At 41.7% G+C, this 113,595-nt stretch overlaps 1 protein-coding gene across 1 annotated transcript; it reads left to right on the top strand.

The window, feature by feature from the left end:
- Positions 1 to 12,812: 12,812 nt before the first annotated feature.
- LOC115459242 (E3 ubiquitin-protein ligase NEDD4-like) lies at positions 12,813 to 105,425 on the top strand (the record flags this gene model as incomplete). The annotated part of the gene is made up of 11 exons (XM_030189100.1): positions 12,813 to 12,982; positions 28,618 to 28,677; positions 28,805 to 28,907; positions 34,951 to 35,114; positions 48,204 to 48,333; positions 53,223 to 53,396; positions 55,291 to 55,353; positions 58,042 to 58,101; positions 65,252 to 65,311; positions 66,740 to 66,799; positions 105,354 to 105,425. Coding segments are annotated over exons 1-11 (1,116 nt in total), but the record flags the coding sequence as incomplete, so codon positions are not given.
- Between the last annotated feature and the right edge of the window lie 8,170 nt (positions 105,426 to 113,595).

The raw sequence follows: 113,595 nt of genomic DNA, 5'->3' as shown, positions 1-113,595 counted from the left end.
AAAAATGAAATTACTGCCCAGGCCACACAGTAGCCAGGCGATAACCCCTTAGTAAAAGGGGCCCATAAAGAATTATCATTTAGTCCTGGTAAGATTGTATGCCATCACTTTTTATGTGATGTCCTGTAAATTAACGCATGTATTTTGTACATACAGAGGTAGAGTTAGTAATAAATAAGCTTTGTTGTGAGGACACCTTTCCCACCACAGCAAACCCCAGTCCTTTAACTGCTAGCCTTATTCAATATGTTTTACTTATAGGCTGCCTTATCTGGTCCAATGAACTGTTTGCCGGTCATGTTCCTAAACCTACCTCATCCAACAGACTTCTGCAGAATTCCTGTTTAAGTCAGCTGCTTCCACTGTATTCTTGTGCTGAACTTGACCAAGCTGTTGGCACAGAGGCTGATTTTAATTAGTTTTATTTCTATAAACAGGCTTGTCGTATTACAACTACTCGATAATTATCCTTCATGTTTACGGCATAAACAGAAAAGTGGTGTGTCTGGATTTGAGCTGTTGCATCTATTTTGTTGGAAATGTCTTTTAGTAAAGACAATGGGATATTTATTGGCACAAAACACTGGTGTATAGTTCAAGTCCTTGCAAGTGACCCTTGATCATGAAACTTAAGCCTTGAGGGTTATAAAAGCGGGAATGATATATCTTCAGGAGTTCTGTTTGAACATGCAGATTCACACTATTTCTTTTAAAGCATGTAATTTGTCTGCTGTGTGCAGTAGTGTGCATCTCAGTAACCAGTAAGATTCTGCAAAGAGTTGGAGATCTTAATTAGAATGATTTTACAAGTTCACTATTTTGTAATGGCAAATACAGTACAGTCTCGATTATCCGGCCTTCGGTAATCCGACCATCCAGCATATCCAACAGAAACACCCCTCTCCCCCTCCAGTGACATCACTGTTCTGTATTTGTGCTCAAAATTGCCAGCTTTACAATTTTTTCTTTTTTTTCTTTTCTTTTATTGATTAGTGTTAGTGTAATCCTGTAGGACAGAATATGTTAATAAATAAAACTGTTCAACAGGATCAGGTCTGGATGGTCTGGGTCAGGCCGGATGCTGGAGTACCATGGTGAATGAGCAGAGTTGGGCTGCATACACGAGGCAACTGAGGAGTCCAGGCTGACTGAACGTATGCTTTGGGAGTGTGAGGGGCCGGCTGTGTTGGGCCTGCTTGGGGTTTCTGTTCTGCATGCGCTGAGGAGATCAGGAGTTGGGCCTGAACGGAGAAGGGCCAGTTTACTGAGGTATTTCAGCACCTACGACAACCCTCAACTGCAAACTTCTTCAGTCCTGATCCTGCCCGGGCTTGGACCACCAGACTTTCCTGCTACTTTTCACCGTGCAGTGTCACTTCCGGTCCTGCCTCCTGACCAAGACCACCCAGATCCGATCATGCTGACCAGATATTTTTTTATTTTAAAACACATTCTAACCTACAGGGTTACATGAGTAAACTTTTTTTTTTTTTAAGTAAACATTGTTTTCTGTATTATCTGATGACAGGCTGGTTCTGTTTATGTTGGATAATCGAGACTACTGCCATTTCCAGCCCCTGCACCTCGCCTGCTGGAGTTGGTTCATCAATCATTCCATGAAAGAGCAGAAATACCTTTCCACAGGATTGGGAACCAGCTTAGGTCTCCATCCAACTACTTCCTCCCCATTTCTGCTTTACTTGGAAAGCTAATGTGATTGATGAGCAGGGCTGAATCTCTGTTGGGCCTGCTGCTGGGTGAGTGCTTTCCAGGTTGTGGCTTCCTATATCAACTCTGTTGGAATGTAATTGTATTTTACATGCATTGCCTGTCACCTATTATTTCTCTGTGATTACTCTGTGACCTCTGATGTGAATTACTTAGAGAGGTCACACAGCTATGCAACTTCCTGTGGGGGTTAGATGCAGCACATGCAGCACATGGAGCACATGGAGCACATGATCTCTCCTAACCTGAGAGGATCTATGGTGGTGTGAGCATCCATTACCATCTAAGCACATGGAAGGAGCTGATAATACAAATGTATAGTAATATGTATATAAGCCTGTCTGATTATAATCTAACTACAAACTGTGAGTAAACAGATGTTTTGTTACTTCAACTTTAAAGTGACTCAGCAGTGAATTATTCAGGGGTGAATGAGAGAGAGATGAAGAAAGAAATTAACATTTCTAAAGCTGAAGCTGTGTGTACTAAAATCTGCTAATTATTTACTACAAATAATCCAACAAACTCAAGTTCGGACCTACCAAGCCTTCCACATTCAATGGGTTATCTCATGCACGCCTGTTGGGGAGCCAAGAACTCCTGCTCAGCATCCACCCCACTTTCGGCAGCAGGAGATGTGTTACTAAGATGTCATCTCGTACTGCCGCAGGACCAGTCTTGTGATAAGAGCTGCAAAATCTAACATCTCTTTTTTTGTGTTTATTTGGAATTTAATTTTGTTCTTTTGCTAATAAAAGGTCAAAGAGGTGAATAATAGCACTAATAAGTTAAAATAGGGACAGAAAGGAGCTCCATTTAAAATAGGAAAGATCACGGCAGCAGAAGATGTTTTATTGAAGCATCTCCCACTGCCCGAGCAGGAGGCGGCTTGTTGCTGCTGGGACCTCTGAATTGAGGTTTGAAAGACCGGGCCCCCTTGACCTTTGGCAAGTATTGTGGTAAAGTGATGGATTTGTCTTCCTCTCCAGATTCCATTTATCAGAATTCCTTGCTACAGAATTCTGACTTGCAAGAAAATCTGAGTCCAAAAGTATTCCGATCAATAGACTGATTTAAGTGCACTATTTTTAGAGAAGGATTTCCATTTGCCTGAGGATTATTTTCACTTGAGAAATCCACTGAAACTACAAGGGCAACTTTCAGACTGCCTGCATTTCTGCAGAGTCCACGTGTACTTCTTACCTGCAGTGTCGGTACCAGTTAAAACTGAAAACTACAGATGTACTTTCACATTGAAAATTGCCTCAGGAAAATGAACCTTGCTGACACTTTGCTCTGCCATTTTCAGCAGGAACTTTGTCCAAATAAAACAGAGTGCATTGTTCTGAAAATCCCAAACTGCATGTGTTATTGCAGCCTCTGTCACAGGAAAAGTGCATGTATTGTAGAATAGCAACACTTTTACCCACTAAACGGGATGGACAGTTGACTTTTGAAAATCCCCTTCCTTATGTACTGAAGAAATGTATTAACAATTTTTTTTTCATTTATTAAGCCCATGAGATGGTAAATTATGAGGTTTAACAAATTTAAAATTGTATTGGCTATACAAGGTCCTGTAAAATCTGAATGTGTGCAAAAATGGATGCAAGAGAACTTCTCCACTTAACAGAGCCAATCATCCCGTTGTTTATAACTCAAGTCAAAGATCTTCTGAAATTCCGACCTGTTTACATCGAAGGATTTTCTCGCTGTTCAAGCATAAATATAAATTAGTATGTGGGCAAGTACACTGTAAAATGGGGACTTTTGCAGGAGCATTGCTGAAAGGTGTTTGACCTAGTTGAGAAATACATTCATGTCTTACCTTGAGCTTGGATTTGGAAAAGTCGATTAATGAATCCAAATTCACATAAAGTACTTGTTTGGTGAAAGCAGTGTAAGGTATGACCATGATAAGCAGCAGGGATAGTAATTTTTCAGTATTGTAGAACTTGTGCACCCCTGCTCTTAGAATTAAATTGTTCTTCCCTAAAATATGAACAACATATGTGGGCATATAGAAGAACCAGTAACTAAAGAGTTAGAGTAAAAATCAATAGTTCCCTTAAAATACATGTAGTCCTACTTCTGGGTACATACTATAGATCAGAGTCTGTCTCGGACTGTCAACTAACCATGGCACTGATCCTCAAATGAGGAGAGAGGATTCTCCACTTCAGAACCCACTCCTACAAAAGAATAGCCATTCTGGGTCAGACCAGTATCCTGTTTCCAATAGTGACCAATCCAGGTCACAAGTACCTGGCAGAAACCCAAATAGTAGCAACATTCCATGCTGCCAATCCCAGGGCAAGCAGTGGCTTCCCCATGTCTGTCTCAGTAACAGACTATGGACTTTTCCTCCAGGAACTTGTCTAAAAACTGTTTTAAACCCAGATACTGCTATTACCACATCCTCTGGCAATGAGTTCCAGAACTTAACTATTCGTTGAGTGGAAATATATTTCCTTCTATTTGTTTTAAAAGTATTTTCATGCAACTTTATTGGCTGTCCCCTGGTCTTTGTGCTTCTTGAAACTCATTTGAGGAAAGGCTAAAGAGGTTAGGGCTCTTCAACTTGGAAAAGAGATGGCTGAGGGGAGATATGACTGAGGTCTAGAAAATCATGAGTGGTGTAGAACGAGTAGAAGTGAATTGATTTTTTTACTCTTTCAAATAGTACAAAGATTAAGGAACACTCAATGAAATTACATGGAAATATTTTTATAACAAATAGGAGGAAATATTTTTTCATTCAATGAATAGATAAGCTCAGCTCTGGAACTCATTGCCGAAGGATGTGGTAACAGCGGTTACCCTATCTGGGTTTTAAAAAGGGTTGGACAAATTCCTAGAGGAAAAGTCCATAGTCTGCTATTGAGATAGACATGGGGAAGCCACTGCTTGTCCTGGGATTGGTAGCATGGAATGTTGCTACTGTTTGGGGTTTCTGCCATGTATTGTGACCTGAATTGGCAACTGTTGGAAGCAGGACACTGGACCAGATGGACAAGTATGTCTAGTCCTATGTTCTTATATAACTGCTTGGTAATAATAAGCGATGCTTGGGGACTATAAAGTGCTGGGAGGATGATATGGGAATGAAGTAGTTAACTTGGAACAATGGGATAACTTTTGGGTCTTTATGACTTGTGCTGTTCGATCTGCTTCTGTTATATCTTGCAGGGGGGTGCTTTTGTGTGGCTCATAGAGCCTTTTGGACTCCAATTAAAGGCTTCTGTGGTAATAAATTATCTAGTTCTAATTGTTGGTCCTGTAATTGTGAGAAAGGAACGTTTTCACGCATGCTATTCTATTGCAATAACCTGACATCATATTGGGAGCGTGTTTGGCAATGCTTACAAATTATATCATTCTGGATATTCCATTGACATATGATATTGTGATTTGTTTTGTTACATTTGTACCCCGCGCTTTCCCACTCATGGCAGGCTCAATGCAGCTTACATGGGGCAATGGAGGGTTAAGTGACTTGCCCAGAGTCACAAGGAGCTGCCTGTGCCTGAAGTGGGAATTGAACTCAGTTCCTCAGTTCCCCAGGACCAAAGTCCACCACCCTAACCACTGGTTCCACTCCTCCACTGTCACACACTTCGTGTGTGCAGGGGAAAGGTTGGGCTAAATTGTTCAATATTCTTTTTACTTTGACTTTGAAATTCATCATTAATAATTGGGAAAATGTATGTACGACTGTGGTGGAATCTTGTCTGTTAGATTTATAAACATGAGAGCGTGATTCCTGAAAAAAGTGGAATCTTGCATAAGTCTACTGATATATGGCCCTTAATTGATATTTTTGTTGATCAGCAGCTTACTTTGTGGTCTTATGTAGTCTGATCTGTATGTAGGCTGTTAGTGTTGTAATTATTTTCCTATGTATAAAGTTTTTCAAAATTAAAAAAAAAGGGAAAATAATTAATCAGATGGTCATATGGACAAGCAGGCTAACCCATTTTTCACACCTGAAGTGGTTGGCCCATTTGTTCATGTGGCCAGTGGGGATAGCCTGTTCAATCGTGCAGAAATCTGTGAAATTCATTGGCTTTTAGCTTAATCCAGTATCCATAGGTAAATATTGATGTCTTGATGCATTGGGTCCAAAAAGCCGCAAATCGGCATAATTGAGGGTTAGCTCGCTAGTCTGTAAGACCACCCAATTATACTGTGACTGCCACTATAAAGTCCAAAACATATTCTCATTTACCCACTAGATACCTGAAAATGTTATTTCTAGAGCACTGTCATAAAAGAGGGGCTCTCCGGAAGCTGATATTATTGTGAAGTGCCTGTCGGGTGTAGTTGTTTAAGAAACTGTTGGAACTAAATATTATTGGAGCTGCTGTAGATGCCAGGGACAGCAGCTATAACTGTGATTTCTCCTTATAGTGTAGTATTTCTCATTTCCCCCCCTACTAAGAACAATCTACTGAAATAAATTCAGCAAATCATCTTAAGAAATTAATGTTGCTTTTCATCATTCTTTACAGACTAGAGACGACTTCCTGGGTCAAGTGGACGTGCCACTCAATCATTTACCGGTAAAGATTTTTAAAAACCTTTTTATTTTTTGGGAGCTAATTTAATAAAGCATTTTCTGAAAATTGTGTACACGAATATGTACACTGACAAGATTGTGTGTACTTAAACTACACTGTGCATAAGCATTCCTAAGAGTGGGTAGAGGTGGGACAGAGTTAAAATTGCCATGTGTATTTTAGAAAATATATGAGGGTGCATGCATAGGTGAGCATGTATGACTTTACCCCTTCTTTGGATCAGACATAAATTTGTGTTAGTGAATCTGTGTGCTACTTGGGGCCTTTGTTGCCTTTTATATAATAGGCATTATATACACTTTGGGGTCCTTTTTCCTAGCCGCACTGGAAAGTGGCCGGCGCTTCGATTCCCATGTGGGTTTGCCACGTGCTCCAGAAACTTTCTAGTGCAGCAGAAAAATGCCTGAATTGTAATGTGGGTCAGTAATAGCCATGCGCTGATTTCACAATTGGCGTATGGCCATTCTACCGAGCCCTTACCTCCACCTATTTAGCTGACAGTAAGGGCTCATGCACTAATCCTGTGGTAATCAGGCAGCACACGGCAATGGCCTTGAGCTGCCTGATTACTGCAGGGCATGCCTACTCCCCAGCCCCCGCTAATTTCACAGTTGGTGCGTGGCTATTGCCGCCTGAGCCATTACTGCCACCTATTTAGTTGACAGTAAGGGCTCATGCGGGGGTCTGCACAAATTGATCACAGAACTACCATGGGACGCCTTGGCATACCCCACAGTGGTGCCATTTTGCCATGCGCTACCCTTACGGTAGCCCAACCACCATTTAGTAAAAGGGCCCTTTTGTTTATATATATATATATATATATATATATAAAACTATCGAAACGTAACCAATTTCAATAAAATTTTGGATAGATCATTCTGAATAAAACGTCCACCTCACCTGAATGACGTTGCCACCACCTAGTGATTATTGTCATGATACACGCAAACACCATTTTATTTTAACATAAACAGTTACCATGGTTTTCAGTCAGAGTATCAGATTCTTATTAAAAGTTTGTATACGGAAAGAGGTATTTTTTCTCATTGACTGGTGCAAGAGTTTCCAGAAATGAGGTTGGAAGAGAGTATGCATAGAATATGTTTTGAAGAAATTGTGAGAAATGGCCTCAACTGATCACCAGTTAAGAAGTAGCAGAGCCTGTTCAGTTTACACTGAAGAAAACATTGAGACAGTTGAAGAACTAAGTAGTGTAGTGACGTAATTTAAACGAGGTAGACGGTGTAAGTGTGGGCTTATTGCACATTTCTTCAGGATGATATATCCCAAATTTTATTGAAATTGGTCATGTTTGACAGAGTTATGCAGAAAACAAGGTTTATGTAGCTTGTTTTGTTTTTTAAACACGGTGTAGAAATGTTAGGAAGGTTTGTGGGGGTTTTTTTATTATCCCAAACCCCCCCCCCCCCCCCTGTCTGTCTTAGAAACATGAGAGAGCCAATATTTCATTTATTATTCGATTAGAGACAAAAACTTTTAATAGTTTTAATTTATTTTCTCATACATCAAAGATTTGCACAAGCTGTTTGACAAGGAGGGAGGAAGGGGAACTGTGACTTGAATATTTTGTCACTCTTTTCCTAGTTCCTGGGTTCTTCCTGTTTAGCTTTTATATTTAAAGCAAAGTCATTTTATTTCTCACGTTTCACTTTTGACAGTAAACAGGGCTCATTTTTCTTTTGATCATAGCCTTCTGTTAATGAGAATCTCTTCTCTCAGGGATTCTACTGAACTCTGCGCCAGATGCACTAAACCTAAAGAGCCAGCAACATGGTTTTTAAACTAGTTCTAGCTGGTTTAGCGAGCAAGTAGTAAAACGAGACAGGCACAAGAGTTCTCCGAGCCATTTTCCTGTCACAGTATCAGCTAACGAAAATGGAATTATAATGAGCTAATTACTATTATAATGTGCATGCAAGGCGATGCACAGCTGTTTGCCCATGCACAAAAGCAGTCCCTACCTTTACCGTGGAAATTTTAATGGGAGGTCTGGAGCTGTGTCGTTCTTCATTGTCGGAAGTAGGAAGAAGGGGAGAAACAAGGCAGGGAAGATGGAGCACAAAAAAAAAATACACCAGCTTACACGCAGCTTCTTTGCATGTATGAAAGCTGTGCCATGCTTCTTTTTCAAATGACATTTTACTGGCAAGAAATTGAGGTGGGGGGGGGGGGGGGCAGTACCTAAATGTAAAGCATAAAAGTAATAGTGACTTACCAAAAATGCAAGGAAGATATGGGTCCATCAAACAGTGTCTGTGGGAAGCAGCAAACCCCCATGCTAGAAGCACAACGGAGAGGGGCTAAACCAGTTGGACAGTGTCAGCCTGGGATGTTCCGCCCACTCACTATTGGAGGAGGACACTAGGAAGTTCAGATCCAATCAGTTCACAGCTCTAGAGTGATGTATCAGGGAAGCCCTGCAGGGAGGAGGAGTTGGAACAGCAGCCAGCCAATGAGAGTCCATCTTCAGGGAGATGGGCTTTCTAGCATGTCAGCCGGCCAATAGAAGGAAGCAGCAGGAACCACTGGGGTGGAACCAAGTCCTGATGCTGATTCCTCACAGAAAATGAGAGCCGAGAGCAGCAGAGAGGCTTTTCCTACTTTTTCCCAGTAGCGAGGCAGGGAACCCCAACACAGGTCTGCCCATCCCCCCCAAAAAAGCGCTTTTGTGCTTGGAAGAAAAAAAGGGTACGTCTACTGCTTTTATACATGCATGTTGTCTGCATTTATGAGAGCTGTCTGTAGCATGCGCAGAGCAGCCACGCATAGCGATTGACTGTTCTGCGCATGCTCATCTCCCCAACTGGCTTCCCCCATATGGCATGCAAATGAGCTGGGTCTCAAAAGCAACTAGTAGCTCATTTGCCTGCAATTCTCTTTGTGAATCCCTCTGTGTTTCCGAATCAGTAAATTTTTACCGATTTGGAAATACAGACAGATTCTTAACGGGACCTCTGTCTGCTACATTTGTACTTTGGAAAGATTAGGTAAAGTGAGCATTATTCCAAAGTGTTAAGCATGTGGAGTTGGCAATATTTTCACCTCAGAAGCGAAATGCAACAGAGAAAGTAAGATTTAAAAAAGCATTGTGCCAGTGCTGCTTGAATAGACTGTACTGTCATCTTGGCGTTTAGCCAGCACTTGTCCTCCAGGAGGTGACATTTTCTCACAATGATATGTTTCCAGGGGTTCCTTTCAGGAAGAAATGTTTAGAGTGACTGTTATAGTGGGAGATTCTATTATTCAGGTAGATAGCTGGGTGGCTGGAGGACATGAGAATCCCTTGGTCACTTGCTTGCCTGGTGCGAATGTGACAGACCTCACACACCATCCAGATATGCTTTAAGACAGTGACACTGTGGGGAAGAGCTGACTGTCTTGGTAGATATGGATACCAGTGACATTAGAAAGGGTGGGACGGAGGTTCTGGAAGCCAAATTCAGGCTCTTAGAAAGTTAGTTGAAATCCAGAGCCTTCAGGGTAGCATTCTTAGAAATGCTTCCTGTTCTACACGCTTGAATCAGAAGACAGGCAGACCTCTGGAGTCTTAGAGTGTGGATGAAACAGTGGTGCAGGAAAGAGGGATTTAAAAGAACTGGGCAATATTAAGGTGAAGGGGAGCCTATGCTGAAAAGATAGGCTCCATCTTAACCAGGATGGAACCAGTCTGCTGGCACCAAAGGCACCCCGTATAAGAGGCTTGGGGAGGCGTGAACTTCCCTGCCTGCTGGACCCACTGCCACTCCCCTCCCATCCACCCCTGTTCTGCAACAGAGTTTGGCTCCCTCCCATTGCACTGTTGCTACCAAATCCGCGCTCATGAACAATGATTGAAAAGTGCAGGGCCCAGCTCTCTGGAGTGCCGCTACTGCTTCTTGTGCCAGCCCTAGAAGTTTACATCAGCGGAGATGGGACTGTCACAGGATGCACTAGCGGCGCTTTAGAGAATCAGGTCCTGTGATCTTCTATCATTGCTTATTAGCACGGGACTGGCAGCCGAGGTACAACAAGAGGGAAGAAGTAAACTGTGCTGCAGGGTGGTGGTAGATAGGTGGGGTGGGAGAAAGAAAAGAAGCACAACTGGATGGGTGGGGATGGGAGAGAGAGAAAGTAACAAAGTGACGATGCAATACTGAATAAAAGTGTGGGGGGAGAGACACTATGAGCTAGAGAGTATCAGAGACAGTGGCTAGGGGAAATTCTGCATAGGAGGGAGGGAGGAGTGAGAGAGAAAGGGGCAATGCTGGATGTGGGGAAGAAAGGCAAGGGCAATGATGAGTAGTGTGGGGAGTAGAGGAGAGAGAGAGAGACAATGGGCATTGTTGCATGTTGAATGAGAGAGACAGGCAATGCTGGATGACGGGATGGACTATGTGGAGAGACATAGAGGAAATGCTGGTTGCAGGGAGAGACAGAGAGGAGGTGAGAGAGGCAGAAGCAATACTGCATGGGGAGACAGAAGGGGCAATGCTGGATGGTGGGGTTTTGGGAAAGAGAAGAGAGAACTTATGGTGGTAGGGGGGGAGAAAGACGAGCAGATGCTAGCTGGCGGGGAGAAGAAAGAGATAAGAGGGGATGCTGGATGATAGAGATAGATGGCGAGATAGAAGATACTGGATTTCAGTTGGTAGAAACAGAAAGGGAGGAGATGCATGATGACAGGGGTAAAGAGAGAGATGCAATGGTGGTGGAGAGAGAGAGAGACAGAGAAGATGCTGGATGGCAGGTGATAGAAACGGAAAAGGAGGAGATGCTGGATGGCAATGGGAGAGAGGAAAGAGCTAGTGAAAAACTGGAGAATAAGAGAAAGGAGAATGGGAGGGCCAGAGTGAGGAAAAGAGATGAAAAACTGAGGTAACAAAAATAGAAGAAAGCTGAAAGGAACAGACCAGTGTTGATGTTAGTTGTTATGGAAGAGGTGAAGAAGACAGAAGAGAAAAAATGACACATGGACAGGAGACCCGTGGAAAGAGAGTTTAGAAAAGACAGGAAAGCAGTGACCAGAGACCAGGACCAACACAATTAGAAAAATTAAATGGCAGACGGCAAAGGTAGAAAAAAAATTTTATTTTTAATTTAGGATGAAGTAATGTGGCAGCCATGTTAGTCCACTTTAAAAGTTAATAAATGTGGATAAAAAAAAAAATAAGGTGACACCTTTATTAGACTAAGTACATTGTTGTAACTAGCTTTCGGAGACCAAAACCTAATTCTCCAGTTCAGGACAGTATAATGCTGTAAAAGTATGCTCGTCCTGACTTAAAGAAGGAGCTTTTGGCCTCTGAAAACTAGTCAAAAAATGTTACAAGTTAGTCCAATAAGAAGGTATCACCTTGTTTTTTTTTGTTTTGTTTTATTTGCTAATTTTTAATGTAGCACAGACCAAAAAAAGCAACACTGGGCCTTCAAGATAGAGATAATAGCCGTCCTTTATTCTGAAAGAGACCCTTTTCAGAATAAAGGGCGGCTATTATCTCTATCTTGAAGGCCCAGTGCTGCTTTTTTTGGTCTGTGGTGTATACTGTATTACCCTCTCTTTTGTGACTGCCTAATTTTTAATGTAGCAATTGAAATTTGTCAGTTTTTGAAATTTACATCTGCTGTCTAGATTTTGCACGGTACAAAGGGACATGTCACTGTTCTATTTCTTTGGTTTTGCATTGTTTGCAGAGTATGATGACTTGGGGTTCAGTTTAATATTTGTCTACCTATTTCTATTTTTAGTTTGTGGTTACTTATTCTATACTTGATGAGGGTCTACCTGTGATCATGTGTGAAAAAGGCCCGGTATTCTGTTAGCATCGAGTGTCTGTGTAGTACTGATCTATACTAATCCAGTTTGTTTAGATTTTCAATAGGTATATTGATGATCTTCTGCCCACTGCAGTTTACGGTGTTGATTTTTCTAGGAAGGACCTTGTGTGACTCCTGGAGGCTAATGTTATAGTATGGTAGAATTGTTTTATAGGCCCTCAGTGATTTTGTAGGGTTTTTGTATTACTTCACAGTATGCCTGGTACTGGATTTTGGATTTGAATTTAGTGCATGCCCTTTTCCAATTGTAGCTCAGTGAGAGTTATATTAAGATGCAGTAGGTATTTTCCTGTCTCTGAAGGACTTACAAATCTGTGCTAAATACTTGTATATATTTCCAGAATACTGCAAATATTGTCCTGTTTAATATGTTGCATTATTTTGGTTCATTGTATTTATTTTTTTGGCATATAATTATTGGAGTATATTCAGTGTGCATATTGCAAAGGTACAGTTGATACATCTGCAGCAGAGCCACACAGTGAAGGATTCCTTCTTTGCAGTGTTCAAAAGTGCTCCACTATCCTTTGACTGGTGACATAGGTGTTGCCCCCCCCCCCCCCGGCATGGATTTTAACTTGCTCTGTTCTGCTCCATTCTGTCCCATACCCTGACCCTAGCCCCACCCACTTTAGCCTCCCCAAACAGTTGAGTCACCGACCACCTATGGCTGGCACTGTCCTTCAGAAAGTAGATATAGCAGCTTTTAAACGAGAACCTTGGGGGAAAGCCGACGGTCACTCAGGGCCACATGGTTTGACTAAGGAATCTTCGATGCATGCTATCAAAACAGGGATGTTAAGGTATCCTGATAGAGACGTTGCAATAAATCAAAGGTAAGCCAGATGCTGTTAAGGGAAGAGCAAAAAGAGTAATATTGTAAGTTCCTGTTGACCACTAAGCAGGTTGTAGATTAAAACAAAAAATGGTTTGAAATATCTGTATACAAATGCTAGAAGTCTTAAAAATAAAATGGGAGTGTTAGAATGTATAGCAGTAAAGGAAGAGAGAGAACAAGCATCTCAGGAATCTGTTGGAAGGAGGACACCCAGTGGGACACTGATACCAGGATACAAATTATATATGATTGCAGGCTGTTTCCTGCAGAACACTCTTACCACCCCTTCCTCCAATCTGATTCACCCAATGCGGAATACATTATGGATAGAAAATATTTGTGAAGGGAAAGAGAATACTTTGCAGGCATAATACTACATCTGGCCAGAATAAACGAAATGTCAGCAGAAATTAGGTAAACCATCAAATTAGCAACTCCCACGAGTGATTTCAGTTATCACCAGTGTTGACTGGATAAATATCAGATCATGAAATGCTAGGGAGGTAAAGTTCCAAGATGAAATAAGTTATAGGCTTGTTCAGAAACGACAAGAGGGAGAGTCATTTTAGATTTAGTCCTTAGTGGCATGCAGGACTTAAACGACAATGCAGAAACCATGTAGTAGAGCTGCTCAGAAATGACTGAGTGCACAGCTTCTACCGCGAGATTAACCAGAAATATTCTTCAGTGATGCAGTAAACAAATGAGATGTAAATTCAAAGTGTACAGAATCTGCATGCTAATCAGGATGCATGCACAAAGGTTCTGCAGTAAGGCGTCTTCACTGTGCAAGTACCAGTACACATCTGAGCAGGTTTATTCTACAGATAAATATTAGCCTCACAAAAATTTCTGCGCATGAAACTTGACTCTATTAAATGGTGATTAGAGATTAAAACAGTGGGCCACTGGGATTCAAATCTTGCTGATGGTCCATATGACCTTGGGCAAGTCATTTCAACCTCCTTTGACTTACATATTAATTTAGGTCTCATTTATTAATTTAGGTCCCATTTATTAACATGCATTAGCACAAGTTGATGTGTATAAGGGCCCTTTTACTAAAGAGAGTTAAGCCCTTAGGAGTGAATTCTATAAATCGAGCTTGAAAAAACGGCATGAGAAAAAAAACCCTGCTTAAGCACTATTCTATAAGCTATGCCTGGTTTATAGAAGTCTTGTGTGTAAATTTAGCATCCATTTGCAGTGACAAAATTGTGGAGCAAATGCCCCCTGCCTAAATTTCACGCAGAATCTCCTTATTCTATAATTGCATTCAAAAATTGAATCCATACCCATGCTCCACCCCAAAACACCCCTGTCCTTTCCATTTTTGCACCCTCTTTTCTGGGAGCGCATAAAATGTAGGCACCGATCACGTGCCTGAATTTGTGTATAAATATGATTGCAATTAGCACCAGTAATTGGCTCATTCAGTTAAATTGTGTGCACAAATTGGGTGTGCGTCCAAATTTGCGTGCACAATTTTTGGCAACTTTTATAGAATTAGGGGGCTAATGCGCAGTTAGCGAGTGCCAACGCACTTAAAACGTTTTGTGGTATTTTGCCTGTTAACACACAGTATTCCACGTGTTACGTATTTTTTGAAGGTATTTATAGGAGGGGGAGTATTATGGGCGGAGAGTGGGTGTTCCCATATTGTCCCGCCAGCACATTAGGGTTTGCACACACTAACTGGATAAAGCAGGGTTAACAAAGGAGCATTTAGCACAATGTTGCAGGTACTACACACTGATATTTATTTATTTATTTATTTTATTTATTTAATTTGTATCCCACATTATCCCAATAGATCAGGTTCAATGTGGGTAACAATTATTGTGATTAAGAGTACAAAAAGTGATGCGGGATATTATTCATTAAGTAGTAATCAAACATATAAACGGCAAGTGACCGACTCACCTGCAAATGCACAGTACAGACTTCCCTCTGTCCCGCCCTCACGTCAAGACGTCATGATGTCAGAGGGCGGAACAGAGAGGGAAACGGAGTCGAACTGTCGGACGCCGCCGCTTGGAAACGAACATCGCGCGAACCAACCTCCACCCCCCCCCCCCGCCGCCGCCCCCCCCCCCCCCCCCTCCATATTGGGCCCCCTGCACTGACCTGACAGTGCCTCTCTCCTCTGTGTGGAAGCGCTGCAGGCAGCAGCAAAGTGATCTGCTGCTGCCAGTAGCACTTTCACACGGAGGTGAGAGGCGCTGTCAGGTCACTGCAGGGGGACCAGCATGGAGGGGGGGGGAGTGGCGGCGAGGAGAGTAGCTGGACATGGAGGGAGGGCAGGGGGGAGAGGGCATGGTTGCTGAACATGGGGTGAGAGCAGGGCAGAGAGGGTTGCTGGATATGGGGGGTGGGAGGATCGGTGGATGGGGTGAGGCCGGGGAGAGAGGAGGGCTGCAATACTCACCCGTTTTATGGGCTTAACAGCTAGTAACAAATAAATGAGGATTGAGTAATTACATATTATAAATAAATGGAATGCTAGACACAAAAGGTAACAATTTATGGTCACATTAGCATATGACCTGAAAAAATATTAAATAAATAAAAATAAGGGCCTGCAAACTGCCATGTTTAATCTGGGTTTAGCACACAGTAAAGCCCAGCATTAGAATGCGCTAAACCCAGATATTCTACTGCACTTTATTAAAAGGACCCCATTGTTACTAAATAGGTCTCATTGAAAATAAAGGGATTGTGCTAATGCAGGTTTGTAGATGAAGCTATTAGACTGCTAACACTCTGGGACAGGGAAATATTCTATCTGTATGTAACCTATCTCAATCTGACTTGGAAAGTTAATCAAATCTAAAATCCATAATCCAAGTGTTTGGCATGGTGGTTTAGGTTAGGTTATTTATTCTTGATATGCTGCATAAAACTGAGTAGTAATTCAGTTCCAAATCACACAGGTCTCCTAAAGTTATATTCTGAAAGTAACAAACCAGTTTACATAACCACTGAAGAATTGGCTGACTAGTCCTTTCTATGGTCTATGCCCTAAAAAGGCAAGGCTAAATTAAGATCAGGTATACATATAATGTATCACTTCATACCATATGTAGTTTATCTTGTTGGGCAGACTGCATGGACCATACTGGTTTTTATCTGCTGCTGTCTACTATATTACTATGAGGTCCTTTTACTAAAGTGCGCTAAAAAATGGCCTGCACTGTTGTAGATGCATGTATTGGACGTGTACAGGTCCATTTTTTAGCGCGCCTACTAAAAAGCCCCTTTTTGTTGGCCAAAAATTGACATGCGGCAAAAAAAATTGGCGCGCGTTCCTTTTGGGCCTAAGACCTTACTGCCATCCATTAACTTAGCGGTAAGGTCTCGTGTGTTAACCAGGTGGTAATCAACAGCACATGTGCCTGGTTAGTGCCACGCACCAGAAAGTTTCTTGGGCGCATAGTGGGTCCACGTAAAAAATGAAATTATCACCCGGGCCATGAGGTAGCTGAGTGGTAGTTCCAAATTGGCACATGGCTTAGTAAAAGGGCCCTCCATGTTGCATATTATGAGCTCCCCACACAATGCCATAAGATCCTAAGATCGTCAACTGATGCTTATGAATTGACTGCAGTGTCTTGTGCTGTGTTCTATGCACTTGGATACTGATATAAAAAAGCTAGAATGGAATTGACATAGGATTATTATTATGAATATAAGCATTGTCAAGTTAATATCTCTATTACAGGTACATGCAGTGGTGCAGGATCACTGTATAAATTGTCTCTATGATGGTAAAGTTAGAGCATCCCATTAGGTGATTTAGTTTGATATTACCAGACTTGAGTACTTACTTTAACTATCATAATTCCATCATAATTCTACTCCTCAAAAACAGTACAAATAGAAAGCCCTCCAACATTCCTTCACAACACTCGTTCATTCAAAATATGTGTTGACACAGTTTTGACATTTTCTTTAACGTAAAATGAAAAATAAAATTTGTTGGGCAACTATGTTTTTAGACTGATCTGCTTAAAAAATGGCTTCTGTAGCTACTGCGCTGTACCACACTTCTGCCTTCATCCCATCAGTTAATCAATCAAAAAATATTATAATCAATACCAATTGTGGAATTTGTGCATCTCTAAAGATAATATGCAGAAAATCATTTATCAATGAATCGAGAAACTGTCATAGAGTCACTGAGAGGCCCTTTTACTAAGCCGCATAGGCACCTACGCACGCCCATCACATGTCAGTTTGGAGTTACCGCCCAGCTACCGCACGGCCCTTGCAGTAATTTCATTTTTGATGCGCTTCCGCAGATAATAATTTTTATTTTCTGGTATGCTGCAGAAACCGGGGGGTAATTGTCATTCTACGTGCTTATACAATTACCACACGATTAACGCATGAGACCTTACCACTTAGTCAATGGCTAGCGGTAAGGTCTCAGACCCAAAATGGATGCGCACCAATTTTTATTTTGACGCACGTCCATTTTTGTCAAAAATTAAAAGGCTTTACATTCGTGCTGAAAAATGGATTTGTGTGCAACCAAAACGCACGCCTACACTAATGCAGCCCTTTTTTTTTTTTAGCACACCTTAGTAAAAAAAAAAAAAAAGACCCCTGAAGGTCTCTTGGCACTCAGTCATCAATTTTAATCATTGCACTTGCAAGATATGCACATCATGAGACTGTAAATAATATGCTTCAAACCTCAGTGACATTTGATAAAATATATAAAACTAGCCGTTGAGCCCATGAAAACGGGCTACTTTTGGAATGGGGGGGTTTCCTAGCCCCCCTCCCCCCCCCCTAGAGTCACTGCAGCCGCCCCTCCACCCGGCCCGAGCAGCACTGTAAACTTACATCAGCACGCAGCAGCAGACACATCAGCAAAGCTGCCGTCGGGGCGGGCTTCCTTCTCTGCCTGTGTCCCGCCCTCGTGTGACGTAACGTTGGCGAGGCGGGACAAAGGCAGAGAAGGAAGCCCGACGGCAGCTTTGCTGATGTGCCTGCTGCTGCGTGCTGATGTAAGTTTACAGTGCTGCTCGGGCCGGGTGGAGGGGGGCGGCAACTCCGGGAGGGGGAGAGGTTCCGACATCTGCAGCATGCCAGTAGAGACTTCCCTCTCTGTCCCGCCCCCGTATTGAAGCGGGGGCGGGGCAGAGAGTCTCTACTGCGCATTTGCGAATGAGTACAGTCACTCGCCCTTTATATGTTTGATGTCTAAAAGTGCACTTATCTATACAAAAAATGTGTTGGCGTTGAGATCACGCTATCCCCCCCAAATTATGAGCCAGTTGCTTTGTTCAGTTTAGCAGAGTCCATCCCAGCGGTAGCGGACGCCCTGACATACGTACAGAGCACTGCAAGAGCCAAAACAATCATATTTAAGCACTAGAAATTCACTTTAAATTTTATAGTGATAAGGCGCACAGTGACTGCCAGGTAAAATGCCTGCTGCCATGTCACAGGGGCATTTGGATTCTGTGATCAGACTAACTAATGAAGCAAGACTCCAAATCTATGCCATGTGACAGAGGTAACTTCCTGAGCCCAGACAAATATTATATTAAGTGAGTACTGACGTGGAGGCCTTAGTGTATCATGAAGGCTATAAACAGATGCTGCTTCCCCTTAGTTAATAATGTTGGGTTTGCTGCCACTTAAAGGCAATAGATGTTAGGATGCAACGTGGCATGTTAGTGCTGGAGTTTCAAATTCATTCCATCCAAGGTAAACAAATATGGTGTTATATCAAGACATATGCTTCTAGGTTTTATTTATTAATCTTAAGAAACTGGGCACTTGGAAGGGACGGAGAGTTGCTGACTTTTCTCCCTCCACGCTGATCTTCACTCATTATGCACACTTCTTTCTTCATCTCACAGTTTTGAGTAGGGAGGAGCGGTTGCTTCCTAGTTTTTCATCTGCTGTCGGCCTACACTTGAAATTTTGCTTTGTTGCTCCCTGTGTGGCTGCTCCTCTCACCCACTCCTAGTTTCGGTAATGCTTCTTATCTAAGTGCAGTTATTCACGGAACATTTCAGTATTTCATCATAGCGCATGGCTATAAAGGGGGTAATGGTTTTGGAACAATACATGGTACTCTTATCACTGCCTGTTGAGAAACCTGGGGCCGTTTACTAAGGTGCGCTAGCGTTTTTAGCACATGCTAAAACTAGCACATGCTAACTGTGTAGACACCCATAGGAATATTATGGGCATCTACATGGTTAGTGTGCAGTAAAAACCCTAGCATGCCTGTAGAACGGCTTAGTAAACAGGACCCCTTGCCTTTTTAAATTATTGGTTCTTGCGTTTAAGGTTTTCCATGGGGTTGCTCCTTGATATGTTTTGAATAAGGTTTCGACTTGTATACCTATTCGTCCCTTGTGTTCACAAGGTGAGAGATTTTTCATATTCCTCCAGCTAGATCATTGCACTTTGAATGATCACTTTCTTGTGCATATTGTTTTATTGTTTCTCCTAGAATAAAATCCCTTCTTTTTGTAGATGTATTGATTAATCTGCTGGGGTTCAGGAAAGCTGTTAAAACATTACTGTTTTAACTGAAAATTGTAAGAATTCTAATTATCTGTTTCTGTTCGCTTTTTGGATGTTGATTTTTATTTATTTGTTTTATTTGATTTTGTATGTTTTTTTTCTGTAACCTGTTTTTAGCTTTACTGGGAGAACAGCTAAATATCAAATTTAAATAAATTAAATACATGTTGTAATCATAAACAAGTGCACTCAGCAACAGACTCTGGACTTTCCACTTCCAGTTCTGATCTACCAGCAACAAATCCTCTTACTTTATTTATAGCCTATAATAGTGTGTACTTGGAAATAGAAGTGTAATATTCAGTGTAAGAACCACTCTTCATTCAGATAAACTAGAAATGCTCATGATTCCATGTAATGCTAGTCTATGACCTTCATTTTCATTTTTTATGGTAGTTTATTTTTTCCAGGAATTGTATATCTCATTTAATTCCAGAACAAAAAAACAAAAGAAACTCGGTGGAAAATGTTAGACTCACCATTTTTACAGATAAATATTGGAGTTCATTTTTGTGAACAAGTCATATCATTTTCCTTTGTATGAACCGCTTATTTTGGTATACTAAAATCAAATAACGGATATTTAACATTTGCACTGAATTGGTAGGTCTTTTTAATGGCCTAAGTGTAGATCTGTGTTCTAAAACCTTTTTACCAACTACAGTTCTGTGGGGGACTGGGAACCTGGCCCATCTCACCTGGACTGCCATAGAAAGTGTTTTCTTTTTAGTGCTTGCACAGGGTGCTATGGCACACTCTACCATACAGCCCCCAGTTCTCACTCTTCAAACTCTCCGAGCATCAATACTTGATTCTTCCTATTGCCCAAAGCCTCCATTGCTCACTACCACCTCTGGCTGGTGCCTCTGGGAATCATATATAAACCCCCAGATAGGCTATAACCGCTGTACACATCCTCCAGCAGTGACTATTCTTTGAGTGAAAAAATATTTTCTTCCCATTTGTTTTAAAAGTATTCCATGTAATTTCATTGAGGTGTCCCCCTGGTCTCTAAGAACTACATAGAGCTGGAAGGAAAAGTGAAGAGATTTTGGATTTAGCTCGGTCCTTTTTCACTTGTACTCAATGTGGATTACATTCAGGTACTTAAGTATTTCCCTGTTCACAGAAGTCTTATAATCTAAGGGGTCTTTGTACTAAGGTGCAGCAAAAAGTGGCCTTAGTTGCGCTTTTGTGAGGGTTTTCCCACATACAATAAATCCATTGTTCTGTAGCCGTAAAATGGCTGATTTTCCATTTTTTTGTATAATGGCCATGTGCTAATGTTGTGGTCATCAATAAAAATTACTGCATGAGCACTTATCGCCACCCATTTTGTAGGTGGTAAGACTCATATGGTAGTCCTGCACTAACCAGTTAGAGCGCGGTAATGGCGCTGCACTAACTGATTAGAGCAAGAACACCTTAACATGCCCCCTCCCAAAAAGTATTGACAATTTTTAGTGTGTGGATTAGTGTGTGCTAAAATGACACTTACCATAGGATTGCCTGAGTTCATCCTGCAGTGTGCCATTTTAGCTGTGTTAGGCACATGTTAGCATCAACTCCGCTTAGTAAAAGGGCCCCTACGTTGTACCTGAGGAAATGGAGGGTTAAGTATCTTGCCCTAGAATAATTATGGTATTTACATAATTATAAAGTCTTTATAGCCATTATTTCTGATGTTAATAAAATTGTGCAGCCATATACAGTGGGGGAAATAAGTATTGATCCCTTGCTTGATTTTGTTAAGTTTGCCCACTGACAAAGACATGAGCAGCCCATAATTGAAGGTAGGTTATTGGTAACCGGGAGATAGCACATCACAAATTAAATCCGGAAAATCACATTGTGGAAAGTATATGAATTTATTTGCATTCGCAGAGGAAATAAGTATTTGATCCCCCACCAACCAGTAAGAGATCTGGCCCTACAGACCAGGTAGATGCTCCAAATCAACTCGGTACCTGCATGACGACAGCTGTCGGCAATGGTCACCTGTATGAAAGACACCTGTCCACAGACTCAGTGAATCAGTCAGACTCTAACCTCTACAAAATGGCCAAGAGCAGGAGCTGTCTAAGGATGTCAGGGACAAGATCATACACCTGCACAAGGCTGGAATGGGCTACAAAACCATCAGTAAGACGCTGGGCGAGAAGGAGACAACTGTTGGTGCCATAGTAGAAATGGAAGAAGTACAAAATGACTGTCAATCGACAAAGATCTGGGCTCCACGCAAAATCTCACCTCGTTGGGGTATCCTTGATCATGAGGAAGGTTAGAAATCAGCCTACAACTACAAGGGGGAACTTGTCAATGATCTCAAGGCAGCTGGGACCCACTGTCACCACGAAAACCATTGGTAACACATTACGACATAACGGATTGCAATCCTGCAGTGCCCGCAAGGTCACCCCTGCTCCGGAAGGCACATGTGACGGCCCGTCTGAAGTTGCCAGTGAACACCTGGATGATGCCGAGAGTGATTGGGAGAAGGTGCTGTGGTCAGATGAGACAAAAATTGAGCTCTTTGGCATGAACTCAACTCGCCGTGTTTGGAGGGAAGAGAAATGCTGCCTATGACCCAAAGAACACCGTCCCCACTGTCAAGCATGGAGGGTGAAATGTTATGTTTTGGGGGTGTTTCTCTGCTAAGGGCACAGGACTACTTCACCGCATCAATGGGAGAATGGATGGGCCATGTACCGTACAATTCTGGAGTGACAACCTCCTTCCCTCCGCCAGGGCCTTAAAAATGGGTCGTGGCTGGGTCTTCCAGCACGACAATGACCAAAACATACAGCCAAGGCAACAAAGGAGTGGCTCAGGAAGAAGCACATTAGGGTCATGGAGTGGCTAGCCAGTCACCAGACCTTAATCCCATTGAAAAAACTTATGGAGGGAAGCTGAAGCTGCGAGTTGCCAAGCGACAGCCCAGAACTCTTAATGATTTCGAGATGATCTGCAAAGAGGAGTGGACCAAAATTCCTCCTGCATGTGTGCAAACCTCATCATCAACTACAGAAGACGTCTGACCGCTGTGCTTGCCAACAAGGGTTTTGCCACCAAGTATTAGGGTTCTTGTTTGCCAGAGGGATTAAATACTTATTTCCCTCTGCAGAATGCAAATAAATTCATATACTTTCCACAATGTGATTTTCCTGGATTTAATTTGTGATGTGCTATCTCTCACTGTTACCAATAACCTACCCTTCAATTATGGGCTGCTCATGTCTTTGTCAGTGGGCAAACTTACAAAATCAGCAAGGGATCAAATACTTATTCCCCCCTGTATTGCATATAAGTACATATACCAGAAGGATGATACATACACCATGCATCGGTATTTCTTGGAGGCCATACTTTGGACAAAGCAGAGTGGAGTTGCAATGTACACAGTACTTTAGAATGTACATGCATGGGGGTGAATTTATTATTAGAGCATATGTGAGAAAACATAATGAGTCCTTTGCAAGCCTTTTTTAAAATAAAGGCAACATAGGGCCTACCTGACTTTCCGTGATAGAACAGCCCTCATATGCACATATACAAATTATACATGCTCTGAAAAAGCTGTAAATATGTGCATATATTGTACTTATCCCCTGGATTCTATATAGTGCGCCTAGAGATCTGCACTGAAATCCAAGCATATCTATAGCAGCGTGTGTAACTTATTGCTTAACAAGCTAAGCAGTGTTGATAACAGCACTTAAGCAATAATAAGCACTAATTGGTAGTAATTAGAATTTACACGAACAACTCGCTAAGGTTATTCTGTACTGAACGCCCCTAAATTCTAATGCTGCAATTCAAAAGGGGCACATTTGTGGGAAATGGGTGCTCCAAAATTCACGCCATATAGTGATAGAATAGCCCAGTACGTGTAAATTTATGTGCAGGGATTTTACTCCACTTTTTCGTTGGTGTAAATGGAGGTTCATAGTTTAGGCGCTGGGATTATAACTAAGCGTATTCTATATACTGTACCTAAATCTAGGCACCACTTGTAGAATACGTTTAGGTAGAAATGTTCACCTTGAGGATTTTTTATGGCGCCTTGTATAGAATCTGGCCCTATATTTGCATAGTTTATAAAATACATGTATCTTGTGGAAATCTGTCTCTGTTCTACCCAGACTACGCTCCTGGGTATGCCTACTCACAAATGGCAGAACATTAAGTCACTCCTTCTGTGCACCTACTTTTTTAAGAGCATATTTATCCATTTCATGGTGTAGCAGATACAAATATCTGCCTGAGTGAACACCAAACACAGTTCAGGACAACTATCTACAGATTCGCCATGAATGGACAATGACTCACGGCACTTAACAACAATACTGCCAGCGAAATGGTTTAAAATTAAACTAGTGGGTAACATTAATATGAAAAACATCAAATGACATAATTTTCAAGTTTTTTTTATTTGATATACCACCTTTTAGACGAGCCATCAGGGGCGATTACATTAAGAACAATCATATAATACAGATAAGAACTAGTAAACCATAGAGGAGAATAAAATTACGTATTGCTGAAGAAGGATAAGAGAACATACAGAAGGTTCTGCATGTGTCTTTGGCATACTCAACACACCGGCAACTGCCTGCCTCCCTTTCCAAGTGGGGTGCCACTGGATCTCAAAAGCCTTGTGAAAAAATAGATCTTAAGGGATATTTTAAAACTATTGACGGGAAGACATCATTTCTAGGTGGGATGGGAGGGAAGTTCCACCACATAGGGGCCAGTGACACTAAAGGTTGAATCCTGGAAAGTGTCAAGGAAAATCTGGGCAGAAAGAGGGGAGAATAAGACGATTCTGTTGCAGAAAAACAAAGTCATGCGAGTCAGAATAGGGAATCATAATTGGAAACGGGATGCCTGGGCTTGATGGACCTTGGTCTGTCCCATTGTGGCAGTACTTATGTACTTAAGGATGACCTGAGTGATAAATATTATCTACCGTTTCAGAATTTTATAAATAAAAAAGAGTTGTATGGGTAGCCAATGTTCCGCTTTTAGAAGCAAGGTAACATGATCAAATTTCGTTTGCCAGTGGTTAAGTATACACTACATTAAGAACTTAAGAGGAGGTGTAAATTTGTGTGTGATATGTCTTATGTTATCTAAATATGCACAAATTACAGTGGGAAAGGTAAGGAAGTTCTCATTTTGAGTGCAGTAAACAAGCTCGCTTATATGGGACAAATATTGAAGCGAAGGGAATGGAAACCCTCTATGGCAGTGGTTCCCAAACCTGGTCCTGGAGGCACCCCAGCCATAGTAACATAGTAGATGACGGCAGAAAAAGACCTGTACGGTCCATCCAGTCTGCCCAACAGATAAACTGATATGTGCTACTTTTTGTGTATACCTTACCTTGATTTATATCTGCCATTATCAGGCACAGTCCGTAGAAATCTGCCCAGCACCAGTCCCGCTCCACCACCGGCTCTGCCACCCAATCTCTGCTAAGCTTCTGAGGATCCATTCTTCTGAAACAGGATTCCTTTATGTTTATCCCACGCATGTTTGAATTCCGTTACCGTTTTCATCTCCACCACCTCCCGCAGGAGGGAATTCCAAGTATCCAACACTCTCCGTGGAAAAATACTTCCTGACATTTTTCTTGAGTCTGCCCCTCTTCAATCTCATTTCATGTCCTCTGGTTCTACCGCCTTCCTATCTCCAAACGTCTGTATCATATCACCCCTGTTTCTTCCGTTCCTCCAGGGTGTACATGTTCAGGTCAGCAAGTCTCTCCTCATACGTCATTGTGGATATCCTGAAACATGACTGGCTGGGGTGCCTCCAGGACCAAGTTTGGGAATCACTAATCTATGGAATGCTTATGGACCTACAGTCAAATTTTGAATCTAACCCTAAACACAACTCTAAGCCAGTGTGCTTGGGCACGTACGTGACTGAATTTTGTTGCCCTGTGAAGAAATCTAATGTCAGTGTTCTGGATGCATTGGAGTCAATTCAGATGGTCTAACACCGCTATAGACAGCACTGTAGTAATCTAGATTGGCAAAAGCATACATTAATGAGTGTAAGGCTGAAAAGTCCAGAGATATGCAATGGAGTTCAGGCATTGAAGAGCAAAAAATTAATTTTGCACCACTAACTAGTCAATGAAATTCAGCTTGTAATCAATAATATCTGGACTTTTTAATGGAATCAACCAGAACACATGGAAATCCTCGGTGTAGTTGAGGGACAAAGCAATCTGTATTTGGCCCATATAACATCTGGGTTTTTTTTTGCCACGTTTAATATAAGCCATTTGGAGGCTAACCAGTGTGTAACCGCTTGAGGCAGCTATTCAGAGGACTTAAGTCAAATACCATGTGATCAACAAAGCAAGAAGCTGTACATCATCAGCTACATGTAGAAACAGAAGCCCAAATTATTGATAAGTTCTGCCAATGAGCTCAGAAAAATGTTTAAAACCTGGGGCCAGTGTAGACCCCTGTGGTATCCCGCAAAGGAGGGAAAGAAAGCCAAACAATTTGAATTGATGAACACAGAAAATAATTTATTAAGCAGAAATAAAGAAAAACCATCTAGAAATTGATTGCTCATATCCAAATTGGTTAAGGCGAGATAATGATCAATGCATCAAAAGCAGCGGTGAAGTCTAAGGAAGTTAAAATATCAATCCTACCAGCATCAAGGACATTTACATCAGGACAGTTTCCATGCTATTCCTGGCCTAAATCCAAATTGCCATGGGTGTAATGCATTAACTTTGTCAAAGAAACTGCAAAGAAAAATTACTTTTTTTTGCACTATATGGAAGATTTTACATTGGCCTATAATAGCCAAAACTGTGACATCAAGTGAAAGCTGGTTAAGAACAGGACAGATGATGGCATATTTCCAACTACTGGGTGCAACTCTGATACAAAGGCTGGTAATTAATCATTGGAAGAATATAAGGTAAAAAAAAGTCTCAACACTGGTTCAGTTAACCATTTAGAAGGTAGTGGATCCTTAGAATAAGTAGTAGGTTGCATATACAGTTGTGCAAGTTTATAAAAACCCTTTTCCATGTGGGAAAATACACCCAGAACAGGCTTGACAAAATGACCCCCCACAAAAATATACAATATTTACATCTTCTGAGGAGGTGTAAATTGTGTGTGAGAATATGCATGCTGTTAGGGCAGGCTCTGGGTGTTTATTTTGAAAAGGCACATATTTGCTTAGGTTGCATTTATAAAATAAGTATGAAATAGATGCCTGTTGTTACTACGACATAAGCACCCTCATAAAATCACTCATTGTATTCCTCATCTGTATCATTATTGCTGAAACCATGCTGGTACCAATAGCTTTCAGGATCGCCACTCACATCAAATAGTAGAGCAATAGTCCGTCACGAGCATATTTAATTTCCAAATAGTGCAGGACTACACACTACGCTACACACGATCTATACATAACTGATCTTTTACTTCATGACCTGATTAACCTCTTTGATATTCATGATCACGCATTACACTTCAACCTTATACTGAATAGGGACTCTCTATAATCGATGACCTAATGTATGCTACAATCCAATCTCTATAATCCAACTCTCTATAATCGATGACCTAATGTATGTTACAATCCAATTATTCTCGGCAACCTTCATGCAATACCATAATTTATTTTTCTTTACCATGGATGTATGCACATGGTGTATATATATATATATATATATATATATATATATATATATATATACACCATGATCTGTTCCATATATGTCATGTTCCATGTATGTTACCATGTATGTATGCACCTTAATGCAATACCATTTGTAATTCTATTACCCGGAAATGGCAACCGCCATTACGGCAAATGCAAGCCACAATGAGCCTGCGAGTTGGTGGGAAAATGTGGGATACAAGTGCTACAAATAAATAAATACATGGCCACGCAGTAAGAGTAATCTTACCACATGGCCATGTCTTTTTTTCGGCCTTTGTACCCGCTATAGTAAAAAGGCCTCAGCATACAGCAAAAAGACCCCCTCTGCTAAACTTGCCCTTTTTACCACTGCTTAGTAAAAGGACCCTTTAGTCCTTTTACAGTTGGACTTTATTTTCTTAGGTTGTACCAAGTCTCAGAAATCTCGACTTCAGTGGTTCAAAATTCAGCAGCCAGATTGGTTATTCTACATATAAATATGATTCAATAACTCCCCTACTGATAAGAAGCAAAGTTACCTTTTAAAGTTTGTGTTCTTGCCTATAAATTTTTATATGGAGATTTACCTACATATATGGCAGATCATTTCCAACTGTTGTAAGGATTATCCTTAAGGGAATAAGAGAGAGAAACTACTGGAATTTCCATCACTGAAATCCATAAAATCTCATACATTGTTAGGCAATTCTTTAACCTATCAGGTACTAATCTAGAATGCTCTTCCTTCCTCTATTAGGGAAACTACAGATTATATTTACTTAAAAAAAACTATTGAACATTTTTTTTGTTTAGAAATATGTTTTGGGCCTGTATGATCTTAGGGTATCTGATGTCATATTAGTCGGCGTCTTTTAATTGTTGTTATGCTGATTTTATAATCATTTTTATTTTTGATATAATTCCTAGTTACTGCCAAGATGCTCTTATTGTTAGTCGCTTTGAACCTAAATAGTAACTGTCAGTTATAAGATCTTTTTAATGTAATGGTGTAACTGAGATTAAAAAAATTTAAATATGTAAATTTCCTTCATACTTTGAGCTTTTGATGTCTAACTCTCTCTTTCTTTCTCTGTTTTTTTTTTCTTCTTCTCGCTTTCTCTCTCTCCTTCCCCATTTGAAACCAAACATCATGGTGGTGTACAACCATAATATAAAACTGGAAAGTTTAAAAAGACAAAAGCTAACAAACTAACAAATGACACATGTGGGGGAGGGATCTGTATAGAACAACAATAAGCACTGGCAAAAACAAATAAGCCTCATAGAACAGCGGAGAGCAGCAGATCCTGCTGCTGAGGGATCAGGTTTTTGTAAATGACACCTACCTTCTTAATTTTGAAAAAAAAACCTGTTTATTTTTCCTGTCAACAGACAGAAGACCCACCATGGAAGACCATACACGTTTAAAGATTTTTTACTTAGACCCAGAAGGTGAGTGACAAATGATGCTTATTGAAAATTATTTTGAATATATGTCTTTCATTGCTCTTCTAGAAAAACATATCATGGTTAGATGGCCTTTTCTAACTCTGCTCTAAACTTTTCTTCCAAATTATAGCCATAAATCTCGGGTAAAGGGTTTCTTGCGATTGAAGATGGCCTACATGCCAAAGAATGGAGGGCAAGAGGAAGAAAATGGTGAACAAAGAGAAGAAAGTGAGGTAAGGAATAAATACTTCTACTGAATAATAGTGAAATAATAATAATCGTTATCTACAGATTTTACTTGGGCTTTGGATAAACACAGATTTTTGCCATACTGAGTCGATGAGTACAGTAAAGTCCCAGTACCCCTGGTCATTTTAGGGGGCATGCCTTCCATGTTTGCTTGCCTTTCGAGTCATGAGTGAACATCAAGAGATACATGCATAGTGGTTATAACATAGTAGTAATCTTTAGGGTGGAGAAAATGTGAGAAGTGGACGTTTACATATAGGTGTGACTTTTAGGAGTTCATAGTTGTAATCTCTTGATGCTTCAATAAAGAAAGATTTAAAAGGCAAATTGTTTTACTGCAAATGGTTCAGTTTCAGTCATCATCTTGCCAAAAACAAACAAACAAAAGAAACGGAACAAACCCTCTTTTCCAGATTAGACTGGGCTCTGTATATGTGTCTTTGGAAGCTGTTTATGGTTTTTCTCTGATGATAGTTACATTAGCTTTAAATTAAGAGTATGATTTACTAAAGCTTTTTATTCATTCTTTGTTAAGGAGTTGGAGAAAGCTTAATTAAGGAGGCCGTGAGTGAGAATGAGTTGTTCAAGAGGGAGAATTGTTTTCAGCTTAGTTTAACAGAATGTTATAGCGGTGAATGGTGAAGACTTTTCTTTTTTTTTGTTTTCCCATTTTATTTCTCTATCTTTGACCAGCTCGCATCCTCCATACTGGGTGGTTGTGCGACCCCTTTCTGACTAGAGACACAGAGCTTCTGATTTGTACCCTCATTGGCCATCAGGGGCCATTGTAGGGGCCACTGTCTTCCTTTCCTGCTCAGACTCCAAGCATTCCACATCCATAGCATCACCTTTTTGAGTGACCCTAACAGCTTGCTCCAAGTCCTCAAGATAGTCCTTGTGTGTGTGAGTAACATCAGCTGCACTTAAGTACAAGAGGGCTTGATTACAACACAATCACCTTTTATGACTCCGTGTGCAGTTTTTCCTTAGTCATGCTTATCTTCGGTCTAAACACCTGTTTCTCTATCTTACCTATCCTCTATATTCCACCTCTGCTTACCCCATGTGCTGTTTAGATGTTTTAATATGTGTTGTGTTGACATTGGAAGTAGCATGTGTACTCTTGTTTGAGTGTTTTTACTTATGTAATTGCTTATTGCCCATGCCCAGGTTGTTTAGCAATACACAGCCTTTGGTGAATTCTTCAAAAGGTGATAAAAAAAATAAATTAATAAAACAAAGTAGGTTTTCAGGATATCTCTCATGAACATGCATGAAGGAGGTTTTCATGCCTAGTACCTCCATTACATAGGGATATCCTGAAAACCAAACCCTTTGACTGCCCTGCAACCAAGTAAAAACCAAGACCATGCAGGGGTCCTCAAATCCATTGGAAGCAGTGAATGCAAATAGATCTCATACATATTCATTGTGGAAATCCTGAAAACCAGGCTGGGTTGTGGCCCTCGGACTGGATTTGAGGACCCCTGCCCTAATGAACAGAGGATCTCAAACTAGATTCCTCACACCATGGCACAAGAGCCTAAGCCATGGCGTGAACCCACAGAAATTCACTTTAATCATTTGCTTTGACTCACAAGAATTCTCCCTCACCTATAATCAATTATGTCCAGTTTGCACAGCTCTTTATTTTTGTCCACTTTGCCATTGGAAGTTATCCCTTTGGATTTACCTCAGTAAGATAAATGCTTTTGTAAAGTCTTTCCAATTTGTCTTTTGTTGTTTGGCAGCTCCTTATTACCATACACACTGGGTATCCCTTTTCAGTCTAGCACTCTTGATGTATTTGCCTCTGTTTCTTTATGGCAGACCTGCATTTTCATAGTTATTATTATTATTAGCATTTGTATAGTGCTACCAGACGCACGCAGCGCTGAACACCTGATACAAAGAGACAGTCCCTACCCAAAAGAGCTTACAATCTAAATAATACAGACAGATAAGGCAGTTACAGGAAAGGGAAGTAATGGGTGAGAAGGGAGGAAGGGACAAGGGGAGGGCAATTGTGGCTAGGAGCCAACAGCAGTAGTGAAAAGGTGGGTTTTCAGCATAGATTTGAAAACAGGTAGAGATGGAGCTAGACGTATAGGTCCAGGAAGTCTATTCCAGGCATAAGGTGCCACGAGAGAAAAGGAGCGAAGCCTGGAGTTAGCAGTGGAGGAGGAGGACGACAAGAGAGATTTGTCCAGTTAACTTATTGGTGGGACTGAGATTTCAGCCTGTGGTGCATTCAGCCGTAGCAGTTAAAGCAGCAGGTCAGTCTACCTGAACTACTTATTTGTGAGTGTATGTTACTGGTTTACAGTGTACACATTTTGGAGATTAAAAAAAAAAGTATGTATATATATATATATATTTTTTTTTAACTTTAATTAAGCTCATCCCTCAATCAGACTAATAAGTTGTAGAAATTGAAAAGGGGAAGCAATCAACATGAAACCTTACTCATTCTTTGATGTAATCCTAAATTATACCACTGATAGGGCTTCTTGTTCTGGTGTTCAATTCTTATTGAAATGCTTTCCCTTAGCATCCCTTCGAACCGGCCCAGAATGACTGATGGGTTATGCACGCCTACCAGCAGGTGGAGACTGAGAACACTGATTCTTGAGCAAGCCTATAAGACCCATGCTCAGCCCCTTAAAACCTCATTATTCTCAGTCTCCAGCAGGTGGTAGATGTAGTGAGCCCCTTGGTCTCAAGGACTTTCTTCTTCTAAACTTTTTTTTTTCTAATTTCTGTCTTCATAACAGAGCAATAATATGGTTCACATTGAATTATCTGATGTGTTGTTAGAATCCCTGTAGTCCAGTGGAGAGTCTCGAGACGCTACTGTTTTATGTACTATAACATCTTTTATTATTATTATTATTAACATTTGTATAGTGCTACCAGACGCACGCAGCACTGAACACCTGACATAGAGAGACAGTCCCTGCTCAATAGAGCTTACAATCTAAAAATAATACAGACAGACAAGACAATTAAGGGCAAGAGAGTACTGGGTGAGAAGGAACAAGGGGAGGCAGATGTATTTGTAGAAGGAAAACATATATTCACAGAGGTCTGTGGGGGCAGCTCATTTTCTCTTGTTTTCTGTATCTGTAAAAACTCAGACTTTGTTTTCAAAGCACCAGAGTGCACAACATTCATCGTTAGGAGTTTGTAATACCAGGTACTTGGGATGAATCACAGTTTCTTCTGTCATCGCTGCTTTGGAGAATTTCTGCACTTCCCTTTGCTGTTCTATATATTCTGAATTTGAAGGTTTCCGCTCATATATTATCTCGACAGAACCATAGTTTATAATTCTGTTCATCTCCATGAATATTTTCTCCATTAGCATTTCCTCTCCATTTCCAGGAGATTCATAAAGATGGCCATTTGCAGATGGTGGCCTATCTAATATTAAGTCACTTTTCCCTTGTCTGTTGGTCTTTCTATCAGGACCTTTACTTTATTTTTTTTTACCACACATCTTTCAGCGTTGGGGGACTTCTGTTGTCTTCTGGTACTTCTGCTGCTGCATTCACAAATTCAGTTTGACTGATTCCTGTAAAGAGCAGTAGTAAAACCAGGTTCTCGGGCAACAGTTTTTGTTTTCCTTGTTCTGCTTCCAGTAGCAGTACCTTATTCATCAGTACCCTCACTATCTTCCCCTAAAACTATTCTAGGTGGAGGCCCCCAGGCTGAAGATTGAGCAGTAGGCGAAACCTTTGGATCTTCATGCTATCAGCCAAGTTTTCTACCAGTTTGCACTTTTCCTGAGAGATACAGGATTTCTTGATGCGTTCTGAATAGTTGATACCTGCCTAGGAGGAGGTGTTTGGCTTTTCAGTGGTTTCCTCACTTTGGATTCAGCTGTTTGTTTCTTATTTTCTTTGTATCTGGGAACCTATTGACTTTTTGATCAACAGTTGAAAAGTCAAGGAGTTACATTCGGATCCCGGGAACTCTGTTGATCTTCCGCAGGTCTTTCGCTATTTACAGGTTATGTTGACTGCAGGGTTACGGCAAGCCTATCTTTCGCTATTTACAGGTTATCTTGACTACAGGGTTACGGCAAGCCTAGGGGCAATCTCTCCTCTTGGTGCAGTCCCTCAGTCATGTTCCTTAGAAGGATTTGCTGCCGGTCACGGCATCTCCTCATTGCAATCTCTAGGAGGGACTTCCAGGATTCAGCCTGGGGATGAGACTCTCTCTGCTGCCACTCTTATGGCCTGAGGGATCCTGCGTCAACTGGAGCGGTGGTGCAAAGTCCAGGAGCGGAGTGGTTTTGTCTGCTGCACTACAAGTTTCAGCTTCTCGGAGCCGTGGCTGTGCCAGGGTTGTTGGTCTATGTGACAACGGTGTTATTTTTGTCATCTGTTTAAGCAGCATGATCATCTGTCTTCCGAGGGAGGGGACTGATCTCAGATATTAGGCGGGAGGATGCCTCAAGGGGCTATTGGCCCGCCTTGTGTGCCGGAGAATCTGTGGTACATTTGTCCTCCCTAGCCTTGGTTAGGCCAGGTCTTCTAGTGGGTCTTCTGTTATTACAATACAGTTTAAGAGTAACAGGTAAGTATCAGCCATAGCTATGCATGAAGTATATAGTATTAAAAAAATCCAGTATAATTATCCTATATAATAATTCTCACCACCAACATTCTAATGAGTGACTGCCTGTGTCAGTGGCTCCTGGAGTTGCTGAGCTAGGCTCCGTAGCCAGGCTGACGTCACTCACAGCTGATTCCTAGGCAGGGGAAGGAGTAGGGAAACACGCAGAGCAACTTGATCCGCGTGTTTCCCTACTCCTCCTCCTGCCTGGGAATCAGCTATGAGTGCGCCGCTCAAACACCCCCTCGGTGCATCGCCCAAGCCCACCCCTCCCCGGGCACATCAAACACCCCCCTCCCCTCCCGAAGCACATCAATACCCCCCCCCCCCCCGAAGCACATCAACCCCCTCGCCACCTGCAGCTGCCACTGGTAGCGCTGTCCGGCCGCTGCTGCTTCTCCTGTTGAGCAGCAGCGGCCGCTACAAAAAGAAAAAAAGCCATAAATGTTTTTAAACGTCAAGCGCGGCACTGCAGACAGCCATCAGGCATTGGCTGTCAGCTCTGCAGCCGCTCCTCCTCTCGCCTCCACGTCACTGCCCCTGGAATAAGACCCCCCCCCGGAGGAGCGCAGCGACGTGAGAGGCGAGAGGAGGAACGGCTGCAGAGCCGACAGCCAATGCCTGATGGCTGTCTGCGGTGCCACGTTTGATGTTTAAAAACATTTATTGCTTTTTTTCTTTTTGTAGCGGCTGCTGCTGCTCAACAGGAGAAGCAGCAGCGGCTGGACAGCATTACCAGTGGCAGGTGTGGGTGGCGAGGGGATTTGATGCGCGGGGGGGAGGGAAGGGTCGCTGGACATGGAAGGCTGGAGGGGGGGCAGGGGAGAGGGAGGTGGGGGAGGGGGTCCTGAGACCAGAGAGGTGGGGGGGGGGGGGAGGGGGGCCTGCGAGAAGGGGGGCACACACTCACTGTGTCTCACATACACTCTCTCTGACACACTCTCTGTCTATCACACTCTGTCTCTTTGTCATACACATACACAGACACTCTCTGTCTCACACAAACACTCTGTCTGTCTCTCTCATTCTCTCTCTGACACACACACTCTCTCTCAAACATACACACTCCGAGGGAAACCTTGTTAGCGCCCGTTTCATTTTTGTCTGAAACGGGCCTTTTTTACTAGTATTATATAAAGCAACAACGGTTCATTGACATCTTCTATCTAAAATTTGCTTGCTCATTTTACTTTTTGGGTGAAGAGAAGTAAGGGGACATACAATTGTTTCTTTTTTTTGTAAGGGGTAAAATTACTTTCAAACAATAGCTGTCTTGATCATTTAATTATATGTCTTACTAACGTTGGAATACCTTGGCTTCCTTCTGGTACATTATATATTTTTGAAGTAAAATCTAACCAGATGTTTTTATTTATGCATACATTTTTGTTAATTGTTTTCAAACAGGTATGGGATGTGGTTGATGCAAATGACTCTGCTTCTCAGCGTCAGCAAGAGCTGCCAGCGCCACCAATGCCACCAGGATGGGAAGAGAAGGTAGACAACCTGGGCCGTACTTATTACGTCAACCATAACAACAGGACAACACAGTGGCATCGGCCAAGTTTAGTGTAAGCACTGATCAAAATTACAGAGCCTGCTACCATCTGGAAATCATATGAAATGTGAGGAGTACTACACCCGTTTTAACACTGAGCCAGTCAGTCTGCTAAGTTAAATCAGGGTACCATGCTTATTTTATACATAATAAGTAAGAAGAGACCTTTAAAACTATAGTGAAAACCTTAAAGATCAGGAAGCATAGTTACCTGTGGACAGATGGGGCCCATGCCCTGAATCTTCTTTTCAGTGCCTCAAACCTTGGCGCCAGGAGTAGATTGAACCATAAAGAGAACAGGGGTTTCCTGATGGACCTCTAGGGCTACATGAAGCCAGAGCTGTAGCTGGTAGTATAGTTAAAATATCTTCTTTCCCCTTCCCTGGATTCTTTAACCATCCTGTCACAGTAGGAGGAAAGTAGTGCCAGCACTTCTATATGATTGCTCGTTTCCTCCTCCACTGACTCGCTAAAATGTTTTGCACAAAATGGGTCTGGCTGGTCTCTGGAGACTTACAGGGCCTCTGCAGAGTAAAAGTTTAGTGAACCAGCGGAGCTGAAAGCAGGCATTTGCAGATCTTAATTTATTAAGGTTTTACTACCCCACTTTATGGGAGGACCTTCAGAGCGGCATCAGTCTAAAGTAGAAAGAAAAGAGAACAAAAAGCGAACAAGAGGACTTGACAAGAATAACAAGGGTAAGGGGAGGAGCTACAATATTGGATAGGACAAAAGTGTTGCAACTGCTTTCCACCTGCTCTAAGAGGGTGGGTTGCAAGGTCGTGGGGAAAGGGATGGGGGTGGGAAAACTTAAAGTCTGAGGAAAAATGATCTGTTGGAGAGGGAGTGCTAAAGAATAAACCAAGGCGGGGAGATAGGGTACACGAGCAAAAGGGACTGTAGGGGTAAGAATATAAGGGAGAGTGGGACACTTGGGATTGAGAGTCAAAGTGAGCAAAGGAGCTAAGGAATGAACAAGGTGAGCAGGGAGGCTCAACGAGGACGTGACCTGGATGAATCAGGGAGGGTGAGAATCAGCTAGGGAGGTAGTGAACAAGGAGGATTGGGGGCATAAACAAGATGCCAGTATGGATGAGAATAATTGGGTTGAAGGATGAGAGAGTGAGCTAGGCAAGGTAGGAGTTATAATCAGAAGGTGGGTAGAAAATAATTACAGGGGAAAAGGCTAGTGTGAACACAAGGATAAGAGGAGAGGGCACAGGATGAGAGAGCATAAAAAGGAGAGAGGAATTTGTGAGACATCACCAGAGGAAAATGAAGAGCAGAGCAAAGGAGGGAGAAAGATTGATGTTTGTATGTTCATGAAACCACAGATCAATATGGTGGTGTCATATTTGAGTTTGAGAAAGTTGAACAGGATTCAAAAATATATTCAGTTTGACCAGTTTAGATTATTTTTAAACAATTTTTATTGGCAATGGGCAAATACAACCAACAAATAAGATACAATGGCAAAACATGAACTACGTCGGCCCATTTTCCTTTTAATTTGTCCCAACCCCCACTTCCCCCTTATTATTAAGTCTGCGTTTAATCAAATAATGCTTGGTACAACAATAAATATCCTAGAAGCACAACAATTGAAACATTCCAAGTACAAAACTCAAGTCGATTATGAAGAACCTTCCCCTACCTTCCTCACAACCCATTTGTACAATCCAAAGACAGCAAACCAAACAACTGCCAATAGTTAGAGACTTGGACTCTTATAGCCTTCAATTTATTATCAGTAGCTAAGTAGACTGAACATCCCCTCACTGACCCCCATACCCCACGTCTGGGTATGTGCCGATATTCCTATCACACCCCTACCATATCCTGAAATTTAAAGCTTTATACCATTTGACAAATGGTTCGACAATGAACTAGTGGAATTGAAGCATAAGTGTAGAAAATTGGAACGCATTTGGATTAAATCTCAATTAGTTTTGAGGACAGCCAATAATGAATATAAATATGCTTTAAAAATTAAAAGAAAGGAATATTACTTGAAATTAATTGGGGGAAAGTAGATGGATGTAAAGTTCTTTTAAAGTTCTCTCTGATCTTACTGATACCAGTGATTGTACAAATGTGAGTCAGGATAAACATCCCTCAGCTTCTCAACTATCAGATTATTTTAGTTCAAAGATTATTTCTGTTAGACATGAGTTTGACAGTAGAGTTTACAGTTAAAATTCTTTTTTAAGTACTTCCCTGTCCTAGTAAACAGAATTTGGTCACATTTTGCTCCATTAGAATGGTCTAATGTTAGTTTTCTTTATAAGAAATATGTAACTTCATTTTGTGTTTTAGGCACTTGTCCCCTTTATGTGTTAAAAAGCCAGGTACTTTGCAATTTAGAACTTTATTATTTTTCTGGATACAGTCACTATTGTGAATGGGGAGTTTTCCAGCGGAGTGGGGGAAATTGTTGTTACCCCAAATGTGAAGGATTGTAAAAAAAAGCCACTGATTTACCGCCCTGTTTACTAAGCAACACAGCAATGCTGACACAGCCCATTCATTGTGAATGGCGGCTTAGTAAACGGGGGGGGGGGGGGGGGGGGTTAGTTACTAATTATCGACCTGTGATTTCCATCTCACTTTTTCTCAAGTTGATGGGGAGGTTGGTGGCTATGAAATGATCAGATTATTTGGAAAACTACAGTATTTTTGCATTCCTCACAGTCTGGTTTCAATAAGTCATCCAAGTCCAAATTGGGAGGTTTCGCTCGTTACATCCCAAAAAAGTCTATCTTAGAGCCATTTTCTTACCGGAAAAATGTCTGGGTCGCTGTTTTGAAGATGGTCATTTTTGCACAGAAGACATCTAAAAAGAAGAGGCATTTTCTAAACCAACATGTCCATCTTAAAAATGCCTAAAAATCAGGCAAAAGAACATCTACCTGGCATTTTGAGAGAAATGGCCACACAGACGTCCCTGAAGATAAGAGGTGCAGCCTAATGGTCAGTGCAGTGGACTTTAAACAATGGCACCTAGGTAGAATTCCCATCATAACCCCTTTATTTTGTATCGTGAGCCCTCTAGAAATAGAATAAAACCTAGTGTATCTCACTGTACACCACTACAATAGCCTTCAAGCCTGTAGGTACCTCCTACATGTAGGTACAGTAGGTAGTTTGTGGTATATAGAGAGCTCATAATTTCCATCACAAATTGCTAGGTAGAGTGGGGTTTAGACCCGGATCCCCTTGTTCACAGTCTATGGCTCTGACCACTTGCTCCTCCTGGGAGCTGCTTGCTGCTTTGTTGGTTGCCCATAATACTTGATACTGTTATAGCGCCTGGTATCCCCTTTCAGTTTCTGTTCTTAGGAGAGTGGAAGGGGTCAGTGTCAACTGGGGGATTATGGAGGGGTCAAGCCTTAATCCCTCCAGTGGTCAGCTGGCCAGTCAGAGTAACTTTTTGTTCCTTGGATGAGATTGAAACAGGTCTAAATACAAACATCCTTCTTTTTTGACTTGAACATGTCTTTCTGTTCATATCTTTTTGAAAATCGTAACAAATGTTTTTGGCAAATGGACTACTTTTGGCCATTTTGAGACATCTATCTGCTTCAAAAATCAGCTCCATTGGCACTTATGTGTCTTTATAAATTAGCCACCTTCCTGCTCTTTTAAGTTAGGCACCGTATAATAAAATCACCCTCATTGAGGGTCATTTTATGATGCCAGGTTTAAGAGAGTAAATAGGTGCCTACGTGGGTACTATTTTATTAATACACATAGGCATCTATGTGTCTTTATAAAATAATAGTATATGCAGAAGAAATTGTGCCTGCCTTGCAGGCGCATATATTATCACCATCTCTCGCTTAGATTATTCAAAGAACACACACAGATTGACTTTATTATAATCAACACACTTATGTGCAAACTTTGCCAAAACTCCATCCCTGGACATACCTACAAGTCATGGCAAGTACATTTTATAAGAAGCCACATAAGCATGAAAATGACTAAATAAAATTACCCCTGTTAAGAGTAATCCTCTAACCTAGGCATTCACATTTACACCTGTTATGTGTGTAAATGTTTAAACTGCAAGCATCTAAGTACATATGTATGCATTTTCCAGGAAAATGTTAATATAGCATCTAAGCACTATTCTGGAAATAAGTGCTTAATTTAGATGCTGCAGATTTGCAAGGGGGCATACACAGGAGTGGCACATAGGCAGGGCTCCCACTTAAGCGCATAACTTACAGAATACTGTGCCCACATCTTCCTGTCGCACTTAGATACATGTACTCCTGCATTAAAATTTAGGCAGGTTGATAGCTGGTTATGATAGTTTTCTATAACAGAACCTAAGCGCCTAGATTCTATTACAGAATTGGCTTTTTTTGCATGCCTAATTGCACATTTAATTTATAAGCTACTAGCAAATATGCGTGTATGTTCTAGGCACTGTTCTGTAACTTATGCGCAGCGGTCGCTTGGGGAATTTAGTAAAAGTCGCTCAAAGTTAGGCACTGGAAAGATTGGGTGCTAAGCACGAATTCTATAAAGGCAGTTCCATGTAGAGCTGTCTTTTTAGAATACTAGCTCACCCCCAGATTCTATATAGTGCGCCTAGAGATCTGTGCCAAAATCCAAGTGTATTCTATAACACGCATAACTTAAATGGCTTAAGCTAATCAGCATTGACAGCTCTTAACAAGCATTAATGAGCACTGTCAATAATTAGCATTTACACGCACAACTCGCTAAGTGCATTCTGTAATGCAATGCGCCTAACTTCTAATGCATGCAGGTAAAAATAGGCGTGGTTGTGGGCCGGGAAAATAGGCATTTCGTGGGCATTCTGAAATTAATGCACATAGTTATAAAATATGGCCCAGTATGCCTAAATCCACGCAGCACAATTTATTACACATTTTTGTTGGTGTAAATGGAGGCGTGTAGTTTTTGGCACTGAGATATAAACTAAGTGTATTCTGTAAACTGCACCTAAATCTAGTCACTTCTTATAGAATACACTTAGTCAGTTTTGATTTCCACGCCGATTTTTTTTAGGCTCCTTATATAGAATCTCCCTCTTAGTGCACAATTTCACACCTAACTGTGGGCGCAAGCAGTTATACCAGCCAAAGGCTGGTGTAGATGCTCACGTCCAACTATTGTCAGGTTTGGAATTGCATGTATTCTATGACTGCATGCCAGTGGCATAGCTACATGGGGCCGGGGGGTGGCCTGGGCCCCCGTAGATTTGGCCCTGGACCCCCCTGCCGACGACCCTCTTGATCCCCACCTTCCGCCACCAACCCGCCGTTGCTGTGGGCTACATTTGCTGGCGGGCTCCCGAATCCCCGCCAGCCAAGGAGGTCCTCTTCTTCTTCCGAAGGCTTCGTTCTGTTTCTGGCAGGACGTCAGACTCACAGAAACAGAACAAAGCCTTGCAGATGAGCTGATCTGCAAGGCTTTCTTCTGTTTCTGTGAGTCTGACGTGCAGGACGTCAGAACGAAGCCTTTGGAAGAAGAACAGGACCTCGGCAGGCGGGGATTGGGGACCCCGCCAGCAAAGGTAGCCCACGGCGATGGCGGGGGGGAGGGTCGAGAGGGTCGTTGGCAGGGGTTGTCAAAGTTGGCGGGGGGGGGGGGTCGGCGGCTCCGGGGGGGGGCTAAAATGTGCCTCCTCATCTCGGGCTCTGGCCCCCCCCCCCTCTCGCCGAAGTCTGGCTATGCCCCTGCTGCATGCCCAAATCCTGGAAACACCCCTGACCTGCCTATGCTCCTCCTCTGGCTGCACCCCCTTTGGAGTTGCACGCAAGATAAGTTAGGCACATGGGTTATAAAATAGGGCTGTAGGTCATATCTGTGCGTAACTCCTAATTACTGCCACCTATTAAACCAATCAGTATATGTGTGGATCTGTGATCTGCGCCCAGAAGGGCACACCCACTTTGGGAGACCTATACAGAATTTGGGAGTGTGTAAGTAGGTGGAGCATGGGGCCCTTTTACTAAAGCTTAGCATGAGCTAATAGACATTAGGACATGCCGAATGCTGCGTTTCCTATTTTATACCTATGGGCCACATGGCACTTAGCACACGCTATTGTCCATTAGCACGCACTAGTCTTTAGTAAAAGGGCCTCAAAGCACTGTAAAGTATGCGCTAAACTGCCATATGTAGGTACCAACAGTTACGCCTCCCGTAGACAAAGTGATCACAGTTTTGCCTTTGACATCATATAGGCAACTGTTTCACTGAGATTTTTTCCTCCATCTAATGCAAATTTGTTTGATATAATGTCATGTTAACTAATAAAGAGTGGAGAAATATTTTCAGAATTTATCAGTGAAAAGTTTAAAGACTTAGGGCCCTGTTTACTAAGGTGCATTAGTTCTTTTAGCGTGCCTACACTCAGTGCACGTGCTAATCGTGTAGGCACCTATAGGGATATTGTAGGCAAATACATGGTTAGCACGCGTACATGGTTAACGCTCGTTAAAAATGTTAATGTGCCTGTAACGCTGCTTAGTAAACAGGGTCCTTATAGAGGTCTTGTTGGTAGTATAACTGTTCAAATCTACATTTTAGGGGTGCCAGTGCCAACTTCGACTAGTGACCTATAATGGAATCTGGGCGCACAGATGCAGCTATAAAATTATTTTATTTATTTATTTATTTGGGTTTTGCTCACACCTTTTTCAGTAGTAGCTCAAGGTGAGTTACATTCAGGTCCCTGGAGGGCTCACAATCTAAGTTTGTACCTGAGGCAATGGAGGGCGCCCAAGATCACAAGGAGCAGCAGTGGGACTTGAACTGGGCACCTCTGGATGTCAAGACCATTCCTTCGCTTGGTAGACTTGGGAGAGCCACATACACAGCAAATGGCATCGGTGCACCCAAATTGCAACACCCAGTTATGGAAATGACCCGACGTCTGTCTTCATTTAGGGTCCCTTTTACAAAGGCACGCTAGTGTTTTTAGTGCGCCCTAAAAATTACTGTGTGCTAAACGCTAAGATGCCTATTATATTCCTATGGGCATCTTAATATTTAGCGCATGTGAATTTTCAGCGCATGCTAAAAATGCTGGCGAGCCTTTGTAAAAGACTCCCGTAGTGCCTTACACTCTAATTCTCCAGTCTTATTTTTAGAATTCTGGCATTTAAATAAATACAAACAACCACATCCAGGCTGTTCTTTCTCACAACCTTCTTGGAAGCAAGTTATTCAGAATAATATGGAATGATTCATATGATAGGATAAACCAACTTACCTTGCTGATGTCTACTTAGCCACCTTTTCCTTCACATGCCACCTTATTATTTTAGCTTTACAATTTTGCAGTGTATATCCCACTTTTACGTTAAAACTGTCCAGTGTGTTACAAAACTTGAGCCATGCACTGCAAATATCCATTAAACAAAATGAAATTGGATTCAAATTCTAATTGGATTGTAGCTGACTTTGAAAATCCTAAATTGCTTGCATGTGTTTTAGTGCTTGCCACATAGCTAATTTAACAAATGTGACGTTGATTCATGGGTGAATTGCTGTCATTTATTGATCTGCATAGCAATTACCTTCGTGCTTCATGAGTCAGTCTCTCAATAGGTGTTTTAAACTTACGCTTCTAGCCACCCGAGACACGGTTTTGTCTACAGAGCATGATAAGCACACCTTCAGATTCAGATGTTTGAAAATGAAATGCTGAACTCTTTAATGAGCAGTAAGAACATTGATTTATATCCCTAGTGGGGATTTCTAATTGGAAATGCATCAGATTATCCAGCAGTTCCCTTAGTGATGTCAGTTGCTACAGCAAAGAAGTCTTACATTCAGATCAATCCACTTTTCTGCTGCTATGGTACTTATCTGCTTTGTGTAGCCATTTATTGTATCTTTAAAGAAAATTGTGATGGTCTGGTGCATCTCTTGTATTTTTCATTTATACATCCAAGGAGAATATATGCCTTTCCATTCTGCGTCAAACACATAAAAGAAACCATATATAAATATTGCAAAAATTAAGCGTTGAAGGGGCAATTTGTAAATTAAATGCAGAGCTTGCACTCCTGCTAGTACATTGCATCATCAGGCCTTTAAGCATGTTTTAAAAGGAAAGCCCCACATAATAACCTATTGAGCATGCTCACAAAACGATACCACAAATTAAGGAAACCCGTATTATCGAAACAAGATGGGCGTCCATCTTTCGTTTCGATAATACGATCGGGGACGCACAAATCGTAACATTTAGGTCGTCCTTAGACTTGGTTGTTTTTGATTTTCGGCGATAATGGAAACTAAGGACGCCCATCTCAGAAACGACCAAATGCAAGCCCTTTGGTCGTGGGAGGAGCCAGCATTCATAGTGCACTGGCCCCCCTAACATGCCAGGACACCAACCGGGCACTGCACTGGACTTCATAAATTGTTCTCAGGTGCATAGCTCCCTTTCCATGTGTGCTGAGCCCCCCAAAACAACCCCAAAACCCACTCTCCACAACTGTACACCATTACCATAGCCCATTATGGGTGTAGGGGGGCAAACATTTACCAGCACAAGTGTAACAGGTGGGGGGGGGATGGGCCTGGGTCTGCCCGCCTGAAGTGCACTGCACCCACTAAAATTGCTCCAGGGACCTGCATACTGCTGTCATGGAGCTGGGTATTTATTTATTTGTTACATTTGTACCCCACATTTTCCCACCTATTTGCAGGTTCAATGTGGCTTACATAGTACCGTCAAGACATTCACCAAGTCGATTGATAACAAATACAAGGTTATATTGTGGTCGAATGAAGTAGATGTGTAACAGGCACTATGAGGGTCAAGGGAGTGAAGACTGTATGTTGTCCAGTACAGTCATTGGTTAAGCTGTGTTGCTGGGTGTGGGGATTTACGGTGGGTCGGTGGGGTAAGCCTTTTTGAAGAGGTTGGCTTTTAGTGATTTCCTGAAGTTTAGGTGGTCATGGATTGTTTTCACGGCTTTTGGGAGTCCATTCCATAGTTGTGCGCTTATGTAGGAGAAACAGGATGCGTAAGTTGTTTTGTTTTTAAGTCTTTTACAATTTGGGTAATGTAGATTTAGTATGATTGTGATGATCCGGTTCTGTTTCTGGTAGGTAGATCTATGAGATCTGTCATGTATCCTGGGACTACGGCGTAGATTATTTTGTGGACCAGAGTGCAGATTTTGAAGATGATCCATTCTTTGATTGGGAGCCAATGCAGCTTTGCATGGAGGGGTTTAGCACTTTCGAATCGTGTTTTACCACTTTCGAATCGTGTTTTACCAAATATCAGTCTGGCTGCTGTGTTTTGGGTGGTCTGGAGTTTTTTTGTGAGTTGCTCTTTGCATCCTGCATAGATTCCGTTGCAGTAATCTGCATGGCTTAGGACAATTGATTGTATTAGGTTTTGAAAAGTTTCTCTCGGGAAGAAAGGTTTTAATCGTTTCAGTTTCCACATTTGACATTTGAAGCTGGCATAGAGGCTGGGAAAAAGTATTTTAAACATTTTTTTGAGGGTGGGAGGGGGTTAGTGACCACTGGGGGAATAAGGGGAGGTCATCCCCGATTCCCTCCGGTGGTCATCTGGTCAGGTCGGGAACCTTTTCACGGCTTGGTCGTAACAAAAAAAGGACCAAGTAAAGTCGCCCAAGTGCTCATCAGGGACGCCCTTTTTTTCCCATTATGGGTCGAGGACGCCCTTGTGTTAGGCACGCCCAAGTCCCACCTTCGCTATGCCTCCGGGAACTTTGGTCGTCCCCGCGACGGAAAGCAGTTGGGGATGCCCAAAATCGGCTTTCAATTATGCCAATTTGGGTGACCCTGGGAGAAGGACGCCCATCTCCCGATTTGTGTCAAAAGATGAGCGTCCTTCTCTTTCGAAAATAAGCCTGCATGTAACACTGATTCTGATTGCCCGCATTAGTTGCCTGTTCTTGTGGGGATATATTTTAAGCTACTTATATTTGTTTTTAAAATTTGATATGGTTTAGTGCCAGACTCTCTCTCTCAAGAGGTATTGTTCTATTCTGCCCCCAGATCCTTACGATTGGCTCAAGAGATAAGATTGCCTTCCACATCAATTTGTCATAAGATGCTAACTAGGAATAGAACCATAAGTGGCAATGGTCCAGAATTATAGAACAGTTTGCCCAAAGAAATCAGGATTATTCCTTCTTCCTTAATCTTTAAAAAGGCTGTTAAGACTTATCTGTTTTCTTTATATTTGAGTGATTCATAAGTCTGAAGTATTTTGTTAGTTTTTAATTTGATTTTTCTCTGCTTTTCTAATTTTGATTATTTGATTTTTTTGTAATTCAGTGGTATTTTGTTCCATTGCTATTTATTTTGAAATCCACCTTGAGCTCTTTCCTGGGTAAAGTGGACTACAAATGTCTATATGAGATTAGGTATCATATACATACCCAAATACTGCTTCTCTCCACTCCTAACAGTCCTCCTGGCAAAGTAAACATGGAGAACCTTACCATTTCTATATAGCCCATTTTCTAAAATGGCTTTAACTTGTGTTTGCCTTTATACATCTGTAAAAGCTGTTCTTTACATGTGAGGATGCTTCTAGAATAAATGGGTTGAAGGGGGGCAGACTCAGGACTAATGGTGGGAAGTATTTTTTCATGGAGAGGGTGGTGGATATGTGGAATGCCCTTCCATGGGAGGTGGTGGAGATGAAAACGGCAATGGAATTCAAACATGTGTGGGATAAACACAAAGGAATCCGGTTTAGAAGGAATGTTCCATGGAATCTTAGCAGAAATTGGTTGACGATGCTGGTAATTGGGGAAACAAAACGGGAGCTGGGAAGACTTCTACGGTCTGTGGCCTGAGAAAGGCAAGAACAAATCAAACTCGGGTATACATATAAAGTAGCACATACCATGTAAAATGAGTTTATCTTGTTGGGTAGAGTGGATGGACTGCACAGGTCTTTATCTGCCGTCATTTACTATGTTAATTATGTTACTATATTCTTACATTTCCAAGCCGCTTCTCCTATAAAAATTGTGTGGAACACCATGAGGCTCATTTTCAAAGCACATAGATTTACAAAGTTACATAGGTTACGCACATTCAGATTTTAACTTTGCTTGGCTGTCTGAAAAATATACAGATTTCTTCTGTGAGTTGTTTCTCTCTTAAAGGGGGGGTGGAGGTAATTACTAACATGTATTACGGAAAAAGCATGTTAAATGGCAAAACTGTGCATTATTTTAACTTAATGAACATTATTTTTACTACATTGAAAGCTAAATAATAATGAGATGCAAAGTGTACAGTACAGCTCATTATGCAAATCAGATAACGTAGTTTGTGTTTAACTTCAGAAGCTGTATTATTCATGGAAAATAACACCAGCTTGGAGCCGGTGTTATTTATCCATCCTGGGAGCCCTCTTAAAGTGTCCAGAAGATTTTATTGACCTTGAAGGTGTGCAGAGGGAGATCTATTCAAGTACACTGGCCAATTTTCTTCAAGAGCCTTGAAGATCAGACAGAAAGTTTTAAATTAACCCTGTTTTTATAACGGTAGCCAATTAAATTTTTGCTTACAATCTTTTGTCAGTCTTACTACAGCATTCTGACAAAGTTAAAGCTGGTGCAAACTCTTTGTAGTCAGAGCAATGGTTCAGTAATGGAGGTTGCATTAAGCTGTTTACTAACAAGTGCTTGGTTGAAATGACAGCCTGCTCAATACATTGAGAAAAATAGTCTTTTGTCTGCTGTTAAGGCTTGGTGATACTTTGTCACATGTTTCCTGCAGTTTAGCCTGTCCTTACCCAGGCAAGATTTACACCGTCCCCTTTCTAGTAAATTTTCCAAGAGGCAAATCTCTCAAGGTTAGAACATAAACCTGTGGAAGATCAGCCTCATTGTTTCTCACTTGTAACTGGTGTTTTTCTGTAGACAGCGGATTGATAAGCCTCTTCCACCTCCCTAAGAGCTGAACAAATTCTTGAGCTATAGAGCTAATTGAGAAACAGAGGAGACTGCTGCATGTGAGAAGAGCTGAACATGTTTATTACTTTGCACTAAATTCTGAGTTCTGGGAGTACTGTTCTAGCCTGACAATGTGCACTGACATCGTATGTGCCTGATAAATCCAATAACAGCTGAGCAACAATGGTATTTTACCAATTTTATCATTCATTCTGACAGTGTCAGCATTGCGATTGATTTGCTCATATTTTCATGAAGATTGCTTTGTTTTGGTTAAATTATTACTCTTCCACTTGGATTACTGTAACTCCATATATGTTGGCTCTTCTGATAAATTACAAAGCAAGCATCAACTATTAGAGAGTACAGCAGCAAGATTGATTTTCAGGTATAAAAAGTATGATAGGGTTTCTCCCCTGTTTGGTCAAACTTCATTAGCTTCCGATTAGAGTGCGTATGATTTATAAAATGTCATGTATAATGTTTAAGGCTCTTCAAGGTGAAACATCTGAATATGTGATAAGCTTATTAAATAGGTCAACGTCTGGTCATACTTTTCATTCTCAAGATAGTAACTTACTCAATTTATGATATCTTATGGAGATTTGTTATAAACACCAATTAAATAATTCTTTTTTTTATTTCAAGCAGCTTATCTTTCGAACAATCTTCCTTTGGTTATTACTCAAGAAAGGCATTATAATTCAGTTCTTAAATTGTTAAAAACTTTTTCATAGATTTTTGTTGTAAAAATGTTCTATTTAATTTTATAATTAAATATGAAATCCCAGAATTGTACTGGTATCCTTGTGCTGTATACTACTTCGGACCTATTGGAATAAGCAGTTTATAAAAGCCTAGGTTAGATTAAAATATTTGTTTAGCACTGCATTATAAAACACATTCTAGGTTAGGTTCCTGCCACCTCATCGCTTCTTTGAAACTAAGGATCCTCTGCTTCTCCCATGCCCTCTTTGATGATGGAGGAGGAATTTGGTCTTCTAATTTGTACTGAATTTCAAATAATTTCTATTGTAGCAGCTTGTTCTGTGTTCTATAAGTAAAATTTACAATGAATGAATACATGTATTTGGTTTTCAGTGACAATTTGTTTCTTTCTTTGTTCTCACTTTTTTATTTCAATGATCTAGTGATGTAGCGTCCGATTCAGACAGTAACATTAGGCACATACAGCAAGAAGCCCACAGAGTATTTCGCTCCAGAAGACACATTAGTGAGGACTTGGAACCTGAACACACAGAAAGCAGTGATATTCCTGAGGTGAGTAAAGTTTTTTTTTTACCAATACTTTTGTTAATTTTGAGTAGAAATGTTGTCTTGGCCTCCTGTTTCCATTTTTGTTTGAACCTGCATTTACTGTAGTTTTAAGAATAGATCCAAATAGCAAGTGAAATGAGTCCACTATGCAACTTAACGTAATATTGCATTGACATAGTAAATATTTGATATTATATTTTTCCTATAGTAATTTACTTAGGTGGGGGAGGAGAAAGCTTTAGAGTTGCAGTTCCAGTGATGATAAAGCTCTTGCCGGTGGTTAGGACCATGGCATAGCAAAGATAGGTTGCAGAGAAAGAGAAGCACTAATAGGCAGATGATCAAAAGCCCCGCGCTGTTCCAAACGGTTCTCTATAATTAGCACTGGAACAGCGCGGGGCTTTACCGGACCTATGATCAGAGATAATTGCATGTAAATTTAAGCACGCAATTCTGTCTGATCATGGGGTAGAAGTGCGGGAGGATTCCTCTGCACTTGTTTGACAGATCTGAGCCAACCGAAACTGGGGCTGTAGGTCTGGCAGACCTCTGGTCCCCCTGACCCCCCCCCCCCTTGACATAGGTTCAGGGGGGGGGGGGGCTGGAGATCCAGTGGGTCTTGTAGGCCTTTAGAAGTTTCTTCCAATTGGACTAGTTTTCGTAATTTTTTGTTTGCACCACATTCTCTCTTGTTGTCTGCACTGACGTTTCAGCTTTTGAAGGTCAGCATTATACCAGGGTGATAATTTCTTATTGGGTCTAGATTCGAGTTTTATTGGCGCACTCATTTAGTTGTTGCATGAAGTTTAGAGAGGGAGTGGAGCAGAGCAGATGGATTTCCACGTGGATTTTTTAGGTGCCATTTATAGAATTCAAGAGCAGGTGGAAATCTTAGTATGTACTTTCTAAGCATATACAAATATCTATTTATATAATATGCATTTAAATTGCGACTCCATCTGTGTTCCACCCAAACTCCGCCCATGAACATGTTAGCCTCTGATACCCTATCACGTACATCTCCATAGGATTTTTATACCCTAAGTGCATCACTCTATAGTTCATATTAAATCTTAACTGCGAAACATTAGGCTATTTTTTAATATTTGTAGATCACTTCTCTGTGTCACCTGTAAAAAGGCAAAATTTTCCTTTTAACCCTTCAACAAAATTGCTTACAAATATACCAAACAGAGTTGACTCCATGAGGGATCCTGGAGACACTCTACTACTCACCCTTCTTTTACCACCACCTTCTGTTGTCTGTCAGTCAACCAGTTTCTAATCCAGTTTATCACCTTGGGTCCTAATTTCACTACTCATGATACTACTTTAAAGAACTATATCAAAGGCTTTGCTGAAATCTAAATAGAATATATCCAGAGCAGATCCTCGATGCAGTTCTCTGGTCTCCACGTCGAAGAAATCAGTCAAGTTTGTTTGGCATGATCTTCCTTTGGATCTTACAACCAATTGGACTTTACAAAGTTCACTATCCTTTCCTTCAGCTGTGTCTCCAATACTCAGTGTTGTCGAGGAGATTAACCAATAGGGTTTAAAAAGAGTTTTTGGACTCGTCCCTGGAGAAAAAGTTCATAAAAGTTATTATCCAGGTAAATTTGAGAGCGCCATTCCTCATGCGTGAAAATGAGCTATGAGAAGTAAATGTACTTTTTTGGAATCAGAGTAAAGGTAAGGGTAATGAGATTTGATATACTGCCTTTCCGGTAGCTGGGTATTTGTGACCCAAACAAGCTACTGTCAGGGACAGGTTTCTAGACATGATGGACGTTGATCCTGGGCTTGATTTAGAATGGTTTTTCCTGTTCTTAATGATACAGCCCAAAATCAACTTTAACACCTTTATGCCTTATTAATCCCCTGATGAGCTAAAATATTAGCATTCTTGGTTCTTTAAGGCCTAATTTTATAACAGGATGCATATGGGATAAGCCCAAAAAGATACTATTTTATAAAGGCAACTTAGAAGCCTATGTGCTTTTATAAAATAGGCTGCCAGAACCAGCTCAAATAGCGTTCAAATGTCAACGTGTTTACACTGCTCTTAAGTTGCTGTAAATGTGTGCTTGTACCCTGTGTATTTTATGAAATATATACAAGTGTTGCAACTCCCTCAGGAACACCTACACACAGTTCAGATAAAAGTAGGCACGCATACTCGGGAAAAAGCTTTGTTTCAATCATTTTTATTAAGCAAAAACATTCCAACCAATATAGTAGAGAAACAGTTTTAGAACCCTGAAATCACCCCTCCTGTGCCCACCCAACCCATCTACCCCACCCCACACAGCTTTAAAGAGGGACAAGGCAAGGAAAAAGCTTTATAAAATACCCCATAAGAATAATCTCTTATTAAGGACCTCTTTTATCAAGCTGCGCTAGTGGTTTCCATGCAGCAAAGCCAACGGAGCCCATTCAAAGTGAATGGGCTTTGTCGGCATCACTGCACCTGGAGCCACTGACTTGATAAGAGGCCCCTAAATGTGTTTGTAACGGGGTGTTCATTGGAATGATCTCTTCTTTAAAATTACTTGGGGTTAATATCCAAATCTGTGCAGGTTAAATCACACTGGCTACCCCAGCCGTTAAACTTCAGTTGTATTTTTGGAAGATACTATGTAACAGCTTTTGTATATGTTTTGTTTGTACCTTAAGATTGGTATTATTTGGATGTTGTGTGGCATGTTGTGTGTTTTATGCTTCCTGTTTCAGGATCAATAATAAACATTTTAAAAAAATTCTGTGGCACTTCAGTGACTCCATCCAGTTCAAGGAGGTTTTATGAGAGGAAATGGCATGACATCAAAAGGTTGAAGCCATTTCCCCCCTCCCACGCAGCTGCCATATTGTGTGACCCTAAATATTCGCAGACACTAATGAAAACAATAGGAAACTTGTAAGTTGTTTTTTTTTTTTAATTTAACAGCTTTTTATTTATTTGAATGCTTCACATATGTTACTGGAGAGGTTTTTCTTAACCTCTTGTGGGGGGGGGGGGGGGGGTCCTAGGGCGTGAGCCACAGTCCCACGCTTCGGAGTGACAGACTTGGGGCTGTGGGAGTGTTCATTTTTGTAGGGGGCAGCTTTAAGAAAGGCCCCAGCTCTGCCTGAGCCTTGGGGCCCAGTTGGAACGCCCACTGCTCCAAAAACAAGGCTGCTGCTCCTGAGCGCCCATATCCATGGTGGGACCATGGCTCACCACCCCCCCCCCCCCCCCCCCCCACACACACACACACACACAGGAACTCCCCCAGAGGTATTAAAAAAAAAAAGCCCTCGGATTACATATGGAAAACTTTCAAATAAATAAAAAGCTGTCAAATTTAAAAAACAAACAAATACATACACACCTAGGCAGTCATAAACCTCACAAGTTTGCTATTGTTTTCAATAGCATCTTTGAATGTTTGGGTGGTCACACAATATGGCTGCAAGCTCCGCCCACTGGCTTCACCCCACAGAATGGGCCAGATAGGCTCATACTGTCTTCTGGCATAAAACCTCCTTGATCCAATTAATATTAGTGTTGAATGCTATGGCACTATTAGTGCTAGGGAAGTCCGGGGGCAGCTAGTTGCAGAGCACACCCAGAAGTTAACCGAGTACGGTAGGAATTCCATGCCGGTGCCTAGATAACTAACTGGGCATGTTGGACTAACTATCATAGTTAGCTATCGGGTATGGCATTGAATATCAGTTTTACCTGACAACTTGTAGGTAACGCTAAACACCTGTATATTTAGTGCCAATAAATGGATAGGTGCTGGCATTGACTGGCGGAGCCCAGTTCAGCCTACAACAGGGAGCAATACACGAAGGGATGAAACTCCCCATATGAAGAAAGACTAAAGAGGTTAGGGCTCTTTAGTTTGGAATAGAGACAGCTGAAGGGGGATATGATTGAGGTCTACAAAATCCTGAGTGGAGTAGAACATGTAAAAGTGAATTGATTTTTCACTCTTTCAAAAAGTACAAACACCAGGGGACACTCAGTGAATTTACATGAAAATACTTTTAAAACAAATAGTTGGAAATATTTTTTCACTCAATAGTTAATCTCTGGAACTCATAGCCGGAGAATGTGGAGTGGAGGAGTAGCCTAGTGGTTAGTGCAGTGGACTTTGATCCTGGGGAACTGAGTTCGATTCCCACTTCTGCTCCTTGTGACTCTGGGCAAGTCACTTAACCCTCCATTGCCCCAGGTACAAAATAAGTACCTGTATATATGTAAACCACTTTGAATGTAGTTGCAAAAACTTCAGAAAGGCAGTATATCAAGTCCCATTTCCCTTTCCCTTCCCTTAACAGCATTAGTGTATCTGGGTTTAAAAAAGGTTTGGACAAGTTCCTGGAGGAAAAGTCCATAGTCTGTTACTGAGATAGACATGGGGGAAGCCACTGCTTGCCCCAGGATTGGTAGCATGGAATCCGGCTACTATTTGGGTTTCTGCCAGGTACTTGTGACCTGGATTGGCCACTGTTGGAAGCAGGATACTGAGCTAGATGGACTATTAGTTTGACCCAGTATGGCTATTCTTATGTTCTTATGAGCACTTACAAAAATGCTGACTTCTGCAGGCTGAATATTGCCCCTTAAATAAAATCTTCCATGTTAATTGTGATCAGAAAGATGGAACTTTTGAAAAGTGCCAAATGTTGTCAGTGTGCCGGAAATGAGATCCTGTAGATTTGCTGGTTTGAATTAGTAGAATGTTTGGCATGTCGCATCAGACAATTCAATGACGACAGGTTGAAAAACTGAAAATGCTCATTCTACTATTGATTATAAGCCAGGCTTGATATAAAGAAAGCCAAGTTCTGTGGAGTGTTCAGGTGAAGACTTTGTGTTCTCTCCTTTGTTTTTCCTTTAGCCATGGGAAACCATTTCAGAGGAGATTAGTCTAAGTGGCGATTCAGTGAGTCCATCACTTCCACCCCCTCCTTCTCCCATCTCTCAAACTAGCGCTCTGGAGTTGTCAGAGGAATTGAACAGAAGACTGCAGGTCACGTCCGATTCCAATGGAGAACAGTTCAGTTCTTTGATTGTGAGTAGAAATGATCACTATTGAACTTGTCCATTGTTGTTCTTTCACAGAATTCACAGATGTATAAAATATTATGGACTTGGGGAAGTGCCTGTGAGACACATGAATTTTGTGTAAAAGTTAACAGGAAGCAAAATACCTTCTGTTATTCCTTCATTCATATGTCTAGGGGTTTACTAAAGAACTGATGCTAAAGGGCTTTTGTTTTTGTTTTTCTTAAGACAAAATGGTGAAATATCCATACTGAATAGTTATGTTTGGCCTGAACAGAAAATAATGTGATGTTTGCCTCTTTGATTACAGTTTGATATGCTCTGTGTATACTCACTAGTTTGAAAGGGAATATTGTATTCAACAGTAAATTAATAGAAGATTAGCTTTTAATGGTCTAATTGCAACCTGAGATTTCAGTACTGTTTAAAGCAGGAGTCGGTACTCTAGTTGTGAGGAGCTCACTTAGAATAGCACACGGTAATTGGATAGCAGTTAGGGGGCCTTTTATAAAGCCATGCTAGCGTTCTTAGCTCGCGGTAAAAATCAGCTGGCGGTAAATTCTGAGACGCCCATAGGAATGTAATGGGCATCTCGGCGTTTACCGCCAGCTGATTTCTACCATGAGCTAAAAACACTACCGCGGCATAGTAAAAGACCCCTTAAGGGTCCCTTTTACTAAGCTGTGGTAAAAAGTGGCCTGTGCTAGTTTGGACATGTGAAATTGGCGCACTGTAGGCCATGTTTTACCATGGTGGGTAAAATGGCCTTTTTAAACTGGGGCACTAAATGGCCATGTGCTAATATTAAAAGCAGTATGTGGCTATTTACCTGTTTACTTGGCAGTAAGGGCTCATGAGCTACTCGTGCAGTAATCAGCCAGTACAATTTGTCAACGCTGGCGATAACTGCCAGGAACGCCCCTACGGTGGGAAACAGCACTATCCCAGCGGTAGTGTCAATTTGGTGTCTGCTAGCTGTGCGTTAGCCCTGCTTCGGCTTAGTAAAAGGGCCCCATAGTGACAGGATGTTCTGCTCAGTTGTCCACAAGCCATTGGCCATTCAAGCTTGAATACCTTCACTGCTCTAGCTGTAACCTGACTTGTATAAGTTTATTTACCTACGTCAGAATGCAGATGTACAGCTGAATTCCTTCTCAGCTATGTTTTTTTTTTTAATTGTGAAGATTTTATTTTGAGAAACAAAAAATAAATACACTTTTCATACAAGGTTCTCCATGCAGGGTCTGAGTTGTGAACCGAGAATGGTGCCTTCTTAGGCAGAGTATGGGGCATTAATGTCCTACTACTTGGTACTACTGATGGCATAAATGTTGTCAAAACTTCAGGATTAAACCTTCTGCTATACTACTACATGCAAAATCTTTATCCTTCCCCTTCCAGCATAACTTTTCTTGCAGTACAACCGAGATTATAAATATGCAGTATGTTGTGTTTTTTTGTTTTGTTTTTTAAGAGGATGGGTTAGGGCATGGGGCTGGAACTTGTTGCAGTCTTATTATTTTTCAAATTAATTGTAATTATACAGCCCTTTGGCCATGAGTATTTTGAGAAGAAACTGCAAGTTCTCCTTCAGTGTTTAAGCCAAAGACTTTGTTCAAAGTACCAGTGAAGAAAACTGAGCATGACAAAATGCTCTTCAGATGAAAAAATGCAAGCGTTAAATATGTGAACAATTTACTAAGATTAGAATTCACAGTTTTTAAAATATCTCTAATATTGGTCATCTTGAATTGCTTCTCAAATAACTGGTGTTCTGTGTTACAATAATTCTTGGTAACTGATTTAGTAGCCTGTGAATTCCAAATCGCCTAAGAAGTGAAAGTAAAACAACATGACATCCTTATATTATTTATGTAACTGTGACTTTAATTATCCTTTAGCAGCTGCCTGTCCCAGACAGGAGACCACGTTCTTCAACTGTCACGGGCGGTGAAGAGCCTACGGTAATAGCCTTTCTTAAATGTGCTCTGCAAACGGGATGGATGGATTAATCTCCTGGCTCGCTGGGCATTTGGGGGCTTTCCTATACTTTCTCTTATTCTGGTGCATCTTCTGAAAGAACAGTACTGATTTTCTTCCACTTTTTATTTTAAAATGTGTCATCGGTTACAGGCAATAGAAGCATTTGGATAACATTGACAAACACAGAGTAGCCAACAACAAAGGAATTGTTTGTTAAAAACTGTTGCATTTTAAATCATAATTCAATTTGCCAAAATAATACATTCATTATATGTAAAATATCTTTGTACAAATGAATCATGATAAAAGTGGAATGATACAGTCTTGAGTTTTTCTGGCAGTGCATTTCTGTCTACCTTCTCAAGTGTTGCAAGCATTTTTTCTTTCCTCATGCTCAACATAATGCCTTCAGGGAACTCTCTTCATATTACATCCTGCCTCTTGCTAATAAGATCTTAAATACTTCTTTGCTTGTGACTGTGGTCCTATAGATGAAACTGTTGACCTCATAATAAAATGTCTAAGGGTTTTACATTTAGCTGAAAAAAAAACTATTTCTCAGATGACATTTTGTGATTTACATTTGAACTGTTTTTTTTTAAGTGCTCGGTGCAAGAAGAACCTAGTATATGTTGTTTGCTATTTTTCTAGCAGAGAGGCCATATTGACAAAAAATTTGTCAGCATCGGTGCAAAGATTGCTGCTGGACAAAGTGGACAGTACATGAGGGTAGAGGTCCTCCTCCAATGAGACATCTGTGTCAAGGGGTTTCCTTTCTGATATCGTCGGCCTGGCTGCTCTGGCAAATTATGAGTAATTTGTACAACTAAAGTCTACCCACCCCTCCACACACACACGTTTTCTCTTTCCCTGAATCCATCTCCCCTGCTCCCCAGCTTCTCTTCCCAGCACACTCCTCCAGTTCTGTCCCAACTAGTACCAATCCCTATCACCATTCAGTTCCCACCATCCTGTTTCCACTGCATAGTCTTCAAGTTGCCGCTCCTCCAGTTTTTTTTAATCCTTTTACATTTGTTCCATCGGTTTGTTGGCAGTGCCACCTCTGGAACAGCTGTTCTGTTTTCTTTTGACACCGCATGACTCAACAAGTGTGAGCTGCTCACTGTCCATTCTCCTGCACTACTCTCAGTCTTATAGATTAGTAAAGTAGTTTACACACCACATGGCTCACTTATAGAAAGCTGAATGGTGGAGACAGAAAACAGAACAACTGATATAGAAGTAGTGCCAGTAGCAAGTGTCTCTGGGGAGGAGGGGGAAGAGTCTGAGACCATAATTATTTACCAGCTTTAATAGATAGTCATCCCCAAAGTGTATAAATATTGATCAGTAGTCTGCCTTTCCTGCCATTGAACAATTTATATATGTAGCCCATTGTGCTGTTATAGTCAATGAATGTATAAAAATGTTACTTTTTCAGAGTCCTGCTGCAAGAACAGCACCAGAGCATGTCAGTTATAATTTACCTCAGCCAGAGAGCTATCACTTTAACCAAAAAGTTTATTTTCTTTCTGTTTTTCAAAAGTCCTTTCCTTTGCAAGGGGAGGGAGTTAACCCATGATATTCTTTGGTCAGGATATGATTAATGCACATAGGTCTAGACAAGAAGGGTTCTACAGACTTGCCAAGTTGCCTACATTTTTGACCAATATGAAAGCCTTTGGATCAGGGTAGGGTTACCATTTAGACATTGATAATTAGGGAGACAAGTTGGTTCCAGAGCCTTTTAAATTGGTACCACTACTCTGCCAACTATCTGCCTCTCTGGCAGTAGACATGCCCTACTCCCATATTTATTTATTTGTAGTATTTGTATCCCACATTTTCCCACCTATTTGCAGGCTCAATGTGGCTTACGTTGTTCTGTAATGGTGATCACCAATTCCGGAAAAGAGAAATACATAGTTAAGGTGGAGGAGACAGAGTGGATTAGATATTCAGGTTAAGGAAGTTAATTTTCATAATAAGAAATAAAAGGTATTGGTATCTTAATGCCTTCACTCCTTTCTCAGGTCCTTTGACTCTTCTCTTTCATCACTGACTACCTGAGTCCAATCTTTCTTGCTCTCCACTTGCACAGACACAATCCCCAGGTCTCTCACTATCTCCCCAGCTCTTCCCTCAGCTCATCTCTCAAAGTAGCCCAGGGAAAGCTGTAGGAACTGGTCCCAACTATGGTTGTAGGTTGTGTAAGGATTAAACAGAGTGTACTCACGGGCTGCATAATGGTCCCTGCAACTCCTGGGTTCTTTGTAGGAAATGAGGCCTGTGAACTTACACTTCTTTAGTCCCTCTGATCTCTCACATTCTGCTGCCGCAGCCATACCCAAGAGAAGGACAGCAAGGGGGGAATGGAGGTCCCCATATGGATGGTGGGCAAATTTGGCTCTGCTGGGGTAGGGGGGATGAAGAAAAGGTGGAATGAAGGACCATGGTGAGGACCCAGAAATGCGAGTTTGCCTAGAGACCAATATAGTGTTAATCTAGCTTTGTCTGTGGTTTTATAATGCCTTTCAGTTGTGATCTAGCAGATATCTTGGTTCACAGTTAGTTCTGACAAAATAGAAAATTGTTTAGGATAAGAAAATTAAACTTTTTGTCTCCTTGAATAATTTTCTTTAATAGTAATGTTAATTATCATTTGACAGCCAAGTGTCCCTGATAGGAGAGTTCGTGCTTCTTCCGTCACAGGTGGTGAACAATCTACGGTAATATTCTCCCTCTTGATCTCTACAAACAGGTGGAGGGTTGATCTAATAATACACTTTTAGCACACTTGTGTTTTTCATCAAGATGCTGTAAAGAAGCAGTACTGAGAGAAACATTTTTGGATGATTTAGTTGGAGGTTTGATACAATCAAAAACGTTTACAATCGAAATTCTTTTGCTTTTCTTCATATTTAATTCTTGGGGGGGAGATATTTGTCGTCATTGTTAAGAATTTCCTCCTAAATTAGCTCATCACTGGCAATAAATTGAAGGGATGGCTTTGCTCATCTTTGAACCCCCATGGAGGCATCATGCTAACTCTCGTGAAAGGCAGTTCTATAACTGCACCAATTAGTTTATTATACATGACCAAATCCACTATGCACTGTTCTATAAGGTGTATTCTCTATCTCTATATGTGGGTAGAGCATGGGCAAGACATGAGTATGGCACCAGCTTATGCATGTAACTTACAGGATAATATAAGTTAATCACACTGTGTGGTGCAATTGGCTATGCTAGCTTATGCCAGCCATAGACTGATATAAGTGGTGACACCTAAATGTAGGTGCATGGATGCCAACTTCTGCTATTATTCTATGACGGACTCTTGGTGCCAAAATGTCGTGTTCGAATTGGCACTCAACGCGCAGCATCAAAAGCACCTAACGTGAGGCACCAAGTTATAGAATTGCCCCGATAGACTCTAAGTTGAACGTTCTTTGAAGAGTTTGTAAAATATTGCCAAGTAAATAGACCAAGTGAAACACTGCATGACTTTTTATTGGAAAACAAAGTGTAAAATCTAATGGGAATTGACATTTTAGTACAAAAGAGGTGATAGAGAAAGCCAAGAAGCAGGTTGAAATTTGAGGACCTCAGCTAGTACTGCAGCTTTAACCCTTCTTGATGAAAAGAGATGGCTGGGATTCAGCCGTAACTTTCAGTTGATAGGAATGTTTGTTGATTGCTGTGCAATAAAAGAAGTATCTATTAGAAAAGGTATTTCTTAGAAAGTGATACGCCTTCTGGGGAATGATATGCTTTGGCAGAGCAGCCATAGTCGGAGCAAATGCCCACCCAGGTGTTCTTAACTACTATTTCATCAGTTTTAATGACCAAAGTATATTAATAGTTCAGTTGTTCTATACTATAACATTTAAAGTTTTTCAAAGCTATTTATTCTTTGATCAGACAAAATTCAAGATATCAATCCTAACATTCTGACTGTGCCCCCAACCCCTAAATCTAAGGTTTTTATTTTCTATTAAATGGATTTGTTTTGAATTTCAAAAGTGTGTTAAGAAATGAGTTATATATATTTATTTGTTTAGAATGACTTTTTATGTCTTTCAGCACCAGTGTACCTTACAACAAATTATTTATTGAACGTACAGCTCACTTAAACAAACAGATACAACAACATATAATTCTGAATCCCAACTTCATCCTGTTTTCATATCAAACATAAGCTTGTACAAGCAAGTGTGTTTTCAATCTTTTTTTAAAATTTGTGTATTGATGTCAAAAGGCATAAATTGCTGGGCAGTTTGTTCCATACCAAAGGTCCAGTTAAGGACATCATGCTGTCACTGGTATCAGAATAATGACCCCCTTGCTGACAAAGGCAGTTCTAGTTGATGCACCCCCCACCGATCTCAGAAAGCAAGATAGATCGTATAGCCATAAGGCTTGCTTAAAATATTCAGGAGCTATGCCAGTCAGTCTTCAGAATAAACATCAACAATTTAAATTGTGCTCTAAACCACACAGGGAGCCAATGTAAAACTTTCTTTGAACAAGTGACATGATCAGTCCTTTGTCAACCTGCAGTGAATCGCACTGCAGTATGTTTTATCACCTGTAAAGCCTTTACAGAATAATTGTGGTAAACCCAAATATGAACTATTAAAATAGTCCAATGCAGACATGGCTAATCTTTGAACCACCATCCTAAAATCAGACCTAGGTATCATAGGCTTGAAATTAATCAATTATGTAGCTGTACAATCCAAGTACAATGGGTTCCGATCATAAAAAGCTTACAGCCTAAGGTAGGGGTTCTCAACCACATCTTCAGGATACACCTAGCCAGTCAGGTTTTCAGGATACCCGCATTGAATATCTGTGTGAGAAATTTGCATGCCTTACCTCTATTATATGCAAATTCATCTCATGCATATTTGTGAGATAGAAAATTGGATTAATAAATGGTAGGTTGGTACAAAATAAAACAGTATTGATTTATGATTTACTTGTATTTGAACATTATGATGTACTTTGTACACAATCCTGGCTTTTAAATCTGATTGAGTATTAGACAATGTTGTCCTGTTGGCTATTGTTAGGAATGAGCGTATAGGTCATATAAGAGAGGTGGAGAAGTGTTTGTTTGTTTGTTTGTTTGTTTGTTTAATTATTTTTAGAAAGATTTGGCCTTTACATTGATCCATTCTGAGTCCACTGAGTTTGCAGAGATGTTAATTGTAGCAAATAAGGAAATTGCTATTTGTGCACCAGGGAAGTGACTTAGTGATTGCACTCCTTTTTTGGATATCTTGTCATCTTTGACTGTTGATTTAGAAAAACTTTGCATTTTGGTGGATTTTAGTGTGACATTTGATCTTTATTTTTAATGTTTCAGGGTATCAGGAAAAAAATATGGTTTGATGTACTAGAAATGTGTGGTTTTAAATAAATTATAAAGACAGGCACACATTAGGCAGGTCATGTCCTAGATTTAACTTTTATTTCTGAAAACTTCTTCCGCGCGTTATCTACGCCATTGATACATGAGGTGGGTGGTCCAACCATTGTTTGATTAACTTTTGAATTGCAATTTCAAGCAGATAAGCCTTTGGAGTTATTAGTTAGACCACAGTTTGACATTGCAGATTTTGAAAAAAGTGGGGGAAACAAGACTTGTTTTCCCTGATTCTGCTGATTTAGACACTATAGTTGATGCTTGGACGTATTCATTGATTGGAGTCCTTAGATATGCTCCTCAACACACTGTTGTTGTAAGGAAGACTTCAGAATTTTGTCCGTGGCGAACTGTTCCATTGAGGAAATTGAGAAGAGAATTAAGAACAGCAAAGCGGGTCTGGAGGAAGTCGCAGGACATTGACGATTTATGAGTCTTATAAGTTGAAGTTGCATGAATAAAGTCTGTTTGTGATGATAGCCAGCACTTGTACTATCAGGAAAAAATTAAAGCAGCAGTAAATAGACCAAAAGAATTATTGCAAATAGTTTGAAATAGTTCCCTTTTTGGTTCATGGTCATGATAGCGATATGCATCAGGCTATATCTGCTCAGGATTATAGTGAATGGTTGAGTATCAGACAAACAGCAGCAGAGTAGACAAAAATCGCAGGAGATCTTTTATCAGTTCATTTAATCTGACTCGACACAAACTATGTTTTGGTGACAGGGCCTACGTCAGGATTTACAGATACATAAAAATACATCATATATAACACATAAATGTACAAATGTGAAATACAGAATAAGAAAACAGAAAACATAACCAAACCCAAAAAAAGATGATTCAGGAGTGCAGAGATGCTTCAAAATATCTAAATATTGTATATTTCACATTTGTATATTATATATGTTATATGATGTACCGTATTTTTCGGACTATAAGACGCACTTTTTTCCCCCAAAATTTGGGAGGAAAATGGGGGGTGCGTCTTATAGTCCGAAGGTAGCAAGGTCTGATTTCGGGATCGCTCTCCCCCCGAGTTCGGGATCGCCCTCCCCTACTTACGTCACGCGATGTTCCCTGGTGGTCTAGTGACGGGGTAGGAAAGAGCCCCCTCTTTCCTGCCCAGCGCGCTGCTCTCCGTCCTCCTGTATGCTGCCTGACGGTCTCGGCGAGATTCAAAATGGCTGCCGAGAATTGAAGTCTTGGCGGCCATTTTGAATCTCGCCGAGACCGTCAGGCAGCATACATACAGGAGGACGGAGAGCAGCGCGCTGGGCAGGAAAGAGGGGGCTGTTTCCTGCCCCGACGTCACTAGACCACCAGAGAACATCGCGTGACGTGAGTAGGGGAGGGCGATCCTGAACTCGGACAAGACGCACCGGAGCACCTAGGTTTTAGAGGAGGGAAAAAGGAAAGATTTTTTTCCTATTTCCCTCCTCTAAAACCTAGGTGCGTATTATGGTCCGGTGCGTCTTATAGTCCGAAAAATACGGTATTTTATTGTATTTTACTGTATTTCTATGTAATTGTAGACTCCTCATGCGAGCCCTGACGCCAAAACGCGGTCCATGTCAAGTCAGATTGAATAACCTGATAAAACTTCTCCAGCCATTTTTGTCTACTCCACTGCTGTTTGTCTGCTGCTTGTCTGCTGTGTGCAGAGTGTGGACTCTGGTTTGTTCGCTTTGAATGGTCGAGTGGAAAATTGATTATTGAGGACCAGGGAGCTAATGAAGGGAATGTGGATATTATGCCATCTGGAGACGTGAATTCTGAACATTTGTGGTGTGACTTTCAGTGCTGAATACTTACAAGCAAACTCGATCGCTGCGCATGGAAGTGATGCAGCAATTGGTTGTTCTGTCTGCCACAACATATCGTTATGCAAAGACTCATGCCTCTGCTTTTTCAATTGCTGCTTACCAGTTTGAGATATTTAAAGACTCATTATTTTGTGAAAGGATTTTTAGAATGATAGTGGTAAGCCCTAGTCACTGACATTTGGACTTTCTGAATTTTCTTATGTCTCTTGTAAGTTTTAATGGAATTATTAAGTATGTTAATCTTGTAGCCCGCTTTGGTTAAAGTGGGATATAAATGTAAAAAAATAAATAAGTATCCTGAAAATCTGACTGGCTAGGTCCTGAGGACTGAGTTGAGCACCTCTGGCCTAAGGGAATCATTTTATAAAAGGGTGCCTTTAAAATTTTGCAACGTGTCTTGTCTTTCAAAGATAAAGATGCACCTATGTGCCTTTATAAAATAGGCTCCTATAGTAATCCCTAACAGTACACCAAGAGGTCCTTTTAGTAAGCCACGGTAAAAAGTGGCCTGCAGTAGTGTGGGCATGTGTTTTTGGCATGCGCTGGGCCATTTTTTTTTTACCGCAGCTAAGAAAAAAGGCTTTTTAAATGGGGGCAGTAAATGGCCGTGTGCTAGAATTAAAAGTAGTGCGTGGCTAGTTACAGCCTGAACCCTTACCGCCACCCATTGACTTAGTGGTAAGGGCTCACATGCTACACTCGCGTTACTCATGCAGTATGCGCCAGTGTGGCCGTGCTGCTAATTAGCACCGGGAATGCCCCCACAGTAGAAAATAGAAAAAAATATTTTCTACTGCGGGAAACAGCATGCGCTAAGCTTCGAAATTACTGCCGGGTGGGTGTGCTACCCAGGCTGTAGTGTCGATTTGGTGCTCACTACACATGCAGTATCCCTGCCACCACTTTGTAAAAGGGCCCCCAGGGCAGATGTAAATGTGAGCAAGCATGGTGTACTACTTCACAACTCTGTCCCTGCCCTGATGAAACGACGCCCCCAGTACTGCCTATGCAGAGCAGAATCGTTGAGCGTAATGTTAAGTGGCAGCCGCTTTGTTTATTTTTTAACTTAAACACCAGCCACAACATTTAAATTAATGGAACTAAAAATTAACACACCCTTGGGATTCTTCCTTCAAAGAGGCAGTACTCTCTTCAGCTGGTCCATTGTTCCCACTGTTGTATGATCTTGGTGACAGGTTGCCTCACAGTTTTAATCATATCGCTGTCCAGTTCAGGGCTGGAATTTGGGCAGAGTCACGATTTACATGTGTGCTTTATTTGCTAACATTGGCATCTGCTCCTGAGTAAGCGTGAATGTCTACTGCTTCAGTCTAGCGGATTTTTCTGCGGGATTTGTGCTAGTGTTTTATAAAGACACGTGTATGTTCCTTTATAAAATAGGTATTTGTGTGGCGTTAATATACAGGTAACCTGCTATAAAATTACATCTTTGGACGTTCGCGTCTTTTTGCTTGTTGCCACCTGTGTGTAGTGGTTTGCAATTTGTCTAGCGACCAGTCTAGAAATCCCCTGGAAGCAGGTTCATCTGAACCGAAACACCATGGTCTCCCTTTAGTGGGCATCGAGAATGGGAGTTCTGTTTGTTCTTCAGCGCTGTGCCTTTGCGGTATTCAGCTAAGAATTTGGGTCACTGTTTCTTTAATTTGATTTTATTGTACAGTCTTATATAAAAGTGATTAAAATTAAACAGTAAAACTTCAATTATTAACTTAACAAATTTTGGGTCAGTATAGAAAGCAAATGATTAACACACATGATATGCTGTAGATCTGGAATAGCTTAACGCCATAGGAAATCACATAGCCCATGATGCTTCCCATCTGACTCTTTCCAGTTAAGATATTGTGGGCCTTTTCCAGATTTAAAAACTTTTTTTGTTTCTTACCACTTTATATGTCACAATTTTTCCAAAATATGTTCAAGTTTGTTTATTGAGGAGTGATAGTTATTCCCTCTGACCCTTTTTGATAAAATTACATCTCACCATTTCCAGTTGATTTCCAGGTCTTCATGATTATAGATTTTAAGCGTTTTTTTATTTCAAATTTCTTTCATTCTGCCAGTCTAATACAAGATTGCTTTAAGAGGGTTATTGAAAAACAGTAACAATAAACAAATACATGCAGAAATAAACAGACAATAAACTAAATATATTCTAATTAAAAGCCAATACATTGTATAACTGGAACACGATTAAAACACTAGGAATTTGAGGCCTGAGAAAAGCAAGGACCTAAGCATGGATATTTTCTTGGGGAAAAAAAAGCCCACGTTGGACTTAGCGCCACTTTGTAAAAGGGCCACTAAGTCTTAGGGGCCCTTTTACAAAGTGGCGATAAGCCCAAACTCTTTGTGTGTGAGAAAAAATATTGTTACAAGAATTAATCAAGTAGTGATTTATCTTATTACCTTGATGAAAGTGACATACTTAAGGAAATTTGATCCCCTAAGAAATACTGATGACATTGCATTTCCATCCTGAGTGGGTTGCTTTGACCAGATATTTTTTTTTTTTGGAGGGGGGGGGGTTATACTTTACAGTTATGTTTTACTGAACTGCCCATTTTGATTGACCACACCATTTTCATTCAACAGCCAAATGAATCAGAAAGCAGACCTTGTACCTCAGCTGTCATAAGTGATGAAGAACAAATGGTAATGTACTGTCTCTTTCACTGTGTCCAAAGAGGTGAAGGGGTCTGTCTGGGACATAGATTACCTTTGATACAGATTCTCTTCTGCACCATCACTGAATTGGTTAAGCAGCAGTACTAGGGAAATATTCTTGGGCAATTCAGTTCATGTGTAGATAATCAACGTCATTGATCAAGCTTTTTTTCCGTGCTTAAAATTTTTTCACTCCTAAGAGAATATCAATATTTAAAGTTCTGGAAGCTCCTGCTTGTCAGTTTTATTAGCTTTCTAGCAGCTTCGTAGGTTATTGTGCGTCTAAGTAAAGTAGAGTGCTACTGTGAGGATCGTCACCAAAATGATGTGCAGATGTCATGCTATGAAGCAGGGGTGGGCAATTCAGGTCCTTGAGATCACCAGGCAGGTCAGGTATTCAGGATGTCCACAATGACTATGCATGAGATAGGTTTGCATACCAAGGAAACAGTGCGTACAGCTCTAACTCATGCTTAGTCATTGTGGACATCCTGAAAACCTGACCTGCCTGGTGCTCTTGCCTACCCCTGCTGTAACTGGAGAGTCAACTCTGGGAAATGGATTCTTATAAAAATAAGGCTTGCACTTCAAAATGGAAAGGAGACCAAAGCAGAAGCGGAGCCAGAGTCGTGTTGACATTTTGAACAATTTGCCTGATACTGCTGCTTTTAATTGATGCTACTGGAATACATCTTTAAGATCCCATTTAAAACTATCCTTAAATATCCATGTAATTCAAATAGAATAATTCAGTGTGGAACAGCATTTTGAAGTTATTGTCCTCTCTGAAGAGTAAATAGTCTTTCACAGAGAGGTTCTGAGAAAAAGCAAAATGTTCAGCCAGCCATTACAGTTAATAAGTGATCATCACATTTCAATTGCTTGCATCATTCAATTTTCTGAACTATAAACGTGTTTACTATTGATCAAGGGCCTGAAACTCCTTTTCTTAATATGTCTGTCAATCTTGACATGACATTCCAAACTCAATTTTAGCATCTCAGTTTCCTTAATTTTGTAAAATGTTATGCATTACTTGGAAGAAAAAATGTCTTCCTACAGAATTGCTATGAGCAGTCAGAAGTTGTGAATTGGCCATGGAGAATGGGCTAGGACATTTTGCCAATAAGTTGAAATGCTTCTAAAGAGTGGTTTTGAAATCAATGTAACACTGTGGAATGAAGTATTTTCTCTTTAGAATTTGGCATTTTTAGCATATGTATCCAGCTTTATTTGTCAATGATTGGTGTTCTGGTTTTGCAGTAACTCCTTTAAAATTATATTCTTTTTCTCAACACTAATATGTTTATAATCAAATCTAACAAAATGGTGGTGGTGGCATCAGATTACTGAAGATCTAGGAATTAAGCCTTGTTCCCTTAATAAGCACAATGTTTTGTAACATTTAATTAACAGCCAAATACCCCAGGTAGGAGAAATCGATCATCGACTGTCACAGGTGTTGAAGAACCCACGGTAATGTTCTTTCTGATGTTTATAAAGAGGTGAAGACAGGGTCTGTTTTAGACATTCTGAAGCCCAGGGTAGAAATTAAGGAGGGAGCCCCCCAATCCTGTCTCCTTCCTGCCCCCTCCCACAATTTCCTCACCCACCCACCCACCATTACTACCACAAATAAAGCATCTTTAAGTTACTTCTTAATTCACAAAACACAGACAGACCTTCACCAAATACAGAACAAGGGATCACACATTAGAAATATGAAAACCAAAACAGAACTAGGAACCCCAAGAAGTTAAACTCGGCAAGTACTGCAGCACTGGAGAAATAAAAATAGAAATACACTTCATTTTGTACTGAACCCAATCAGTGGCATAATCATGAAGGGGGGCTTAAGCCCCCCCCCAAAAATTAACATCTCCCTTGCTGTGGTTGTTGGGGCTCCATAAGCCTCACCAGCTGATGACCTACCTCCTTCTCCTCCCCATGTTCAGCGACCAGAACTCTCCAAGCTCTGTAGCCAGCAGCAGTATTTCAGAGTTGCCTCTGTCGCCCCCCTTCCCCCCCCCCCCATACACACCTGCTCAGCTTTCACACATGCATGAAAAACGAACATGTGTGGTGGTGATGGTGGGTAGCAGTAGCAAATCAGGGATACTGCCACCAGCTGCAGAGCTTAGAGATGTCGGGCTACCAGAGCGGAGGAGAAGGTCTTCAGTTGGCAGGGCTTGGAGATCCCCACAAACTCAAGTATTTATATTTTGTATTTGGGTGGGGAGAAAATATGGTGTCCACTTATTTTGGGCTTAAGCTTGCTCCTCCCTCCCCCTCACCTCCAATCAGCCATTTGACTACGCCACAGATTACAATACAAAAACCATCTGTGGTGCACATATCCCAAAGCTAACATATTCTGAATGCTTTTTTTGTGACGGTACGCACTGGTATGGCATACTGGCACCTTTTTTTTAATCTCCCATTTGCTGTCCACCTTTTTTTTAATCTCCTGTTCACTATCCCTGTTTTCTTTTCTCACTGCCTGCTCAAGAGCCCGGGCCCACAATCACTCAGTACAGGTGGCCCAGCACCAGCACACTCAGCCTTTGTTCCAGCGTATCTGCTTGTGGCAGGCCCTGTTGGTACCGCCCCTCTTACTCTAACAGGGCCTTCTGTTTGGATGATTACTACCAGCCTGGACTCTCAAGCAGGCAGGCAGAGGGAAAAGAAGGAAGGGCAGGGGGAGAGGAGAATCACTCGGCATGGATGGGAGGGGGCGGACACGGGAAGAGGAGAATTGCTGGACAAGGATGGGAGGGGTGGGCATGGAGAGAGGAGAATCACTCGGCATGGATGGGAGGAAAGGGCAGGGGAGAAAGGAGAATCTCTGGGCATGGATGGAAGGGAAGTGTAGGAGAGAAAGGAGAATCGCTGGACATGGATGAAAGGGGGAGGATAGGGGGAGAGGAGAATTGCTGGACATGGATGAAGGGGAGGGGTGAGCAGAGGAGAGAAGAGAATTGCTGGACATGGGGGAGGGCAGGGGAGAGAGGAGAATCGCTGGATATGGGTGAAGGGGAGGTGTGGAGAGAGGAGAATCGCTGGACATGGATGAAGGGGAGGGGTGGGCAGAGGAGAGAGGAGAATCACTGGACATGGAGGGGAGGGCAGGGGAGAGAGGAGAATTGCTGGACATGGATAGAGAGGAGAGAGGAGAATTGCTGGATATGGGTCGAGACAAGGGGAGATAGGACAATTGCTGGACATGGATGGATGGAGGTGAGGGCAGGGGAGAGGAGAATTTCTGGCCATGGATGGAGAGGAGGGCAGGGGAGAGAGGAAATGGATGGAGGGGAGGGCAGGGGAGAGAGAAGTTCTGGACATGGATGGAGAGGAGAGCAAGGAAGAGAGGAGAATTGCTGGACATAGATGGAGGGGAGGGCAGGGGAGAGAGGAGAAATGCTGGACACGGATGGAGGGGAGGGAAGAGAAAAGAAGAAGATGCATATGTATAGAGATGAGGGAAAGGGAAGAGAGGAGAAAAACTGCACATGGATGGAGAAAATAGGCAAAAGCTGGATCAACTGTATACCTCCTCCAGTCAAGTCCGCGGAGGACCCAGCTTTTACTTACGGATGTAGAGCAAGAAATGAAGAAGAAAGGAGGAAAGTGTAAAAATAAATGGGCAGGAAGCCCTGGAAATGGAGTTAAGAGAACAGAGAGAGCAGCAGAATCATAGACTGGGACCAACATGATCAGAAAATCAAAGTCACCACACAACAAAGGTAGAAAAAAATCATTTTATTTTCATTTTAGTATTTAGAACATGTCCAATTTCAGAAATTACATCTGCTGTTTTATTTTTCACTCTATAGGAGAAATCATGTTTCTTTTTTGTTTTCCTGGTATTGTAGTGCATGCAGAGTCTAGCTTCTTAGAATTTGTGGTTGATTTTTGAAGAATTTGAAGAGAGGCTATCTCTGTTCTGCTTGCCTGTTTATATGCACAGTGGCTGGTGAAAGGGGTGTGGCTAATGTGGGTATGGGTACCATAGGGGCGGAACCATAGATAGACCCCGCCCCTAAGATTACCCATAATGAGTACCGGTACCTTTTTTCCTACAAAAAAAGCATGGCATATTCCAGTTAATAAATTCAAATTAAAACCTTTTTTTTTACCTTTGTTGACTAGACATTTTGCTTTTTCTATCATCTTGGTCCCAGGCTTTTCTTTCTGCTTTCTTGTCTGTCTTCTGCTAATTCTTTTTCCAGTGTCTCCTGTCAATTTTTATTTTCTCCTCTCTTCTCTCCATTCTCTCACTACACCTGTCTCTAACATATTGATTTTTCCCTTTCAGCTATTTCCTCCCTTTATTTTCCTTTTTCTGCCTCTGTCAACTCAAATTTCACTCTCTATCACACCCTTCTCCTTTTTAATTTTTGGCTATCAATTTTCCATCTCTTTTCAGTCTCTGTCTCTCCATTTCCCATCTCACTCCTTTCCCAGCCTTCTTTCTCCTTTCATCTACTCCTCATTACCATGTTTCTATGTCTGTACTCACTAGTTTTCTCTCACTCATCTTTTGACTTCTCCCACATGGTTCCATCATTTCCAGAATCTCTTCTCCCTCTCTCCACTCGTCTCGCTGCCTCACATCTCCCTGTCTCTTTCCCTCCACCCTTAGCATCTTCCTATTCCAACTCTCTTCCCTCCTGCCCCCTCATGGGTCCATCTCTCCTCCTCTCTCCTCCCCCCACACCCATGATCCAACATTATTCCCTCTCTTTTCTATTCTTCTTCTCTCTCCCCCCCCATTCATCTCTCCTTCCGTTCCACCCTAGACCCAACATTTCTCCTTCTCTCTTCCTTTCTTCCTTCCTTCTCACCCCCAGATCCAATGTTTTTCTCTTTCTTCCAGACTGCCCTCCCATCCACCATCTCTTTCTCCCTCCCCACCACCCCCAGGCCCATCATCTCTCCCTTTCTCTTCCTAACTTCTTTCCCTCCCTCTCCACCACCCCCTGTGTCCACCATCTCGCCCTTTCTCTTCCAACTTCTCTCCCTCCCTTCCCACCACGACCAGGTCCACCATCTTCCCCTTTCTCTTCTTCCCTCCCCACCAGCCTGAGAATCCCACCTCTCCGTTTATCTTTGCAAGTGCCCTCCCATCCAGTATCTCTCCCTCTGCCCCAATCCTTGCCATCCAACTTCTCTTCCTTTCTCTTCCCTCCCTCCATCCTATTGTCCACCATCTCTCTCTCTCTCTCTCTCTGTTTCCTGGCCCATTATTTCTTCCCCCGACCCCTATCCATAAAAGTAAATTGGGGTGCTGCTGTTCTGTTTATTGTTAGAGCCCCTCCACCATAATGTGACACTAAGGCTAAATATTTAACTTTTGGATAAAAACTAAAAACTGCTCTGTTTCATATCTGGATTTCCAAGACTGCTCAGTGTCTGAGCTTGGTTTTAAAGTCTTAACCTTTGCTGATACTCCTTTTAGCTTTTTAAAGCCATTTTCCTTATTTTATCATAACAGCCCTTTTGAAAGTTAATGCTAATGCAATAGATTTCCAGTTAACTCAAATGTGATTATGTTATGATTACTATGACCAAGTTGACCCAACACTATTACCTCTCCCAACAAGTCATGCTTCCACTAAGGACTAGATCTAAGCCCCCGCTTTTGTCGGTTCCTGTACTGACTGCTCCTTGAAGCAGTCATTTGTTTCATCTAGGATCCTTATCTCCGTAGCATTTCCTGATGTGACATTTATCCAATACTATACAATTGTCTACCTGGCCAGAATAAACAGCCAGGTAATGAAATGTTAATAGAAATTACCCCAGTCAATATTGAAGTAATTTAAAATCACCTGGAATCCACTATTAACAGTGTTGCCAAATTTTCTAGCATCCCTAATTTCTATTGACCTTTTACCATCTGTTTATTTTGGCCAGGCGGATGGTAGCATACCCCTATCACTATTCTCATTCCCTTCACACATACATTTCTATTCACAAGGTTTCCATGTTGCATTCTGTTTCCTGCAGAATTTGTATTCTGTTTGACTCTATTTCATCTTTAACATATAATGCCAGCTTTATCTACCCTGTCATTGTGTGATATAATTTGTACCTTGGTATCAGTGTCCTATTGGCAGTGGCGTACCGAGGGCGAGGCGGTGGGGGCGATCCTACCCAGGTGCATGTTGCTGGAGGGGTGCAGAGAGCGGCCGCGTGGCTGTCGGCTCCACTGGTTTCCTGCTCTCTCTGCCCCAGAACAGGTTATTTCCTGTTCCAGGGCAGAGGGAGCAGGGAACTAGTGGAACAGACAACCATGCGGCTGCTCCCGGCAGGTAAGAATGCGCCGTGGGGGAGGGGGTGTTGATGCGGCCGGGGGGGTGTCGTGCTGCACCCCGTGGGGTGGGGGGACGGATGTTGCTGCACCCGGGGGAGCGGGTGCACAATGTCGATCCGCCCCGGGTGGCAGCTGACCAAGGATTGCCACTGCCTATTGGTTACCTTTTTCAAATGCTATTAGATCGACCTCTTCATTTAGTGCTATATACTCTAACTCTCCCATCTTATTTTTTTAGACTTCTAGCATTCATGTTCAGACATTTCAAAATGTATTTTTATGGTTTTATCTATAATCTGCTAGCAGTGGCAGGGATAATTTGCAATCTTTATTCTCTGTCTACGCTCCCTTAAACACTCCTGGCTGGCTTTGTCTTCGTTGCAACCTCTCTATCAGGATACCCTAACTTCCTTATGTTGATAGTGTCCTTCAGAGATTACCTCCCTTCAAACAAGTGCATTCCTGGGTGAGTGTCGGCTTTTTCCCAGGTCCTAGTTTAAAAGCTGTGCTACGACATTTTTAAACAGCACCAGCAGCCTGGTTCCACCCTAGTTAAGATGGAGCCCATCTTTTCAGAAGAGGCTCCTCCATCCCCAGAAGACCAGTTCTAGCAAATCTAAACCCCTCTTCACTACACTATCATCTCATCTATGCATTTGAAACTCTTGAGCTCTTTTTGTCTCTTGCTTATGCATAACAGCAAGCTTTTTTGAGAATACTGTCCTGGAGTGTCTGGATTTTAATATTCTACCTAAGAGCCTAAATTTGGCTTCCAGAAACTCCCTCTCACATTTTCTATGTTGTTGGAACCCACATGTACAAAGACAGCTGGATCCTCCCCATCATCTTACCTTGATGATGCATGAAATCCACCACCTTAACACCAGGCAGGCTAGTGACCAAGAGGCATATTTTCAAAGCATTTAGCCTTCCAAAGTTCCATAGAAACCTATGGAAGTTTGGAAGACTAAGTGCTTTGAAAATATGCCTCATAGTGATCCTAACACCACCAGCTCCCCAGCTATCTACATGACTAATGATCAAATCTCTAACCAAAACAGCCATTCTAACCCTTCCCTCCTGGGCAGAAGCCTCTGGAGAGACATTGAAGGCCTTGGAGAGCTGACCCTGGCTACAAGATTGCTTCTGGTCCCATCAAGATGATCCTCTCATCAGGTGACCTCTCTTGTCCAAAGGAACGCAAAGGTTGCCAGACTGAAGGTGGTTCCTCTCTATGTGTCCCTGTAGGTCTTCACTGTATACCTCTCTTTCTGTCTTAACTCTTCTATGTGTGCTACTCTGGCTTCAAGCAGAGGACTCGATCTCTGAGAGCATGGAGCTCTTTGCACTGAGTGCACACACATGACCTCTCATCAACTGGGAGAGAATCCAACATACGGCTGTCTAAGCAAAAAGATGAGAGAGCACCCATCTTGATGCTAAATTGCTGTCTGCATCTTAGTATTGGTGAGCCGTTTAGTTTTTTGTAAGGTAACGTAGGGATTAGGGATACCTAAAATATTATTTGATATATTTTATGCTTTTATTTGTGTTTGCTTTTCATTGAACTTCAAATAATTTTTTTTAGAATGAATCATATGTCATTAATACAGACACCATCAGCAAAAAGTAAATTACAAGTTTTATAATCGGTTTTATCATGACTTGAGTACTGATGATTGAAAGAAATGCCACTGTAACAGCATGACATATTGCTTCAAAGGCATATATACATTTTTTCTGATAGTCTTTCTGTTAACATCACATACACAGTGTATGAGTTATAATAGTCTTGAATACATAGAGAATGTTTTGGGCAGCACAGGGAGTGCCTATTTTATAATGGCATCTGGGTGCCTCGATTCCATTATAGAATGTAACATAAACTCATATTAACAAGCCTAAATTAAGGAACAACCACTTATGAGAGGTCAGTAGCAGGTACATCACATGTAACTTATATGTGTAATTTGGAGATGCATCCTTGCTGTACCCACCACCACCAAATTTTACCCTATGTGTCAAAACTCTTTATATAGTTGTCTAAGTTACTTTTTTGTATTTGTTATCCACTCTGTTTCTTGTGAAAATGTATTTTTAGGTAGAATTCCTAAGCACACCATCTAGATCAGCATAAAGTTAAATGTAATCTAGTTTGATAGAAGGGCAGAATATTAGTCCTTTTTGACCTGATGAAGGGTGTGTAATTTCTGGATGCTAGTCCTGTAGGTTATAAACTTATGTATTTTTTGGTTGACCTTTTTCAGCTCATTCAAGTGAGCTGCTGTTGAATACAGGAACAGTTATGAGGTGAAGAATTAGGTGTGGAGACACAAGGCTCTAACTTCACTGACAAAATATTTTCTTTGGACAGTAGAGTCCACCATATTTAATCACATCAAGGAGGCAATATGAAAAAGTATATTAATGCAAAGATTAAAATGCAATAAAAACCCACATTGTTCAATGCAGGTTTTTAACACATGCTCACCAGGATAGCACTAATGCAAAATTTGTGCTGATTATTTAATAAGAATTAATAATCACAAAACAATTCTTTACCTGTTAGGTCATAAAAAATAACACACATTGAAATATGCAAAAGTCAAACAGGGGCATATATCAATTAGAGAAAACTCAATAACTTGGAACATTAACATGAGGTAGTTATGTTTATTAATAGGCAGTGTTAATACATGTCAGTACATTGACCTCCAGATTTGGCTTTTTTTTTTTTTTTAGCATAACAAGTACCAAACTGGCATTATCAGAGACACACTCAAGTTTTTTGTTTCTGTATTGCTTCCAGAAAAATAGAGATACTTTGAAGGTGTGATGTGTTCGGTGAAAATTATTTAATTTATTGATGTTATTGTGTATGGCTCTTTTTTTCTTTTCAGTTCCACATAGGCATCCTCCTTTTGCCTCTGCAGAAGTACACAGGAATTAGATTAGGCACAAGTTCCACCCAAGTCATATTGAAATGACAATCCCATTCAGATTTGTTTTAGTTCCATTACATGTGTTCAGTGTATCAATAGAAATCAAACAAAATAAAACATGGAAAAGAAAATAAGATGATACCTTTTTTATTGGACATAACTTAATACATTTCTTGATTAGCTTTCGAAGGTTGCCCTTCTTCGTCAGATCGGAAATAAGCAAATGTGCTAGCTGACAGTGTATATAAGTGAAAACATTCAAGCATTACTATGACAGTCTGACAGGGTGGGAGGATGGGGGTGGGTAGGAGGTATGCATGGGGACATCAAAGCATATCATTGATATTCTAACAGGATGGGTGTGGATAGGTGAGGGGTGGGGTGATCTACAGAGACATACAGCTTTATGGTTTAGAATGGGCTAGGAACCCCAGATCCTTGTTAAGTCCTTTCTGTTGGGTGTTAAAATATTCAATCATTCTGACTTCAAAGGTCTTACGTTCTTGTATGGTTTTAAAGTTACCTTTCAGGATTCTCACTGTGAAGTGTTCAGTGAAAAGAGGTGGTTAATCTACCTTGCCTTGCAGAGTCTTATACCAGGGGCAGTGAAATACCATTTTAGTTGGACTGAGAGCTAAACAAACCAACCTCTGCCCCCAACTCCCTAGTTCCAAGCCATGCCTCAGTGACTCACTCCATTCTTGTGCTTGAGCTTCATTCAACAATGTGACTGTGCTACTCAAATAGAGAAATGGAAAATGCATTCAGCCTCACAGTGGCTGGCAGAGGGGAAGAGGATAATTGAACAGAATTCATTTCTCTCTCGCATACTTTTCTCTTGCTCTGTAACTTCGCACGTTGACCTTTCTAGACAGAATCTTAGGAAGGCAGCCACTATGACTGAAGTATGAAAAGAAGCAAAAAAAACAAAATTAATATTAGTCACCTATCACAAAAGTTAAAAAGGTGCTCACTGTTAGCCGCAGTACTAAGGATAGTGATGGTAGTAGGTAAAATTGTTCAGGGAACCACTGTAGCAGACACTATATATATATATATATATATACAGTGGGGGAAATAAGTATTTGATCCCTTGCTGATTTTGTAAGTTTGCCCACTGACAAAGACATGAGCAGCCCATAATTGAAGGGTAGGTTATTGGTAACAGTGAGAGATAGCACATCACAAATTAAATCCGGAAATCACATTGTGGAAAGTATATGAATTTATTTGCATTCTGCAGAGGGAAATAAGTATTTAATCCCTCTGGCAAACAAGACCTAATACTTGGTGGCAAAACCCTTGTTGGCAAGCACAGCGGTCAGACGTCTTCTGTAGTTGATGATGAGGTTTGCACACATGTCAGGAGGAATTTTGGTCCACTCCTCTTTGCAGATCATCTCTAAATCATTAAGAGTTCTGGGCTGTCGCTTGGCAACTCGCAGCTTCAGCTCCCTCCATAAGTTTTCAATGGGATTAAGGTCTGGTGACTGGCTAGGCCACTCCATGACCCTAATGTGCTTCTTCCTGAGCCACTCCTTTGTTGCCTTGGCTGTATGTTTTGGGTCATTGTTGTGCTGGAAGACCCAGCCACGACCCATTTTTAAGGCCCTGGCGGAGGGAAGGAGGTTGTCACTCAGAATTGTACGGTACATGGCCCCATCCATTCTCCCATTGATGCGGTGAAGTAGTCCTGTGCCCTTAGCAGAGAAAACACCCCCAAAACATAACATTTCCACCTCCATGCTTGACAGTGGGGACGGTGTTCTTTGGGTCATAGGCAGCATTTCTCTTCCTCCAAACACGGCGAGTTGAGTTCATGCCAAAGAGCTCAATTTTTGTCTCATCTGACCACAGCACCTTCTCCCAATCACTCTCGGCATCATCCAGGTGTTCACTGGCAAACTTCAGACGGGCCGTCACATGTGCCTTCCGGAGCAGGGGGACCTTGCGGGCACTGCAGGATTGCAATCCATTATGTCGTAATGTGTTACCAATGGTTTTCGTGGTGACAGTGGTCCCAGCTGCCTTGAGATCATTGACAAGTTCCCCCCTTGTAGTTGTAGGCTGATTTCTAACCTTCCTCATGATCAAGGATACCCCACGAGGTGAGATTTTGCGTGGAGCCCCAGATCTTTGTCGATTGACAGTCATTTTGTACTTCTTCCATTTTCTTACTATGGCACCAACAGTTGTCTCCTTCTCGCCCAGCGTCTTACTGATGGTTTTGTAGCCCATTCCAGCCTTGTGCAGGTGTATGATCTTGTCCCTGACATCCTTAGACAGCTCCTTGCTCTTGGCCATTTTGTAGAGGTTAGAGTCTGACTGATTCACTGAGTCTGTGGACAGGTGTCTTTCATACAGGTGACCATTGCCGACAGCTGTCTGTCATGCAGGTAACGAGTTGATTTGGAGCATCTACCTGGTCTGTAGGGGCCAGATCTCTTACTGGTTGGTGGGGGATCAAATACTTATTTCCCTCTGCAGAATGCAAATAAATTCATATACTTTCCACAATGTGATTTTCCGGATTTAATTTGTGATGTGCTATCTCTCACTGTTACCAATAACCTACCCTTCAATTATGGGCTGCTCATGTCTTTGTCAGTGGGCAAACTTACAAAATCAGCAAGGGATCAAATACTTATTTCCCCCACTGTATATATATATATATATATATAAAAGACAACTTTGTACTGTTATATGGATCCCTGAACTTAAAAATAAATATCTTTATTGCTATTTTTATGCCACAAACCCTGCATTTAAAAAAAGGCCTTTTTAAAAATGGGGCAGTGAATGGTCTGTGCTAATATTAAAATTAGTGCGCAGCTATCTACCGCCTAAGCCCTTGCCACCTATTTAGTAGGCGGTAAGAGTTGACGCGCTAACCCCACGATAATGTGGCTAAGCTGCTGATTACGGCTGGGGAAATTATTACTGAAAGTCTCTTAACAGTAAGGATTCAACGCTGTAAGAAAAGAAAAAAAAACAACTTCTCTTTGGAAACAATATATAGAGTTAAAAATGAAATCAGTGCCTGCAGAGGTCACTGGTAGACAGGTACCTCAAAGGATCCAAGATTCAAAAATAATGAGCAAATCCAGAATATCAGGATGAAGCACAGTGCACTATCGAACTGTATTTGCTCCAATAACAAATTGAAAATCAATGCAACAGCACAAAACCTGCATAGATTTGATAGAAACAGAAATGAGACATATGTGTTAGTGGCATAGCTACAGGGGCCTGCCCCCCCCCCCCAAATTTGCTCTGGGCCCCTGGTTTGGCTGGTGAGGGTCCCCGGAGGTCTCCGGTGCCGCCCCATTTCCTGCCCTGCTCTCTCTTCCCCTCACGGTCCAGCACGCTCATTTTAATGAGCCCCGCCAGCTAAGATATGTACAGCAGCGGCAGTGTGGGGGGGTGGGTGGCAGACCAAAATGTGCTCCCCCCCCCCCCCAAGGTCTGGCTACACCCCTGATATGTGTAACTGTGATAGTACAGGAAAATCTAATGGCCCATCACCAGAAGGTTGTGAGTTCAAAACCCAAGACATGCTCATCTGCTAAAGTTAGAAGAATGGTCTAATGTTTGGCAATTAAAATTCAATGCAAAGAAGTGCAGAGTGATACACTTAGGGAGTAGAAATCCAAGGGACATGTATGTGTTAGGCGATTAGATACTGATATGCACAGATAGGTGGAGGGACTTTGGGGTGATAGTACCTGAAGATCTGAAGATAGTACCTGAAGATCTGAAACAGTATGACAAGGCAGTGAGTATAGCCAGAAGGATGCTAGGCTGTATAGAGAGAGGTATAACCAGCAGAAGAAAGGAGGTGTTGATGCCCCTGTACAAATTGCTGGTGATGCCCCTATACAAGTCATTGGTGAGGCCCCACCTAGAGTATTGTGTTCAGTTTTGGAGGCCATATCTTGCTAAAGATGTAAGAAGACTTGAAGCGGTCTAGAGCAAGGTGACAAAAATGATATGGGGCTTCCACCAAAAGACATGTGAGAAGAGACTGGAAGACCTGAATATTTATACCCTAGAGGAAAGGAGGGACAGAGAAGATTTCTTACAAACGTTTAAATACTTGAAAGGTATTAATATAGAAACAGATATTTTCTGGAGAAGGGAAAATGGTAAAACCTAGAGGACATGAATTGAGGTTGCGTGGTTGTAGACTTAGGGGTAATGCCAGAAAATTATTTTTTTACGGAGCTTTCGAAGGTAACCTTCTAATCGGAAATAAGCAAATGTTGACAAATATCAGAATATAAAGTGAAACAGAGGCATTCCAATGACAGTCTCGCAGGGAAAGGGAGGAGGAGTAGGCTAGGTGAAAAGCAGGGATTGCTGGGCAGATGAGAGTTGAAGAGAGATGTATGGCAGATAAGAGAGTGACAGAGCAGTAGAATTTTATGGTTTATAGTGGGATAGAAAGCCCAGATCTTTGTTAAGTCCTGTGTGGTGGGTGTCAAAATATATCATCTTTTTGGCTTCAAACGTCTTACGTTCCTGGATTGTCTTAAAATTTCCTTTTATTGTTCTTACTATAAGATCATTGATGCAATGTTCTGGTTTTGTAAAGTGCTGTCCCACAGAGGTGACATCCTGGTTGGCAATGGAGTGTTTAATATTGTGTTTGTGTAAATTAAGCCATATCTTTAGCATCTGGCCAAATCTTAATCTTTAGGATCTACAAAAATTACTCAGCAAATATAAAAAAATAAAAGCAATAATTTCAGAACTAAAACTATATGCAATCTCCAGATCTTTCCAAACTTCACACCTGACAAAAGTTTCCGGTAACTCGATCTCATGAATAATAAAAATAGCAGATTTAAGATACAGCAAAGATACTTACTTGTAGCTGGTGTTCACTGAGGACAGCAAGCCAATTATTCTCACAACTGGGTGACTTCATCTGACGGAGCCAGTGTGGATGCTGACTAGTGAATGTGGAAAACTCTAGCAGCTTCCCACTGCGCATGCACTATTGCCTTCCTGCCCGACGCACTAGCGTAAGCCTTCTAGTCAGGTGAAAAGCAAAACGTCTACAACTAAATTCAACTCTAGGGGAGGTAGGAGGGTATGACAACGAACAGCAGCTACAAACAAGTATCTTTGCTTTCTCCAATGACAAGCAGGCCTTCATATTCTCACATCTGGGAATCCCTAGCTAAAAGGCTCACTGAAAGCAAGAAAGCTAGGATAATTGAGACCCAAAATGTTGAGACTAAAAGTTCAGTCAACCTTAAACTTTCACTAATGTTTAATATGTATATGGCACCATTTTTAACTCTTGCACAATCCTTTGGCTTCACCGCCTATGTATACTTGGATGATATTCAACTAATTCAAACCGTAGACCCTACTGACATTCAGCTATTACCAATATTAATCAACATTTGAAGCAGATATTGGATTGGTTTCAGGGACAGTCAATTAACACTTAATCCAAAAAAATTAAGTTGCGTTCTCTTCACAAATTTCCAAATTCCATTTTAGAACAGCCCATCTATTTGGGCTCCGTCCTTCTCAGCAACAAAGTACAAAAATCCTGGGTGTTATTTTAGATGAATCCTTAAGCTTTAAGCATCAATCTCTGCAGTTAAGAACTGCTATTACAAATCAAGGCAAATTTGTTCTATTTGGCCATTCCTTCATCCTTCAATAAATATCCTTATCTGCTCATTTGTTATCAGTAAAGTTGACTGTTATAACTCGCTTTATATGGGTTCAAGAGCAGCAGAAATCAGACCTTACAGTTAGTGCAGAGCACTGCTATTAAATTAATCACAGGAAAGAAGAAATTTGATTATTTCACTCCTCTTCTGGAACAGAATAAAACAGGGCCTAGGAGGGTGGAGTTGGGTTCTAGACACCAAACAAATTCTATAGAACTGCCTGTCTGGACCGACTGTTGCATCCTGATCCAAACAGTAGTGGAAAATGAATGTGTGGACTGAAGACCATGTTGCAACCTTTCAAATCTCCTCTATGGAGGTTGATCTCAATTGGGCTACAAATGCAGCCATGGCTGTGACATTATGAGTCGTGACATGATATTCAAGATTCAGCCCAGCTTGAGCATAAGCAAAGGAGGTGCAATCTGCTATCCAATTTGAAAGTGTGTGTTTGCCAATGGCCACCCCCAAACCTGTTTGAGTCAAAACAAATGAAAAGCTGGGTGGATTGTCTATGGGCTTAAGTCCATTCCAGATAGAAGGCTAAGACTTGCTTGCAGTCTAAAGTATGCAGTACACTTTCACCAGGATGGGCATGAAGTTTTGGGAAAAATGTTGGCAGAACAACTGGTTAAGATGGAACTCCAACACTACCTTAGGAAGGAACTTAGGGTGCATGCAGAGGACTGCTCTGTTGTGATGAAATTTAGTATACAGTGGGTGAGATACCAGGGCCAGAAATACAACTTTCCAGGTCAAAAGCATCAGATGACAGGAATTCAGAGGCTCAAAAGGAACTTTCATCAGCTGGGTGAGAACTATGTTGAGATCCCGTCATACAGTGGGAGGTTTGGTGGGGGGCTTTGTAAGCAACAAACAGAACTCTGAAAGCCTTTAGAGCATTCCAAATAGCCCTAAGCTCAAGGAGATCAATGTGGAACTGAACCTCCTTAGTGTACCACCAGCTCTGAATATGAAGCCCTTCTACATGAGCTCCCCAGTTCAGGTTGGATGCATCCATTGTTAACACCTTCCAAGGTGGTGGAATTTGGATTGAAAGTCCTTAAATTGGACTGAATTCTCCACAAGAATAGGGTGTGTGCCAATTCTATTGACATCCAACAGGTTCCTTGTTGCTTGAGACCTCTGGGAAGCTAAGGTCCACTGGGCCGCTCTCAAGTGGAGCTGTGCCATAGAAGTGACATGCATGGTGGAGGTCATGTGGCCCTTTAGTCTCAACATTTGCCAAGGTGAACCTGCTGGCTGCTGCGAACTTGTGAGGCAAGCATTTACTAAGGTATCTACTCTCGCTTGAGGAAGAAAGGCCTGAGCCTGCACTGTATCTAGCAGAGCTCCTATGTACTCCAATTGATGAACTGGTTGTAGGTGGGGCTTGGGGTAATTGATGACAAACCCCAGTAGCTCCAGTACCTGAATAGTCATCCCCATTGACTCCTTGGCTCCTTCCAGCCAATCGTCCAGGTAGGGAAATGCATACACTCCCAGTTTGTGTAGGTACGCTGTGACTACAGCCAGACACTTGGTGAAAACTCTAGATGCAGACACCAGGCCAAAAGGCAGAACTCGATACTGGTAGTGGCATTTCCCCACTCAAAATCTGAGATACTTCCTTTGACTTGGAAGATGTGGGTATCGGCATCCTTCATTTCCAGAGAGCATAGCCAGACATTTTCCTGCATTAGACGAAGAAAGGGTGCCCAGGGAAAGCATTTCTTTGACTAGGAACTTGTTCAGGGCCCTTAGGTCTAGAATGGAGAAGGAACTAGCGAAGCTGGAGGAATAGACCGATATTGGCAACTAAGATTTAATCCCCAAAAATGCAGGGTTATGCATTTGGGTCGCAAGAATTTGAGGGAACGGTACATTATAGGGGATGAAGTACTTCAGTGTATGAAGGAAGAGCGGGACTTGGGGATGATTGTGTCTGATGACCTCAAAGCTTCCAAACAGGTAGAAAAAGCTGCGGTCAAAGCCAGAAGGATGCTTGGGTGCATAAAAAGAGGAATAACCAGCAGGAAAAGGAGGTGATAATGCCATTGTATAAGTCTCTGGTGAGACACCATTTAGAGTACTGTGTGCAGTTCTGGAGACCGCACCTTTGAAAAGATATAAACAGGATGGAGTCAGTCCAGAGGGCGGCTACAAAATTAGTAAGCGGTCTTGAACACAAAAAATATAGGGACAGGCTTATGAACCTCAACATTTATACGCTGGAAGAGAGGAGACATGATAGAGATGTTTAAATATCTCAAGGGCATTTATGAAGTGAGCCTTTTTCAACTGAAGGAGAGCTCTGGAACGAGGAGGGGGCATACGATGAAGATTAGAGGGAATAGGCTAAGGAGTATCTAAGAAAGTATTATTTCACGGAAAGGGCGGTGGAGGCATGGAATGGCCTCCCGGTGGAGGTTGTTGAGTTGAGGACTATGTCAGAATTTTAAAAGGCATGGGAGAAGCATGTGGGATCGCTTAGGAAAGGAAGAGTTAGGGGTTACAGAGGATAGGCAGACTGGATGGGCCATATGGCCTTTATCTGCTGTAATGTTTCTTTGTTTCTATGGGCTGGTATCCCCCTGTTTTTTTGGTTACAAGGAAGTACCTGGAATAGAATCCATTCCCTTCTCCCCTGGTGGTATGGGTTCGACCACTCGGCCTGTATGAAGGTGGAGATTTTCTCTGCAAGTACCTGCTTGTGCTGAGAGCTGTTGAAAGATGCTCTTAGTGGGCTATTTGGAGGTCTCTGACGCCAATTCAGTCAAGGCAAGACTATTGAAGAACCCACCAGTCGGAGGTTACAAGGGGCCATATGTGTTGGTAAAAAATGAGCCTCCTTCCAACCATAAAGTCGTCCAGGATGTATACTTTTCATTTGGCTATGCTCTGCTGGAGCCATTCAAAAGCACATGTCCTGCTTTGACTAGGGAGTTGGCTGGGACTTCTGAGGATGGGCTGGCGAAGCCTGAGATGCTGGTCCTGAGTTGCCTGAGTGGAACGAGCAGGAGGCAGGAACCTGCACCTTTGAGAGTAGTAGGAATGCCTCCTAGACCCAGTCAAAATCTTCTTGCTGAAGAAGATTCAGATAAGTGTACATAAGTATTGTCATACTGGGACAGACCAAAGGTCCATCAAGCCCAGCATCCTGTTTCCAACAGTGGCCAGTCCAGGTTACAAGTACCTGGCAAGAGCCCAAAACAGTGCAATACATTTTATGCTGCTTATCCTAGAAATAAGCAGTGGATTTTCTCCAAGTCCATCTTAATAATGGCTTATGGACTTTTCTTTTAGGAAGCTATCCAAACTTTTAAAAACCCCGCTACCCTAACTGCTTTTACCACATTCTCTGGCAACAAATTCCAGAGGTTATTTACACTTGAATGAAGACTTAATTACACGTTGAGATGGAGTGCACCGATGAGAGAGTGTGGATAGTATTGATGTTCTTAATGAGATCAGCAACTTCCTCCACAAACAAAGTTGTCCCCTCAGCACGGCACAGCCCAACAACCTCTCTTGAACTGCTTGTTCAAGATCAGAGACATGCAGCCATGAGAGTCTGTGCACATCCCCACACCCATTCCAGAGAGTCTGACCACGACATCAAAGTATCATATGTGCCCCTTGCCAGATAATGAACGCATCTCTTTCAAATCTGCACCTTAGTCCATAAGATTATCTATGGAGTAGTCCCAGATTACATGATTGACCTAATCAGTCTCCCAGTTAGAAATAGTACCAGTTCATCACGGTCTTACCTGAATCTCCATTACCCAAATTGCAAAGGACCCTAAAATACAAGACAACCATGCATCCAATTCTCTTACATAGGCACGCGCCTGTGGGAACGCATTGCCACAAGTAGTGAAAACAACTTCTGATTACCTAAAATTCAGAAAGTCATTAAAGACTCACCTGTTCGGAAGGGCATATCCGAATGACACAACTTAAATGACTCAACCCTGCAACTCTTCATATTAAAGATCGTATTGGACATTAATGAACTCTTTTACCTCAACCCAACTTGATTGAATCTTATCTTCCCTATCCCAATACAACATATCTTCCCTATCCGAATACAACATTTTGTACCTATCCCGTACCAGATTTGGCGAATGCCTTCACGGTATTATGTAAGCCACATTGAGCCTGCAATATGTGGAAAATGTGGGATACAAATGTAACAAATAAATAAATAATGCCTACACTCCATCTGCTCGTTTGCCAGCTGGCGTAGCTCTGCAGCCTGTACCAAAGGGAGAAAGTCCACCAGTGTCAGTGGACTGCTCACCAGAGACCAAGAAAAGGCTTGTGTAGAGCTGGTAGGACTGGATGCAGGCAATGAGCATCGAAGTCTGAAAAGTCTCCTAGCCTTTCATCCCCCGGGCCACCGAGGCATGAGGCCAAGAACTCTTTGCACATTTGAGAGTGGATTCAACCACCATGTAGCTGTGCAGCAATTGTGCCTTGAATCCAGGAACCTTCTGGATATGATACTGCATATCAACCTTCTTAGGTGCAACCTGAACTGTGAGGGGAGATTCCCAGTTCTTCAACAGTGTATCCTAAGGATAGGGTGCAATGGTACTGTGACCCCCTTCCTTTGGGGGGAGACCAGAACAGAACATTTCTGCCCTGGGCTCCTCCTCTGTCTCCAACTTAAATGGGACGGCCACTGCCATCTCCCTCACAAACTGGTGAAAGAGAGAGAGCTCCTCTGGTGGAGATTTTTATCTCTCTTTAGGAGGAGAGGCATCAGATGGAATGCCATATGACTCCTCAAGAAGTAATGTGTATCTTCATCTGTCTCTCATGAGCGGTCCCAGTCAGGGCCGCCGAGAAGTGGGGGCAGGGGGGACAAAATTCCCCCAGGCCTGGGCCTCCAAGGGAGGCCCGGCAACCGGGGTCAGGCCACCGGCGCTGCAGTTCCGGTCTCACCTGCCTGCCTCCTCGGCTCCGGGCCCCCTGCATTCGAAGCAGCAGTTCAGATCGCCTCCCTTCGGGCCTTCCCTCCCTGTGTCCCGCCCTCGCGGGAAACCGGAAGTTACATTAGACGAGGGCAGGACTCAGAGAGGGAAGGCCCGAAGGGAGGCGATCTGTAACTGCCGCTTTGAATGCAGGGGGCCCAGAGCCATGTAGGCAGGCAGGTGAGACCGCGGACTGCAGTGACAGGGGGCTGCGGCAGCAGCACCGGCAGGGGGGGGGGCAGAGGCTTGGCGGCCTTGCCCCAGGCCCGGCCTAGTCTCTTGGCGGCCCTGGTCCCAGTCAGATTCTTCACCTTACTCAGGTGCAGGTGAATGAGTCAGTACTGGCCTCGGCCTAGTGGAATGATGTCCATGTTTTGAGGAACCTCAAGGTACAGCCCTACCCTCAGACTCTGGTGAAGCTTCCTCTCCCAATGTCGAAGAAGGTACTGCCTGCCCGGACATCAACACTGACACCTGGGCAAGGTGCTGGTGTTGAAGATCTGGGCACCGGCACCAATGGAGTCTCGGAGAGGCCTTGGGAAGTTCAGCCAGTGGTGCAAGCACCCTCAATGCAAAAGCAAGAGCCCCTGCCTCAACTGCACCAGTTCCTCTCGGATCATGCTGCGGAACCGCTCATCAAAGGTGGGCATGGGCAGAGGCAGCCTAAGAAGATGGGGCCGAACCGGTGACTTTCACATTGGCACCTCTTCCAAGGAGGGGGAGTGCTGCTCCCGGCACCTGTGCTTCTCAGGTATTGGAGGTACTGATGTTCCAGTGCTCCAGGTACCGTGTGTCGAGGAATATCGATGTTTGTGCTTCTTGAGCTTCCCCCAATGCGTAGAGCCTCGGTCCCCCAGTGCCAATGAGGATGACACTGAATCTGTATAGGTCCTTGGTGCCGGGTCCGATGCTTGACCAGCACCTGGTATCGAGGCAGGTAGAGACCCACTTGATGCCGGTGCACTCCCAGTGGACACCGAAGTCGAAGCAGCCATGGAGGTCGATGCTGCCAGTGCCAAAGTCATGGTTCGGCCTTTGAGGAGCCGAAAAGATGCTCCCTGTGAGCACTTGCTGAGTTCTCACCTGCATTTTAAACAGCGATCACAATCAGAGGTGTCATAATCTGGCCCAGGTACCCGAAGCACAATTTTTTTTTGTTACATTTGTACCCTGTGCTTTCCCACTCATGGCAGGCTCAATGTAGCTTACATGGGGCAATGGAGGGTTAAGTGACTTGCCCAGAGTCACAAGGAGCTGCCTGTGCCTGAAGTGGGAATTGAACTCAGTTCCCCAGGACCAAAGTCCAGTACCCTAACCACTAGGCAATTGTATGGATCTGTAGCAGAAATCATGTGTGTACACTTGATGCACTTCTTGAAGCCACTGTGGGTCTTCTGTGACATCAAAAAAAGTATCTGGGCTAAATTAAGCTCCTCAGTCTTGAACTGTTAAAAAAGGACAATGTTCAAATTGAGGTTGGGGCTGCGACCTAATAGCATAGCCACACTGAAAAATAATGAAAACTTTAAGAGCCGAAAAATGTAACAAAATACAAGGGTTACGGCAAAATAGAAGCAGAAAAAATAACTTGAAAAATAAACCAAAAAACCCACGTGGGAGGGCACAAAGAAGACTTTGACAAAAATGCAGTATGAGGGAGATAAATACAGAATACTTCCTCTCAGCTCTGCGGAAAATCAAAGACTGGATGATCTGCACTCGTGCATTGGGTGAGAAGGCACGAGCATATACATGATGGGATGCTGCTAGAATTTTCCACTTACTAGTTAGCATCCGCACCGAGTTCCGTCAAATGACGTCGCCCAGATGTGAACATTTCAAGGCCTGCATGTCCTCGGAGAATGTGGAAGTTTCTGAATTTCTTAAAGTATTTAGACATTGCTGGGTTGATAAGTTGTTTGAGCACAGATATGCAGCTCCCAGTGCTCCCTACCACTACCCCTCACCCCCCCTACCTTGAAGCCTGTGATGTGGATGGAAGTTTAAATGCAATAATGTTAAAGTGGAACTTGTTGTTGTTCCAATAAAGATATTGGCAGCTGCTTTGTGGGTACTATTGTGGGTGCTTGTGTGGGTAGTGGGGGAGGGTAACGCTCAACATAAGACAGCTGTCTGATAGCTCTCCCACGTCATATCTCCATTCTTCCAGCTGCCACGAGTCCAAGAGATTGAAAAAGCAGATCAAGCACCTATCTGATACTGCAGATATTCAAGCTCCCACAGAACTGGCAACTGTATAAACTAATTACAATCTCTATAGTGTGGCTAATTTAAGAATAATTGCCTTAAAATTTGATACAATAGTGTTCTGCTTTTACCATTAATGTGTTCACATGCAGATATAACAGATTGGTGGTGACCCCCCTAGTTATTTAATATAGCATGAATGAATCTGTGCCACTTTTATAGATAAATTGTAACATTACTTATCATTTTTAAAGCCAAATGTCCCAGATAAGAGAGCTCATTCTTCAAACTGTTACGGGTAATGACGAGCCCACAGTAATAAAGGTTTTCTCACATTATATGCAAGCAGGTGAAGGGCTGGTATAAATAACTGGGTCTTTGTATGATTCTCTTTTGTATAGGTGCTTTCTCATGGAGTTGAATTTTAGTGCAGTATATCTAGTTTAAAACAGTGTTGTGCTTTATTGTCAAGTAGAGAAAGTCTGTAGAAGCGTGGTTTGGGGAATGCTTCCTAACATGGATTTGGAGAATGGGAATGTAGTTAGTGTTGCGAGATGTTGTAGGGAGAATAGAGTGTGTTGGTTCTTTGTGGGATTGTGTATATGAGATGTCTAAGGATGTGTACATACATGTTGAAGGTATGTGTTTGGAGATGTAGGGCCAGATATTCAAAACATATTAACTGGGCAGGAGAGACTCCCCCTTTTCCCCCATTTTCAACAATATCACTGGCTTCCCATAAACCAGTGCCTCATTTAAAATTGCTGACACTCATCTTCAAGGCCCATGGGCTTGGCCTTCCACAATATCTTCTTCTCTCATTACCCCATATTCTCCTGTCCATCTTCTCCGCTCATTGAATGACTGTTGTCTGGTCTTACCTGCCTCGTACGTTTGCTCAGTTCGATTCTACTAGACATTGTGCATTCTTTTTGCAGCACCCTCTCATTGGAATTCACTTCCTTTACACATTTGCACAGAACTGTCCTTTAGAACTTTAAAGCAGGACTAAAGGCCTGGCTTTCTCCCAGTCCTTTGGCTTAGCCTAGTGTATAACTGCTCTGGATTAGATGCTGTTCTCCATTCCCTTCCCTTCCCCACCCCACATTTCCCTTTCTGCTTGCTTCTGAGGCTCTACTTCTATCAGAACTGCTGAACTCTCACTTCACTGTGAGCCTGTATTCCCATCAGAACTGCTGAGCTCCCACTCTCACTGTGAGCCTGCACTTACTTTAGAACTGTTGAGCTCCTACTGTTATAGCAGTCTACACTCTTATTAGAGCTGCTAAGCTCCTACTGTTATAGCAGTCTACACTCTTATTAGAGCTGCTGAGCTCCAACCTTTATTGTAGCCTGCTCTTGGGAAAGGCTTTCCTCAGGCATCATCTTTCACAACATAATTTCAAACCAGGCAGACGGTTGGTGATACCAGAAGCACCTCCCACAATAGGCAGCTTGCTTCTGAGGCTCTACTTCTATCAGAACTGCTGAACTCTCACTGTGAGCCTGTATTCCCATCAGAACTCGCTGAGCTCCCACTCTCACTGTAAGCCTGACTTATAGGTGTCCAGGACTTCACTCCCGAGCATCTGACTGTGAGTAACCTATATATCCTAAATTGACACCAAAATGAACACAATCAAAATACTTCTGGTAATCTACTCCCTTTCACTGATCCACCTAGCACTATCCATCCCACTCATAGAACATTACTTCATACCCACCCTACAAATCACCAAAGACTGATCAAACATTCCACACTCCACCAAACTGACTCTCATCACACTAAAGGAAAACTATCTAAACATGGACATCACCAACAAAACGCGAGGAAAGACCACAACAAATACACATCACCCAAGGAACGACAACTAACAAAAATCCACATAACACCAAACCTAGAAGCCCCATACCAAAACATCCAGGTAGGCTACATCAATGCTAGATCCGTAATCAACAAATCAACAACAATATCAGATTGGATCACCTCAGAAAACCTTGATCTCATCTTTATCAATAAAACATGGATTCACAACCAAAACGACCTCATAATCCTTGAATTGTGCCCGCCATATTACAAAATCACCCACCGAGCCACATCGGAAAAGAGAGGTGGAGGCATAGCACTAATATACCGAGAAAAAATTCACCACTGAAAACCACAGCTGCCTCCATAACACCGCAACTAGAAATTGCCTCATTTAGAATCTATAACAACTCCCTAACCGATCATCTGGATTGCATATTATTCTACACACCCCAAGGCAACTGGAAGAAGTCAGCCTACCTTCATGGACGTCATATCAAACAACTGTGTAATAACAACAACATACTGCTACTAGGTGACCTTAGCCTCACCTAGAAGACCCCAACTCCACAAACGCACTTGAATGTAAAGACTTCCTACAGTCCTGGGATTTTAAATGGCCCCACATGCAAACTACCCATATCAAAAGACTACATTGGACCTCCTATCAAATCATACTACCTACAGACAATAATTCTATTAAAACAGACAATCAAATGGACAGGAATACCTTGGACTGACCATTACAAAACGAACCTAACTCTAAACTGGCGGAAGAAGTGGCTCAAACAGTACACCAGAACTACTACTTTCCACTACAAGAGGGCAAATCGATCCACAAATATTGTGGCAACAAATATACGACAACGAATGGACAACATGCACTGATTCCATACTTTATCTCAACCACTGGGATGGCAGATGCAACAGCGTACTAAACAAAATAGCACCCTTGAAAACAAAAATATCATAAGACAAAACACTATACCTTGGTTCAATGACAAACTAAAAAGCTCAAAACACAATCTAGAAACTTGAACGAGTATGGAGAAAGACAAAAGATGAGCACACACTCAACTCATGGAAACAAATACATAGAAAATACAAATACGCAATAAAACAAACTAAAAGGTCCTACTACAAAACCAATTAGGACTGGACTACAAAGATGTGAAGAAACTATTCCAACTCGTAAATAAGTTACTAGACACCACCCCTATCACCACAACCAACACAGACATCTCAACCGCAGACACACTTGCTAACTACTTTAACGAAAAAATAATAAAACTACGCAGCACACGTCCTCATCACAATACCGACATCGAAATCTTCTTCAATGATCTGGACCCATCCTCCGAAGGATACCCGGCTGACCGCATTTGGACAACATTTAATTTCCTCAACTCCGAATCAGTTACACAAGCGACTCTCAGGTTCGCCAAGCCCACTGTAAACTGGATATGTGTCCCAGTCATCTACTCAAGTCTGCCCCAGACCGCTTCATAGCAGACCTTACATCCCATCTAAACTTCATGTTACAACAAGGTCTCTTCCCTGAGGAACATGGCAACATCCTACTCACCCCAACACCAAAAGACGCCAAGAAAAGCACAAGCGATATCATCAATTACCACCCATTTGCGTCTATCCCATTAGTAGTAAAAATGATGGAGAGCTTCATGACTAAACAGCTTACAGAATACCTGGACAAGTTCTCAATACTACATAATTCACAATCAGGATTCCGATCCCTCCACCGAAACTGTCCTAGTCACCCTCCTGGCCAAATTCAAGCAGCAGATTGCCACAGGCAAAAGCATACTCCTCCAGTTCGACATTTCAAGCGCATTCGACATGGTAAACCACAACATACTACTAAGAATACTAGCCACTTTGGGATTGAAGGAAACGTACTTAACTGGATCAAAGGCTTCTAACCACCGGAACTTATCAAGTAAAATCAAAGTCAAACATATCACCACCGTGGAAAGCAGTCTGCGGAGTACCTCAAGGATCACCATTATCACCAATACTCTTAACATGATGATGATTCCACTGGCATAGTCCTTATCCAACCGAGGCCTTAACCCATTCATTTACGCAGAGGATGTTACAATATACATCCCCTTCAGACATGATCTGACAGAAAGAACCAACAAAATCAACGATAGTCTGAACATTATGGACTCTGGGCAAACTCATTCCAGCTGAAACTGAACACCGAAAAACACATTGCCTCATCCTCTCCTCTCCACATAACAAATGCAAACCCACAACCATAAATACTCCAGGACATACCCTCCCTACCTCAGCAGTTTGAAACATATTCGGTGTCATACTCTATCACACACCTTACCCTCGAGAGCCAAGAAACTCTGTAACAAGAAATGTTCTATTCAATGTGGAAGCTCAAACGATGAAACCTTTCTTCCAAGAGCCACTTTTCGATACATAATACTATCAATGGCCCTAAGCTGTGCAAGATTATTGCAATGGAATCTACACGGGCTGCAAAGAACAACTCATAAAAAAATTCCAGACCGCCCAAAATACAGCAGCCAGGCTTATATTCAGCAAAACACACTTCGAAAGTGCCAAACCCCTCTGAGAAAAGTTGCATTGGCTCCCAATCAAAGAACGGATCATCTTCAAAATCTGCACCTTAATTCACAAAATCATGTACGGATACATGACAGACCTTATAGACTCACAATAAGAAACAAGTCAGATCGTCAAGATCCTACCTAAACCTACACTAACCCAAATTGCAAAGGACTGAATACAAAACACCGTACGCAGCCAGCTTCGCCTACATAAGCGCACAGCTATGGAATGGGCTCCCAAAAAGCTATGAAAACAATCCACGCTCTTGAACTTCAGGAAATCACTAAACACCAACCTCTTCAAAAAGGCCCTACCCCAACGACCCCACATAACCCTCTTCACCTACCAACACAGCATGACTATGATCGAACAGGACATCACACAATCTTCATCCATTCCGAACCTCCACTTATACCTCATACGATCACTATACCGACTTTGTATTTGTTATCCCAACACCTTTGACAGTACTATGTAAGCCACATTGAGCCTGCAAATAGGTGGGAAATGTGGGGTACAAATGCAATAAATAAATACCATAGCTCTCTCATCTTGTCTTTCCCACCTCTACATCCTCCCCCCCCTTCCTTTCTCTTTTCATGTGTGATTAAACTCTTTGTATACCTGTTATCCTTTCCTATCAAATATGGTTGTAGTTCCTTTCTATTTTTCTGAAGATTTTGGACCGATGTAAACTGCCTAGATCTGCCAGTTAGGCTTAGCGTTGTGTCAAATTTCAATAAACTAAACTTCTGCCTGGTTAAACTACACTGAGTGGGCTGGGAGGGGATATTTAGCAGTACTTTACCAGGCAGTGCTCCTGAATATCTCCCCTGACCAGACTGATCACCTGCAGTGCTGGGTAATCTGCAAGTGATCATAGTGATCCCGGAAGTTATGCAGATACTGGGTAATAGTCGCTAACGAACATGGTCTCAAGCGTCAGACTGGAACCTACTCTTCTTTTTGAAGACAAGTACTATTTGTGACTATTTTGAGTAATTTACTCCAGTTCACCCCCGATGCAGGTGTTGTATGTCGAAACACGGCCCGTGTGAGGTCTTTGAATTAAAGATCTCTTGTTGCTCCTGTCTTGAAGGCTGTTTGTGCTTTTTTGTGTTGTCTTTGCTTATGTACTTCCTGACCCTCTCTTTGCTACGTTGAAATATATTAGAAACATAGATATTGACAGGCAGATAAAGTCTGTATACCCACATCTATACCATCCACTATCTCTCTTCCTCTCCCTAAGAGATCCTAAGTGTTTTCCCATGCTTTCTTGAATTCAGATACAGGCTAGGTCTCCTCCACTGGTAGAATGTTCCATGCATCCACCACTCTATTTCTGTGGAAAAAGTATTGCCTTAGATTATTATTATTATTTTTTTTTATTTATAACAATTTTATACATAGAATCAAGTATTCAACTTGTTTGAAAAGTGGTACATTTCGTATCATATACAATTTTAGGAAATAATTAACAGAAAAAGGAAAAGAAAAAAATATTTTAAATTGAAATCCCCCACTCAAGTCCACAATATGGGATTCAAAATGAAAAAGAAAAAGTGGAATTATTCTAACAGGAATACTTTTCTAGGAACATTCACTTGAGAAATTTACAGGCTACACTATTCGGTGTCATAATTATCCACATCCAAGGGAAGATGACATTTTCAATTTCCTTATTTTGTCTAGACACTAAAAAGGCTGTTAGCTGAGTTGGTTCAAAAAATACATATTTAAGGGATTAGTATTTTACCACACATTTACAAGGAAATCTAAGAAAGAAAATAGCTCCCAGCTGTAACACTGCTGGCTTCATCAAAAGAAATTGTCTTTGCTTTTTTTGTGTCTCGCGAGAGACATCAGGAAATATCTGAATTTTTTGGCCTAAGAACACTTTGTCTTTATTTCTAAAATACATTTTCATTAACCATGCCTTATCTGGTGGTAATGCTACCGTCATATCAATAGTGTAGGAATGACAGGATCATTTTCGGAAGACTCAAGTATAGCTGGAATATTAAGATCTTGTTTCTGGTTTTCTTGATTTAATATTGGAAGGTAGTATATCCGAGAGAAAGGTGGAATCATCTCTTCTTTTACTTCAAGTATTTCCATTAAATACTTCTTTAACATTTCCCTTGGGGATTTAGACAACTGTCTTGGAAAATTTAATAAACGAAGATTGTTACTTCTAACTGAATTTTCCAGTAACTCTGTTTTTTTTCACAGGAAAATCAAGTCTTTAACCATAGTCTCTGTTGAGTTTGAAGTTTTTTAACTTCCAAGATCATATCTTTATCCGTTTGCTCTAATTTTTCAACTTTAGTATCCAGAATTTTAGTTTTTTGGTCAAGAGCCAAAAAATCCTGATTCAATTTATTTACTTGCGGGACAAGAGATTTTCCTAGGCCAACTATCAAGGTCCACAGCGAATCTAGCGTTACTTCCGCTGGTTTTTTAATTTCAAAAGAAAATTGTGTGGGTAGTACCTCTTTATCCGAAGTTTTCTCCAATATCAAGCTAGCAGCTTCTTCCACCTTCGATAGAATAGGTGTTTGTGTCCGAGACCTCAGTTCACATCCAACCGGATCTATTTCCTCCCGGCCCTGTAGACTTACACCACTTCGGGAAAGCAAGTCCAGAGACGCCTCGGTTGGTGTGCTATACCCTGCAGGTTGCGGGGGCGGTTCCCTCGAGTCGGGGCTGAGCGTCAGCTCAAGCCCAGGAGAAGCTTCCAGGCCTCCACTCGCACCGGCGCTACTCAGCGGGCTGCCTTCCGACATTTGAAATCGCCGAAATAGTTTGAGTAGACGCTGCCTGAAGAAGCGGTTCGAATATCTTGAGAGTAAAGACTTGCCGTTGCGGGCTTTGGAGGCAGGACGGCCCCGTCTTTTCGGCATGTTTGAATGATTTTCCCTTCAGGGAGCTAGAGTGTAGCCTGCTAGCGTCTCAAGGGCGCGGCCATCTTGAATCGCCTATTGCCTTAGATTATTTCTGGGTCTCTTCACCTTCATCCCATGCCAGTATTGCTTTAGATTATTTCTGGGACTCTCCCTTTCACCTTCATCCCATGCCCATTCATTCCAAGCTTCCTTTCAATTGAAAAACTCACTAGCCTCCTGTGCATTGATGCTACAGAAATATTTAAATGTCTCTATCATAACACCCCTCTGCTACCTTTCTTCCAAAGTTTATATATTGAGATATTTAAGTCTGTCCCCATATGCTTTGACAAAGACCACTGAGCATTGTAGTAGCTGCCCTCTGACTTACTACATCATTTTTTTTAATATCCTTTTGAAGGTGTGGTCTCTATGTCTGTGTGTAATATTCTAAATGGGGTATCACTAGAAACCTATACAGAGGCATTATCACATTTTTTTTCCTGCCTCTTTTCTCTACCTTTTTGGCCACCTTAAGATCATCTTTTGTGCACAGAAGTACTTCATCCGCTAACTGTATCTGCTCCCTTACAGCCCACATGCGTGACCCCTGCATTTTTTAGCATAAATCTTAGATATCAAATTCTAGACAACTCTTCAGGGTTCACTAGCATCTTCTTCATGCTATATTTTGGTATTGCCTGCAAAAAGGCAAATCTTTCCAGACAGCCCTTCCAGAATATTGCTCACAAAAATGTTGAAAACACCAGATCCATTTTTCCTGATCTTTCTAGCCGACACAAGTGAGACGTAGGGCCTTTCTGGAACTCCGTCCCAGAGTAGAAGCCTTGAAAGCTAATTTTGTTTTACGTTTTCCTTGTATATGTACTGTTCTGCTTGAGGGCAAACAATTTCAATTTGTAGACCCTAAACAGCTTAAAGACTTTCTAGATGCTAGAGTTGAAGTGACTGTTACATGCCCTCCTACACATCAGGCTGGAGTCTGAATTTACAGGTAGCAAGTGTGTAATAATAATCTAATATTTTTTGCTTTTTTTTTCCTTTTCTTGGAATCGCTTTTCTTTAGTTGTGGACGGAAAAAAAAAGTGTTTATTGTTTCCTTATATTACATTGTGTAAAGAATTTCTTTTGTTATTTGAATGTGAATTGCATAATCACATTGTTGTGTGAATTATTAAATGATTAATAAAGGATAATTAAAAAAAAAACCCACCAGATCCAAGGATCATCACTGTGGCACTCCACTGTTAACATCTTTTTCATCTGAGTGAACTCTGTTTACCACTACCCTTTTTCACTTCCCACTCATCCAGTTTCTAACCTAGTCAGTCACTTTAAGGTCTTCACTGAAGACAGTAAGTTTTGTAAGTAGCCTAGGTACGTACATAAGTACATAAGTAATGCCACACTTGGAAAAGACCAAGGGTCCATCGACCCCAGCATCCTGTCCACCTGGCAAGCTTCCTAAACATACAAACATTCTGTACATGTTATTCCTGGAATTGTGGATTTTTCCCAAGTCCATTTAGTAGTGCTTTATGGACTTGTCCTTTAGGAAACCAGTCTAACCCCTTTTTAAACTCTGCTAAGCTAACCTCCTCCACCACATTCTCCGGCAACGAATTCCAGAGTTAATTACGCGTTGGGTGAAGAAACATTTTCTCTGATTTGTTTTAAATTTACTACACTGTAGTTTCATTGCATGCCCCCTAGTCCTAGTATTTTTGGAAAGCGTGAACAGACGCTTCATATCCACCTGTTACACTCCACTCATTATTTTATATACCTCTATCATGTCTCCCCTCAGCCGTCTCTTCTTCAAGCTGAAAAGCCCTAGCCTCCTTAGTCTTTCTTCATAGGAAGTCGTCCCATCCCTGCTGTCATTTTAGTCACCCTTCGCTGCACCTTTTCCAATTCTACTATATCTTTCTTGATATGTGGTGACCGGAATTGAACACAATACTCAAGGTGCGGTCGCACCATGGAGCGATACAATGGCATTATAACATCCTCACACCTGTTTCCATACCTTTCCTAATAATACCCAACATTCTATTCGCTTTCCTAGCCGCAGCAGCACACTGAGCAGAAGGTTTCAGTGTATTATCGACGACGACACCCAAATCCCTTTCTTGGTCGTACTCCTAACGTGGAACCTTGCATGACATAGCTATAATTCGGGTTCTTTTTTCCCACATGCATCACCTTGCACTTGCTCACATTAAACGTCATCTGCCATTTAGCCGCCCAGTCTCTCAGTCTCGTAAGGTCCTTCTGTAATTTTTCACAATTCTGTCGCGAGTTAACGACTTTGAATAACTTTCCAGCTTATAATCGAAAGTGATCGCCGGCCATCTTCCGACACAAATCTGGAGATGGCCGGCGATTTCTTAAAAGCGGCGAAATCGGTATAATTGAAAACGGCATTTTTGACAGCATCGCCGCTTTCCCCGTCGCTTCGCCGGCGAAAGTTCAAGGGGCGTGTCGGTAGATTAGCGAAGGCAGGACATGGGGCGGGCATGGGCGTGGCCTACCAGATGGCCGGCTTTCGCCGATAATGGGAAAAAAAAGTGGCTTTAAGCAGTATTTCACCGACTTTACTTGGTCCTGTTTATTTTCACGACCAAGCCTCAAAAAGGTGCCCCAACTGACCAGATAACCACTGGAGGGAATGGGGGATGACCTCCCCATACTCCCCCAGTGGTCACCAATCCCCTTCCAAACTAAAAAAAATAAAAATAAAAACCTTTTTTGCCAGCCTGTATGCCAGCCTCAAATGCCGTACCCACCTCCATGACAGCAGAATGTGTTGTATCCTCCGACAGCCTTTCCCTGGTTGTGATGTGGCTCTCAGGTGAGTGTGACACCTTTTCTGTTAGGTGCCCTGCAGAGTCACATTAGCAATGCATTGTGGTGGGTGTAGGATACTGGGCTCTACTCCCATGGTGCTTTTCCCCCCTGCTAACTGGGTCAGAGTGTGCCCTGTTTTGTTTCCTGTTGTAGTCCATGCGGGTAGTGGCCATTTTTGTGAGCCAGTTTTAGTTCCCTTTCCTGTGTTACCCACGTTAGAGAACGTAGTTCTTACCTTGAATGGTTTTGAAAGAGGGCATTGTACACCATTGTGCCAGCTCTGACCTACTGCTAATCTTAGTACCAGGGACTCTTTGCCAGTGGGGCACAACATCTGATCTGCAGTTAACTGTGAGTAAACGTGGTTATTTCAAGAAAGGACTTTTCAGAGAGATTAGTCTTCAGGTGTGAACTGGTGTGCCAAAGTTATACAGCAGCAATAAGTCCTAGAGGCTGTATGCAGGTCCTGGAGCAATTTTAGTGGGTGCAGTGCATTTGTGGGTAGTGGGTTTGGGGGGGGGGGGGTTGGGGGCTCAGCTCCCAAAGTAAGGGAGCTATGTACGTGGGAGCTTTTCTAAAGTCCACCGCAGTGACCCCTAGGGTGGCTGGTTGGTGTCCTGGCATGTCAGGGGGGCCAGTGCACTAAAAATGCTGACTCCTCCCACGGCCAAATGCCTTGAATTTGGCAGGGGTTTGAGATGGCCGACATAACTTTCCATTATCGCTGAAAAACAAACCCGGCCATCTCAAATCCAGCGAACTCCACGGCATTTGGCCGGGCCTAAACCGTATTATCGAAAAAAAGATGGCCGGCCATCTTTTTCGATAATACGGTTTCTGGCCAACATAGATCGCCAGCAATCTATTTGGCCGGCGGACGTTCATATGCTCCTCCACGTGTCATCAGCAAAGGCTGTGCTCAAATCTAAGTAAACCACATCCAGCGCTGTTCCTCGATCCCAACTATCTGGCCACCTAGTGAAAGAAATTAATCAGATACATCAGGACAAGACCTATGTCTAGTAAACCATGCTTCCTCAGATCCTCCAAACCATTGGGCAACACAATAATAATGGGTGACTGGGTAAATGTAATATCGGGACACACTAGGGAGGTAAAATTCCTTGATGAAATCAAGGACAGCTTTATGGAGCAGCTGGTACAGGAACCGACGAGAGAAGGAAAAATCTAGACCTAGTCTTTAGTGGAGCGGATGATCTGGTGCGGGAGGTAATGGTGCTGGGGCCGCTTGATAACATTGATCATAATATGATCGGATTTGATATTAGCTTTGAAGTAAGTATACATAGGAAATCAAATATGTTAGCGTTTAACTTTAGAAAAGGAGACTATGATAAAATGAGAAGAATGGTGAAAGAACTGTAGCTATTTTATTAGTTCATTGTAAGCCGCTTTGGGGCTGCAAAACTGTGGCAAAAGGCGGGGTATAAATGAAATAAATAAATAAATAAAAGAAAACTTAGAGGAGCGACTGCGAGGGTCAAAATTTACATCAGGCGTGGTTGCTGTTCAAAAACACCATCCTGGAAGCCCAGGCCAAATATATTCTGCATATTAAAAAAGGAGGATGGAAGACCAAACGACAGCCGGCGTGGTGAAATAGTGAGGTAAAGGAAGCTATTAGAGCTAAAAGAAAATACTTCAGAAAATGGAAGAAGGAACCGACTGAAAATAATAAGAAATGGCATAAGGAATGTCAAGTCAAATGCAAAGCACTGATAAGGAAAGCTAAGAGGGACTTCGAAAAAAAGATTGCGTTGGAGGCAAAAACACATAGTAAAATTTTTTTAGGTATATTAAAAGCAGGAAGCCGGCAAAAGAATCAGTTGGACTGCTAGATGACCGAGGGGTAAAAGGGGCGATCACAGAATACAAGCCGTAGCAGAGAGATTCAATGAATTCTTTGCTTCGGTCTTCACCAAGGAAGAGTTGGGTGAGATACCAGTGCCAGAAATGGTATTCGAAGCTGACGAGTCGGAGAAACTTAATGAATTCTCTGTAAACCTGGAGGATGTAATGGGGCAGTTCTACAAACTGAAGAGTAGCAAATCTCCTGGACCGAATGTTATTCATCCCAGAGTACTGATAGAACTGAAAAATGAGCTTGTGGAGCTCTTGTTAGAAATATGTAAGTTATCTTTAAAATCGAGCGTGGTACTGGAAGATTGGAGGGTGGCCAATGTAACACCGATTTTTAAAAAAGGTTCCAGAGGAGATCCGGGAAATTATAGACCGGTGAGTCTAACGTCAGTGCCGGGCAAAATGGTAGAGACTATTATTAAGAACAAAATTACAGAGCATATTCAAAAGCATGGATTAATGAGACTTAAGTCAACATGGATTTAGTGAAGGCAAATCTTGCCTCATCAATCTACTGCATTTATTTGAAGGGGTGAAGAAACATGCTGATAAAGGGGAGCCGGTTAATATTGTGTATCTGGATTTTCAGAAGGCGTTTGACAAAGTACCTCATGAAAGACTCCAGAGGAAATTGGAGAGTCTTGGAATAGGAGGTAGTGTTCTATTGTGGATTAAAAACTGGTTAAAAGATAGAAAACAGAGAGTAGGATTAAATGGTCAGTATTCATTCTCAATGGATAAGGGTAGTTAGTGGGGTTCCCTAGGGCTCTGTGCTGGGACCACTGCTTTTTAACATATTTATAAATGATCTAGAGATGGGAGTAACTAGTGAGGTAATTAAATTTGCTGATGACACAAAGTTATTCAAAGTCGTTACATCGCGGGAGGATTGTGAAAAATTACAAGCGGACCTTACGAGACTGGGAGACTGGGCATTTAAATGACAGATGACATTTAATGTGAGCAAGTTCAAAGTGATGCATGTGGGAAAGAGGAACCCGAATTATAGCTGTGTCATGCAAGGTTCCACGTTAGGAGTCACAGACCAAGAAAGGGATCTAGGTGTCGTATTATATTGTGTACATTATTATGTTTTATTCACTTTATTGTTTTTAAGCCATATTGAACTTGAGTCTATTTCGGACTAATGTGGGGTATAAATGTCATGAATGAATGAATAAATAAATATTAGACACCTGCAAGCCTGAGGGTTATTGAGGTGGAGCACAGTCAAGTACAATAGGTATTTTCCTGTCTCGCTATTTAAAATAACAGAGTTGCAGTGGAATATGAACCTGGTTGTGCTGGATTAAAGTCCACTGCATTGACCACAAGGCTGCCCTTCTGCTCTGCAGGGATGTCTGTGTGGCCATTTTTGTACAAATGCTGCAAGACAGACATCCTTGTCCCTGGTTGTTTGGTGTTCATAATTTGGACGTTTTATTTTGAAAAATGGCTGTTCATTTTGGATTTTCTCATGTACTTTTGAATAGGAAACCCCAACAGTTTTCCTGTTCGAAAATGGCGGTGAGATGAACAGGTTTTTTGGGGACATTATGAGTGGGATGTCCCAATTCTAACTTGGATGTTATTTTGAAAATGCCCCTCCATGTTTCCTAGCCATACTTCACTTGTAATATATAATGTATAACACTGTAGTCAGTGTTGGATTCAAATGAAAATTGTAATTTTTACTGATACCCAGATATCCAGGTACTGTTGTATTCAGCACCGATACCCAGAAAACTATCCAGGTAAGCTATGACAGTTTATTTATTTATGATGACATTTCTACTCCACATTTTCCTAAGAAAACTTGGGTTCAGTGTGGCTTACATAACAAATTAAGAAGCATTATAAGACAATTAACATTAATAGAAGAATACAATTATTTAAAAAATTCTTTTCATATTAGCTGAATACAGATCTAAAGACATGGTCTTTAAGTAAACTTCTGAACAACATATAATCGACTGAGTGTCTGATATACTTGGATAATGAGTTCCAGAATTTGGTACTTTGGTAAGAAAAATTAGCATTATGGATAGTTTTGTAGGTTACATTTTTACAACTTGGGAAATGTGATATGAGATATTCTCTAGATGATGAGGTGGCATTTTGTGGTGATAACCTAATATGAGATCTGTCATATAAGATGATAAGATACCATAAAGGATCTGATGAACAAGAACACAGAGCTTAAAAGAAATCTTTTGTTGATAGGTACCAATGTAGATCCGTAAGAATAGAAGATTTAATGTAACACAGCGATCTATGTATAAGGCGGGCAGCTGTGTTTTGTTCAGTTTGTAGTTTTCTTAAGAGACTCCACTTAATACCTGCATAGTAAAATTTGATTAAGACCAGAGGTGTGCTGGAGCCGGCTCGCACCGGCTCGCAAGAGCCTATTGTTAAATTTTACTGGTTTTTGCGAGCCGGTTGTTGGAGTCAGGCAGCCAGCACACAAGCACCTGTTTTTTTTCTCCTCCTTTCTCCCTCCTCCCTGACAGGGGCGAAGTCACGCCCCCCCCCCCTCCCCATTCTTGGCTCAGGCCCCTCAGCAGTGTCCGTGCCTATGATTATCTGGCATCCCCCCACCTCACATCCTGTGGCGGTCTGGTGTCTTGCAAGTTGCACCCTTCTCTCCTCCCTGCGGTTTGTCGTCTATTTCACTTCCCTCTCCACCTTGCACTGTGCCACCACTGTAGTCCTCCGAACTTCCGGCAGCCTCGCCCTCCCCTCTTGCTTGCTCTGGAAGCTTTCTGCAGCATCCCACCTACGCGGGAACAGGAAGTTGTACTGTGCAGTGAGAAAGCTTTTGGGGCCGCCAAAGAGCGAGGCTGCCTTGAGAGGAGAGTTAATGCTGGTAGAAGATCTGAGAACTACAGCAGAAGGAGGGGGCAGGGAGTGAAGTGGAAAAAGCAAGGAAAATGACATCGGACTGTGAGCAGAAGGGAAGGGAGAGAGAAACCGATTGAGGAGGTGGAGGTGGGAAAAAAATGCTAGATTGCGGTGGAGATGAGAAATGCCAGATTGCCAGTTCTCGTGGACTGTGTTTTATGAGCATGGATTTACGACACTCTTCTAATGCATGACCGACCAGCTGTGAATTGACTACAGCAAACCTAGACACTATTTTGGAAACTTGTCCTCCATACTGAAGATTTAGCACTCGATTCCTGGAATACAGATAAGTCTTTTCTAGGATTTGTTTTTCAACGTTATTAAGTGGACTTGTTTCATTAGGGTTTGGTGTACTGATTGAATTCTGGCGTTTACCATTTTTGATGTTGTGATATGAATGTGATATTTTGATTTTTTTTTGTTTGTTTTAGTTTTTTGAATCTACTATCATTATACTTATTTTAAGTTTAAAACTGCTTCTTGTATTTTAGTACTACTTTGACTTTTGGGGAGGTTTTTTGATACTTGATTCCCACTGCTTGTATTTTTTGACAAACATGATAAGAAAGAAACAAAACAACCAGACAGCAAAGGTAGAAAAGAATTTTATTTTGAATTTAGTGAATGGAAAATGTCAGCGTTAAAAGAAATTTACACTGATTTCTTAATATTTATAGAATGTAGGGTGCTGTTTGCATTTCTCTAGTGTTGCGCTGTGTGCAGAGTGTGGCTTCTTAGGGGTTATGTTTATTTTTGTCTACATGTCCATATTTAAACGTTGTGGTCACTTATTCTGCACTTGGAAAGGGTCTATTTGTGTTCAATATTTTTGACCGAGGCCAGGTACTGCATGGAGTTGCTATTTAAGCATCCGTAATATTCAGCTTGTTCCTTCCACAATAGGCATATTGATGTTCTAGGTTCCACTGCAATATTTACTATTTTGAGCGTTTCTAGGTAGAGTCTTTGTGCTACTTCTGTTAATTAGTGGTGTTATGCTAAAATAAATTAGCTCTATAGGTCCTGGGTAATTTTGTAGGTTTTATAGTAAAGGTACTTCTCAATAACCTTGGAACTGGAGAGGGTTTATGGTTTACTGAGAAGACACCAAAATCAAAATTTTTGTTTTTTTATATGGGTGAGTTCCTGGTGAAATGCTCTTTTTCTGCTTTACATAGAAAAGCCATACTGGGGCAGACAGTCCATCTAGTCCAGTATCCTGTCTCCAACATGGGCCAATTCTGGTCACGAGTACCATAGAAGAATCCCAACTGAGTAACAAGATTCCTTCTTGCCACCCACGGATAAGTAATGGCTTTAATGTTTACCGTGGAACCACAGTTTCTGTTTGGTTATAAGTAGTGTCCAGCTTACTAGCAGTTTATGGACTTTTCCTTCAGGAATTTGTCGAAATCTTTTAAAACCCAGGTACTCTACTGCTTCTAAAACAGACATCATGTTATGGGAATCAGGTTCTCAATGTTCAGAGTTTCTATCTATTTATTACTTATGGTATTTATCCCACATTAAACTTGAATTAGATTGGAACCTGGAAGCATTAAAAAAATTAATTCCCGTAAAGAGTATGCATGACCCCCCCCCCCCCCCCCGGCAATTGGGGGGGGGGGGCGCAGAGGTGGAACGGGGGGGCGCAGAGTTGGACCGGGGAGCGAGCCTGTTGTTAAAAATTTACCAGCACACCACTGATTAAGACTAACGACTGAACTAAAGTACGAAAGACTGATCTTGAAAAGAATGGTTTTAATCTTTCTTAGCTGTCCTAACTTGTCTGGATAGTTTTCTGGGTAATGGCACTGTACTATCTTGACTCTGCCTCTCACTGATACCATCCAGATAGTGCTGAGGTGATTAGTGATGATATTCAGTGGTGTTATTTAGATGCCACCAAAAATCCAGGTATTACCTATATGTAGGAGCTCTTACTCTGGTAAGTACCGCTAAGTATTGAGCCCTATATTTTTTTTTATCTAGTTAGGCCATAACTTTATTGTAAAGTTATTTTGGCAAGTTAATATGATCCCTTCTGTAACTTACTTTCCTGTTTTAGAAAATTTATTCCTCAGGCCACTTTAAAACTCATTCATGTCTGAATGTTAAACTGCAACACAAAGGGACACTGAGTAAGAAGTAGTTCATATCCATGAATTATAGACCATGGCCCACAGTTTCAAATGGGTTATGAGTGCCTTTTCATACAAACAAGCTGTGATACTTGCTTTTGAATTGATTTTGTTGCAACTGTTGTGTTGAGGGACCCATGCTTTCCAGGTCTGAGCTGTATGCTTATCTTCCATCTTGGAAAGGGTTTAATTTAGAAAGGAACAAGATGTCAGATGCACTTGGTTTTTAGATGATCTGTACCTGTACTTGAGTATTAGTTGTGTAAATGAAAACATAAGATGTAGTTTGTATAGAGCAATCCAAAATAAGAAACGGAAACAATTTATTTGCCTCTATAAACGTGGTTGGGAATATACAATATTGAACTCCCGAGGTCATCTGGCATTTGGAGATATCCAGACTATACAATTGGGTTATACTTTATTTGGAAACGATGCTGCCTTTTCAGCCCCTCACACAACACATTTAATGGTTAAATAATCATATCTTTTCCAATGGATATTCTTGTTTTGACCTTGATGATAATGGTATTAATATCTGCTAGGTTGCCTCCTTTTTCACCAATTGTGTTCTTGCTCCAGTGGAAGAAATAAAGAAAATGAAGAAGATAGCAAGCACAAGTTTCTACAGAGATGACACCCATTTCATGATTTAGTTGCTACAATAATTATTCTCATGAATATCTTAGACTATGCTAAACTCTAATTTTGTGTTAATGATGGATCATTTGTGTTAATGACCGATCATCTGTAAAATAAAGTAACTTCTGGACTGGTTTTATTTTAACAGAGAGAACCGCCTTCAAGATTAAGGTCCTGCAGCGTAACAGATGGTGTTGCTGAGCACTCTCACTTATCACTGGTAAACTAACTTTTTTTATTTGTAACGTTTTTCTTTACCTCATGTTCCAAGAGTCACTTTTTCCTCTGGCATTTCCTTCAATTGCTATTGGGAATCACCATTTAGGTTAAAGGTGGATTTTGAATTTGAATAATCACCCTTCCAAACCCAAGCACAAGGCAAGTTACATTTAGGTGGGGGTCTCAACTCAGTCCTTGGGGAACCCCCAAGCCAGACAGGTTTTCAGGATACCCACAAAATATAGAAACAGAGAAACAATGAAAATGCATAAGATACACTTACTTCCAATGGAGGCAGGTCACGCAAATGTATCTCATGCAAATTTATTGTGGATATCTTGAAAACCAGACTGGCTTGGGGTTCCGGGAGGACTGGGTTGAGAATCCCTGGTCTTAAAGCCTTAATTTACGAACTGCTGGGCTCTAGGCTACTTTGCTTCTCCAGATTAATGCCAGATGAAATTTTGTGCTGTATCAGTACAGGAGCTGAAAAGTAGTGCTGACTGACTTTTTCTTTAATCATGTTGCTTGCTTTTCCAAAAGCCACTTGTTTAGTTATATTTTTCCCTAAATGTTCCTAATAGAAAAGTAGAAATTGTCAAATATAAGTACAGATTCTTAACATTTTATTTTTTATTAAAATAAAAATTTTCATGGAAGAATACATCTGAAGGCACATGTGAGGCCCCTAATCATAGCTGATAAACATTATGTAAAACTATAAAATCAGTATTGCTGAGCCTTTCCCAGGCATATCCCAGCATTCACCTTGGCCATCAAGAGTTCAAAAGTTGGTTCTATTTATTTTCTTCTTTGAAGTGAGGGGGAGGGGGAATTGATTCAGCCATGTTAAAGAGTTGCACTAAGGACACGAAAGAGCCATACATGGGTCCCAGCCATCTGGCCGAGTGCCACTATTTTAAATGTTGTCTTGGATCAACTCCGAAGCACAGTGAAAATCATGGAATACTTTGTGACAGAAAAAAAGTCTCATTTATGTAAATTTTCTCCTTTTTGGTTCTGTTCACTTGTCAGCACGCTGCCATTCCTGCTGCTTGGCAACAGCAATTTAATGAAGAATCCTTGACCCTTTTTATGTTCTTTTTATGTTTACTTAGTCTGTCTGTATTAACTGCATATTGTCAAATTTTATACTGTCTGGGTGCATGCATCTCTGCAACACTGTGTTGTGTGCATGAATGTCCAGAATACTGGAACTTTCATAGGTGTACGGTTATGTGTGTTAATTGCAGCAAATCAACTGAGCAATATTCTGTAAGGGCACACAAGTGGCATAGAGTGTAAATGCAAGGGGACATTCACAGGGCAAGGCAGAACAGAAAGGCATTGGTTAGGTACGAGCCCTTAATAAATGTGTGATCAGTTGTGATTATTGCAGAGTTGTAGCCTATTGTTCAGGGACTCGTTAAAGCAGAAGCATGGCTGTCTAGCATATCCAAAGGTCTGGCTCTTGGCTTTATTTCCTCTATTCCTAGTCTTACTCTTTTTAGTCCGAATAATTTTACTCATGTAGAACTTGTTTTGGAATTAAAAGTAAGCACCACTTTTTTTATAGCCCTATTTTAAAATATTGCCTCTGTGTGTTCGACATGTAGCATCATGGCACATTCAAACGGTGCTGATAAAGTTTTCTAGAGGTTCTTGATATGGAAGCAGTTCTCCACAGTTATCTCCACAGAATACAAACAATCTGATTAAAACAGAAGAAGCTTCACAAAGTTGTTGGTGAGGCCCCACTTGGAGTAGTGTATTCAGTTTTGGAGGCCATATCTCACTATAGAAGTTAAAAAGACTTGAAGTGGTTCAGAAAAAGTGGTATGGGGTTTGCCCCTCAAGTTATATGAGAAGATGACCTGAAGATGTGTACCCTGGAGAAATAAGAGATAGCGGTGATATAATACAGACATTAAATATATTAATAAACAAACAAACCTTTTCCAGATACAGGAAAGTGATAGAATTAGAGGACATGAATTGAGGTTGCAGGGGGGCCAACTCAGGATTAACGTCAAGATGTACTTTTCACAGACAGGATGGTAGATACCTAAAACGGTTTCAGAATTCAAAAATGCTTGAGATAAACACAAAGCAATCCTGTATGGAAAGAGAATGGAAACAAATTTAGTGGTACTTAGATGGAAACCCCAATAATTGGGAAACGTGGAGGGGCATAATCGAAAGGGACGCGCAAGTTTTTCTGAGGACGTCCTCGCAGGACGTCCCCGTGAAGGGGTTGTGAAACCCGTATTATCAAAACAAGATGGACACCCATCTTTCATTTCGATAATATGGTCGGGGACGCCCAAATCGCGAAATTTAGGTTGACCTTAGAGATGGTCGTCCCCGATTTTTGGCAATAATGGAAACAGAAGATGACCATCTCAGAAACGACCAAATGCAAGCCTTTTGGTTTTGGGAAGCCAGCATTTGTAGTGCACTGGTCCCCCTCACATGCCAGGACAGCAACCGGGCACCCTAGGGGCACTTTAGTGGACTTCAGAAATTGCTCCCAGGTGCATACCTCCCTTACCATGTGTGCTGAGCACCCCCCACCCAAAAACCCCACTACCCACAACTGTACACCACTACCATAGCCCGTATGGATGAATGGGGGCACCTAGATGTGGGTACAGTGGGTTTCTGGTGGGTTTTGGATGGCTCACATTTACCACCACAAGTGTAACAGGTAGGGGGGGATGGGCCTGGGTCCGCCTGTCGGAAGTGCACTGCACCCACTAAAACTGCGCCAGGGACTTGCATACTGCTGTGATGGACATTGCTTTTGACTCGTAACCACTTGTAACCACTCGTCTCCACCTACCCTCCTCTCTTCCTTCCCGTTCACATTAATTGATTTGATTTGCTTACTTTATTTATTTTTTGTCTATTAGATTGTAAGCTCTTTGAGCAGGGACTGTCTTTCTTCTGTGTTTGTGCAGCGCTGCGTATGCCTTGTAGCGCTATAGAAATGCTAAATAGTAGTAGTAGTAGTAATGATATATTACTATATAAAGTTTGTTTTTAATTGTTAGTGTTATTGCTTGAAGTATGAAGCATATTTGTACAAGAATGGTCTCTAAGGCCAAGTAATGAACATTATTTATTTTTTAGATTTTGCTCACACCTTTTTCAGTAGTAGCTCAAGGTGAGTTACATTCAGGTACTCTGGATTTTTGTAAAGAACCTTTCTGTTTATAAAGGGTATGACTAAAAAAAGATGCCAGTTCATTTTCAGCATACATCTTGGTTTTGTAGAGAAAGTTCGTGCTGGCTGTTGTTTTGACTAATACTAAATGAAATGACTGAGACATGAGTCGAGGACAGTTTCTTCTTAGTTTTGGTGTTGAGATGAAGAAACTGTATAATACTGGAAGAAGTAATGCCCCAGAACCTTTGTGCCAGGGATGTAGAACTATGATTGCTAGCCAAATCCAGAGGATGAAGCCTCCTGTTAAACATGTAGCAATGTAAGCCATATTAGTAAACATCTTTTCTGGAAAAGAGTTGGAAGTGCTGAGATGTTTGCCACAGTTTTGATTTGTGTGACATATTTAGTATTGTGAAGTTGGTTTATTTCTACTACTACTACTACTACTATTTAGCATTTCTATAGCGCTACAAGGCATACGCAGCGCTGCACAAACATAGAAGAAAGACAGTCCCTGCTCAAGAGCTTACAATCTAATAGACAAAAAATAAATAAAGTAAGCAACAAATCAATTAATGTGAACGGGAAGGAAGAGAGGAGGGTAGGTGGAGGCAAGTGGTTACAAGTGGTTACGAGTCAAAAGCAATGTTAAAGAGGTGGGCTTTCAGTCTAGATTTAAAGGTGGCCAAGGATGGGGCAAGACGTAGGGGCTCAGGAAGTTTATTCCAGGCGTAGGGTGCAGCGAGACAGAAGGCGCGAAGTCTGGAGTTGGCAGTAGTGGAGAAGGGAACAGATAAGAAGGATTTATCCATGGAGCGGAGTGCACGGGAAGGGGTGGAGAGATACTGGGGAGCAGCAGAGTGAATACATTTATAGGTTAGTAGAAGAAGTTTGAACAGGATGTGAAAACGGATAGGGAGCCAGTGAAGGGTCTTGAGGAGAGGGGTAGTATGAGTAAAGCATATGTTCCATTAATTCTTCTATGTTTTTAAAGTTCTGAATACTTTCTACCCAACTAGTAATGGTATTGTTCCTGACAAAAAAAAAGGCATACTCCGCTCAGTGGCGTAGGAAGAGGGGGGCGGTGGGGTGGTCCGCCCGGGTGCACGCCGCTGGGGGATGTCGGCTCGCTGGTTCCCTGCTCTTTCTGCCCCGGAATAGGTTACTTCCTGTTCCGGGGCAGAGAAAGCAGGGAAGCAGCAGAGCCGACGCAGCTCCCAGTGACATGCACTGAGGGCGGATCGGCCCTCCCGCCTGCCCTCCGCTGCAAGGTAAGGGTGCGTTTCGGGGGGGGGGGTGCGCAGCGGCGACCCGCCCCGGTGTCAGGCACCCTCGCTATGGCACTGCCCCTTCCCTTCTCCTCTGCAGCCTGTAAGTGGCATAATTTGCATTTAGTGATACATTTAGAAATTCCAGGCTTAGGCTGTAGAACAGGTGTGGTGGCATGCCATTAGCCAGGTGCTTTTCAGCTTTCTCGCTCTCTTCTGTGGAATATTTTAATTGTAAATCATTAACATAATCAAATGTATTAGGAAGTGGACATAAAACTGAGAACTCAATATTCAAAGGATTTATGCTCCTAACTTTGAGAGTTATGCTTATAAATTGACCTCTTTAAAAATTTACTAGGGCTGAGTGCATAAATTTTTACTCAATAGTTCACTAAACTTATTCCGGCCGATATTCAAAATGATTTAACCAGCTGAAAACAGCTGCTGACCAGTTAAATCAGTTCTTTGTGGCTATTCAGTCATTTTCAATGGCACTTATCCAGTTATTTTCGCAGAAAGTGATTGGTTAGTGCTGAACCGAAAAGCAGCTAAATTGTGGGCGTTCCAGAGGCGGGGTCAGGTTAAGCGCCATTATTTGGCCCTCACCGCATAAGTAAACCACTTCTGGCCACATAAATAGCAGTCCTATCTTTAAGTGGTTTGGCCTATGCAGGCAAGGACTGAATATTGGCCTAGCTGGCTAAGTGTTAGCTAAAAAACCCCCACAGATATTAAGTACCAAAGTCTGGACAGGGCCCGGCATTGAATATCCAGGAATAACACCGCTGGCGACTGAATATCGGTGGGATTTATTTTATTTATTTCCAGACACATAGAGACATATATTTTTTTTAAGTGCTTAGACTTACAAAGTTACATAGTAGCTTATGGAACTTTGTAAGTCCAAGTTCTTTGAAAATGAGCCCCATAGGCAGTTAAGGAGCAGAGTAGCAGATACAGTCCTCAACGGGAAGGGGGAAAATTAAGAGTGAAAACGGGGGTCTTGAGGGCTTGTTTAAAGACTGGATAGGAGGGTTGGTTCCTGATGTGCAGGAGATCATTCCACAGTTTTGGTCCTATGTAGCAGGAGGTGGCGAATCAAAATTGATTAGGGGAGGGAAGAACCAAGAAGTTAATGTCAGCAGAGCACAGAAAACAGAGCTGCATAAGGAATCGGGTGCTTGTTGAGACGGGCAGGTGCAAGTGGAGAACTAGCCTTGTAGAAAGGTAACCAGTGTTCAGATCGGAGAAGGGGGTTACATGATCAAATCGACTGGTATTGTGGAGTATTTTATCAGCTGTAGATTGGACTAACTGGAGATGTTTAAGGGGATGAAAGAGGAAGAATTAAATTTAAGAGCATAAAAGGTGGATGGTAACAGAGGTGGATTTGGGGCAGGGAAAAGAAATTAGCAGCTTAGCACTGATTTTCAGCACTAGACTCATAAATTACTCTCATAAATCTAGGCAAATAAGTGGTAGGCATAACTTTGAGCATAATTTTTAAGCTCCTAAATTAAGAAGAATTTTCAGTTGAAATGTTATGCAACTGAGTTTGCCTGAAAATAGGGCACAGGTTTAGGAGGCTATTCCACTTAAAATTGTAAAGTTCTTCATACTTCGATTTTGCACAAGCCTCACCCTCTATCACCAATGATGAGGGCTGTCGAGAAACTGGGCCGGGCCTGGGACAAGGCCACCCCTGGGGCCCCGCACCTGCCCTCTCCCCCGAAGTCGCCGCCGCCGCATCACAGTCCCCACCTGCCCCCTTCCGTCCGCCACCGGGCCGGGCCCCCTGCATTGAAATCATCACAGCGCCTCACCTGTCACCTCGCTCTGTGACTGAGCACAGCAACGGCAGATTGGATTCACCTCCCTTCGAGCCTTCCCTCCCTGTGTCCCGTCCTCGTAGAAGTTACATCAGACGAGGGTGGGACACAGGGAGGGAAGGCCTGAAGGGAGGCGAATCCGATCTGTCGCTGCTGGGCTTTCAGTCACGGAGGTGACAGGTGAGGTGTTGTGATGATTTCCAGGGCCAAGAGGGGGGTGGGTGGGAACTGTGGTGCCAAGCCCCCCTTGGAGGTGTGAGCAGTTTTATCCCCCCCCCCCCCCCCCCCCTTGGCCCTGCCAATGATGCTTTCTCTTCTGGCTAAGCTACTTCAACCAACTGTAGTTAAAGTGAACTGACTTCTTGTATGGAGAATCTTCATGTGGAATTTATAATCACTGATGGTCAATTGTCTCCAAGTCTTGCGTATATATGTATCTCACTAAATATAGTATTCATATAGTTTGTATGTGTGTGTCTAGTTTGTGTCTGTGTGTCTATGTGAATGTACACATATCTATCAGAATGCATTTATGTATATGTTATCTGGAGTCTAATCCAGAAAAGGAGAGGCAATAGAGGTCTGTAGATCACAGCAATCAAAGAACAGAATGGATCTCAGTCAATGTTCAGAAGCCATAAAACTTTACTAAAAATAACCTTTTTTTTAAATGTAATTCATAAAGCATAAATCTTTCTTAAAAATAACCCAAAGAGACCATGTTTCATCTCCCAAGAGGCTGTGTCACTGAAAGACAACATAAAATTAAAAATGACTGTTACAAATCATAAAACTTTCTCTCTCATATTGATATCACAAATTAGTATAATTTGTGATATAAATGTGAGAGAGAATTTTTCTGATTTGTAATAGTCATTTTTAATTTTATGTATGTCTTTCATTGTAAAGTAAATCTCCTGACACAGCCTTTTGGGAGGCAAAATGTGGCCATTGGGTTATTTTTTAATAAAGTTTTATCATTTCTGAATTAAATTTTACAAAAGATTATTTTTAATAATGTATGGTTTCTGAACATTGATTGAGATCTGTTCTTTGATTGTATGTTATCTGGAGGACAGCAAAACAGTTATTTATAGAAAGATTTCTAATTAGATCCAAAAACAAAATATGTCTGGAAAGAGAATGAGACACTGAAATTAATGAACTGAACTGTTGTCTCTTAGGAAGGCAAAAATGAACATGACAACACTACTGAAAAAGAAATTGTAGTGTTGGGAGGGGATCCTAAAACAAATAGTAAGCTGCCACCTGTTTGATATTAGAATATGTTGACTCCTTCAGAAAGACATAATGACCTCCAGCAGCAATCATTTTATGGTCCTTCAATGAAAAGGCATGAAGTTCTCTGCAGGTCACTGTGCCCTAGACACACACACAAACGTGACTTGGAGTGTGGCTGAGTCACCAAAATTCCTAACTCTGGAAAACAGTATCTCTCACCATGTATCTTTCACATTTCACCACCTGTCTGGACCTGCTCTTTACTCATCATGAGATCTATGAACTTAAAAATGCAAACTGTTCAACAAACAGTTCCAGGATAAAGTTAGAAAGCCAACTAACAAAGAGTAGGTTGGTCAGGACACTGTGCCTGTTGACTGCACATATTTTAATACAGATCTGACTTAAGCAATTTTGACAACAAACAAACAAACAAAAAAAAAGAAGCACAAATGTGCCTTCAAGACTGGAACAATAGAGAGTCCTTTAATTCAATAGACCTGACATGGGCCGTGTTTCCATGTTGTTCCAGTTTTGAAGGCCCATTTGTGCTTCTTTTTTTGTTGCTTTTGTTTGTGTACTTTTGGGTCCTCTCTTTTGCTGCCTATTAAGCGACTTTGAGAAATGCTTTGAACAGTTGACTTGTTAAGTTTTAAATAT

This window comes from Microcaecilia unicolor, unplaced genomic scaffold (assembly GCF_901765095.1).
Source record: "Microcaecilia unicolor unplaced genomic scaffold, aMicUni1.1, whole genome shotgun sequence".
NCBI lineage: Eukaryota > Metazoa > Chordata > Amphibia > Gymnophiona > Siphonopidae > Microcaecilia > Microcaecilia unicolor.
The sequence above is the reverse complement of the archived record's forward strand: the minus strand, read 5'-3'. Positions and strand labels throughout refer to the sequence as shown.